We start from the raw sequence: 144,179 nt of genomic DNA, 5'->3' as shown, positions 1-144,179 counted from the left end.
GCAGAGGGAGATGCAGGCTCCGTGCAGGGAGCCGGACATGGGACTCCATCCCAGGACCCCAGGATCACGCCCTGGGTAGAAGGCAGGTGCTAAACCACTGAGCCACCCAGGGATCCCCAATAACAAGCCTCTCAGTATTTCCACTTTTATTTTTAAAATCTGGCATTTCATTATTTCATTTCACATAACTTTTTTTTAAGATTTAATTTATTTATTCATGAATAACACAAGGAGAGAGGCAGAGACAGAGGCAGAGAAAGAAGCAGGCTCCAAGCAGGGACTCTGATGTGGGACTCAATCCTGGGTCTCGAGGATCACACCCTGGGTCAAAGGCAGGCAGTAAACCGCTGAGCCACCCAAGCCATCCCCTGACACAACTTTTTTTATTTTTAAAGACTTTATTTATTTGAAAGAAAAAGAAAGAACAAGCAGGGGGAATGGCAGAGGGAGAGGGAGAAGGAATGGCAGAGGGAAAGGGAGAGGGAGAAGCAGGCTCCCTGTGGAGCAGGGAGCCTGGCGGGGATGGGGGGCCTTAGGGAGTGAGGGCGCTGGGGCTCCATCATGATCTAACCTGAAGGCAGACATTTCACTGACTGAGCCACCCAGGCGCCGCTGACACAACTTTTTTAAAAACTTTTATTTATTTATTTTTTAAAAAAACTTTTAATTCCAGTATAGTGAACACACGGTGTTATATTAGGTCAAATGTACAATGTAGTGATTCAACGATTCCATAGCATTCCATATTCAGCATTCCATATTATTCAGCATTCTCATTTGATACAAGTTGTATGATGTCAACTTGTATCAACTTGATGTCAAGTTGTCTGGGGTGTCAGATCCTGTTGATGATAAATGTGTGCACTGCCTATCAGAAGTGCTTCTTCATTAGAGCAACTGGGCTAGATAACACCACTTAGAAACTAACTGGGGCGCCTGGCCGGCTCAGCTGGTTAAACATCCAACTCTTGATTTTGGCTTAGGTCGTGATCTCAGGGTCATGAAATCAAGCCCCAAGTCAGGCTCCACGCTCACTGTGGGGGGTCTGCTTGAGATTCTCTCTCTCCCTCTGCCCCTCCCCATCTCCACTCATGTGCCGACTCTTTCTCTCTCTCAAATAAATAACTCTTAAAAAAATAAAAGAAATTTGGGGCTGAGGGCTTAGGTGAGTATTTCTTGCTTTGCTGGCACCATGTTGGTCATGCGTAAGACTCTCAAGCATTAGAGAGAGAATGGGCGGATTCCCTGAGTACTCTAACATACACTTCATTATTCCACGTGAAGCCTGTGAATGACATGTAGCTGTAATCATTAACCCATTGTACAGATGTGGAATCTTACCCTCAGAGAAGTTAAAACACTTCCCCAAGGTGACATGGCTTAATTAGTGGTAGAGCCAGATCTTAAACTCACGTCTACTGACTCCTGACCAAATGCTAGATCTTTAAAAGATGCATTGTTAACTCCTGCCTGGAATGCTAAATGCCTCAACACTATGGCCTGTTGAAAAGAAAGTAAATCTAAGCAAAAAAGGACCTAGAGTTAAATAAAACAGGATTAGCTACTCTCTTAGAGGCAATATTCAATCATAAGAAGTTATGGAAAAGTCTTCCCTAGAAGTCTCTAAAAATAAGATATAAAATAAATCCATCTATTTTGTAACGAATATATGTTACAGGCCAGTGGAAATCTAGAAAATAACTCATGATAAGTTCCACATGAAAGTATTAGAAACTTTATAAGCATAGCCTAAAATGGTGAACAGAGTGTCTTCCATTAAATGGTAGAAATCAGATTTTCTTTGAAAGTAAAAATGTGTTATGGGTTGTTAAATAAATATCAAATGAAGGGGATCCCTGGGTGGCTCAGCAGTTGGGCATCTGCCTTCAGCCCAGGGCGTGATCCTGGAGACCTGGGATCGAGTCCCATGTCAGGCTCCCTGCATGGAGCCTGCTTCTCCCTCTCTCTCTCTCTCTCTCTCTCTCTCTCTCTGTGTGTGTCTCTCATGAATAAATAAATAAAATCTTTAAAAAAAATCAAATGAAGAATCCTCTTCTTTTTAAAGGATCCTTTATTTTTATCACATTTTTGATGCGTTAATAAGAACTAAACTTCATGTACGTTTGTTTTGCATTGGGATAAACAGTGGTATAGAATTAACTTCTGACCTCCTGTGCTAATATAAGGGATTAGGGGCACAAGCATTTTTAGAAGAGGAGATCGTCCAAGTAATCTTTGCTTTTTGTCTTAGAAATGTATGGTAAGACTGTGGACTCTGAGGTGTTTTCTTCCCCCCAGGGGCATAGAATCATACAGCGCTTGTGTTTTACTCAACTGTATATTATAATTCATTTGTCACTTTTTAATATACAACAGCCAGGGCTGAAAGGAATTGGCAATAGTGCCAGGCAGCCCCAAGAATCCAGTATGGGATGCTAATTTGTCACAGAAAATCCCGCAAAGTACAATTCTACATGCAGATTATAGCCAAGTGTTATCTGTGAAATTAGGCCAAATTCTGAGGATTTCTAATTACTGAAGGTGAATGTCAGGGCTCAAAGATTTAAGATTTAACAGCAAAAAGAGGAAAGGTAGGATTGTGTTTCAGTTTCTATTTCTTTCTTTTTTTTTAAGATTTTATTTATTTGAGAGAGAGAGGGGAAGTGAGAGAGAGCGAGCATGAGCTGGAGGGAGGGAGGGCTGGGAGGAGGGACAGAGGGCAAGGAAGCAGCAGACTCCCCACAGAGTGGATGGCCTGATGCAGTCTCCATCCCAGGAACCCAGGAGCATGACCTGAGTCAAAGGCAGACATTTAACCAACTGAGCCACCCAGGCGTCCCTCATATTCTATTTCAAAAGTAGAAAAATCTATTCTTTCCTCATTTGTTCTTAATTCTCATTTGAAATCCTGGCCTCGGCACTTCTTTGTATCATACTCTCCTTTCTAGTTTCATTGAACACGATGCTTGAAAAATATGGTAAAACCTTGTGTGTGCACGCCATCAAGTTTGTGAGCAAATGAAGTAATAGGATGCTTTTTTTAATAATAAATTTATTTTTTATTGGTGTTCAATTTGCCAACATACAGAATAACACCCAGTGCTCATCCTGTCAAGTGCCCCACTCAGGGCCCGCCACCCCAGTCACCCCCACCCCCCCACCCCCGCCCTATGCTTTTTGGATTTAAATCTTGCAGTGCTTAAGAGCTCCTTATATCCTCTGTTTCTTTGTTAAATGTGGCGGCTTCTCTTAGGAAGTAGCTTCCTCCATTCAAAACAGGGGTTCAGTAATTAGCTAAAACAGCTGGTAAAACAGTTTTAGTTTTGTTTCCCCATTTTTTGTAAAATAAATGAAAGGGCCTGTTCTGAGCTAACTTCATTATGGAGCTCAATGGATCTTGAAATATATTAGTTTTATATGATAGAATTAACTCATTGATTAGATATTGTTTCCATGGTTCGAGTAAAGAATAGTAACTGGAATGATGTTTGAAGCCATGTACAATTGTTGACCTAATCAATATACAGTTTCCTATACTTGTACTTTATATTTCTTAAATTCATGTCTTTCATGTGACCCCAAAATTACTATGTAAGTATATAATAAAACCTATTTGTGTTTGTTAGTATTTTTAAGATTTTATTTATTTATTCCTGAGAGACACAGAGAGAGAGGCAGAGACAGAAGCAGGCTCCATGCAGGGAGCCTGATGTGGGACTCGATCCTGAGACTCCAGGATCACGCCCTGAGCCAAAGGCAGATAGATGCTCAACCACTGAGCCACCCAGGCATCTCTATTTGTGCTTATTAAAATTACAAGGATGAACAAACACTGATTAATGTGAAGGTGGGCATGGAACATGTTAGAAAAGCAGAGCGGGGTAGTAGAAAGTGCTTCTATTAGGGAGAGATATGCAAAGCCAACCTTCACCACGTATGAGCTACTTAATCTTGATCAAGTTAAGTCAAGTTAACTTCACTTTTCTGTGCCTCATTTTTCTTCTTTGATAAACAGGGAGTAGTAACTACCTTGCAGGTGATTGTGGAGATTTGAGAAAATATTTGCAAAGTCACTAGCTCAGTATCCAACAAGTGATAGGGATTCCCCAAAATGGAAGCTGCTGCCCCTGGTCTTGAGAACTAATACTTACTTAGACTATGATTCTAAACATACTTTCCTCGTTTTTTGTTGTTTTTTGTTTGTTTGTTTGTTTTTTTAAGATTTTATTTATTTATTTATTTATTTATTTATTTATTCATGAAAGATTCAGAGAGAGACGCAGAGACACAGGCAGAGGGAGAAGCAGGCTCATGCAGGGAGCCTGATGAGGACTCAATACCAGGACCCCAGAATCATGCCCTGAACCAAAGACAAATGTTCAACCACTGAGCCACTCAGGTGCCCCCATATTTCCCTTTATAGAAGGTGGACAATTTTATTTTAAACCTTCAGAGTAGGTATGAAAGCAAACAAATGTTAACAATGCATTAGGGGGGAAAGTCTGTTTATAAACATAAAACTAGAGCAGGTATTAACAGAAAATGGCAAGAATTTGAAAGGTGGCAATATTAATCAGGGTCCAGGCAGAAAAACAGAGCCAAGGTATCTTAACAGAGAAAATTTAATGTGGGGAACTAGTCACAAAAGTGATGGGAGAGGTGAGAAGGCAATCAGAGGTCAGTGAGGCAACACATTGGAAGTTTACCGATGACAGGGAACTTGCTATTCCCTCCACCACTAAAGTGACAAAGAGAGAAGGAGGTAGAACCAGGGCTTAGGGAGCCTGGAGAAAGATGGAACCCGCTGGAGATGGAGCCCTGCCTGAGATACTACACAGAACAGACAGAGAAAGGAGAAATGCCCTGGTTTTCCAATTTACCACCCTCCAATCTCCCATCACTGTCTTCTCAGTGGTTCATCTTAATTCAAATCCAGTTGACCAAGAGCCTGAGAAAGGCAGTTTGCCAGGAGACCCAGCAATACAAAGTGGCATGGAGGAAGGGCAGGGGAAAAAATATGAGGACAAATAGACAAATGACCAGCACAGTGACAGTCACAGCTATTTTCTGAGGAATTGCTTGCATGGCCTGGGATGGAATTACAAGGCAGATAGTTCATTGCTTTTGCTTTTTTCCTTACCTCAGTGCCCTCCTTCCCTAGGTTTGGTGTAGGGTAGGCCTAATGTATTAGACTGGAAGGAGTCTCACAGGTGCCATAAATCAGAGTATCAGTGGTCACATCTGGAGCAGAAGGCTATGGCAGGAAAAGACAAAGGCAAGTGGGGCTTATTAGTCTGAGAAGATAATATACATTCTTGTTGGCAATAGACCAGAAATAAATGCTAAAAACAATCTGTAGTAGATTAGAGATTGTGGTGGCTTGCATCACATCTCATCAGGCCATGAGAAGGGGATATATTTTGAGGGCAGAGCCCAGAGGACTTACTGATTGGTAAATGTAAATATGAGGGAAAAGGAAAAAAAAAAAAAAAAGATGAGTGATGACACTCAAGTTCACTCTGAGCAACCAGGAGGATAACATCGCCATTTATCAAAATGGGCAAACTATGAGAAGATTTGGGTAGGATGGCCTGAATTTGTGGGGGTGTTTTGTTTGGTTTTACTTTTTAAGATTTATTTATTTATTTTAGAGACAGAACAAGAGAGCATGGGGGTGGGCAGAGGGCAGAGGAAGAGGGAGAGAGAACCTCCAGCAGACTCCCTGAGCACAGAGACTGATCTCATGTCTCTGAGATCATGACCTGAGCTGCAATCGAGTCGGTTTACTTAACTGACTGAGGCACCCAGGCACCCCTCAGAATTTGGTTTTTCATATGCAGAATTTCAGAACTTTTAGAAAATATTTTATTAATTTATTTATTTGAGATAAAGAGTAGGAGCAGGGTGAGGAGGCAGGAGAGGGGCAGAGGGAGAAGCAGATTCCTTCTGAGAGGCTTCCTTCCCAATGTGGGGCTCGATCTCATGACTCCAGGATCATGACCTGAAACTAAAGGCAGACACTTAACTGACTGCGCCACCCAGGCACCTCAACTTTTGGTTTTAAAAAGGTCCTTTTAAAAACTGCTCTTTCTGTTATTTTTTACATAATGCAGGAGACTCAGGACTGAAACTACGAAAATTATTAAGTGAAAGTATGTGTATCTAATAGTGAAATCACATCTTTCTTTCCTCCTTTGATTCTGAGAAAGCTGGCAGCCAAGATTTCACTCCCTGTCCCTGAATCTTTCCCCTAACTCCAAGAAGTTGGTTTATTCAGTTTTTAGGATAAATGATCAGCTTAAAAAGAAAAAGTCCTTTGCAGATACCAATAATTAGAGATTTCCCACAGGAATTTCTGAGTCCACAATTACTCCAAAGTAATTCCTCATAAATCCCAAGCTCTGATGTCCATCATATTGTTAATCTCACACATTATATATAAATAGACAAAGATCACAGACTTCCCTAGGCACAATGTTAGGTCCTGAGATTGGAAGCCAGGAGACCACATGTGGTCATTAGTGTCAGAATTCAGGCAGGAATTATTCTGGGTTTGTCCCTGACACCTGATAAGCATTCTTTCAAAAACACTTGGAGTACACTCTTGTTCATAGCACCATTATTCACAATAGCTAAAACATGAAAGCAACCCTGTCCATTGATGGATGAATGGATAAGCAAAATGTGGTACATACATACAATGGAATATTATTTGACCTTAAAAAGGGAGGAAATGCTAACATATACTATAATATAGATTAAACTTGAGGACATTATGCTAAAGTAAAATAAGCCAGTCATAAGACAACAGGTACTTGCGGCGCCTGGGTAGCTCAATTGGTTAAGCATCTGCCCTTGGCTTAGGTCATGATCCTGGGGTCCTTGGATCGAGCCTTTGCATCTGGCTCCCTGCTTGGTGGAGAGTCTACTTTCCCCCTGCCCTTCACCCTACTCGGGCTCTCTCTCACTTGCTCTCTCCCAAATAAATAAAATCTTTTTAAAAACTTTGTTTCAAAAAGAAGACAAACACAGTATGGTTCTATTTAAATGAAGTGGTTAAAATAGTTAAACTGTAAAGACAGAAAGTATAGTGGTGGTTGCCAGGAGCTGGGAGAGGGGGGAATGAGGAGTTAGGGTTTAATGGATATAGACTTTCAGTTTTACAAGATGAAAAGAGTTACGGTGAAGGGTAGTAGTAATGGTTGTACAACAAAGTGAATGTACTTAGTACCACTGAATTGTACACTTAGACATGGTTATGATGGTAGAAAAAATAGTTGGGAAAAATCAAATCCTCTGAAGAAGAATAAAGAAGAGATCATATAATGGCAGATAGTCTCCAGATTGCCCTTGGGCAACAATTCATCAAGAAAAAGAACTACCGGTACACCTGGCTGGCTCAGTTAGTAGATTGTGGGATTCTTGATCTCGGGGTTGTGAGTTCCAGCCCCATGTTGGGTATAGAGATTACTTAAAAATAAAATCTTAGAAAAGAGAACTCTCCAGAAGGAAATAATATTGATAATGTTGAGGAAACTCTTGGCTGAATTTATCTAATTTATTTAGCCAATACTGAATGTACATGATCCTGGAGGGAACATTTAAGGGTGGAATAAAATAATCTTGGGTTAAATTGTTTTTAACTCTTCTTTTTTTTTAAGATTTTATTTATTTATTCATGAGACACACACACACACACACACACGCACACACACAGAGGCACAGGCAAAGGGAGAAGCAGGCTCGATGCAGGGAGCCTAATATGGGACTCGATCCCAGATCTCCAGGATCACATCCCGCGCTGAAGGCGGCGACAAACTGTTGAGCCACCTGGGCTGCCCTTAACTCTTCTTTCTAAAAATGAAATTTTGCTGTGGGTGAGGGAAGAGGGAGTATATAGGAACTCTACTTTTTGCTCAATTTTTCTGTAAATCCAAAAACTGCTTTAAAATGTAAATCTAATTAATTTAAGAAATTTTTAAAGAAATCACTCTTTAAAAAAAATACTTTTTAGCTTTGTAAGTCCATGAAATTTTTATGGCAGTTTGAGCTTTTTCGCATTGCATTTCCTAAGAAAAATATAAAATAGCATGGGAGAAGAAAACCATACTGAAGAGATCTTGCAATTTAAACAAAGTGGTTCATACTCTTTAGAGATTGTGTTTTTGCTAAGTCTTCGATATGCAAAACCATTCTAATCTACCCTATTCAATAGAATTCATGATTTGTGAATTAGTAATGCAAATCATATCACAACTTAAATCTATTCATTGATCATTTAAAACAATTATTAAATTGAAATTTAGAATACATTTAAATATTTGTTATTGCAAATTCAAATTCTAAGAGCATAATTTTAAGTATCTTATTAAATTTCTTGAATCTTTAATCCTCATTCCAATATTTCTTATGTATATTAACATTAAATGTCCCCCCCCACCCCGCCCCGCCCCGGGTGACTCAGTGGTTTAGCTCTGCCTTCAGCCCAGGGAGTGATCCTGGGGTCCTGGGATCGAGTCCCACATCAGGCTCCCTGCATGGAGCCTGCCTCTCCCTCTGCCTGTGTCTCTGCCTCTCTCTCTGTCTCTCTCATTAATAAATAAATAAATAATCTTTTTAAAAAATTTATGAGACAGTAGAAGAAAAGAAAATCTTTCCTTAACAGATTTTATGTGGTTTATCCTAAGGGAGATCTATCTGTTATCTATCTATCTATCATCTGTTTATATACAATAAAATAGAAATAGAGAATCAATCATGAAAGAAGGTAAAAAGTGATCATAATGGTAATAGACTTAGTGTGATTGATCACTTGGTTTGCCTTTTAACTTCCTGGCAGCCAGTACCAAACCAAAACAGGATCAAACTAAGTCAGATCTCATAACTTTCAGATAAAAAGGAGCATACCTATTTCTCAAGATACATCATTCTTTCAGATTTTAAATTCTAATAGCAATATCTGACAAGAGACATGAAGAGCAATAAAATGACTTCATTGAACAATGAAATGACATAGTTTTGCTTACTACAAAAACAATATCAAATATTATATGACTATTTGTTATAATAACTTTGATAAAAGCTGGGAATATAAAATTAAAACTCAGTGTAGGGGATGCCTGGGTGGCTCAGTAGTTGAGCGTCTGCCTTCCACTCAGGGTGTGATCCTGGAGTTCTGGGATCGAGTTCAACATCGGGCTCCTTGTGAGGAGCCTGCTCCTCCCTTTGCCTGTGTCTCTCTGGCTTCTCTCTGTGTCTCTCATGAATAAATAAAATATTTTTAAAAATCTGTGCATTCAGATGTGCAGCAGCTTTGGCCAATCAAAGGTAAATTAGTCATTTGCTCATTTAAAGAAAAAAAAGATATTGCAAATCAGAATAAAGATCAAATTATAAACATACTTTTGGGAATCCTCAATACACAGTGATAATTGAAGCCTGCAGTAGATAAATTCATCTATGTATAATGGCAGAGAAGAGAAGAACTTAGAACTGGACTTAGGAGATCAATCATTTTGTGTTCTGATTAAGGAAAAACTCACAAAGGAGATTTACAAGGAGCCTCTGGAAGTTCTGTCATGGAATCCAGTGGAAGAGTAATTCAAAAGTGTCAGCTTTGCCCAATGCTGAGAAACTAAGGAAGATGACAGAAAAACACCTGATTAATTTAGTTTTGTGGGTTAACTGTTGGCCTTATCAAGAATAGTGGAGTAATTAGGGAGAGTCCATTCTGAAGAAGGCTCCTCCTGATCAATCAAGGAGGTGAGGAGGTGAGTCAGCAAGAGCAGACACTCCTAAAGATGTGACACGGGAAAAGAAAACAAAAAAAAGATGTGACACGGGGAAGAGAAAAGGGGGTGGAGGAAAGGTTTTTGTATTTGACTTTGCAGGTGAAGATTAAACACTGACAATGTGATCATTAATAGTGTGCTCCAGTAAACTGAAAAGTCAGCCTTCATTCTGAAGTTACAGTAATTGTTCCAAGCCTGCTCAGATCCATACTGTTTGATAAAATATTACTGTGTTCTTGCAACAAGGGGGCTCTCAATGGCACCATGGTTCAAATAGACAGTGATAGAAAGTGCTAATTCCTTCTAATAGCCATTTTTCCATTAGAATTTCCAGCTGGGGGGATCCCTGGGTGGCGCAGCGGTTTGGCGCCTGCCTTTGGCCCAGGGCGCGATCCTGGAGACCCAGGATCGAGTCCCACGTCAGGCTCCCGGTGCATGGAGCCTGCTTCTCCCTCTGCCTGTGTCTCTGCCTCTCTCTCTCTCTGTGTGTGTGTCTATCATAAATAAATAAAAATTAAAAAAAAAAAAAGAATTTCCAGCTGGGGGACGCGTGGGTGGGTCGCTGTTGGGTGTTTGCCTTAGGCTCAGGTCAAGATCCCAGGGTCCTGAGATGGAGTCCCACATCAGGCTTCCCACAGGGAGCCTGCTTCTCCCTCTGCCTGTGCCTCTGCCTCTCTCTCTCTCTCTCTGTGTGTGTCTCTCAAGGATAAATAAATAAAATCTTAAAAAAGTTTTCCAGCTGAGCACAGGAGCTCCTAAAATGAAGACAATTCCCCATTCTTCCTTGCAGTTGTATGTGGCCAAGAGAGCAAGTTCTAATCAATGGATATAAGTAGGAGTATCTGTAGCTGCTTCAGAGACCCTTCTCTGGAATCAGCTTACATGAACTCTTTGACCCACTATGTCTTTTTCCACTTTCTTGCTGGAGCTGAAGATCCATCTTGGACCATGAGGTGACTTTGAGAATAGAGGCCACGGATGATAGTGTAAAAAACTACAAGAATCCAAAGTCTGCATTGATTTCATAGAAGAGAGTCCCATGGTGGCTCAGACTGCTTGTACCTGGATGTTAACAAAAGAAAAATAAGCATCTAGTTTAAGCCTCTGATATGTTGAAGGCTATGAATATCCTTAGCCAAATCTGAATCTAACTATATACAGAATGACAGCAAGAAAAGCCCAGACTGTAATAGAAATGACAAACCATCATTGAGATGAAAATAGATTAGAAATCACTGAAGAAGATTCTATTTAAGAAAAATAATAGGGTTAATTTAAGACCAGGTATCCTGTCCAGGAGTCCTTGATGTTAAGAAGGAAATGGGCATGGAAATGATCATAATAAGTAGAAAATTCCACATGAGGAAATGTGGTCCTGTATTATCCGGTCTTCTTGTGTATCAAGAAGGTCAATCATAGCAGACAATCTTGCAAAACCTTACTTTAAGAGGAAAAATGAGGCAGATGATGATTCCTTTTTCTTTTCTTTTTTTAAATTTATTTATGATAGTCACAGAGAGAGAGAGAGAGAGAGAGGCAGAGACACAGGCAGAGGGAGAAGCAGGCTCCATGCACCGGGAGCCCGACGTGGGACTCAATCCCGGGTCTCCAGGATCACGCCCTGGGCCAAAGGCAGGCGCTAAACCACTGCGCCACCCAGGGATCCCCGATGATTCCTTTTTCATATTTAATGCATACTTTCAAACTTTGTTTTAGCCTATTTAACCGTGTATATATATTTTAATCTGTTTAACTGTACATATAACCTGCTAAACTATATATATAAAAACACACATTATATGTATATATATGCATATAGAGTTTAATTTGTGTTGTAAAAGTCTATGTCCAAAATTCTATTTCTTGGGGGATGGTGGGGCAGAAGGAGACGGAGATAGAGAATTTTTTTTTTTTTTTTTTATGATAGTCACAGAGAGAGAGAGAGAGAGAGAGGCAGAGACACAGGCAGAGGGAGAAGCAGGCTCCATGCACCGGGAGCCCGATGTGGGATTCGATCCCGGGTCTCCAGGATCGTGCCCTGGGCCAAAGGCAGGCGCCAAACCACTGCGCCACCCAGGGATCCCGGAGATAGAGAATTTTAAATAGACTACACACCCAGTACAGAGCCTGACTTGGGGCTTGATCTAACAACCCTGAGATCATGACCTGAGCCGAAATCAAGAGTTGGATGTTCAACTGACTGGCCACCCAGGCACCCCATAATTCTATTTTTTTAAATAGTAAGGCACATTGCAAAGTGTGCAGAAAACACTCTTCTGGTTATTCTTCTGGTTATCACTATTTCTCTTTCTCAATTTGAAGAAGTCAAAGCAAGCATATATAAAAAATTCACTTTGAACTGACTACCTAATCTGTTATCAAAAGAAAAAAATCCTGAAGAAAACATTATTATCTCTCATAATAAAGGAAAGATTTCCACTCTATTTATATGCTTTTTTATCAAGAGGTCCTTATTAGAAGGGCATCTGGCTGGCTCAGTCAGTATAGCATGCGATTCTTGATCTCCGGGTCACGACTTTGAGACCCACAATGGGCGTAGAGCCTCACTAAAAAAAGAGAGAGAGAGGAAGATCACTATTACAAAATTACATACAATGGGCATGAATTTTATTCCACAATACCAAGATAAAAGAAATATCACATTTCTTTGTTTCCTAAATCAAATATAATCTGTTCTGAAGTTGGAGGAAAAATTCAACCAATCATTTTTTAAACTCCCTTCCCTTTCTTGGGGAGGTCCTGCAATAATCCTGGACTTCTGTATTGTCAAAATTAGGTGATTGTACTATCATTTTCTCTATAGTTTAGCCATCTTTGCCATTGTTCTGTGGCCTGCAAGCTGCTGCTGTAGAGCCCTGGAGCCTGCCTCTCCGGCACTGAACATCAGGCAGGCTCAGAGATGCATCTCACAGGGGATTCCTCATTGACTTCTGACTGTGTTTCTCATTGCCAAGTTCCAAAGAGGGTCACTAACATGCCTGCAGGGTTTGGTGGGTTCTTTGTCTTCTCTCCACCCAAAGAAAGCTAAAATTCTCACAATGCTTGGGAATGTGATCTCTTTTCTCAAATACACATAAGGAGAAAAGATGATAACCCCAGTTCATTTTTTTCTCCTAATTGTGACACAGCGTTAAACTTACATAACTCACAAAACACATTAACATTTGTTTTGAGCCTACTCTTAAAAAAATAGTATTCAAACAACTGACAAGGCGAATAATTAATCTCACTTCTCTGATTTGAATTTAAGTTCTCCTTCTGCCTCCAGTTTACGTGCTAACTGGCAGTGGAATTGGATCATCAACAGTTGTTTCTTCCCACTTTAGATTGCCTGAAATTGTTAATACCATCTGAACACATTTGAACTCTGGTGAGTTTCCTTATGCTTGCTTCTAAATATAAAATTAGTGTAACTGTGTACTATTATGATATGCCTATATCTTTGAATTTTTTCCAGATGAATTCAGATGTGACTATCCTTAGATATATAAAAGCAACTAATGGTTTTGAAAGTCTTTTCTTAAAAAAAAAGTCTTTTCTTATTGATTTGTTTATGATTTGCTAGAAAATAGTAGAAATCTAACATTAGAATAAAAAGTGAATCCTAATCTGATTCAAATTTAATTATGATTCCTTTGACCATCTTAATAATATATATTGTATTATGATTAAGGCAATGAATAGAACATGTTCATTACAGTGTTAAACATTGGGATGAACAATTAATAAATGCTTAAATCTGTTTAAAAAATCTAAAGAACTTGTTTAGTATCATACATGCAAATACACATTTATATATATATATATATATGTTTAACTTACATATATTAACCCTCTCTCCTCTACTGCCATTGGTCTCCTTTAGAGGATACAAGGGAAACGACTCATTTTTCTGGAAACCGTCAGTAAAGTAAAAGGTCAAACGTTTAATTTCCCTTTCCTACATGAACTATATTCGAGGAAAACTAAATAGCTATTGAGGGAAATTTTTTTCCCTAGAAGAATTCCAATCAATGAATAAAATAGACATAATTGAATATCATCATTTTGCAAACCCAGATGAAAGACTGGATCCCAGTAGTGATCATCAATGGTCACTAATGTCAACGAAAGAGCCCTCAGATATCATGTCTCCTGAGGAAAGTATGTAACACCTCTTACGGAGCAGCCTTGCCAAAAAACTCAACCCACATCAAACCAAACCTCCAGATCTAGCTACGAGCTTATAGGAAATACAGAGGCAAGAGGAGTAGGTTAAAAGATACTGTGGCTACCACATAGTTTTATACAAGAAAAATAAAAGTGAACTAAAGTGTAAAAAAAAGGTCCAAATCCTGATAATTCTACAGCTCTAAAGACTGTTTAAAAAAATAAAGTGCAAGAACAAAAAAGAAAGAACATTATTAGACATCAGTCAATCCCAAAATGTTGACTTTATTTGGATTCTGATTTATACAAACTACTTAAAACTTATGACATTTATGAAACAATTAGAAATATTAATACCAGAAGCTAAGTATTTAGCATAATTGAAGAATTATTGTTAAATATTTAGATGTGAAAAATTATGCTTTTATAAAGAGCAATTTTATTTTAGAAATCATATTGATATATGTATGGATGAAATGATATGACATATGGCATTTGCTTCAAAATAATATAAGTGAGTAAGGGTATACATGAAACAAGTTTGTCCATATTGGAATTAGATGGTGATATTGCATATGAAGGAGTTCATTGAATTATCATTTCTACTTTGTAAAATATTTTCTTTTAAATATACACGTAGAAAAACTTAGAGGTGAAAAGATATGATAAATTATACTCGCCTCAAAATAATACAGCTGTGGGGTAAGGGGGTAGAGTGGGTGAACTTATAGATGAAATAAGATGTGACCATGAGTTGTTGATACTAAAGCTGAGAGGTTTATTGTACTATTCTCTCTACTTTTACATGTGACTGACATTTTCCATAATAAAAAATTAAAAGCAAAAAAGATTCACTGTCACTCTGAGAAGTAGTAGAAAGAAGTACTCATTTATAACAAAATGTATTTACCTGGCATATTATAATGAATAGTGAGTAGTTCATCTATGAAGGAAAAGCTTTAGCAAACAGTGCTGCAACAGAGTCTCATTGAGGCACCCAGTGTGTCATTCAGAATGGCCACCCCCAAATCTTAAAGGCATAAAACAAAGTTTATATGCCATGACAGGCTAAGCTATGCTGTAGTAACAAATCACCCCCAAAATCTCAGTGCATATAACAACGAAGTTTATCTATTCTAGAAGTGATTTGTTCATTGGAATCTCTCAAGCACTCAGATCGATGGAGAAGCCACAATATCAAGTCTTGCCCGTTGCTGTGCCAGAGGGGAGGCCGACTTTAGAATATCTCACATTGGTGGCTGAAAAAAATCCAGTCTAGAAAGACACATGTCACCACTCACTTTTCACAGTTCACTTGCCTGAATCAGTCACATGGCCCTATTCAACCACAAGGGAGCCCGGAAGTGCATTGCCATCATATGCCCAGAAGAGAGAACTGGAAATATCTGGCAAAGAATTCTTACTTCCTTGCTAGAGAACCTGTGTCATTTATGTTGAAGCTGTATCTTATATGAGCCATGGGGAGAACTGTACCTGTTGCTACCCCTGAGACAGTATTCAGACATAAGTGCTTATCCATCCTTTTGGGTTATTTCACTCTTTATGATCCATAGTAATGCAATATATTTTACATAAGGAATGTAAACTAATTGGTTGACTCAATTGTAAATTTAGAAATACTTTTTAAAACTAAGTGTTCCATTTTCCCCTTGGGTTATTAAAGTCATATGTTCTCATTGTAAAACACATGGAAAATATAAAAAAACTAGAAAGAGGAGAAATCACTCATAATTTCACCTTCCAAAGATCATCACAGTATGTTAGTATTTTAGTGGATTTCCTTCCAAACTCTCTCCAAGCATTTTAAAACACTAGTTCTGGGCAGCCCGGGTGGCTCAGCAGTTTAGCGCTGCCTTCAGCCCAGGGCGTGATCCTGGGGACCCAGGGTTGAGTCCCACATCAGGCTCCCTGCATGGAGACTGTTTCTCCCTCTGCCTGTGTCTCTGCCTCTCTCTCTCTCCTCTCTGTGTATTCTCATGAATAAATAAATAAAATCTTAAAAAAAATAAAACACTAGTTCTCATGGTCACAGAAAGTGTAACCATTTCTTCGTTAGTGAAATTGCTCCAAATAGGTGATCTAAGTGGCCCTAAGCAGATAATTTAAAAAAAAATAGCTCTTTTCCTTGTAACATGAGTGTTCTAACATGGTTAGATAGCATGAAATAGTAATGGTTAATAGTTCCATGTCGCTTTCTATGTTTGGGAGCAATGCCCCTAGTCCTAACATTGTTTATAGTATAAGACCAGCCATGAAACAAATGAATAATTGTAATTGTTATTTTCATTTGCTTCTGGTATTTTCTCCATCCAGGTTACTAATGAAAAGGGAATAGCTAAGAAAAAAGGCGGGGGGGAACAGCTTTGTAAATTCATATTACTGTGGAATTGAAGCCTCTTAAAATAATCAAGATTCTGGTTACTTTTCAAAATAATAATAATAAAAAGAAATAATAAAACATGCTTATGGTCCAAGCAATGATTTAAGTCGAAAGAATAAATTGGTCAAATATGTTACAATTGGGATGAATTCCTGAAGTCTATACCATTTAGTCATAAATTGAGATCTTTAGAGGTCAAATATGATACATGGAGTTTTCCGGTAATTATTACTCAACCTTTGCAAGGACTCTTTTTCATTAATATTTTTCTTTGACATGTGCATTTCATGTGCAGATTTCTTCTTCATTTCAATCAGCAAAGGAAATCATAGGAAATTTAATTGACACAGAAGCTCCCAAAACATTTTGTAATTTTATTATATTGTAGCAACCTCTCAACTATTTATATTACTAAATAAAAGAATGACACACTGAATTGTGAACTTTTTAGGACAAATTTCATAAATTATCCATTTTTGTAATCCTTACAGCTCCTAGTAAGGAGGAAATACTCATAAACAAATAAATGTTACACTAAGTACAAATGCATTTGTATGTGAAAGGCATTCCAGTTTTGGGGAGTTTGTTCACTTTATTGTTATTTCATCTTTGCATTCTGGAATATGTCCTTATAATTTCCAGAAGGGAAATTATTAATTTAGGTCATGTGACCGTTCCTTCATCTGATTTGGTAAATTACTTTCCAAAATCTTTTCCTAATTTATATCCCAACAGGATAAGGGTTCATTTCACTCTACCCTCACCAATGGAGTTCATGCATGTTTTAAACAAACTGGCTAATTAGATACACTAGAAATAGTATCTTTTGTCATTTCATTGTTAATGAGTTTGAGCATTCGTAAAACATGTAGTAGGCACTGAAATTTCCTATTTTGTGAGTTGACCATTCACGTATATACTTTTCCTATTTATCTCTAAGGTGTCAGTGTTTTCTATTTCTATTCTTTGTCCTAACACTATATATATATATAAATATGCATTATATTATATGAATACTTCTATGTAAATATTTCTACCCCAAATATACATTTGCATACATGAGTCTCTGCTATTAGACAGTGGTTCCATAAAGGCAGTGACCTCATTTATCTGCAAATAAACACCTCACACATAGTAGAGAAAATGCACTTTGTACTGTGCAATTTAAGATCCCCAAGATTGAGCGGAGTGCCTCGGAACCCTCCTTGCACCGCACCCAGGCTGATGAGTTGCCTGCCTGCCTACTCAGCGCAGCCCGCCGTGTGCCTTAGGCCCTGCCCCCAGTCACCAGGGAACCAGTCTCAGCCTGCCATGCCAAGGAGCCCTGCCCACCAATCAGTGTTCTGTCTCTGCCCTGATACTGCCTCAGGATCCCCCATACCCATCCTGGGAGATGGAGGTGTCCCCATGTGCTTTTCCAGTTCCTCTGGAAGCAGGGGGCCCCCAAAGACCGAGACCCCTGCTTCCTCCATAATTTGGTTTCCTCTTAGCTTTGGGGATAACTTCTAAATCTGGGAGCTCCTCTATCTCCAAGCTGGGCTTTGTGGCAGGGATTCCACTCAGAACCTCTCTGGAATTTGTGCCTGATGTGCCTTCCACTGGATTTTGGGGTCCCCAGCACCCCGTGTGGATTTGGGGGGTCCCCTCTGTGTCTTCCCTACCATTCAAGGACTCCCCTCTTCACCAAGAAGTACAGAATTCTGCTGGGAAAAAAGAGATAATGCAAGCAAAGCATTTAATGCGGTGTCTGCCGCATGGTAGGTGCTCCGTAAGTTATTTTCAGCTGTCAGAAGTTTCACGGTTGGGCTAAAACCACACCGTCTTCTTTCAGAGTTAAGTAAAAGCGAGGCTAGAGAGAGAAAATCAGGATTCCGTATCCTTAAAAGATCACAAACTGTAGTTGCGAACTGCAGATTTAGAATCCGAATCGATTCTCAAGCCCTTCACCATAAATCACATCTGGAATAGTCCTGAGATATTAGAACTCCACAAGTTTTTTTTTTTTTTTTTTTTTTTTGAAGCTTGCTTTCGGAGGGAGAGCGCGCGCGCCCGGAGGTCAACCCGCGGGGCCGCCCCGGGGCCCCCGACCCGTACACTTCCTAAAGCCCAGGGTGGACGATGAGCTGGCAAAACGCTTTAGCAACAGATGGATTTGTCTCTCCACATATTCTCTCTTCTTCCCTCGATTCATAGGAAACACGCGGTAAAAATAGTGCAGCCCCACGAGCGCAAGCCTGCATCCCAAGAGGGGCTCGGCTCCCCCGCTGCTTAGCGGTCCTTCTAGGGGCGGGGAGGCGGCTGAGCCTCGGGCCCCCCGGGCGAAGCAGAAGCACAGCCCCGGCCTCGAGGGCGAAGGGCCGGGCGCGGGCCCTGGGCTGCCGCGGGCGGGGAGGGCGGCGGCGGCCGCTGTGCGAAGCGACAAGGCAGGGGGGCGGGGGCGCCGGGGCCGCGCCGGCTGCGGAGCTGCAGGCTGGGGGCGGGGGAAGCCGACGCGAGGTCGACGGAGGGCAACGGAAGGCGGACACGGACGCAGCTGGCCTCGCCGGCCTCGCCGGCCTCGCGGGCCTCGCGGGCCTCGCGGTTCGCGCTCCCGGGGGTCTAACGCGAAACCCATCCCGGCGCAAAGCGGGTCTCTACCTCGTCGGCACTTCCGGTGAGAGCCCCGCCCCCCGCCGGGGCTCGGAGCAGCGCGCAGGCGCGTCGGGGCTCGGCGGAGGCCGCGGGCGCAGGGCAGGCGTGCGCGAGCCTCGGGAGCCTGTTCTGCGCCTGCGCTGCCAGCCCCCCGCCCCCTCCCCTCCTCCCCAACAGGTCGGGGGAAAAACAAACCCGGAGCCGACGGAGCCGCCCCGGGACTCCCGGCGGGGGTCGCCCTTCGCTGCGCTGCGCTGCGCGGCGGCCGTCGAGCCCCACGGAGCTCCTCGGGGTGTGGGCAGGTAAGAGCCCCGGCAGCAGGCCGCCTGGCGTCGGCTCACCTGTGCTGCGCGGAGGGGGCGGGGTGGCCGCTGGGCCCCCGACCCGCGCCCTTCCCCTCCCGGGGCCCAGCGACCTGGCCGGGAAATCTCGGCCGTCCAGGCTCGCGTCGGCCCCGGAGAGCCCGGAGGGCCCGACCGGCGGGGCTGCGGGGCTGCGGGGCTGCGGGGCTGCGGGGCTGCGGGGCTGCGGGGCTGGGGGCTGCGGGCTGCGGACGGGCGGCCTGCGCGGGGGGAGCGGGCCGGCGCGGAGCCCTGCTCTCGGCCTCCGGGCTCCGCAGGGATGCGGTGCTGCGCCTCGACCTCGGCCTGTTCCCTTTGGCACCTCTGGCAAATTCTAAAAGATGACCTAACTTTCAGATGTTGACTTACCCGTACTACCGTGATTGCAGATTATTGCAGACGGAGTGATCTCGCTCCGTGTGACCCGTCTGGAAACCAGTCCGTGCGTTTGATAACTTCATCTTTTTCGTTTAACGAAATGGGCAGTTTGTTTGGTCGAATTAGGTTCCTTAAATGACTATGTTGAGCTTCCTGTCTTCCGCACTGGCAGAAGTGTAATGCTTCGGTCTAGGAAAACTATGGATTTTTTCTCCCGTGGGTATGAAACCTGCATGCTTAGTGTCAAAAACAAAATCTTAGATGTGCTATAAAGATCAAGGTAAAATAATAAGCCATAATTCCACCATTTAAAGATAATCAGCCACAGTTAATATTTTGACTTTTTACCTTCCAGGTCTTTTTTTTCTCGTGGCATTTTTCTTAATTCCGATGATGAGATTTTATATAGAGTTTGGATTGCCTGCTTTTTTTGCTTGAATTTAAGTGTTTTTAAAAATCTTAAGCATGACTTTATGACGTTTCATTGTCCAAGTAATGCAGGAGCAAAGAAAGCTCTGCTCCCATTTAATTATCATCCCAATCATCATGTTACATAATATGATGGTATCATAGTTTTTTAACCCCGTGGGGTCTCAGGATCCTTTTACAAACTTAAAAATTATCGAGGACTAAGAGTTTTTCTCCGGTATATTTATGCAGTATATTTAGTATTTTAGAAAATAAAACTCAGAAAAAATTTTTGAATTATGCATTAAAAACCCGTCGCATGTTGAATTAAATAATACTTTGAAAAATATTTTTTCTTTAAAAAATTTAGTGAGGAGGGCGGCATTGTCTTTATTTTTGCAGATCACTGATGTCTGGCTTTATAGAAGACAGCTGGATTCTCATATTTGCTTCTCCCTTCACTCTTGTGTGCTATTGTGTATGCTAAGGCACGTTAAGAATATCCAGCCTTGCATAGATAGGTGTTTGGAAAAGGAAGGAGCCCTAAAAAGGTTTTGGGTCTTCCAGGGGTCCTCAGACCAGTTTGAGAAAGCTGATTTAAGTATTCTTGCATTGATGCACTTTTAAGTTTTTTGAAATTTTGCACTATTAGGAACATTGCAAAGTTGAAAGTTCTTTATGATGTGTTTCCCCCACCCCGTGCTAATGTTTCTCTAGAAATAGAATTACTTTCGATGCCTATGTAATTTTTTTTGTGCCCTAATGTTGGTGTTTAGATGGTTTCAGTTAATGATTTGGTGAAATATCTTTGCATGTTTACAGTTGCTTTGAATTATTTTCTTGAATTTTTAAGAAAGAGAATTGTTACATCAGATGCAATCTCTGGGGACTGTCGGAGAGGGTGTACCAGTTTACTTCCTAGCAGCAGTGTCTGAGGTGCTCTTCTTGTATACCCTTACGAACATTGAGCACTTTTATTATTTGAAAAAATTATGGGGGTGGCTGACTGGCTCAGTTGGTAAATTAGGTAACTCTTGTTCCTGAGTTTGAGCCTCATGTTGGGTGTAGAGATTGCTAAAAAAAATTGTGTTCTGATTTAGTAGGTAACAAATCGTATGTGTTCTAATTCACGTTATGTTGATAGTACAGAGTTGTGCTTTGAATATTTTTTCATAATCTTATTAGTTGTATTATTTGCCCATTTATTGTCCAGTGTCAATGTGTTTTTCTAACAGACTTTTATCTTTTTTGTATTGTAAGGATACGTGCCATATATATATATATATATATATATATATATATATATGTAAGATAAATTATCTTTTCTCTAGGTTATGAAAGTAGTATATATTTTTTTAAATTAACTAAAATACTATGGAGATACATAATGTCAGTATAAAAGACTTGCAAAATCAGATACCCTTCAGTTTGATGTTTGCCCTCCATGGTTTTCTCCTGTGCCTTTACTAATACTTTTTTTTTTAGTATATGTGCTGCCGAAGCGAGCACCTAATACTTTTTTTTTTTTTTTCAAAACAACTTATATGTAAAACTGGTTTTATACTGTGCATGATGTTTTGCAATTTGATTTTTTGTCATTTAACATTATATATTGGCTGTTTTCCTATAGAAGTACATATAACTCTGGACAAAGTTTTATCCTGAAGGGCTTTAGGAATATTAATTGTGGTCTTTAGTTTTCTGTTGTCAGGCTCCTGTCCTCTTCTATATTTTCTTTGTAGGTGATCTCATCCATTAACAGCTATGTGCTGCCAATTCCCAAATCTTTTCTCTCTCTCAGACTTCTCTCCTGCATTCCAGATCCTTATATTGAACTGCCTATTGGACATCTCCTCCAGGATGTTCTCAAGGTACTTCAAACAACAGTCCAAATGTGAACTCCTGTTTTCCCTCAGTCCTGCTCTTGTTTGTATTGCCCGTCATGGTCAAGTGGTACCACTGTCTACCCAGTCGCCCATGATAGAAACCTGACAGTAATCCTAGCTTTCTCCCTTGCTTTCCCTCTCCAGAATATCCCATTCTTTAGCACTTTTCTGTTGATCTCCCTTCCATCTGCTCTGCACTGTGTCCGTTCAGGCCCTCATCATCTCTCATCTAAACCATTTTAGGTGTCCTTTTACTATTGGTTTTGTTGGTTTTCTAATTGATCTTATATGTTGCTGCCAATTTTTGTTAAATCATGAGATTTTTTTAAAGCCATCTTTTTTTTAAAAAAGATTTTATTTATTCATAGAGACAGAGAGAGAGAGAGAGGCAGAGACACAGGGAGAGGGAGAAGCAGGCTCCATGCAGGGACCCCGACGTGGGACTCGATCCCAGGTCTCCAGGATCATGCCCCAGGCTGCAGGCAGCACTAAACCGCTGCGCCACGGGGGCTGCCCTAAAGCCATCTTCTATAAAGTAAATATTGTAGATCTTTGATAGTAAATCTGAGAGTACGTAAGCAGTCAGGTGAGTAAAAACATTACCTAAAATAGGTTATCATAGGGACGCCTGGGTGGCTCAGTGGTTGAGCGCCTGCCTTCAGCCCAGGGTGTGATACTGGAGACCCAGGATTGAGTCCCATGTCGGGCTCCCTGCATGTACCTGCTTCTCCCTCTGCCTGTGTCTCTGCCTCTCTCTGTGTGTGTCTCTCATGAATAAATAAATAAATAAATTTAAATTTAAATTTTTTTAAAAGTCTTAGAAAAAAAACAATTTTTCTAAAAAATTATGGAATTCTTTGAATATCTATTTACAGACTTATCTCTACCCATGTAGCAAAGTACTACTAAGCACTAAGTCATTTGAGGTATTTAAAAAGGTATAGGGATCCCTGGGTGGCGCAGCGGTTTGGCGCCTGCCTTTGGCCCAGGGCGCGATCCTGGAGATCCGGGATCGAATCCCACGTCAGGCTCCTGGTGCATGGAGCCTGCTTCTCCCTCTGCCTGTGTCTCTGCCTCTCTCTCTCTCACTGTGTGCCTATCATGAATAAATAAAAATAAAAAAAAAATAAAAATAAAAATAAAAAGGTATAGAAAAGGTAAGATAATTAAATAAAAATAGAATCCAACAATTTACATAAGATATAGTACAAATACTGTACATGAAATTTGAAGCTGCACATACTTCCCATTTCATTCAATTAAGCTGTACTTATTGTGCCAATAATCTAGATGTACATCATGAAGACACAAAAATAATATGACATACTCCCTAATCTGAAGAGGTTTATTTACGTTTACGTAAATACGTGGACTCGATTCCAGGACTCCAGGATCAGGCCCTGGGCTGAAGGCAATGCTAAACCGCTGAGCCACCCGGGCTGCCCTATGAGACTATTTCTAAAGCTGCTAATTCCTGTGCTTTATGTTTTTAATATGTTCTATATTCAGAGTTCCTTTACTGCTTTTTTGCTAGTATGTTTTTTAATGTAATGTTAATGGCTGTCAAAGGGGTACTTGTACATAATTTAAAAAGTCAAATAAGACTACAAGACTTAAAATGAAAAGCAATAATCTTTTCCCTCACTTTCCTGAATCCCACTCTAGAAAAGCAGCCTTTCTCAATCAGTGTTCCTCATTAGGATCACAAAACACAGAAAATAAGTTGAGCTACTGTTCCCTCAATAGTTTATTTATTTATTTTTTTTTTTTTAAGATTTTTTTATTTATTTATTCATGATAGTCACAGAGAGAGAGAGAGGCAGAGACACAGGCAGAGGGAGAAGCAGGCTCCATGCAGGGAGCCCGATGCGGGACTCGATCCCGGGTCTCCAGGATCGCGCCCCGGGCCAAAGGCAGGCGCCAAACCGCTGCGCCACCCAGGGATCCCTCCCTCAATAGTTTAAAACTAGTAACACTTAAGAAGGTAGGAAAGAAGGTAATTCATTACATAAAGTGGATGGATACCTTAAGGGATTCAGGCTTCATTCTCTTATAGAAGAACCCTTTCTGGCAAAGGCTCCTGCAGAATGAATGATGATCCAGCTCTTTATTTTTGTTGATCAACTCTTTCTACCTCTAGATTTTTAAATAACCTGCTTACTTATATAGCTGTCTCCCCATCCTACCATAGTTATAGATATTATATACCAATTTCCTATTACAGAAAATGAGAGTTGAGGTTACCCAACCTGTAAACACTGCACTTTTCCTCATCTCTTATTTGCAGATTAGTTTTATGTTAATTTTTAGTTAAATCATTATTTAGTGTTTATATCATTTAACTATGTACATAATGTGTACAGGTGAGCCAGGTATATTGTGCTATTTCTTTTTTTATATAATTTTTGCTTTTCCTAGAGTTTGTAATTACCTCAGTTCTCATATATCTACGTTTTATATATCTTTATGAATGTATGTTTTATATCTTTTTTAAATGTATCTTTTATATGCATATATATTTTTTAAGATTTTATTTAATCTCTATCCCAAGCATGAGGCTCAAACCTATAACCCTGAGATCAAGAGCTGCACACTCCACTGACTGAGTCAACCAGGTGCCCTGTCTTATATATCTTTTATTTAATTTATTGAAAACCCCTCAGACAAGATGTGTAAATCTCCTTTTGGTAGATTCAAAATGTCTGTCGTTTGTTTTGCAACATCATTCCTGTAATTGTCACCCTGCGTCTATCTTCATGCGTTGCTTTCTAGGCCTGTTGTTGCACAGCCATCTTTGAGGTGTGTTTTCTTTTTTGATCATCTTTGAATTACAGTTGTCTCTCCCTGTGTTGAATAGCCAGTTTCTGGACTTCAGCCCTTCCTCTTTCTTCTTGTCTCCCTCATGTTGGTAGAGTACATATTCCAGTTGGCCCCTGAGAAGAGAGACTGAAGAGGAGGCAAAGTTTTTGGGTCTTGCCTGTCTAAATATGTTTTTAAAAATTCTGCCCTCAGGGGCACCTAGGTGGCTCAATTGGTTGAGCATTTGCCTTTGGCTCAGGTCATGATCCTGGGATCGAGCCCCCTGTCGGACCCTCTGCTAACTGGCAAGCCTGCTTCTCCCTCTCCTACTTGCTACTCCCCTTGCTTATGCTCTCTCTCCCTCTCTCTCTTTCTCTGTCAAATAAAATCTTGTAAAAAAAAATCAAGTAAGTTTCTGCCCTCACACTTGACTGATAGCTGAATATAGAATTCCAGGTTGTAAATAATTTACTTTTAGAATTTTGGAGGCATGATTCCATTGTTTTCTAACTTCTAGTGTTGTTACTGAGAAGTCTAATGCCTGATATGATAACCAGTCCTTTGTATGTGACCTGCTTTTGTTCTCTCAAAGCTTGTATTTATTCACTAAGTCTGTAATAAGCATATTTTATGTAGCAAACATTGTTCAAGGTACTTTGAATATATTCGTGAGTAAAAATACAAGGTATCTACCCTCATGAAGCTTAATTTCTTGGATGGAGCAGGTGTTCCAGATGGTAAACAATGTAATAAACTTGTTATACAAAAAGTTAGAAGGGGGATCTCTGGGTGGCGCAGCGGTTTGGTGCCTGCCTTTGGCCCAGGGCGCGATCCTGGAGACCTGGGATCGAATCCCACATCAGGCTCCTGGTGCATGGAGCCTGCTTCTCCCTCTGCCTATGTCTCTGCCTCTCTCTCTCTCTGTGACTATCATAAATAAGTTAAAAAAAAAAAAAAGTTAGAAGGTTGTAAAGTAAATGAGTACTTTAGAGAAAAAGGAGAGCAGGATGGGATGGGGAGGTCAGGAGTGTAAGGGAGAGGTGGGAGATGCAGTTACAGCTTGAAATGGGTTGCTCTCTCTGGTATTCTGAAATTTTAAGGTGATGTGGCTTGATAAGGATTTTTCATCCATTGTGTTGGGCCCTAACTGGGCCCTTTCCACCTGGAGATCATATCCTTCAGTTCTGAGGTATTTTATTTGACAAATTCTTCCTTTTTTCCTTCCTATACTTTTTTCCTGGACTTCTTGTTATTTGAATATCAGACCTCATTAGATTACATTTCTAATCTTTCTGCTTATTTGCTTTCCCTTTCTTTTTATTCTGCTTTCTGGGATATTTTCTCAAGTTTATTTTCCAGTGCCTTCATTTTATTTTTTTTTTAATCTTTTACTTTAGAACAATTTTAGATTTTTAGGATTATTGGAAAGATAGTCCAGAGTTCCAATTTACCCTATACCCAGTTTCCCTATTATTACATGTTACATTAATATGGTACACTTACCATGATTAATGAACCAGTGTTGATACATTAGTATTAATCAAAGTCCATACTTTATTCACACTTCTTTGATTTTTCTCTAATATGTTCTAATCTAGGAGTCCATGGAAGATACCACATTACCCTGATTAGTCCCGTTGCCTTCAGTTCCTCTGGATTGTGACAATTTCTCAGACGTTCTGTTTTTGATGGTCTCAAACATTTTGAGAATCACTACTCTGCTATTTAGTAGAATGTCAGTTGTGGTTTTTCTGATGTTTTTCTCATAATTAGAGGTAGAGTTTGTCAGGTTTCTTCACTGTGAAATTATTTTTTCTCCCTTTCTATACTGTACTCTTGAAGAAAGTATGTGCAGCACACTTAAGGAGCAGTTATGTTCCACTTCCCTGAGAACAAAGTGTCTATGTAAATTATTCAGAATTTTTCTATTTGGAAGATTTGTCCTATTCCCTATTTGTTTATTTATCTTAGTATGAACTCATTTTTTTAATGCTTTGCCTTATAAACCAGTTTTGGTTTATATATTTTATTGTTTAGTTGTTCCCGCTTTGGCCTTTGGGAGCTCTTTCAGTTGACTCCTTTGATATACCTCCTTTATTGTGTGTGTGTATAGACCCATGTGTGCATATGTATATGTGCTTTCTGGGATTACAAGATGCTCCATGCTCATCTTGTATAGTTTCTGCCCCAGTCTTAGAATTAGCCATTTCTCCAAGGAGCCTTGGTTCCTTTTGTTTGAGAAACCATGCTCTGGGTGCTAAGTATGCTTGTTATGCTAAGTACAGGATGTCTTGCTTCTAGGCCCTGTCAGCTAACAGAGCAAGAGATATAGGTGTTTATACTAATATCTATAAATATTTCTGGTAAAAAATTAGCACAGATGTATAACCATTTGTATCCATGTTAAGCTAGCCATAAGTTTATACCGGTGTCTCCAATTCAAATCCGTTCCCACGTGGATCATTTTAGCTTCTTGCCCTTTTGCTTATCTAACCTTCCCTGCCAACAAGGAGAAACCTGGCTCCCATAAGCAGCCATTCCATTTACTTTTTAATTGCAGTTCAATCCAGTATACATATATAATGATTTCAGAATTGTTAACCCATACCCCCATTGGAAACAACTTTATCAACTAGAGCACAATGCCCCTGTTCCTTTTTTCAATTCAGCCTTACAGATTCACTCATTTCCAAAGGTAGCACTTTATTCCTCCACCCCTTTCAGTAAGATTGTTTTATACATTTATAATAAATTTAGTCTCTTTTATCACATTCTGCATTCCATTTTGAGATCACCCAACCTTCTAAATAATTTTTTTAATTTGCATACTTGAGGTTTATTCTTTGTGCTCTAATCTGACAAATGTTTACTGTCTTGTATTCACCACTATCGTATTATACAAAATGGTTTCACCACCCTAAAAAAATCCACTGTGCTTTTCCTGTTCAACGATCCCCTACCCTATACCACAAAGCAATCACTTGTGTGTTTATTTACTCTCTTTGTAGTTTTGCCTTTTCCAGAGTGTCATATAATTAGAATGATACAGTATATAGATTTTTTTTTAAAGAGAGAGAGAGCAAGTGAGAAGCAGAGTAGGGTTAGAGGGGGAGAGAGAGAGAAAATCTTATGCCCAGCACGGCACTGAAGGCAGGGCTCGGTTTCATGACCTGAGATCCATGACCTGTGCCAAAATTAAGAGTTAGATGCTTAACCAACTGAACCACCCAGGTGTCCCACGTACAGTGTGTAGAATTTTAAAGACGGGCTTCTTTCACCTAGCAATACGTATTTAAGACTCACCCATGTCATTTTTGGTGGCTTGTTGGCTTATTTCTTTATATCATTGAATACTGTCCCATTGCATGAGTGTATCACAGTTTATCCATTCACTTACTGAAGGTCATTTTGAATACTTCCAAGTTTTTGCAATATAAATAAAGCTGTTACAAACATTCACATCTAAGTTCTTGTGTGGACAAAAGAACATTTTGCATTCCCATCAAGAATAAACATGAGTTCCTGCTGATCATCATCCTTGCAGTGTTTGGTATTGTCAGTTATTTGGATTTTAGCCATTTTAATTGACGTGAAATGGTATCTCATTGTTTTAATCTGTAGTCCCTAAAGACAAATGATGTTGAGCATTTTATCATATGGTTATTCACTAACTGTCTATCTTCCTTGGTGAGGTGTCTGTTGGGAACTTTTGCCCATATAATTGGATTGTTTGTTTTCTATTTAACATTAGGAGTTTTTTGTAGACTTTGGATACAAGTCCTTTATCAGATAAGTGTTTTGTAAATAATATCTCCTAGATTATGGCTTAACCTTTCATTCTCTTAACAGTGTCTTTTTCAGAGCAGATGTTTTTGATTTTAATAAGGCCCAACTTAATCAGTTGGTTTTTTTTCATGGATCATACCAGTGTTATATTTAAAAACTCACAGAGACTCCTGGGTGGCTCAGCGGTTGAGCATCTGCCTTTGGCTCAGGGCAGGATCCTGGAGATCGGGGATGGAGTCCCACATCAGGCTCCCTGCATGGAACCTGCTTCTCCCTCTGCCTGTGTCTCTGCCTCTCTCTCTCTGTGTCTCTCATGAATGAATAAATAAAGAAAATCTTTTAAAAGTAAGTTAATAAGGGCAGCCCTGGTGGCTTAGCGGTTTAGCGCCGCCTTCAGCCCAGGACGTGATCCTGGAGACCCTGCATGGAGCCTGCTTCTCCCTCTGCCTGCGTGTCTCTCTCTCTCTCTCTCTCTCTCTCTCTCTGTCTCTAATAAATAAAATCTTAAATAAATAAATAAAAACTCAGCACCAAAACCAAGGGGTTTTTTTGTTTTTTGTTTTTTAAGATTCTCTTTATTTATTCATCGGGCAGGGAGCCCAAGGCGGGACTCCATCCTGGAACTCCAGGATCCCACCCTGAGCCAAAGACAGACGTCTGCTCAACCGCTGAGCCACCCAGGTGTCCCACCAAAACCCAAGGTTATGTAGATTTTCTCTTATGTTTTCCTCAAGAAGTGTTAAAATACTGCATTTTACACTTAGGTCTGTTACCCATTTTAAATACATTTAGGTATAAGGTCTGTATCTATGTTCATAGTTTTGTATAGGGATGTCCAGTTTTCTCAGCACCACTTGTTGAAAAGACTAGCCTTTCTCCTCCTAATTTTCTTTGCCCCTTTGTCAAAGATATGTTGACTGTATTTGTGTGGGTCTGTTTCCCAGCTCTCTAGTCTTTTCCATTGATCTGTATGTTCATTCTTTTGCCAGTACTATATTGCCTTGATTATTGTAGCCTTTTAAAGCCTTAAAATCAGAGTTGTCCAAATTTGTTCTTTTTCAGCATTATGTTGGCTGTTCCTGGTCCTCTTCCTTTCCATATTCACTTTAGAATTCTGAGTTTCCGGAGTCCTCCTACAAAATAGCTTGCTGGGATCTTGATTGGGATTGTGTTGAATCCAGAGATCAGGTTGAGAAGAATTGACATCTTAACAATGTTGAGTCTACCTATCCCTAAAAATGGAATATATCTCCCATTTATTTAGATCTTCTTGATTTTTTATCAGTATTTTTGTAGTTTTCCACATATAGATCCTTTATATATTTTATTAAATTTATACCTAAGTATTTAATTTTTTGAGTGTTATCATAAATGTCATTTTTTAAAGTTCCAAATTCTAGTTGTTCCTTGCTCATAAATAGAAATGCATTTGATTTTTTGTTTATTAACCTTGTATTCTTTGTCCATCCTATATTCACTACTTTATTTGGGGGGGGGTTAGTTCTGGGGGGTGTTCTACATTGAAAATCATGTCATTGCAAATAGAGACAGTTTTATTTCTTCCTTTCCAAATAGTGTACCTTTTATTTCTTTTTTGTGTTGCACTAGAGGAGTTTTCAGTACTATGTTAAATAAGACTTGTGAGAGAAGCTATCTTTTCCTTGATCCCCATCTTTAGGGAAAAGGCATCCAATTTCTCATCATAATGTATAATGTTAGTTGTAGATATTTTATAAATATTCTTCATCCAATTGAGGAAGTTCCTCTCTGCTCATAATTTGCTGAGAGTTTTTATCATGATAGGTGTTGAGTTTTGTCAAAAGCCTTTTTTTTGCATCAGTCAATATGATTATGTAATAATTCTTTAGCCTTTTGATATAGTATATTATATTGATTAATTTTCAAAGGTTGAACCAATCTTGCATAGTTGGATAAATCCCACTTAGCTGTTGTGTATAATTCTTTTAATACCTCGTTGGGTTCTACTTGATAATATTTTATTGAGGATTTTTATGTCTTTATTCATGAGCAGTATTGGTTTGTGGTGTGCCTTTCTTGTAATGTCTTTATTTGATTTTGGTATTAGAGTAATGCTGGTCCTTTTTTTTAAATTTATTTATTAATGAGAGAGAGAGAGAGAGAGAGAGAGAGAGAGAGGCAGAGACACAGGAGGAGGGAGAAGCAGGCTCCATGCCGGGAGCCCAACGCGGGACTCGATCCTGGGACTCCAGGATCGCACCCTGGACCAAAGGCAGGCGCTAAACCACTGAGCCACCCAGGGATCCTCTAATGCTGGTCTTATAAAAAGAATAGAAAGGGTTCCCCTCTGCTTCCTTTTTCTGAAAGAGATTATGACGAATTGGTATCATTTCTTCCTTTCTTAAATGTTTGCTAAAATTCACCAGCAAAGCCACCTGGACCTGGTGATTTGTTTTGTGGAAGGTTACTAATTATTGATACTATTTCATTAATAGATACAGGGCTGTTTGGGTTATCTGTTTCTTCTTGTGTGAGTTTTGGTAGTTTGTATCTTCCAAGGAATTGGTGCATTTCATCTAAATTATCAAGTTTGTGGGCATAGAGTTGTTAATAATATTCCTTTATTGTCCTTTAAAGTGTCCATAGCTTCAGTAGTTATATTTTCATTTTCATTTTTCATTTCTGATATTGGTAATTTGTGTTTCTCTCTTTTCTTGACTAGCTTAGTGGGTTTTTTTGTTTTTTTTTTTTTTAAGATTTTATTAATTTATTCATGAGAGACAGAGAGAGAGAGAGAAAGAGGCAGAGGGAAAAGCAGGCTCCATGCAGGGAGCCTGAGGTGGGACTTGATCCCAGGACCCCAGGATCATGCCCTGGGCACTAAACTGCTGAGCCACCCAGGGAACCCCTAGCTTAGTTTTTTAAATTTTACTTTATTGTTTTTCAGAGAACAGCATTTTTGGTTTCAGTGATTTTTTTTTTCCTATTTCTCTATTTTCCTGTTTTTAATATCATTGGTTTCTGTTCTATGTTATCTTTGTTGCTATTTGTTTTGCTCTTCTTGCTCTCCTTTTTCTAGTTTCCCAAGTTTAGATGATTGATTTTTAAATATTTTTTTTAACCTATGTACTTAAATTATAAATGCCCCTCTTAGCACTTTCACTGCATCCAGCAAGCTTCACTTGAATTTTAAGATTTTTGCTGTCACTTTCCATGATCACTTTTTCCCTCTCCATATGTTCCTTATTTATGGCTTCCTGTTCCTGTGTCATAGTTGCATTGTTATTTTTCTGGGAATGTTAATTAGTTTCTTTGAATTTTCTTCTTTTTCCTGCATTGTCTCTTTCTCTAAGTTTCTTTTGTTTGTTTTGGTGTCTTATGTTTTTGCATACTATTGTATATGTATGATATAACCAAAATTTAAAAATGGAAGTAAAAGTAGTAATGTGCTTATTATTAAATTAGGATGACATTTCACTGTTATTGAAAATTGTTCTGAAGTTTACCTGTTGCCAGCATAATTATTGTTCTTTTTAATATGACTTATACCTAAGGGTGTTCAGCCTTTGGAGTACAAAAGTTTCATTAGAGTGATCACTTGTGAATTTCTCCTTATTTAAATTGCTTAGTATAATGAGTTACCTGTATCTGTTGAGTTATGTTTTTCACCAATTCTAGAAAATTTTCTAGAATTATCTTTTCAAGCAGATTTGTTTCATGCTATCTTCCTTATGGGACTCCATTCTCATGATGGATGATTTCTGCCATCCATGCCTCTCAACTTGTTATATTTTCTTTTTCTTGTCTCTCTGGGCTGCATTTTAGGTCATTTCTTCAACTAGGTTTTCCAGTTTATTTAGTTCTCTCTTAAGTTATGTCTAATCTGTTTAACTCCTCTTTAAAAAATCCTTTTTTTTTTGGACCTCAACCATTGTCAGTTCATGACAACCATCAAATGTTTCTTGTAAAACCCTTTCATTTGTTCATTGTCTTTTACCCCTCATTTCCTACTCCTCTTCCTTATCCCAGGCAACTGTTCAAATGTGCTGCATGATGTATATCTTTTTGTTTGTATGTATTATTGCAAAATTTGTATTGTCTTATTGTATTTTACAGAAGTAACAGTACAGAACAGATTGGAAATTTTTTGTGAAAAAAAGGTCATTTACCAAAGACAGTGTGAGGAATATTGCTATAGAGTGTTGCACCTTCTGGGTTTAGCTGATTGCTTTGTTTTGATATTATCTAACTTGTCCCTTTGTGCTTGAATTTCCTGTAAATATGCAGTTAGTTCTAAAAGCTTGGTTAAATTCAAGTTTAGTTTTGGGGGGCAGGAATATATTATATGTGATGTTGTATCTTCCACATGAGGCACATAATGTTTGGTTCTTCCACATTTATTGATGGTGAAATTGATCAGTGGAAGTCAGCATTTGCCTGTTCCCACCATTATAAAGTTACCCTACTACCTTTCATCTAACACTTTTAGCATACATTGATAACTATTGCCTAGTCTGTTAATTGCATTAAGGATTTCTAAAGATAATTTTTAAAATTGTAATATCCATCTGTATTTAGTAACTGGAATTCTTATCTAAAGAACTTTCCCTGGGCAGCTACTTTATTATCCTAAAGTACATTTTGTAAATAAAAGGGAGGATAAATTATTGGCTCTTTTTCCTTAATGTATCAACTTTCAAAGTAAGGGGTTTTGACCTGGTAGCCCTCCAATGAGTCGTGTTATTTGTTTTTGTTTTTAATATCACTATGATCTCTTGTTTTTTTTAGCTATTTGATTTGTGTTCAGTCCTTTGTAGCCTACATTCATTGAATGTTTGGTTGTCCTTTTTTTTTTTTTTTTTTTTTTTTGTCCCATTTAAGATAGTAGGAGCTCCTTCAACTAGGCTGCTATGTTCTTTTAATTTTATCCCTTTAGTCACTGATAGATTCCTTTAAGGTGTCTCAGACTCATGTGGGAGTTCTTGGCACAGCTCAGAGGTTTACCTACTTTATTTATAAAACTAACTTTTTTTGTACCTCTCTCGTATGTTCATTTTCTGTTTCTTTAACTCCTGCTCTTAGCTTATTAGTCTTCAATTTTTCTTCCATTCTGATAGAAGCATCTAAAGCTCTAAGCATTTGAAGTACCACTTTTGCTGAATCCCACAAGTTTTTATATGAAGTATTTTTATTTGCAGTATATTTCATATTATTGTGTTATATATTTATATTATTTGGTATGTGATACTTACAACTGTTTTTAGCTTTCAATTATGAACTCTTCTTTGTCTTATGTAACTTAAGTAACATGGGTACTTAGATAAGTGTTTTAAAATTTACAATACCATATGTATGTATGTTATGTTGTTAGAGTTGGTTTTCATGAATTATTGTAAATTCTTCAAAGCAACTTGTTTGTGTCTGTTCCCTGATTATGTTTCTTTGTATGCAGTTAGGTGGCATAATATTTATATGTTAGAGAATTAAATGAACTATAATAACTTTTTATTTCCTAGGCATATAAGGATTAAATTCTGAATAAGTCTACAAGTAGGATGGACAGTTATTTTAAAGCAGCAGTCAGTGACTTGGACAAACTCCTTGATGATTTTGAACAGAATCCAGGTTTGTTGATTTTTAATTTTTGCTACTAATGGAATTTTTAAGTATCTGTGATTCGGTTATCTCAGATACAGAGTACTCTTAGCAAAATTTGGTTTCAGTTGGGGTCACATGATTATATGGTATAAGAAATTCACATTTTAGGGATCCCTGGGTGGCGCAGCGGTTTGGCGCCTGCCTTTGGCCCAGGGCGTGATCCTGAAGACCCGGGATCGAATCCCACGTCGGGCTCCCGGTGCATGGAGCCTGCTTCTCCCTCTGCCTGTGTCTCTGCCTCTCTCTCTCTGTGTGTGACTATTATAAATAAATAAAAATTAAAAAAAAAAGAAATTCACATTTTATTATATATTAGTCTATTCTTTTTTTTTTTTTTTTTTTTTAATTCATGAGAGACAGAAAAAGAGAGGCAGAGGCACAGGCAGAGGGAGAAGCAGGCTCCAGGCAGGGAGCCTGACATGGGACTCGATCACGGGTCCCCAGGATCACGTCCTGAGCTGAAGGTGGCACTAAACCGCTGAGCCACCTGGGCTGCCCCTATATTAGTCTATTCTTATACTAAATAGAACCAATAGCCAGAAATAGAAGTAAGGAAACTAGAAGTTTTCTCTACAGGTACAAATTTAACTAAGAGAAAGACCTTTAAAATCAACAAATAAGCCAGCTAAAAAAACAACTTGAAAACTTTACATAAATTGGCATTTCATTAATGTGAGAGATGTTGTTCCATTCATCTGATAATGAAGACTAGGAAACTAGAGAGAGAACCAAAATGTTATATTGTTTTTCAGCTCTTCCTTGGTCTGGATTTTATAGTGCAACTGAGTCATTTTGGGTGGAATTTCTATTACATTGTGACATCTGAAAAGTAAAAACTCCCAAGTAGTTTAAACAAAAATACTTTTGGAGATTATTATCATTTTGTAAAAGAGTAGTCTTTATCTTTGTTCCAAACAAAAGTTTAGTTAATTTAGAAGACTTATAAAACATAATTATCTCTGTGATAATTTTGCTTTGACTTTCATGAATAACATTATATCTCTGTTTTAATTAGATGAACAAGACTATGTTCAAGATGAGCAAAATGCATTTGGTTCTAACCACTGTTCAGTTTCTTCAGAGTTGGTTTCCTCACAACTGACTTCACTGCTACAGAAGGATCAACAATGCATTAATTGTTGTGCCTCATCAGAAACATGCTATGAAACAAATCAGATTTCCCTGAACAAAACACTCGAGGGACTAACTTCCATACAAAATGAAAAAAATGTAACAGGACTTGATCTCCTTTCTTCTGTGGATGGTGGCACTTCAGATGAAATCCAGCCTCTCTCTATAGGACGATGTAATAAACCTGTCTGTGATCTGATAAGCGACATGGGTAACTTAGTTCATGTAACTAATAGTGAAGAAGATATTAAACAGTTATTGCCAGATGATTTTAAGTCTAGTGCAGATTCTTTGATTGGATTGGATTTATCTTCAGTGTCAGAAACTCTCTGTGCTTCTCCAACCGACCGTGGTAATAATACTGTCAGAGAGGAACAGAATGATGTCAACTCTGAATTGCAAAATAGAGAAATCAGTGGAGCTGAAGAATTGGGTATAAAAGTAGATACAACAGCTTCAGATTCATGTAATTACAGTGGAAAAGAGAATTTAAAAGATCAAAAGATCTCTAATCAGTTAGAACCAGTTGTTGATTTGAACATGCCATCTGCTTTGACTCAACAAAGTTCCAAAATGTTTCATGCCAAAGACAACCTACAGCACAGGGACCAGCCATGTGTATTACAGAAAGCCAATAACTGTTTGGTAGAAGAGGAAGTAGATGTGGCAGTCATAGCTGCCACAGAATGTTTAAAAGAAAGAGACCACACAAGTGCTTTGCCTTGCAGTTTTCCAAAAAATGAGGATTTATACGTAAAGGATTCAAATGCAAAAGATGAAAATTTCAAATTACCTGACTTTTCCTTTCAGGAAGATAGGACTGCTGTATTTATAAAACAGGCTGCAAAAGAAGGCTCAAGAGATATGGATCTTAAAGATAATCAAGATGTAATCCAAGATTCCTCTCCAACTCTGCATGTTTCAGATGAAGAGATATACTCCTCACTGACTTGTCTTCCAGTACCTGGGTCTTTGTGTGGATCATTAATTGAAAATAAAGCGCATGGTGATTGTTTACTACAGAATGAACATAAAGATAACATACAAGATGTAGTACATGAAGAAATACAGAAGAGTGTTATTCTGGGTGAGGAACCATTAAAGGAAAATGATCTTTTGAAACAGGAAAAATGTAAAAACATAATTGAACAGGTAGGAGATAGAAAGGTAGAGTCCAACCAGATGATAATCAGAGTTGAGTCTTTGGATTACCCTGGTAACACAAATTCTTCTGCAGCTACAGAATCTCAAATGGAGCTTTCTGGGGCTAATGCACCAGAGTTTCCTGATTCTTGTGAAGGTTTCCCTTTTTCAAGCAATGATATCGATGGGCAAGACTTAGATTACTTTAATATTGATGAAGGCATGAAAAGTGGTGCATTAATTAGTGATGCTGAACTTGATGCCTTTCTGACTGAACAATATCTCCAGACTAATAACATAAAATCATTTGAAGAAAGTGCAAATGACTCAAAATCTCAAATGAATCAGATAGACATGAAAGGCCTAGATGATGGAAGCATCAATAATATGTATTTCAATGCTGAAACAGGAGCTAATGGAGAAAGCCCTGGTATTAATATGATATGTGAAACAATTGATAAACAGAATACAACAGAAAATGGTGGCCTTTCTTTAGGGGAAAAAAATACAATTCTGGTTGAACAAGGGTTATCTAACAGTAAATCTGAGATTACAAATGAATTATCAGTCTCTGATATTAACAATCAGTCTATTCATGTTGGAGGGGCCAGACCAAAGCAATTGTTTAACATTCCATCAAGACCAAGAGGTTCAAAGGAACCAAATAAACCAGATGTTCCAAATATGCCTGAAAGTGAGCCCAGCATAACAAATACGATTGTTCCAACTACTTGTACTCCCGATGCTACAACTGATCCTCAGGTTAGCTTCAACTCTAATTACATCGACATAGAAAGTAATTTTGAAGGTGGATCCACTTTTGTAGATGTGAATGAAGAATCTCTACCTGCAAACACTTGCAAAGAAGGCCTCGTTTTGGGCCAGAAACAACCTACTTGGGTTCCTGATTCAGAAGCTCCAAACTGTATGAACTGCCAAGTCAAATTTACTTTCACAAAACGGCGACATCATTGCCGAGCATGTGGGAAAGTAAGTTAAAAAATCTTTGTCTTTAATTCTTTTGAAACATTATAAATGAAATTTAATGTGACAAAAAAACTGATTAATAGATGATTGAAAGTTTTGGTTAGTTTAAAATCATTTTTCACCTAGATGGAAATATATAAAGCACTGTCATTTTATAGATTGCTTGAGGGTGTATAAATGTCACATTGTCATGAGTATGATATACTGGGAAATGAGGAATGCTAATTACTAGTTTTTTGTGAAATCTAAGAATATGTCTTCATCCCTCTAACATTGACACATGAGATATCCCAAATTCAGTCATATCTCCCTGTGTCATTGAATTAATTTCAAGACTCCCCTGCAGTTAGTGTTACAATCTACACCTAGGGAAACACTGTGGGGAAAAGAAGCAAATTGACTGCCACAAGGTTCAGAATGCTGAAGCTGACCTTGATTGCATTCTGTCTTGTCTGTAAACTCTAAGGGTATAGAAATAACATTGCATTTTTTTTTTTATTCAGCATTTTTCAGTATTATGTTGGTCTTACATCAACTCTTCTCTCTTTTAGAAAAATAATAGCATTCTACTTTTAAAAGTTTTGAATAAAGCTGAGTGAAGTAAGTCAGTCGGAGAAGGACAAACATTATATGTTCTCATTCATTTGGGGAATATAAATAATAGTGAAAGGGAATATAAGGGAAGGGAGAAGAAATGTGTGGGAAATATCAGAAAGAGAGACAGAACATAAAGACTGCTAACTCTGGGAAACAAACTAGGGGTGGTAGAAGGGGAGGAGGGCGGGGGGTGGGGGTGAATGGGTGATGGGCACTGGGGGTTATTCTGTATGTTAGTAAATTGAACACCAATAAAAAATAAATTAAAAAAAAAAGTTTTGAATAAAAATAAATAAATAAATAAATAAAATAAAATAAAAGTTTTGAATAAAGGACTACAGAAAGCTTTTAAATTATAAACTTATTCATTAAAGAAAATTTTTGTTCTTTTCCAGTTAACAGGATTGATTTAAAGGAATTCTGGTCAGAGACAAAATTTTAAATTGCAGAAACTGCATTGAAGTAAAACAAATAAAAATAATAATTTTAATAACTGTCTATGATTATGATGTAGAAAAATTATTTGTATAATCAGAAAAATAGATATTGGGCCTCCTCTCCTCCTGCCTCCCATAGGTATAAACAAATTTGATATTTTATTCTTTATAGGTATTTTGTGGTGTCTGTTGTAATAGGAAGTGTAAACTACAATATCTAGAAAAGGAAGCAAGAGTGTGTGTAGTCTGCTTTGAGACTATTAGTAAAGGTGAGTATTAACCTGACACATTTTCTTCCAGTAACTGAATATATCATAAAGACAATCGGATTGTGACAAAGATAAACTTCTTTATTTTCTTAAGGCGAGGACCTAGTGTTGACTTATCTGGTTTAGGTGGGACATCCCATGGCTTGGTTTCTCTTCTTTTTGTTCTACTCTCACAATTAATACTACCAATTTGGAAAGGAAACATTCAGTTTCTGGAGTGGCAGTTCATTAACTTTTAACAGGTACCAAGTCCCTGAATGCTGCATTTCATCTCCCTATTTGTTTTGTCATCATCATTGTCATCTTTATCATCTTAATCTAAACTTTTATAGAATTCTTAATGATAAGTAGTATTCAGTGTTATAAATTAATAGCTTAAGGCAAAATAATAGTTCCCACCCTTTTGAAAATTATAACCTAAAATGGGAATACAAAATAAGGTAGTAATATTTATGGTTTTATAGATAAAATTCATAGGACTGTCATAGTATTAGTACATGTTTATCTCATATATGTTTTTCCCTTCTCCAGTTATAGGTTTAGTTTGTATGTATTTCACTTTATTTCTGGCTCCCTAGCTTAGCTATGATTATCAGTAATAATCATGGTGGTCTTACTTGTGTTCTCACAGTGTATGTGTGTGTGTGTGTCTTTGTGTGTCTGTGTTGTACTGTGTTTTTCTTTCTCAAATACACATTTGCTCTTTTTTTGAGTACTTCTTGGCATTTTCAAAGATTTGTTGACACTTTAATTCCCAGCAACTATTACTTGGGACTTTTTAATATCAGACCTGTATAACTAGCTCAGGTGCTGCTTCCTGTTAGCCAGGAGAATAAATACCTGATAATTTATTTTTCTCTTTTGAATGAAGATAAATTTTTTCAGCAATTCTCCAAAAAGCTCTGATGTGAGTCTATTAGACTGAGGTAAGCTGCTTTTCTCCCTGCTGTTGACCTCTGCTCTGGAAGATAATAGAGTGTAAACTTCTTAAATTTCCATCTAACCAGCATTGTTTATGAAGAGGTTAGTTTAAGACTTTTTAGTTGTTTTTTCCTGTGCTGTTTCAGTAGCCTAGAAGCCAGCTGAGGCTGTTTAGCCAGACAGCCTGCTAGAATGAGAACAACATATGAAAGCAAGTTCCTGTATAATTCTCTTTTCCTACTTGAAAAAAAAGTAAAGTAGCCATGAAGATTTGAAACATTATTTGAGTTGACAGGTCAGATTTTTGGGTGAACATTAGAACAATTTTGACTATAAGATTCCAGAAAAGGACAAAATATAGCCATTAAAGAGACTCAGTAGGATATTGAGATCATGCTTTGGTTTATCAAAGAAAATATCTTGAAATGAATTTGCTTATCTAGTTGTCTGTTTTATTTATTCTGTTATGATATCTTATAGCATGTATTTTCACTTATGGTTCTATTTAACACTGATTTATACACCACAAGAAAACAAATACAAGTTATTTTAATATCAGCCTTAGGGTTGAAGATGTTAGGAGTGATCATTTAAAATAATGTTATTAAATAAGATGCGAAAGATGGCTCAAGGGTTGTAAGACAAACTCCATGAAAGACTTGAAGAAAAGATAGTTTAATTAGAGATTATGGGTAATGAGGAAGTTGTGCTGAGACTATATAAATTTGTGGAAAGCCTGCATGTGAGTGCCAATAGGTAGATTTGGACATTACTCAAAAGCAAGTTGGACATTATTCAAAACCTGGAGTAAGATTATGGATTTTTATTTGGTGAGTTGAAGCCATTTCATGAGAGTTCTATGATTCAGTGGCATTTGAGGAGGATTACTTTAGCTGTGGCAACATTTAGAGCAGATTGGTTTGAAGAAAGGATGAAGGGAGAGCTATCAGTTCTGTTCCATGCCATTTGGATGAAAAATCCTTCAGCAAAATTCAAGCATTGTTTTGTATTTTGGAGCTCCAACTGTGAACAGAATATACTCCTCTTCTAATGGAGCCTATGATCTCATGGAGTTTAGGAATGTGGGGAGAAATGGACAGTAAGCAAAGAGAATATCAGATGGTGATCCTAAGTGAAAGAGAGTGTAAGAGGGATAAATAGTAACAGATTGGTGGTAAGAGGTAGTATTTTTTTTAAGATTTCATTTATTATTCATGAGAGACAGAGAGAGGCAGAGACACAGGCAGAGGGAGAAGCAGGCTCCATGCAGGGAGCCCTATGTGGACTTAATCCCAGGACTCCAGGATCACGCCCTGAGCCCAAGGCAGATGCTCAACCCCTGAGCCACCCAGGTGTCCCAACAGGTAGTATTTTTTTTAATGGTGGGCAGAGTAAGGCTTTATGATAATATGACATGTGAGAAGGGAGAGAATAAAGCTATGTGAGTATTTATGGGAAGAACAGTGTAGGCAGAAAGAATAATAAAAGCAAAGCCTAAACTAGGGGGAGTGCTTGACTTGTTGAAGAACCAGGAGGTCTGGGTGGCTGGATCATAATGAACAAGTGGGATTGTAATGAGAGATGAGGTCAAGGAACTGAGTGGGAAGGTAGAGGAAGTACGGATGTAGAGTACATAGGGTTTTGTGAGCACAACAATTGAAATCTTCACTCCACTTGAGAAGCCATTTAAAGATTTTAAAGAGAAAAATAATGTGATAGGATTTAGTCCTAATGGAATCACTCTGAGCTATGTTAAAAATAGATTGTAGGAGTACAAGGACAAAAACAGAGACAGTCATATTAAATAACAGTTATTTTCTTTAGATAAACATATGCCAAACATAATATTGAAATAACTAATTAGTAGCTTATACTGAAGCAGGGTGCTGCCACCTGGAGTAAGGACATTATCTTTGCCAAGTGCCACTTCTTTTTCTTGCTTAGCCATTGATTTCTTTCTCCTTACAACTTGAAAAATAGATAATTTATCATAATTTACTTTGAAGTTCAAAAGTATTTTAATATTTTTCCCCCTTTCTAGCTCAGGCATTTGAAAGGATGATGAGTCCAACTGGTTCTAATCTTAAATCTAATCATTTTGATGAATGTGCCACCACCCAGCCTCTTCAGGAGACTCAAACATCCAGTATACCTTCACCTACAACTTTACCCATCTCAGCACTTAAACAACCAAATGTTGAAGGTAACTAGAAGAAAATGCTGTTTCTTAGACTAAAGATAATTTTTTAATGGAATTTCTAGTTTGATAGGGTCTAGTGAGGAAAGAGAGCCAGGACTAGATATTACAAGGAATTTGGTACAGGGACTGCAGAGTATGTATGTTTGTTAGAAGATTGGAAGAGCAAAAGGGGCATGTTCAAGCGACTCAGGGATACTAACCACAGTAAAAAACCAGTACTTCTAGGGTTGGAATGATGAAAGGTGAAGGGCAATAATCTAGAACTCAGTGCAGGAATACTAAGAGGTATTTGGCTCTTGGACCTGGGATTCAGGGTGTGACTGGTGTGATTTCTGGGAGAACACCAAGTGGCAAATGTTGGAACCATCATCAAGGTTCACGGGGTTAGTGTTCAATTGAATGAAGGAGTGTTCCAGGCTTGATGTTAGGAATACTGAAAATTATAAGGCATGCACCTATATCTAGTGCTGCTGCTGCTGCAAGGATCCTGGCAGGAACTAGAACAGAATTCCTTCTCCTCCCACCTTCTACTCTCCCACCAATGCTATTGGCAGAACATGACCAGAGCCAACCAGCAAGGGGGTCTGGAAGTTGCACTTTCCAGACTTCACCCTTGCATCAAAGAGCACCTTATAGAAGACTGGGCTTGGGTTTGAGAGACAATAGGTAAATAACTGGTGTATCTCCCTTTCTTTAAAAATCTGTTTCTGGAAAAAAAAAATCTGTTTCTGGGACACGTAGGTGGCTCAGTGGTTGAGCGTCTGCCTTCAGCCCAGGGCATGATCCTGGAGACCTAGGATCCGGTACTGGGATCAGGCTCCCTGTTTGGAGCCTCCTTCTCCTTCTCCCTCTGTCTGTGTCTCTGCCTCTCTCTGAGTGTCTCTCATGAATAAATAAATAAAATCTTTAAAAAAAAAATCTATTTCTACACACACAAAAAAAAACCCTGTTTCTATATATATATTTTACCATAATAAAAAAGCTCTTTACGGGATCCCTGGGTGGCTCAGCGGTTTGGCGCCTGCCTTCGGCCCAGGGCGTGATCCTGGATACCCAGGTTCGAGTCCCACGTCGGGCTCCCTGCATGGAGCCTGCTTCTCCCTCTGCCTTGTCTCTGCCGCTGTCTCTTCGCTCTGAGCCGAAGGCAGACACTCCACCGCTGAGCCACCCAGGTGTCCCAAGAAGTGACCTCTTTTAAATAAAGAATTTTTTATTTCTTTTTTATTTTTTTTTAAGAATTTTTTAAAATGCACAAGTGATCCTGTTTTATTTTTTAGATTTTTTATACTTTTTTCTGTTCTTCCCATGTTTTTCTTTGCTTATCTGCCATGCTCCAGTCTACATTTTTCCACCTTGTGCCTTAGTCTTTAAATTTCATTCATTCTTCACTTGGCGATACAGGCTTTAAATCTGCCCCGACTGTCTTAAAGATATAACCTCTATTATCCACTCTTTCTCAGTATATGATTCCTAGGGTTACTCCTGCCTTTTGTATAAATTAGGAAAAAACTTCCATTCTGGGTAGCTGAATCACAAAAGGATATTTCTGTAGGCCTTTGCAGCCCTGAGAAGGCAGGTCTTCCCAATGGATAGCAAAAAGGTTTTGAAAACATTTCCCAATGATTTAGTATTAAATCATTGCAATATACCAAATTCAAGTACTACTTTACTTTTTAAACTGATTCTAGGATTAAGCTCCAAAGAACAGAAGAGAGTATGGTTCGCAGATGGTATACTGCCCAATGGTGAAGTTGCAGATACAACAAAGTTATCATCTGGAAGTAAAAGATGTTCTGAAGACGTTAGTCCTCTCTTACCTGATACGCCCTTGGTAAGGAAGCTTAAAGAACAACCTGTTAATTTAATAACATTTTCTTTTAAATATATTTTGTAGTGTGATTATTAGAGTACTTATTTTTCAATGCTGTGAGCTTCCTAAAATGAGAAATATATGATGTAGTGAATATATTTTAGATTTTACCTTTTTAAATGTTGGTTTAAGGTAATGATTGTCAAAATAAAAAAATAAAATAAGGTAATAATTGTCAAACTTACTGGTCTCCGGACCCCTTTATGCTCTTAAAAGTTATTGAGAACTTCAAAGAGCTATAGATTATGTGGGTTATTATCTAGTGATCATTACTGTATTAAAATTAAAATTGTGTGGGGTGTCTAGGTGGCTCAGTCAGTTGAGTATCCAGCTCTTGATCTCAGGGTTATGAGTTCAAGCCCTGCATTTGGGCACCATGCTGGGCATGGAGCCTATTTAAAAACTAAATAAATAGACTTATTTGTTTAATTAAAATTGTGAAAAAATTAATTTAAGTTTGTTATATTCATGGAAATATTTATGAAACATTTCAAAACAAAGTTTAGTGAGAGGAATAATACCATTTTACATTTTTGCAAAATTCTTTGGTATCTGGCTTAATAAACAATTCTCACATCTGCTTCTACATTCAATCTGTTTTGATATGTTGTTTTCGGTTAAATTATATGAAGAAAATCCTAAGACCTCACTGACTCCCTTTATTAAAGTCTTGGCGGGATCCCTGGGTGGCGCAGCGGTTTAGCGCCTGCCTTTGGCCCAGGGCGCGATCCTGGAGACCCGGGATCGAATCCCACATCGGGCTCCCGGTGCATGGAGCCTGCTTCTCCCTCTGCCTATGTCTCTGCCTCTCTCTCTCTGTGTGTGACTATCATAAATAAAAAAAATAAAAAATAAAAAAATAAAGTCTTGGCGACTTTAGAAAACACTCACATTTTAAGAACCTTTGGTATAGGGAAATAGAACTGAGATTTAGTAATATAATTTAGGCTAATATTTGTTTAATGATTTTCAGACATTCAGTAAAATATCTGATAGTGGTATTTATGTTTGCATTTACACAAATGTTTTAGGTGTTAAATAAAAGGTATGTAATACAGAATCTAGCCCACTAAGAACTTTCGTGGTAAAGTAGCAAAATATTCATAGAAACAAGTATTCAGACATGAAGTAGGAATGCTGTTATTCAGTAAACATTTATTGAGCATCTACTCTGTGCCAGTTACCTGGTTTATCTTAGGTGTATGCATTAGACAAGATTGGTATGTATCCTGCTCTGTTTCACATACCATATAAATGTATGTTGTTTGTCACTAAGGGTTCATGAGCTAGAATTTCCAAATAGCCCTAATTATCACAAGTATGTTTCTTAGCTAGCACCTATCCTCAATCGATATTTTAACAAAATGAAAGTTCTAAACAGCCTAGTAAATTTTACTTGAGTTCATAAATGCCTCTCGTTTAATACTAACTCAGATTTGGCCAGTTTAAAAGGGGGGGGGGGTGCTTTATTGAAACCAGCTTGAAGTATTGCTTATTGGTGATGACTGTTGAGGAATATACCTATCATTCTTGCTTCCTAACCACTCCCCTCCCTGCCTTCTCCCCTGATCTCTCTCTTGCTACCTTTCCCTACACAAGACTTTTTGGCTGTTGTCAGGAGGAGAGCTGGGTTGAACTTAGTTTGCTTACTGTGTGATATGATACAGGATCCTGAAGTTCTCCTTGCCTCCTTTTTCTAGTCTATAACATTTTTTTTTTTAAGATTTTACTTCTTTGTTCATGAGAGGCACAGAGACAGACAGAGAGAAGCAGAGGGAAAAGTAGGCTTTCTGCAAGGAGCCCGATGTGGGACTCAATCCCAGATCCCAGGATCACACCCTGAGCTGAAGGCAGATGCTCAACCACTGAGCCACCCAGGCATCCCTCTAGTCTATAAAATTAAAGTTATTAATACTACCTGAATATATCATATGATAAAGCTAAACTTAACTCTTCTGAATTTAAAGGAGCAAAATGGTACTATTTCTTGGCAAATGTGGCTTTTGAGGAATTTCTGAGCCTATTTTAGTTTTCTTTACTCTTATTACAAAAGTATCTTTAGGGCACCTAGGTGCTTATTCAGTTAGGTGTCTGTCTTCAGCTCAGGTCATGACCCCAGGGCCCTGGGATTGAGTCCCACATCGGGCTTCCTGCTCGGTGGGGAGTCTGCTTCTCCCTCTACCCCTCCCTCCTGCTTGTGCACGTACGTTCTCTCTCTCTGTCTCTCTTTCTGTCTCATACTCTCTCAAATAAGTAAATAAAATCTTTTTTTAAAAAGTGTCTTTGGCTATAGAGCTCAGCATTTCGCAGTTGAACAGAGAATATGAACTAATAGTTTTTTGTTTTTTTTTTAATTCCATATTTTACAGACAGTAAATACAGTGGATCATGCCCATTCTACTACAGTGGAAAAAGCAAACAATGAGATAGAAGATATTACAAGAAATGAGATAATTCAGAGTCCTATTTCTCAGGTTCCATCTGTGGAGAAACTGCCTACAAACACAGGAACTGAGGGGCTACCTACTTCTTGTTCTTTTACACCAAATGATGATGTTTTTGCAGAAATTGAGGGACCACCTAGTCCTACTGGTGTCTTAGTTCCCAGCAATTTACCTGTTGCTAGTACTTCGGATTATAGGTTACTGTGTGGTATTGACAAGAATGTTTGCAATAAGATTAGTCTTCTACCTAATGATGAGGACAGTTTGCCACCTCTTCTGGTTGCATCTGGAGAAAAGGGATCAGGTAGGATAAGTTATTTAAATTTTAAAAAGAGGGGTTTTTTTTTTTTTCTTTTGAAAAAACATTGGTGAATTTTGTGATATATGAAATGTATTTTTTTAAGCTGAGGCGATTTGGTTGGACTATGTACCATGACATGTATCTTCAGCTTTTACAAAAAGTCTTATGTGAAACCAAATTCTAAAAAGATCTTTACTTTCAAGGTGAATGAATATGACTCATTGATTTCATTTTGAGTCCCTAATTTAGAATGAGGCAAAAGTTTAGTTTGACAGGGAAACTCATATATTTAAAAAAAAATTCTTTTAAGATTTGTATTTATTTATTCATGAGAGACAGAGAGAAGCAGAGACACAGGCAGAGGGAGAAGCAGGCTCCATGCACAGAGCCCGATGTGGGACTCCATCTAGGATCTCAGGTCACACCCTGAGTGAAAGGCAGACGCTCAACCACTGAGCCACCCAGGGGTCCCTACACTTTTAATCCTGAAAATATTTCCATTGTATTAGAGTTTTGACTTCATATCATTTTTTTCCCAGCCTCCTTGCCCTTTTTTTTTTTTTTTTTTTTATAAGGAGCAAAGTGCCTAAAGAAGAGAGTATTGGATTGGACAGCAGAGCTAGGAGTTTTAGTTCCTCCTCTGCTACTTATTAATACATCTGTGACTTGAAGCATGTTAATCTCTTTGGGCTTCAGTTTCCTATGTAAAAGATGAGAGCCTATTTGATCTCTAAGGTCCTTCCAAGTTGGAGATTCTGTGGCTACCTCCCACTTCAGAGTAGTTCTCTAGGATACATCCTTGTCACCCCTGACATTATGCTGCATTCTGCAACCTGAAATGATTATGTTCTGTGCATGATAATATAGGAATTAAGCTTAGGATATTTGTTCTGTCACTGGGAGCTATTTCATGAGCCTAGTTATAGTGGCAGAAATGCCTTCAGTCCTATACTTTGCATGCCATACATATTTTCCTGTTGATTGTTAAGATCTTTCTTTGACACTTGGTCACTGACAAAGGGCATATGGCAGCAAGCAGTATATACAACTTGAGTCTGGATTACCTTAAGAGTTGTGAATTTCAGAATTTATAATTGGAGTACCTTGCAGTCTGGAATCCACTTCACAAAAATGTTTGTTTTAAAGTTGTATAGGGACTAAAATTGTATAAATATGCTATTTAATCAACATATCTTCTATAACTATATATATAATATTTCAGAATTTATATGTATTACAATTTAATCTTTATATAAGTAGGAAAGTAAAAATGAGTATATAATAGTTGTCCAGAGTATTGACTGATTTTTATGAAATAAATTTGCTTTTGTTATTAAATTTGATCAAGCCATTGGTAGATTTATAAATCTTTTTTTATTGTAAGCATATTTAACAGGAAGTCATATCCTAACTAATATGTTACTTTCATGATTTAGTGCCTGTAGTAGAGGAACACCCGTCTCATGAGCAGATCATTTTGCTTCTTGAAGGCAAAAGTTTTCATCCTGTTACATTTGTCCTAAATGCTAATCTACTGGTGAATGTCAAGTTAGTATTTTGTAAGTAATGATTGATTTTTCTTTGCCTAAGTTGTGTGTAGGATTTCTGAATTTAATTAAATTTTGACTGGCAGCCATGAAAAGTAAGCAGCACTGGATGCTGATTTATCAGCTACATATGAATATAGATTTTGCAAATTTATATTCATTGGGACTTGAAAGCTTAAAGATTTTTACTAGTATCCTTCAAGTTCAGTCCTAGGTTATGGTTATGGGCTCCTAGCTGTACCTGATGCTTATGATACAGGGGACTGTATTGCATATAGCTTTTAGATATATTGAAATTTGGTAATTAAACAAGAATCCTGATTCAGTAGCAATAAAGACAGTTTTAAAGTAAGTGACATGTGACCTAATTAAAAGTAAGGAAGTAAATAATCCTCAGTACTCATCAATCTCTCAGCTTTTCATTCTCTGAAACAAACTTGATTCTTACCCACTACGTTTCAGCATATTAATGCATCTTTTAGTTTATTTTTATTTTAGTGTTATTTATTGACTCCATAAGATAGTCTTTCATCCTTTCTCTTTTTTACATTAATCTTATATGAATCAGTTTCAAGCTTTTTTGTGAAGAGAATTTTAGGAAAATAAGGAATTTGAAAAGTTGTGCTTCATACAAAGGACAACTATATTAGTTTCTCTGGTTCTTAGAAGTTGACATTTATAGTTGTATGCTTTTATCGCCTCAGATTCCTCAGACAAATATTGGTACTTCTCAACCAATGGATTGCATGGCTTGGGACAGGCAGAAATTATTATTCTGTTACTATGTTTGCCAAATGAAGATACTATCCCAAAGGACATCTTCAAACTGTTTATCACCATCTATAAGGATGCTCTGAAAGGTGTAGCATTTTATTTTGAACTATGCAGACTGGGGAATGGATAAATTAAAGTCATTTATGCTTTTGGCTATGCTAACTGTATTAAAGATTTATTTTGTGAATAGATTGCTGATTTCTTAAAAGATTTTAGTCGTTATTTTCAGTCTCCTTAAATCTAGCATTTTATGTAATTACTATCTTACAGTTTTTTTAATTTTAAAAATGGAAATATATTTGCTGCCTTGATTTTTTTTTTTATACTTGTCTATATACGTATCTTTATAAGATTGAGGTGGACATGATGAATTTTCACATGGTCATGCAGTAAAGGGAAAAATTTAAAACCACCCATGGTTAGAACAATTTTCAAATTTTTGTTCACCATTTCCAACTTCCAGGAATAACTGAGCTTTGTGCATACAAGTTACTCAATAGATGCTTCTTCAAGAGTGGAAATAAAAAAAATTCCATATCGCTGTTATTTAAGAAAGTTTATACTGAGACATTCAAACTCAGAATGCCTTTTAAAACAACTTAAAATCTTTTTTATTCATGATTTTATTTCCAGGAAAATACATAGAAAATTTGGACAATATTACTTTTACTGAGAGTTTTCTCAGTAGCAAGGATCATGGAGGATTTCTGTTTATTACACCTACTTTTCAGAAACTTGATGATCTGCTATTACCAAGTAATCCTTTTCTTTGTGGAATTCTTATTCAGAAGCTAGAGATTCCCTGGGCAAAGGTTTTTCCTATGCGTTTAATGTTGAGATTGGGTGCAGAATATAAAGGTAAGTTTTAGAATAATAAGTTAATCACATAGGTTTAAATGTACTAAATATAAAATAAGAATTTCAGGGATATCATTAAAATCAAAGTTGATTTAAGGGGACTGTTTTTGTTCTGATATACTTTTAAAATTCTAAGATAGAATTTTACCAAATAAGTTGACTAGATAGCCTTGGTATGTCACGAAGGTTCTAGATGTTCATAATTATATTAACTTACCTTAAAAATTGTTTATTATTTCAGAACAAAATATTGAAACATTGGAAAGTTTTCTTAAAAGCTCACATTATAGGGAGTTCATTTTGTTATGTTTCTTACATTTTAAGAAGGTAAATGATTTCTCCTCTGAATTAGTGTACATTATAAAAGCCAGATATGAAGGATTGTGAATAATGGTCCCAGTTTATGGTTATTTCTAAGTCAAAATCATTTTTAGTGGGTTTTTTTTTTCATTTTTAGTGTTAAAATTTTTGAATTCCCACCCTTTTTCCCTGACTTTTTTCAAGAAATTATTTATTGCATGTAAAGTGTATCTAATGAAGTTTTAGGCATTTGACTCTAATATAATTAAATAGGTATTTTCTTGGAGGAAAATTAAATGTAGGGGATTTACAAAATATTTCAAAATGGACAAATTCAATGAAAGAGATATAAATCTATTTGGCAAATTTATTAAACTCTGATTTTGGAGGAGCAGTCTTTACCATTTAGGATTGATTTATTTAAGATTTATTTAATTTTTTGGAAGATTTTATTTATTTATTTATTTATTTATTCATTCATTCATTCATTCATTCATTCATGAGAGACACAGAGAGAGAGAGAGAGAGAGAGAGAGAGAGGCATAGACACAGGCAGAGGGAGAATCAGGCTCCATGCAGGGAGCCTAGTGTAGGACTCGATCCTGGGACCCCAGGATCACACCCTGGGCCGAAGGCGGCGCTAAACCACTGAGCCACCCAGGCATCCCAAGATTTATTTATTTATTTTAGGGGGGGCATTAAGAGCACATGTGAGCCAGGGGAGGAGCAGAGGGAGACAGAGAATCTTAAGCAGACTTCCCACTGAGGGTAGAGCCTGGCTCAGGACTTGATCTCAACCGTGAGATCATGACCTGAGCTGAAAACAAGAGTTGGACACTTAACCAACTGAGCCACCCAGGCAGCCCACCATTTTAGGATTTAAATATGTAATGCTGTTGTGTAAGAAGTGTCAAAATTTTTCATCTCAGGTGTTTTACAGGGTAAACTACAGAGCTTAAGAAAGTTTATTTTGCGTTGTTTCATCCATTCAGCCTGATATTTTGCCTCTGCTAAAAATTTTTTGAATCCTATTTTTATGGAAAGTTAGGTCAAAAATAATCTTAAGTCATTATGGAACATGTAATTAGGTCAAAAATAATCTTAAGTCATCATGGAACATATAATTTATAAGTTTGACCGGTATTTTGGTCAGTATCACTTCTAGATACTAAATCTGTTTTTCTCACACACGAAGAAGGAGAATCATGAAGCAACTTATGGGACTTCTTAAAAGATCACAGGGGTTGGAGCTGCAAAGCTAGGATAGCTGTTGAGTGACCATGAGGATAATAATCACCAGTTATACAGGTTTTTCCCACCATTCAAAAGTAGAACATTCCTATGAAACCTTTTGTAAGCCAAAATGGCTTTTAATTCAAAGAAACCATTACCATGTCTTTTTTGTTGTTGTTTAAAGATTGATTGATTGATTGATTGATTGATTGATTTGGGGGGGGGAGCAGAGAGCGGGGGGCACAAGCAGACTCTGCACTGAGAGTGGAGCCTGATCCAGGGCTCAATTTCATGCCCTGAGTCAAAATCAAGAGCCGAATGCTCAAACAACTGTGCCACCCAACCACCCCAACCATTACAATTTCCTAAACACAAAAATCTGTTTCATATTTCAGTTAGTGAAAACAGGTCTTTTGTAAAAGCAAAGTGGTTAAAGCAAACTTTTGGTTAGGGGGAAACCTGTACATAGAAGTTAATTAGTCTTAGCTGTTTTTTGAGTTCATTGTGTACTGCTGGATTTGAAATATACTGACATTTTGATGTTATTGGTGCCCATGCCTCTAGATATGAACTTGGAAGTGTGATATATGTATATGTATTTGTTAGAGATAATGGATATATAGAAGATCTAATGACAAAAGTTAAAGACCCAAGATTAAAAACTGAAAATAGTGGTCTGAAATTAGTAATGTTCAAGTGGGGATTATCTACACTTGTTGAGACTATTTGGAATAGCATTCACTATTGGATTAGATGATTTATAAGGGGGACGCCTGGTGGCTCGGTGGTTGCGCGTCTGCCTTCAGCTGAGGTCGTGATCCCAGGGTCCTGGAATCGAGTCCCACATTGGGCTCCCCGTGGGGAGCCTGCTTCTCCCTCTGCCTGTGTCTCTGCCCCTCTCTCTGTGTCTCTCTCATGAATGAAAATTTTTTTAAAAAAGATTTATAAGGTCTCTTTATAATTCTGACAGAGTATCTAAGTTATAACCTTTCGAAAATACTGTTTCAAATAAAGTGACCTCAATCAAGTTGTTAAGGATGCTCCTTCATTCATAAAAGATGGAGTAAAAAGGCATCATTTATCTTAATCATATCTATTATCATTTTAATATTTTTTTACACTAATGTCCTTTTTTTTTTTTTTTACAATCTGCACCCTCTGTCCTCTAAATAATTTAGTTATCCTCTTAAAAACTAAAAAATAGGGGCTCCTGGGTGGCTCAGTCAGTTAAGCATCTGACTTTGGTTCCAGTCGTGATCTCAGGGTCCTGGGATTGAGCCCCATATTGGCCTCCTGGAAGGGAGTCTGCCTCTTTTTCTGCTCCTCCACTCCTCGCCCACTTGTGCTCTCTGACTCTCAATAAATTTTAAAAAATTCTTAGAAAACAAAACAAAACTAAAAAATATGTTGGTATAACAAAGTGTGAGTTACTATGACTTAAATTTTTAAAAATAGATCATGTCATGTAATGTATTTTCTTAGAATTTTAAGGAAGTATATTGATATAAAAGGTATGAGAGAGGTTTGTTTGCTTAATGACCTAGGCTGAGAACTGAAGTGTAGAAAGCCTTCTGCTTTTTATCATTATAGAAATGTCTTACCTTCCTCTTTCCACCTTTTCTTCCAGAAGCCCTTGTACATTTTCAACCAAATACTTTTTCCTTTTTAGTGAATAATATTTATAGAAAAAGAAAGAAATATTTAAAGAAAGAGAAGAGTAGTCAGGTGATAGACTCCATGTTCGTTCTATTTCTCTACATTGCCTTCTCTGACTCTGTGTGCCCCTTTTATCATGCTGACCCAAGAACTATAAAAGTTTACTTACGTCTATAAATTAATACAATTGAGCATTCCTTAAAAATCTTGAATTCTTCATATTTCTCTTTAAATTATCAGAACTTTATAGAGTTCTATCCAGTTACTGTAATTTTCCAGCCATTATCATTTTCTGGGAACACTGTGTATAATGAAAAGATTAAGTGCTTTGGAATCAAGCAAGCCTAATTTCAAATCTATTTCACTGGTTATTAACTTAGTCACCATAAGCAAGTTTAATAATCTCTATGTCTTTACTCTCCCATCAGTAAAGTAGGAATAGACTTATTTGCCTCACTGGGTTGTTTTAGGGCTTAAATAAGATCATGTATGTAAAGTTCCCAGTTCAGTGTAGTATCCAGTAAATACATACTGTAGGTTAATGTATCTTTCATTTTCCCCAAATGATTATTAGGTAGTATTTATCCATAATGTTTGAGAAATGAGAATTAAAAGTAATAAATTCAAGACTTTTGGGGTTTTTATTGAAAGTAACCAGTTTTCCTTTCTTGTGTATAGCATATCCTGCTCCTCTAACGAGTATCAGAGGTCGGAAACCTCTTTTTGGAGAAATAGGACACACTATTATGAACTTGCTTGTTGTGAGTAATCAAACTATTAAGTGTTTTTACATTGTTACTTTAAAATTTTATTTAGGTTACTTTACATATAATTTATTTATATGTAAATAAATTATATTTATAACAATAAATTTATATTTATTTAGCATATTTTCCTATTTTAATTTGGTATAATGTAAGTTCATTTATAATATAAATTTATTTAGCATAAGTGGGCTCTGTTTTAAGTAAATTGCTTTTTAGGACACATCTTCTAATTTATGTGTACCTGATTGTAATTATCTTTTGATTCATTCTGCTGTGGTGTTTTCACATTTAGGTAATATGAGATCTGCACAGTTGTAGTGTCAGTAAAAGTGTGTTAGTATACTAAGTTAGTTTGGTGATTTTGAGCAAATTGTAGCCCAGGTTTCCTCATTTGTAATGGGAAGAATTGAATTAAATAATCTCAGGTTCCCTCCTACCTACCTCTTTTTTCTGTAATTGTTTTATCTGTAACCGTAGAAAAGTATTTGAGTGGACTTTCGTTTATACAGGTTTACTGAGAAGACTTATTTTGGAAGATCTGTAATTAGAAAGAGATTACCCCCAGATAGTACAGAATTCTTCCTGAGAATGATATTCTTTATTTCTATTGTGGAGTAGTTGGAAGGATTAGTTGTTTTTTTCAGTTGATACTGCTTTCTGGGTGGCATTTTGATAGTTATGTATCTACCACAAGTCTTAAAATGATGGACACTCTTAAAAAAGGATTTAATGAGTAGATAAAATGCTAATGGATAATTTAAGGCTTATGGAAATATCATTATTTTATATGTAGGACCTTCGGAATTACCAGTATACCTTGCATAATATAGATCAGCTATTGATTCATATGGAAATGGGGAAGAGCTGCATAAAAATACCTCGGAAAAAATACAATGATGTAAGTTTAACTTCTTCATGCAGATTTTAAAGATAACTATTGAACATTAGATTTCTTTAAGATGTGTTAAATTGGCAGCCCGGGTGGCTCAGCCGTTTAGCACTGCCTTCAGCCCAGGGCGTGATCCTGGAGACCCAGGATCAAGTCCCACGTCAGGCTCCCTTTTATTAATGGACAAAATGAAAAATAAAAAAATAAGATGTGTTAAATTTATTTTGAATCAGACTGTCTAATACATAATGGCAAAAAATATTTTTGAAATTTTAGATTTGTTTTCTAATGGACTTGTTTTTTGTTTTTTATTTTTTAAAAATGTTATTTATTCATGAGAGACACAGAGAGAGAGAGAGAGGCAGAGAAATAGGCAGAGGGAGAAGCAGGCCCCAGCAGAGATGCCGACGTGGGACTCGATCCCAGGACCCCGGGATCATGCCCCGAGCCAAAAGCAGGAGCTCAATCCCTGAGCCACCCAGGAGTCCCAAGGGACTTGTTTTAATCCTGTTATTTACAACTTTTTCTTTACTATTTTATCTATTAATTGGGTGATTTTTATCTTAAAACATATGTTTCCATCACATTCTTAGAGTTGTCCAGACCAGAGCTTGATAATTATGAAGCAGGTCAGAAATGTGGCCCTTTGAATGATTGTAACTAATAAAGAAATAACATGTTAGTAGTGTTTCTAAATAAGTATTGTTTTTTTTTCCAGGTAATGAAGGTTATAAATTCTTCTAATGAGCATGTCATTAGCATTGGAGCCAGTTTTAGTACTGAAGCAGATTCTCACCTAGTCTGTGTACAAAATGATGGCATTTATCAAACACAGGCCAACAGTGCTACTGGCCATCCTAGAAAAGGTAAGTGTTGATTCCTAGTATTAATCTGTAAAACTACCTCAATATATGGAATTCCTTTTAAAGGGGAAATATATTATATTTTTTACTTATTTGCTAAATTGATGGTAATAATATAGTATGCTTTAACATTTTAGCTAAACAGATTAAAAATAGCTTCTAATTTGTTTTTTTTTTTTCCCCCTTGGGCTACATTAGGTTTAAAGACTTGAACACTGTGTTTATCTTGGTATCTTCAGGTTTAATTTATCCCATATGATGGGACTCTTATTTTCAGTAATTTCTCTCTGGAATGAGATGTTTGTCACTTTTGTTTGCTCTCTGTTCTAACTCCTTTTAGGAGAGTATAGTCTGGATAAGGATGAAGAATGATTTATAAAACTATAAGTGGTTGGGGATCTAGAAATGGTAAAGATGGTGGAGTAGCATATGTGAGTAACATTACTCTCAATTCTGGCTGAATGGCTTCAGTGACTACTGTGATTGCCAAATCCTTGCAATAGAGGGCCTAACAAATTGAAAGTTAAGTGGAGATGAGTATTCATAAAATTAATACATTTTAAAATAACACTTAAAATAGTCTGACATCCTGGCTGCTAATAAAATAGCAGCTTTTGATTATAAGGGTAATATATACTTACATGCTAAGTTTGGAAAATATGTTTTAAAAAGTAACAAAAGAAAAATATGGCCTTTATGGACATTTAAATATATTTTCTGCTTATATTAGTATATATCTATTAAATAGATGGTTTTATATTGGATATTTACACTTTTGTATTTTTCTAACTTATGTCATTAATACTTTTGTTATTAAAATGTAACAACTATTTAATATTTGTTTGTTGAATAAGTATATGTATTATGAAATTTGAAAGTTATAAGTGGAAAATCTCCTTTCCTCCCTGGATGCTGAGGCTACCCTTTTCTCTTCCGTACAGGCAACCCAAACCAATGTTATCAGTTTTTTGTATATCATTTCAGAAATGTCTTTGCTTGCAGGAATATGTAAGCAAACACATATTTTTCTACTTTTTAATTTTTATTTTTATATATTTTTTAATTTTTAGGAAATTTCTTCCACTTTTTTAAACAAGTCCTAACATGCATTACATTCTTGCTTTTTCTTTTAATACACCTTGGAGATGATTCTGTTAGTATAAAAAAAACCTTCTGCATTCTACATAACTTTTCACTTTATATGTGTACATCATTTAATTGTCTCTTACTTAACGGACATAGTTGTTACCAGTTCTTGTTTATTTATAAAATTGAACTGTGAAACCTTGTATATATATGTGCCATTAATTCCTGGTTGTAGAATTGATGTGTCAAAGGATATATGTATTTATAATTTTAATAAGTAATTATCAAGTTGTCTTCCATAGAAGTTTCTCTGATTTGTGCTTTTACCAATGATGGATATTTGATTTCCCATACTCTCACTGGCACAAATACAAACATTTTAAGTAGTACAATAGCCATTAATTATTATATACAAACATTATATAGCCTTTATGCAATATTTTATCTTAATTTGGTTTAGTTTGGGTTTTTTTTTATTAGCTTTCTAATATAAGTGGTATGGGCATGGCATTTATCAAGTAGTTAAGTGTACCATGCTCCACATTATACATTTAACAAATATATAGCATTTTAAAAAGGCAAGTTAAAACATAAATGTATTTTTCTGATCAGTGACAGGTGCAAGTTTTGTGGTATTCAATGGAGCTCTAAAACCATCTTCAGGATTTCTTGCTAAGTCCAGCATAGTTGAAGGTATGAGTTTCATCTTTAGGATTGTTTTAATGTAAAGATGTTTTCCATTTATTTTAAAATGTATTTGATACTTTAAAAGAACATATGTAAGTTACAAAGCACAGTACCACAAACTTAAGTGAAATCCTTACCCAGGGGCAGCCCAGGTGGCTCAGCAGTTTAGCGCTGACTTCAGCCCAGGGCCTGATCCTGGGGACCCGGGATTGAGTCCCACGTCAGGCTCCCTGCATGGAGCCTGCTTCTCCCTCTGCCTGTGTCTCCACCTCTTTCTCTCTCACTCTCTCTGTGTCTGTCATGAATAAATAAAATCTTAAAAAAAAAAAATCTTACCCAGCTCAAAAACTAAAACATGACCTATATTTGGGTCTGTGTTAAGGATGGCAACTCTGCCATAACCTGCTCTTCCTGCCTCTACAGAGCCTACAAGTCAGTCTGAGGTGAGAGCTTACGGTATTTCTTTAGCATGCACACACCCTGAGCATGTACACAGTATTGTACATGTGTGTGGCTTCCTAAATTCCCAAAAGTATGTTAAAGCTTTTCAAAGCCCGTATGGACATCTCATTCCTCAGCTTTTCCTTTTAAGTATTTGGTTGGCCTATTTACGTCTACTATAATCTGCTGTCACAGGTAGCTTGAGATGTTAATCATTGGGTTTTGATTGTTTTTGACAGATGCACCCTGAGAAAAGACTTTTGCACTAGCCAAAATACTCAACAAGGCAAAAAATGATAATTCTCTGATAATGAGACTTTGAAAGGGCTCCAACCTCCTTTTAGCCTTTCTGGTGGCTACCAGGCTATTGATTTTCACCATGATTGCAGGCTGTTGGTTCTTGAGGCTCCCACTAAGCTAGAGAGGAAGGAATGGGAATAAATTAACACAAAGCACAAAGTTTGCTGTTCTTATGAAGATCCAGCCATTTTTCTTGAATAAATACTCCACAGATTGCTGCAAGCCTTTGGTTAATTTCCAGAGTTCTGAAAAAGTTTTTTCTGTTAATTAGTTTCGTTGTTCTTATTTTGGAGGAGAGTATTTTTGGAGGTTCTTTAGTCTGCTCTTTCACTAATGTCGTTCTCCATACTATTTCAAACAGCTTTATAGGAAGTCCTCCCATCTCTGAGCCACACACATATTTTATTTCTGTATTTTTGTTTTATAATCAGCTATACTGCTGAACTCTTAATTTAAAATAATTTACCTATAGATTCTTTTAGAGTTTCTGTGTAGCTCAGTATATCATCATTTAATAATGGTAATTTTGTTTCTTTCTTTGTAGTCCTTATGGCTTTTATGTTTCTAGTTTATTGGTTAGGTTTTCCAGTTGAAGCAGTGATTGCAAATGCTCTTGTCTAGATCCATTTTTGTCAAATAATACTTTCTAAAAATAAGTGAGTTTTTATGATTCAATTTGCTATGCCATATCTGCCCTTTTGATGATGATGTGAGGTATCCAATTACATTTTTTCTTACTTCTTATCACATATCTTAAAGCTTTTTTATGTTTTCTGTTTTGTTTTTCATCATAAGTGTAACTCTTCAATCCCCATCACCTATTTCACCCATTCCTCCCTCCCTCCTCTCCTCAAATAACCATCAGTTTCTTCTCTATAGTTAAGATCTGTTTCTCAGTTTATCTTTTCTTTTCCTTTGCCAATTTGTTTTGTTTCTTAAATTCAACATGTGAGTGAAATCATATGGTATTTGTCTCTCTCTGACTTATTTTGCTTAGCGTTATACTCTGTAGCTCCATCTACATTGTTGCAAATGGCAAAATTTCATTCCTTTTTATGATTAATACTCCATTGTGTGTGTATGCATACACATATACGTAGCACATATTCTTTATTCATCTTTTGATGGACACTTGGGCTGCTTCGGTAGTTTGGCTGTTGTAAATAATACTGCTATAAACAAAGGGGGGGTGCACATATCCCTTTGAATTAGTGTTTTTGGATTTTGGGGGTAAAATACACAATAGTGCAATTACTGGATTATAGGGTAGGTCTGTTTTTAATATTTTTAGGAACCTCCATACTGTTTTCCACAGTGGCTGCACCAGTTTGCATTCTCACCAACAGTGCATGAGGGTTCCTTTTTCTCTACATCTTTGCCAAACCTTGTTTCTTGCATTGTTGATTTTAACCATTCTGACAGGTGTGAGGTAATATCTCATTATGGTTTTGATTTGAATTTTCCTGATAATTACTGCTGTTGAGCACCTTCTCATGTGTCTGTTGGCCATCTGGATGTCTTCTTGGAGATGTGTCGGTTCATGTCTTCTGCCCATTTTTAATTGGCTTATCTGTTTGCTGGGTGTTGAGCTACATAAGTTCTTTAGTCTCTTCAATAAATGGTGTTGGGGAAGCTGGACCACTTTATTATACCATACATAAAAATAAACTCAAAATTGCTTAAAGACCTAAATGTGAGGGATGCCTGAGTAACTCAGTGGTTGAATGCCTGCCTTTGGCTCAGGGTGTGTTCCCGGGTTTGAGTCCCACATCAGGCTCCTTGCAGGGAGCCTGCTTCTCCCTCTGCCTGTGTCTCTGCCTCTCTCTGTGTGTGTCTCTCATGAATAAGTAAATGGAATCTTTAAAAAAAAAAAAAAAAGACCTAAATAGGAGACCTGAAACTCTAAAAATCCTTGAAGAGAGTATAGGCAGTAATTTCTCTGACATCAGCCATAGCAACATTTTTCTAGCTATGTCTCCTGAGGCAAGAGAAATAAAAGTAAAAATAAACTATTGGGTTTGCATCAAAATAAAATGTTTCTGTCCAGTGAAGGAAACAAAACTAAAAGCCAACATCCTGAATGGGAGAATCTATTTGCAAATGATGTATCACATCATCTGCAAATACTTCTTCCTTACCAGTTTGGCTGCTTTTTATTTTATGTTATCTGATTGATGTGGCTAGGATTTCTAGTACATTGTTGAATAAAAGTGAGAGTGAAAAAAATAAATAAAATAAAATAAAGTGAGAGTGGACATCTTTGTCTTGTTCCTGACCTTAGGGGAAAAGCTCTCAGTTTTTTTTTTTTTTTTTAAAGATTTATTTATTTATTCATGATAGACATAGAGAGAGAGAAAGAGGCAGAGACACAGGAGGAGGGAGAAGCAGGCTCCATGCACCGGGAGCCTGACGTGGGATTCGATCCCGGGTCTCCAGGATCGCGCCCTGGGCCAAAGGCAGGCGCCAAACCGCTGCGCCACCCAGGGATCCCCAGCTCTCAGTTTTTTACCACAGAATATGATGTTGGCTGTGAGGGCTTTATTATGTTGAGGTATGTTCTCTCTAGACCTACTTTACAGAGTGCTTTTATCATGAATGGAAGTTGTACTTTGTCAAATGCTTTTTCTGCATCTATTGAAATGATCATAGGATTTTTTAAATGTTTTACTGTTTTTTTTGTTTTTGTTTTTGTTTTTGTTTTTGTTTTTTGTGGTAGGTTTTGATTTTGCTCCATTTTTCAGGGCAATAGAGCCCTGTGGCCTCAATTCTCTGATCTAAAAATTGTTTGTTTTCAGTTTGTCATTTGTCTTGTTTTGAGGATGGAAGTGACAACTTCCAGGCTCTTTATATGTTGGAGCAGACACCAAAAGTCATATTTTTTGTAATACAAGTTTGCTGGCTTTCATTGATCTGAAACTGTCCTTATTTCTTTTTCTTTCTTTTTTTTTTTTTTAAGACTGATTTATTTATTTGAAAGAGAGTATGCAGGATCCCTGGGTGGCGCAGCGGTTTGGCGCCTGCCTTTGGCCCAGGGCACGATCCTGGAGACCCGGGATCGAATCCCACGTTGGGCTTCTGGTGCATGGAGTCTGCTTCTCCCTCTGCCTGTGTCTCCGCCTCTCTCTCTCTCTCTCTCTCTCCGAGTGACTATCATAAATAAAAAATAAAAAAAAATTTTAAAAAATGAAAGAGAGTATGCACACAGGTACACAATTAGGCAGAGTGACAGGCAGAGGGAGAAGCAGGCTCCCTGCTGAGCAGGGTGCCTGATTTTTTTTTTGGGGGGGGGGCCTCAGCCTCAATACCCTGGGATTATGACCTGAACCAAAGGCAGATGCCTAACCCACTAAACTATCCAGGCGCTGCTGCAAAGCTGTCCTTATTTCATTCTTATTTTTTGAAGGATTTTTTTTTTGCTAGATAATTCTTTGAAAGTTTTTATTTTCCTTAAAGATGTCCCCTCATCTTTTGGCCTCCATCATTTCTAATAAAGTTAGTATAATTTTTTATGTTTGTTTTCCTTTAGTTAATATGCCCTTTTCTCCAGTCTGTTTTCAAGATATCCTCTTTTTCTTTGGTTTTCACCAGCTCTACGGTGATGTGCCTTAATGTGGTCTTCTTTGTATTTCTCCTGCTTGGCATTTATGGAGCTTCTTAGACATGTGTATCAATATTTTTCATCAGATTTGGGGAATTTCTTACCATTTTTAATTTTTTTAATATTCCAATCTTTTTCTCCTGGGAGATATCTATATATTTATGTCTGTATATATGTATGTATTTATATTTATAGATATATCTGTTTTATACCAATTCTTGGATCCTTGGTTTTCTGTTTATTTTTCTTTAATCATTTTTCTCCAGGTTTTTTAGTTTGGAAAATTGTTATTGACCTTTCTTCATGTTCCCTGAGTCTTTCTCTTGCCATCTTCAATGTACTATTAAGCCTTTCCATTGAGTTTTCAATTACACTTTTCAGTTCTAGAATTTCCCTTTGGGTTTTTTCAGTTTCTTTTTTCTTTTTTCTTTCTTTCTTTCTTTCTTTCTTTTTTTTTTTTTTTGTTAAGATTTTTAAAATCTGTTTATTCGTTTAGCCCATATTTGCTTTTCACTTTTTGAATGTTTTGCTTTAGGTCTTTGAAAAATTTTAGAATAGATGTTTTAAAGTGTCTGTGTATTTAACCCACTGTCTTGGCTGTCTGTCTCATGGTTGCTTTCAGTTGTATAGAGGCTCACATGATTTTGTGGTTCTCTCTGATAATTTTTGATTATGTACTTGTCATTGTTAATATGTTTTAGAGACTTTAGATCCTATTAGCTTTTTTTGAAGAAGGCTTATTTATGTTTAAGCAGGCATTTTTATGTATTCTGTACTTTTCACTTTGTTAACAGATGAATCTGTGGAACTCCTAAGGTGTTTACAATCTGGCAGGACTCATTCTCTAAATCCATTTTGCCTACAGATTTTGTAAGGGCTTTGTTTTTGCTTTGCCACAGTGCAAGTTAATGAGGTATCTCTACTGTGGTTGCATCAGACTGTCAGTATCCTCCATCATTGCTTGATTTCTAGTATCTCTGTTCTGGTCCCAACCCAAATAGCTGTTCCCTATTAGGCCTCATCTAGTCTCACTTTATTAACATGTCCTCAGTTCTAGTTCAAGGACTCAAAGGGACCCTTATTCACAGTCTCCTGGTGCCTTCCTTTTCAATGTTTTGACCCCAGATTCCAGGCTTCTCCAAGCTTTTTTTTTTTTTTTTTTAAGATTTTATTTATTTATTCATGATAGTCACACAGAGAGAGACAGAGAGGCAGAGACACAGGCAGAGGGAGAAGCAGGCTCCATGCACCGGGAGCCTGACGTGGGACTTGATCCCGGGTCTCCAGGATCACGCCCCGGGCCAAAGGCTGGCGCCAAACCGCTGCGCCACCCAGGGATCCCGCTTCTCCAAGCTTATCTCTGATTTCCCAGCCCAGTGTGGCCATTGTAGGTTTAATGGGTCACCATGTGGAAATTGTCTCAAAGCAAATAGCCTGGGCAGTTATTTGTAGGCTTACTTGTTGAATTTTTCTCTAGGAACCAAAGTATATTTCCTGTTGTTCAGTACCTAAAAACAGTTGCCTTACACATTTTGTCTGGTTTTATGGCTAGGCAGTTATAAAAGGGCAGTTTTTCATCAGTAGTTTCATTATGGTCAGTAATGAAAAATATCACCATTATTTGTGTAACTATTTAAAAAAAAGGATAGTCCTTAACTTTGAAATATTTTTCATATTTCCTAGTAGAAAACAATCATTAAGATTATTTAACAGATGATATAGAACTTTTATCTTACACAGAAAATACTTTGATAGCAAATTTTATGAATTAGACCTATAAATTGATATTTAATAAAAGGAATGTGAAACATAAATCATTTTTAGATGGCTTAATGGTACAAATAACGCCAGAGACCATGGATGGCTTGCGGCTTGCTCTACGAGAACAGAAAGACTTTAAAATTACATGTGGGAAAGTTGATGCTGTAGACCTAAGAGAATATGTGGATATCTGCTGGGTAGATTCTGAAGAAGAAGGAAACAAAGGGTATGAATTTTTTTTTTTTTTACTAAAATATAATTGAGGGGCACCTGGGTGGTTCAGTTGGTTAAGTGTTCGTCGTGATCCCAGGGTCTTGGGATCTATCTTAAAAAATAATAAAAAATAAAATGTAATGGATTTGATGGAGGGGGAAGGATAAAAATATCTTGCTAGCAAATTAAGCATTTTCTGAGTAAATATAGAATTATACCATTAATTTAAATGCTTGTATGCTACTGAACGTAGTCTATTTTTTCAAACATGTACCTAACCAGTCTCATGCGTATTTTCTTGGCCAGGATACTGTAAACTATTAAAGGGTGGTTGGTTTGGGAGGGGACAGTGATAAAATGTGCTTATGTAGTAGTGTGACTTTGATGCCAAGGTTTTGGAAGGCAAGATACTTTTTCTGTTTTTTCATATCTATTTTTGTGAAGTAAGTAAAAGATTCCTTTGGATGTTTGTTTATTCTGTATTATATTGGTTCACTTAAATATAACAACTGAGGGACACCTGGGTGGCTCAGTGGTTAAGCATCTGCCTTTGGCTCAGGGCATGATCCTGGCGTCCTAGGATTGAGTCCCACGTCGGGCTCTCTAAATGGAGCCTGCTTCTCCCTCTGCCTGTGTCTCTGCCTCTCTCCCTCTGTGTCTCTCATGAATAAATAAAATCTTTAAAAATATATATAACAACTGAATTTAATAATACATATATTGGAGGTCTTATAGAATATTCCTGCCACTCCTTTTTTTCAATTACCATTTTTTTTCTTTTTTGGAGATTGGCTCAAAGGTCTGGATTAAAGAAGGAAAAAAAATAGCTTAATGCTGAGGGATTCCAAAATAAAGTTTTTTAAATTCATGCAACAGCTTTTCTGTTAGGAAACTAAAGCATTTTAAACCTGAGATCTAAACTGGGCGTAAGAAGGAGTAGATATTATTTGCTGTACAATGAAGAAATCTTGGTAAATGAATGGACTATAGTTTTAATTATTTTGTATGTAATTGAGTTACCTTAGTGCTATAAATTTATATTTTTAGTATTTTTCTCCTTATTTGTTCAAATCTAATAATTCATTTCATAGAAGGCATTTTGGTACTAATAATACTACTGTATTATGTTTTATTCTATAGTGTTATTAGTTCAGTGGATGGGATATCATTACAAGGATTTCCAAGTGAAAAGATAAAACTGGAAGCAGATTTTGAAACCGATGAGAAGACTGTAAAGTGTACTGAGGTGACTGAGAAAGATTCCTTCTCTTTATGTGTTGTGTTTGGATGTGGGGTTTTTTTGGGTTTTGTTTTTTTTTTTAACTTGGGAGATTTCTCATTGCAGTTTATTAATACTTTTTACATTATATCTGGAAACACACACATATTTTCACCCCACACTGCCTTCTTTATACCAGATTTGGATTTCCATAAGATTATTTCAGGCTATTGTATGGTGGTACTCCCTGCCAGTTCACAGTTAAGTTTTGGAAGCATTGCCATCTTTATACAGCATATTTATTTGACCATGTTATTTTCATTTTTCTCTTATTTTACAAAATTATTTTTAATTTACATTTATTTATTTACTTATTTATTTTAAGTAGGCTCCACGCACAGTCTATTTAATGCCGGGCTTGAACTCATGATCCCAAGATCAAAACCTGAGCTAAGATCAAGAGTCAGATGCTTAACTGAGCCACCCAGCACCCCCCAAAATAAACTATTGTATAGATACCAGTTTATAATCAGCATTCACAAATGAAAATTATTTTTGCATGTCCCAACTTTTTTTAAACGAAAAGGATATGAAATTATTGACTCTCAACTCCTTAGTCTACCTCCGTACTCCTTCTCACTCTGCCTCCAGGGTCAGGCAATCAGTGTTACTAATTTCTTTTATATTCCCTGTGATTCTATCTATGTACAATATGGATAGAAACTATACAGGATGTAGAAATTATAGAACATTATTTTTTTTTGTTTGATCTTAATTTCATTAAGATGTCCTTACAGGAAGGTGAGCTTATAGGGTAGACTCAGTATACTTTTCTAAACTGAATTAACAGAGCTTTTGTTGCTACAGGTTAATTTTAGGTAAAAATAGCTAAGTCATACCATATTCCATAATCTTTGGTTTTAAGCTTTTACTACCTACGGATCAAGATATATTTATAGGGGGGATCCCTGGGTGACTCAGCTGTTTAGTGCCAGCCTTCAGCCCAGGGCGTGATCCTGGAATTCCGGGATCGAATCCCACGTCAGGCTCCCTGCATGGAGCCTGCTTCTCCCTCTGCCTTTCTCTCTCTCTCTCTCTCTCTCTCTCTCTCATGAATAAATAAATAAAATCTTTAAAAAAAAAAAAAAGATATATTTACAGGGATGCCTGGGTGGCTCTGCGGTTGAGCGTCTGCCTTTGGCTCAGGGCATGATCCCGGAGTCTTGGGATCAAGTCCCACATCGGGCTCTCTGCGGGGAGCCTGTTTCTCCCCGTGCCTATATCTCTGTCTCTCTGTATTTCTCATGAATAAATAAATAAATCTTTTTTAAAAAAGATATATCTATTTACACATAGTGTTTTGTTTTTTCTTTTCACATAGTTTTTTTAACTAATGAATTTCTTGGCGCTAACTTTGGAATTTTATTAATTTTATTAATAAAGTTGAATTGAAAGTAGCAATTTTTAAAGCTGCTTTTAATCTTAATCATGACTTGTTTCCTAATTAAATACATTTCAGGTATTCTACTTTCTAAAGGACCAGGATTTATCTGTTTCAGCAACTCGTTATCAGTTTGCAAAAGAAATAGCCATGGCTTGTAGTGCTGCACTATGCCCTCATCTGAAAACTCTAAAGAGTAATGGGATGAATAAAATTGGCCTCAGAGTTTCCATTGACACTGATATGGTGAGACGTGTTTTTGTGATGTATTTTTGAAATGAATGTATCATATATTAAAATAATCAAAAGTTTCTTATTTAATCCTTTATTTGGGATGAATGAAGAAAACTAAAATTTGTTGAACATAAGCACGTGCTACACACTTCCTGTACATTATCTCCTTTACTCTTCACACCAGGGGTCAGCAAACTTTCTTGTAAAAGGCCAGATAGTAAATATTTTAGGCATTGTGGGCTATATGACGTTTTTTACAACTATTCAGTCCTGCCATTATAGTACACAGGTGGCCATAGACAGTATATAAACTAATGAGCTCACTATGTTCCAATGAACCTTTGTTTACTAAAACAACTAACTGGTGGGTCACATTGGCCCATAGGCCATAGTCTGTTGACCTCTGCACTGTAGTAATCCTGCTTGACAAGTAGGTTTTTAATTTTTTCATTCTGACTTTATTCTATATTCACATGATTTAAAATTACAAAAGTCTAAAAGTGTTAAAAAAGGAAAAAGTTAGTCTTTTCCATCCTATGTAAGGAAAAACCAGTTCTTCCCTATGTCTTTCTTTCCTGTGAGTCCTTTACTACTCATAGAAAATACTTCATTTCTGACACTTGTAGTCACCAGATATGTAGAGGGTTTTCTCCCTGTCAACAGGTTGGTAGTTCTCAGACACCAGCAGGATATCTAGGAATTCAACTCAGTTTTGACACCATCTACTCAGATAGCATCAGATCCTACACGTTAAGGGTTCAGTCCTACAAGACTGTACTCTCACACCCCTTCAGATGCTGATTAAAAGCCCAAGTTATTGACTGTGCTTCTGACCAATCAGCTATAAATCAGAAGTTCTAACAACTCCCTCCTTGGATTTAATTAATTTGCTAGAGCAGCTCGCAGAACTCAGGGAAACACACATGTTAACCAGTTTATTAAAGGATATACAGGAAAAGATATACTCATAGGGTGAGGTTTGGGAGGTTCTCCAGCATAGGTACTTCTGTCCCAGTGGAGTTGGGGTGTATCACCCTTCTGGTGTGGGTGTATTAGCTGGCCTAAAGCTCTCCAAACCCCCCACTATAGGGATTTTATGGAGGCTTCCTCATGTAGGCATGATTTAACTCAATTTTTTAACCCCTCTCTTCTCTCTCTGGAAGGTAAGGGGTAAGGGTTAAAAAATCTAGTTTCTAATCATAGCTTGGTCTTTCTGGTGACCAGTCCCCATCCAGGAGCCCACTCAGTCACCTCATTAGAACAACAGATACTGCTAGTGCTCTTATCACTTACGAATGTATAAGGGTTTTAGGAGCCCTGTGACATGGATGGTGTGAAATACAAATATTAGAACAAGAAATACTTAATCCCAGGGTTCTGGGATCGAGTTCCGCATCAGGCTCCCTGCATGGAGCCTGCTTCTTCCTCAGCCTATGTCTCTACCTCTCTCTCTGTGTGTCTCTCATGAATAAATAAAATCTTTTTAAAAAAGAGAACAGGGATCCTTGGGTGGCTCAGCGGTTTAGTGCCTGCCTTCGGCCCAGGGTGTGATTCTAGAGACCCAGGATCGGGTCCCGCATCAGGCTCCCTGCATGGAGCCTGCTTCTCCGTCTGCCTGTGCCTCTGCCTCTCTCTGTGTGTCTCTCATGAATAAATAAATAATAAATAAAATCTTTAAAAAAATAACAATAAAACCTTGGTTTTCTAGATTGTTTATGTATGCATTGAGAAGAAACCTAAAGTATGAAATAGTGGCATTTAAACAATTTTATGATATCTGTTGGAGATATAATTAAAATTTATATAGAAGATAAAAGAAGTATAGGGGAACGTAAAACATTTTTTGAGTGAATATGAAGTATTTCCTTAACATCCTTAAACTAAGTGACATTTTTAAATAGTTCATATTCATGTGCTGAGCTAAACAAGATTTCTTACTTTCTAGGGTTGACTTACCAAGATTTTTTTTTTTTCCAGGTTGAATTTCAGGCAGGATCTGAAGGCCAGCTTCTTCCTCAGCATTATTTAAATGATCTTGATAGTGCTCTAATCCCTGTGATCCATGGTGGGACCTCCGACTCTACTAGTTTACCATTAGAAATAGAATTAGTATTTTTCATTATAGAAAATCTTTTTTAGTGAAAGATGAGTCATTATATATTGCAAACTAATTTGTTAAAACTACATTCACTAAAGCTGAAATGCCACAAACACTAAAAGTAAATGTTTGCTGTTTGAAACACGTAAGTTTTGCTTTTTAGGCAGGAAATTATCTTTTTAAATCATTAGCACAATATTTAATTCTCTAAAAACTTAAGAGATCCCCAGTTTTTGAAGCTTTGACTTACTGCAAGTACTAAAAAGGCAAAGATTTCTTTTGTCTTAAATAAATTTGTAGCATTTACTGTGTCATTTAAATGAAAAGCCAAAGTATCTGCACTTATGTATACCTCGTTATACCAAGAATGATTTTAATGAAGGCTTTTTTCAGATATAACCTTATGAGGGAAATAGCTGTTATATATGCCAGTTACATTGCTGGTTACTAAAGTCTGTTAAAAATGAATTTCAGTGACACGATTTTCAGATCTTAGTCTTATATGATAATTCTTTGAGTAAGACAGATAATTTATTTGTAATAATTGGAGTGGAGATCTACCTCCATGATTAGATAAACTCTGATTATTTGGATTAAAATCAGAATTTTGCCTTCTTTTCTTCTCAAATTATATATATATATGGTTTTTTTTCTTGATTAAATGGGTATTCTTAAAATAATTGTGGGTGCTTCAGAATTTTGTGCTTCTATATTTAAGTACATTGTTTTTATAGCAAAACATGATTCAGTATGTGTTTTATAAGTCTTTAATAATTTATAAATAGGTAATATTTTTGTATTGCAGTGCATTATTTTTCCTCTTTCCTTCGAAAATATACCCTACTTTATTTATCACTTTTAAGAGTGATTGACAACAGGCCATATGACCCTTGATGAAGACTTATGTAGCAATAAATTAAGCCTGAAACAGGTTGTTTTTTTTTTTTTAAACTTCTTTACTTAAGAACTTTCTTGGCAAGTCTGCATATTTTCATTGACACTAATGTATTAAATATACATTTTAATGAACTAATTATTTTTGCATATTTTAAATTCTTTATATGATAGTTATTTTTTATAACAGGATATTAACATAAGTTAAATTCTATGTATTTGAAACTGTTACAGAACTTTCCTCTTCAAACAGCAAAGTTTTAAGTACATTGTGTTAAAAAAAAAAAAGTAAAGGGGATATTTTAGTTAGTCCTGTCATTTACATTATATAAAATATAATCATTATTTTGATGTTTTTTTATTCTTATATGGCAATATGTTTTTGTATCAAAAACACTCATTATATATCTCAAGAAAAAGAAACTACACTACATAGCCCTGACATAAGAAAAATACTTATGAAGCATCTCAATTTGATGACCAAGTCAGGGTTATAACTCAGGATATGAGGTCTCAGGCTAGGAGAGACTGAGAATTTTGCTCCACTGGTCATATGGTTCGTACTGAATCACTGTAGTACTAACCAAAGATACCCTATGAAGGAGATTATCAGTCTTCTGGAAGTAGTTACTTCATAAACAATGTAAAATGTTGCAGCTATTAAATAAAATGGCAACACAAAGTAACCTGTGAAATTTATTGCTATGGTGTAAGATAAAAACAATTGCATATCAAACTCAGTTTATGTTTTCTTTATATAGTGTGTTTATTTTGCAGTATAAGTAGTTGCACAGTCTATATATACTGAAATTATTTTATTTATTTATTTTTTATTTTTAGTAATCTCTACACCACCCGCCACCCTAAGATCAAGAGTCACATGCTCTTCTACTGAGCCAGCCAGGTGCTCCTGAAATTACTTAAAAATAACAAAATGGTGGAGAGCTCTTCCCATGATAGGATAGCTTTAGATTTGTTTTCATAAAGCCTCTACATTTAATGAAAATTGGAAAATGTGCCTTTGGAGGCACATTTTAAAGTATTATTTGTAGATATATAGTACGTTTCTGAATGTAGTTAACTTATTTGGTCATATTCTTCACATTGGTACTTACTTTGAAACTTTAATTTTTATAAAGGTGAAGAAATAGAATGGCTCTTTGTATTCAGTCCACAATGATCTGTTTTTGGTCTTAGGCTTTTTAATACTGGTCTCTTTCTCTGAATTTTGAAATATGAAGTGAAATCTAGCCCACTTGTTCTATGCAGCCACACAACAAACTTTGTCTATATACTAGTTATGTGCAGAGCACTTTGTTAGGCTTCTCTGGTTGAAAGATGATTAAGATAGTTCTTTCCCTTAGGAGCTGAATATATGATGCAGATAATTAACAAAGTAAAAGTAACTGCTGTAATGGAGATACGAATCTTGACTACATGGTTGGAAAGCAACCCAGAAGGATAGCCTCCTGGAGACAATAAGGAGAACTTGTTAGATAGTGGTCATTAAACTTGGCTAGGTAAGAGATAAAAACCCGAAAAGTAGGTAATATATAAAAAGATCGAACTTTCCCTTTTAAGACAATTTAAAGAGTTTTCTGTGTTATATGAATATCTTAACCTATGATTTAATCATAAAAGCAATAACCTGACTATGGTGTCTCAACTGTCTAATTTTATAACAGCTTAGATTCAGATACTGTTTTATAAGTAAAGAATAGACTTTTCTTTTTTTAGTCACAAGCATAACTTTGATAACTTGACTCACATTTTAATAGATAATATCCTGAAATAAACCAGAAACCTACAAATCCATCTTAGGTTTTAATTTCTTTGTGATTAAAAAATGTTTTATATAGGAGATATATATATATATATATACACACACATATATATGTATGATTCAGAAATCAGAAAAATATAAAAAATATTTTAAAAATCAATATACATTTTAACTTCCACCTTATATGTGTCTGCCTTGTTCTTCCTACCCTCCAATCTCAACCAGCTAATCATTTTTATTAGTTTCTTATGTCTTCCCACAGTTTAGGTGTAGTAGCAGCAAATACAAATAGATTTTTTTCCTCTTCTCATTTTTTATACAAAATGTAGCATGGAAAAAAAAAATGTAGCATGGTGTTTACATTGAAGAGCACATTCACTTCCTCAATTACTTTGAGTTATGAGGTTCATACCTAGAATCTTAAAGGTTTCATTCCTTCTCAGACCACTTTTACTCATGATTGATAAAAGCATATTAATTGCACAGAGGCAAGAAAAATTCTGTTACAGGAATTAGACCGTATGTTTCAAATAGGAAGACTATTTTTCTCATAAATTTTTTATTACTAAAATGTGTGCAAGTTTATTTTTTATTTATCTATGTTTAAAACCTTTATTTTTTTTCCTACCAGACACTAAGCCTTGCCATCTAAATTTATCTTTTACCACTTAACTGAGATTTTTTTTCCACATCAGATTTTTAGTAATTTGAGATCTTTATATTCTTTCTTTCTTTTGGATATATCTTGGAACAATTTAATATTTAACACCTTTTGGGAAATATTTTGCACATCTGCATCGATAAAATTACAACCATATTTTTAGGCTTTATACAACTGAAGAACTGGGTTTAACTCAATGCTTTGTTATGAACCTCTGAGTATAATAAAGGTTTTCTTTTTCTTTTCTTTCTTTTTTTTTTTCTTTTGGTAAAATACAGTGCTTACCAGCCTCCAAGATAACCCCCTCGTGATCTCTGCCTCCTGGTATTCATACCCTTGTGTAGTCCCTTCCCACAAGACATTATTGGTCTTTGTGATCAATAAAATATGGCAGAAGGGTTGGGATGTCATTTCTAAGATTATGTTGTAAAAAACTATCACTTCCATCTTTGGTACATTTCTCCCCACTTTCTTTTTGTCCCTTCTTATCCTTTCCTCTTCCCTCTGACCCTTACTCCCTATTAGATCAACTCATTCTTAGGGAAGCTAGCTGCCAGGTATGCTCAGCCCCATGAAGAAGCCAACTTGGCAAGGAACTGAAGCCAACAGCCATATGAATGGAAGTGGATTCTCCAACGTCAGTCAAGCCTTCAAATTGCAGCGCTGTCAAAAGTTTGCAACCTCATAAGAACCACCAAACTAAACCATTCTCAGATTCCCAAATCTCAAAATCTGTGTAAGATAATAAATGTTTTAAGATGCTAAATTTTCTGGTGATTTATTACATGCAGCAAATAATATGAGATAACTAAGGTACTTCTATTTTTGAGCAGTTATACATAAAAATTGCTAAAACTGAGTAATTGCTAACAGAATTAAACATTTTCTATCAACATGTGTGTATTACATGCCACAAGTAGCATGTGCTAAGTGCAGAGAATACCAATAAAAAGAGTAGGGTTTGCTCAAATAGGAACAAACATGCAGCTCTGGGAAACTTCTTGTTTCTGGTAATTGCACACCAGGATACTTAGATCCATGCTCCTGCTGAAAACTGAAGGTGATTAAAATATAAAAATCATCTTAAAGCATATCAAGACTGTAAGGAATGTTCAGTCCAAAAGGAAAGAAAAAGGGAAGGGGACGTGGGGTCCTACTGAGACAACCTTATGGGGTGAGGGAAACAGACCAAAGTTCACAGCACACATAACGTTGTAAATCTAATCAGAATCATGAACGTAATGGGAACTCCCCCACAATAGGCTGAGATACACATATCCTCACTCTGCCAAAGGTTTTTAGCCTCTGGATGAGGATGAACCAGAAATATAAAACTGTAGCCAAATTGAGAATTGCCTATATCACCTAAAGAATCTTAAGCATTTAACTTGCTTTAAGGTGGTTCCACATTGGTGATTCCTCTAGGTGCTAGGAGGAAAAAAAAAAATCCTCTCTAGAAAGAGTTCATTGCAGGCCACAAACAAATCACTTTTCAAATATAACATTTACCAACACAGAGTTAAAATATAAATAAGTAGTCACATAAGGAAGTTGCTCCAGGGACGCCTGGGTGGCTCAGTGGTTAAGCGTCTGCCTTCAGTTCAGGGAGTGATCCTGGAGTCCCGGGATCAAGTCCCACATTGGGCTCTCTGCATGGAGCCTGTTTCTCCCTCTGCTCTGCCTCTCTCTGTGTGTCTCTCATGAATAAATAAAATCTAAAAAAAAAGAAAAGAAAGAAATTGCTCCAGAGACAAGATTTAGTAGAAATAAGGAAAAGCTCCTTTAGACAGGTATTAGATTTTTGCTTTGTTTCAAGAAATAGTCAAGTGTGCGGTACCTGTAGGGAATGAGAAACCATAAAAAGTAATGGAGCTAATTTGGGAAAGTAGTGAATACACCTGTAACAAGAATATATAAACACTGAACTTTACTGAACTGTAAAGCTCTAAATAGATTACTGGCAGAATACAGCCATTGAGGATAATTTATAAGCAGGGATTAAATCAGGAGAAATTATCCAGAGTGCAGCCTGGAAAAACAAAAAGAAGGAAAGATGGAAAAAAACTGACCTATAGAGCAGAGAGTGAGAAGTCCTAACATACACTTAATTAGCTGCAGAAGGAGAGGAGACTAGGGCACAACAAATATTTGTAAATATAAACATTTCAAAGCCAATGAAAGACATTACTCCATAGACTTAAGAAGCTAGACAGATGCCAATAAGAAAATTAAAAGGAATGACTATAGACACATAACAGGAAAACAGGAACAGCCCGTTGGCAGAGTCCTAGTCAAACAGGAAGGGGGGGTGGGGGCCCTGAGATCAACCTTTTGAATTTATCTGCCTTGCTCCAGGAGAGCTGCAGAAAAGCAGCACCCCTTCCTTACTATGTGCAAACCCTGTGAGGTGGAACCTTGCCATACACCAAACTAGAGACAACAAAACAGCATCACTCTTCCACTTACTGATGCAGTAGGAGCAGAGAATCAGACACTGCAGGGTGGAACACTGGGAATGGTTGAAGGGAGGCTTAAAGCCCTAACTTTCTATCAGAAGACCAAGGAGGAAGATCATAGGAAGAAACTAAAGAAAGTGAAACTCCAAATTTGTGTATAAATTGTGTATAAATTTGGAGGTATAAATGCACACCCCAAGGTGTGCTTGTGTGAAACTGACCAGAAGCAGCTGAGCAAATGTTTTGAACACTGAACTACACTGTAGGTCACTACAGGCATAACTCAGAGATACTGTGTATTCCATTACGGACCACTGCAATAAAGTGAGTATTCCAATAAGGCAAGTCAAATTCTGAATTTTTTGGCTTCCCAGTGCATATAAAAGTTAGATTTATACAGTATTATATAGTCCATTAAGTGTGCAATAGCATTATGTCAAAAAATAGTACATACCTTAATTTTAAAATATTGGTGAAAAATGCTAATGATCACCTGAACTTTCAATACATCATATATAGTCTTTTTGCTGGTAGAGGGTCTTGTCTGAATTTTTTTTTCTTGCCTTGTCTGAATGTTGATGGCTACTGACTGATTGGAATGGTGGTTGCTAACGGTTGGGGTGGCTGTGGCAATTTCTTAAGACCACAAAGAAGTTTGCTGCACTGATTGACTCTTTCCTTTCACAATCAATTTCCCTATAGTGTGTGATACTGTTTGATAGCATTTTACCCACAAAACTTTTTTTATATAGATTTTATTTATTTATTCATGAGAGATGCAGAGAGAGAAAGCTAGAGACACAGGCAGAGGGAGAAGCAGGATCCTCGCAGAGAGCCCGATGCGGGACTTGATCCCAGGACTCCAGGATCACGCCCTGAGCCAAAGGCAGATGCTCAACCACTGAGCCACCCAGGCGTCCTTACCCACAAAACTTTCAAAATGGGAGTTTATATGCTCAAATCCACTACTTTGTCATCCAAGTTAATGTGACATTCTAAATCTTTGGTGTCATTTCAATAATCTTCACAGCATCTCCACCAGGAGTAGATTCTATTTCAAGAAACCACTTTCTTGGGATGCCTAGGTGGCTCAGCGGTTAGGCATCTGCCTTTGGCTCAGGGAGTGATCCTGGAGTCCTGGGATTGAGTCCCACATCGGGCTCCCTGCATGGAGCCTGCTTCTCCCTCTGCCTGTGTCTCTCTGCCTCTCATGAATAAATAAATAAATAAAATCTTAAAAAAAAAAAAAAACCTCTTTCTTTGTTCATCCATAAGAAACAACTTCTCGGGATCCCTGGGTGGCGCAGCGGTTTGGCGCCTGCCTTTGGCCCAGGGCATGATCCTGGAGACACGGGATCGAATCCCACGTCGGCCTCCCGGTGCATGGAGCCTGCTTCTCCCTCTGTCTATGTCTCTGCCTCTCTCTCTCTCTGTGTGTGACTATCATAAATAATTAAAAAAAAGAAGAAACAACTTCTCATTCATTCAAGTTTTATCATGAGATGGTAATAATTCAGTCACATCTTCAGGCTCAACTTCTAGTTCTCTTGCTGTTTCCACCATATCTGCAGTTACTTCCTTCACTGAAGTCTTGAACCCCTCCAAGTCATCCATGAAGGTTGGAATTAACTTATTCCAAACTTGTTGATATTGATATTTTAACCTGCTCCCATGAGTCACAAATGTTCATAATGGCATCTACACTGGAGAATCCTTTGCAGAAGCTTTTCAGTTGACTGCCCAAATCCATCACAGGAATCACTATCTATGCAGCTATAAGCTTACAAAATGTATTTCTTAAATAAGATTTGAAAATTGAAATGACTCCTTGACCAAATGGATAGTGTTAGCAGGCACAAAAACAACATTAATTTCACTGTACATTTCCATCAGAGCTCTTGAGTGACCAGGTGCATTATCAGTGAGCTGCCCTATTTTGAAAGGAATCTTTTTTTTCTGAGCAGTTCTCAACAGTGAGCTTAAAATATTCAGTAAAGCATTGTGAGCAAACTAAGTGAGCAAATGTTGTTTGAAAGATGGCCCTGATAGACTTGTTTGACCTGGGGTTGCCACAAACCTTCAATTTGTGAAAAGCACAGTTTCTGTGAAAATGCAATAAAATGATGTATGCCTGTATGCAGGTTTCAGACTGGCCACTGGGCGGTGCACAATCAGGGCAGATTAGAACTGCACTGTAATGATGCTGAAAACTAAATTGTCCTTGGAACCACGAGCTACATAAAGCTGTCCAAGGTATGTGGTCTGAACTAACTGGATGGACTGCAAGCTAAAACCAAAAAAACCAAAAGCATTTCTCTAAAGACTTAAACAGGACTGACAGTTTCATAATATTTAAAATATCTAGGAAATAATCCAAAATTACTCAACATGTAAAACAAAAAGGAAATCTACACAACCCTCAAGGGAAAAGACAATGAACAAAAGTCAGTTCTGGAGTTACTTGAATTTCAGAATTGTGAGAAAAAGACTTAACATATTACTTTAATTATGCTCCATAAAGCAAGGGTAAATACTATTGAAATGAAAGGAAGAAGTCTTTACCAAAAAAATAGAAGCTATAAAAAGAACCAAATCGAAATTTTATAAGTGAAAAATACAAATCAAAAAATTTACTAGAGGGCCTTTTTTTAAAAGATTTTATTTATTCATGACAGACAGAGAGAGAAGCAAAGACACAGGCAGAAGCAGGCTTCATGCAAAGAGCCCCATGTGGGGCTTGATCCCAAGACTGTGAGCTCAGGCCCTGAGCCAAAGGCAGACACTCAACTGCTGAGCCACCCAGGCGTCCCTACTGGAGGGTATAAATAGGATGGTGACAACCAAGGGGAGAGTCAGCAAATTTAAAGATACACCAGTAGAAATTATCCAGCCTGAATAATATAGAGAAAAAAAGAAAAAGAAAAGCTTTGAAGATGTATGGGAAAACATCAAAAGATCTAATATTCATATTACAGAAGTTGCAAAAGAAGAGAAAGATTGGAAGAAAAAACATTTGAAGAAATAATAGCTGTGGGCCCCCTGGCTGGCTCAGCGTTAAACGTCTGCCTTTGACTCAGGGCGTGATCCCGGGGATCGAGTCCCACATCTGGCTTCCTGCAGGGAGCCTGCTTCTCCCTCTACCTGTGTCTCTGCCTCTTTCTGTGTGTGTCTCTCATGACTAAATAAATAAAATCTTAAAAAAATAATAATAGCTGAAAACTTCCAAAATTTGGTGAAAGTCATAAATTTACATATATTTACATAAAATTTACAGTACTTCTACTGGCACATCAAGTTGCTAAAAAGTTAAAAACGAAAACATACCCAGGCACATTATAACCACAGATAAAACTAAACATAAAGAAAAGATCTTGGGAAGCCTGGGTGGCTCAGTGGTTGAGCATCTGTCTTTGGTTCAAGGTGTGATCCCGGGATCCTGGGATCGAGTCCTATATCAGGCTCCTTACTGGGATCCTGCATCTCTGCATCTCCCTCTTCCTGTGTCTGAAATTTGGTTGAAGATACTCCAACAAAGAACAAAGGGTAGGTGAAGCAAAGGTAGAAAATCTTGAAAATTGTTGAATCTGAGGTTGTAGGATGGGTACATGGAGCTTTATCATACTATTTTCTCTACTTTTGAGTGGGGGAAAAATATATTTATTATTATTATTTTTAAAGATTTTATTTATTTATTCATGAGAGACACAGAGAGAGAGGCAGAGACAAAGGCAGAGGGAGAAGCAGGCTCCATGCGGGGAGCCGGATGTGGGACTCGATCCTGGGACTCTGGGATCACGCCCTGGGCGGAAGGCAGGTGCCCAACAGCTGAGCCATCCAGGCATCCTGAGAAAATATATTTTTATACCAAATATGTATCTAATTACTTTTTTTTTGGCACAAAGGAAAGGTTTCATATGTGAAGGGTATATGGTGCACTGAGGAAAGACTAGCAGATATACAGAGCCTTATGGGATTAAAATGTGAAAATTGGGCATTGAGCTGAGAGTTTGGAGATACTTCTGATGATATATATAAATAGGAATAAAGAGTGTATTGTTTGTTCTAACACAATATGGGTTAAAGTGGTGACTTTATACTTACTAGAGGAGTAGAATAAAGTAAGGCCATTTGTAGAAGCATGACCTTTGATTCAGTATATATAATTCACTCTTGAGAAGAGTGCAGCTGGCCTTAAAATTTAGTTCTTTTCCAGTCAGCACTGATGTGTGTATGTTTGTGTTTGTGTGTGTGTGTGTGTGTGTGTGTGTGTGTGTAAAAAAAGTTACACATATGGTTGACCCTGAACAATGTGGAGACATGGACGGTAAGGGGCAGTGACCCCCCCACCTCCCACACAGTTGAAAATCTGTGTATAACTTTTGATGCCCCCAAACCTAAACAGGCTCCTCATAGCCTGTTGACCCAAAGCTTCACCAATAATATAAGTCAATTAACAGTCAGCATGGAATGGTCTCTCTCTCCTTCTCCCTCTGGCTCCTCCTCCAGCTTGCATAAATAAATAAATAAATAAATAAACAAACAAACAAATAAAATCTTGAAAAAATGAGCAAATGATTTGAATAAACATTTCTCCAAAGAGGGATGCCTGGGTGGCTCAGTGGTTGACCCTCTGCCTTTGGCTCAGGGCATGACCAAGGTCCCCCTATTGAGTCCCGCATCGGGCTTCCTGTGGGGAGCCTGCTTCTCCCTCTGCCTATGTTTCTGCCTCTCTCTCTCTCTCTCTCTGTCTCATGAATAAATAAATAAAATCTTAAAGACTTTTTTTTCTCCAAAGAAAATATATACTCAATAAGCACTTGAAGATATGCTCAACATTATTAATCACTAGAGAAATGCCCATCAAGACTAGAATGAGATTCTACTTCATTCACGTGGATGGCTATGATCAAAAAAGAAAATCAACAGATAATAACAAGTATTTGTGAGGACATAGAGAAATTGGAACTCTCATACCTTGCTGGAAAGAGTGTAAAATGGGAGTAGCTGCTTTTAAAACCTGTTGGTAGTTTCTCAAAAAGTTAAACATAAAGTTCATTATGAACCAGCAATTCTATCAGAGAAATACCTTCTATATACCTCCATTCAGAATCTGTAGGTGGGGTGGGAGGTGCCTGGGTGGCTCCAGCCGTTGAGTGTCTGCTTTGGGCTCAGGATGATCCCACAGTCCAGGGGCCCAGCCTAGTGTTGGGCTCCGTGCTCAGCAGGGAGCCTGCTCTCCCTCTCCCTCTGCTGCTACCACTGCTTGTGCTCTCTCACTGGTTCTCTCTGTCAAATAAATAAAAAGAATCTTAAAAAAAAAATCTATACATGAATGCTGATAATCAGTATTAGTTATTAGTAGCCAGAAAGCAGAAGCAATGCAAATGTCTATTTACTGATGAACCGACAAGTAAAATGCAGTATATACAAACAATGGGATTTTACTTGATCATAAAGAAGAAGTACTGATGCTGTACTGAGGGAGCTTGCAAACATATGCTAGGGAAGGACGTCAGTCACAAAAGACTATAACATCGTACGATTCCATTTATGTGACGTGTCCAGCATAGGCAAATCCACAGATACAGAAAGTAGACTTGTGCTTGCATAGGGTTGGGCAAGAACTGGAAAGTAACTGCTCTGGGGTGATTAAAATGTTCTTCGGTTGACTGTGGTGTGGTTTCACAATTCTATGAATACACTGATTTGGACACTTTATTTTTTAATTTTTTAAAAGATTTATTTAGGGGTAGCCCCAGTGGTGCAGCGGTTTAGCGCCGCCTGCAGCCCAGGGCATGATCCTGGAGACCCGGGATGGAGTCCCACGTCCAGCTCCCTGCATGGAGCCTGCTTCTCCCTCTGCCTGTGTCTCTGCCTCTCTCTCTCTCTCTCTCTCTCTCTCTGTGTGTCTCTATGAATTAATTTTTAAAAAATCTTAAAAAAATAGTTATGAGAGACCCAGAAAGAGAGAGGCAGAGACACAGGCAGAGGGAGAAGCAGGCTCCATGCAGGGAGCCCAAGGCAAGATTTGATCCTGGGACCCCGGGGTCACGCCCTGGGCCAAAGGCAGATGCCCAACCGCTGAGCCACCCGGGGAATCCCTGATTTGGACAGTTTAAATGTGTAACATTTTTTGTCCATTAGGTACCTGCAAATCAAATATGAACCAACTAACTGTATCTCAAAGATTTAAACACACATACACACACACACCACTTAAATCATTAGAATTTAGTGTTTTCTGAAACTCTAGAAATCTTTTTGGTTCAGCTAGAGACACCCAGAGGATACTGGAAGCCCAACTAAAGACAAATTGAAATAATTACAGCCCAAGTGTGGGAAGACTAAAACCCATTACATCTGAAGGGCTGCCGTCTGCGTGGTCAGAGGACGTGGTACCTTCATTTATCCCCGACGGAGCTGTATTAGGCACAGTGATGCTGTTTGGGGTTACATGGAAGAGGTTTGGTGGGGGGGAGGTCCGGAGCCCACGGCCAAGAAAGAATGCTTGAGACGTCTTTGGGGCAAAGGGTGGTTTTATTAGAGCCCGGGGGGCAGCCCGGGGGGCTCAGCGGTTTAGTGCTGCCTTTGGCCCAGGGCGTGACCCCGGGGTCCCAGGATCGAGTCCCGCGTCTGGCTCCCTGCGTGGAGCCTGCTGCTCCTTCTCCCTCTGCCTGGGTCTCTGCTTCCCTGTGTCTATCATGAATAAATAAAAAAATCTTTAAAATAAATAAAATCTAAAAAAAAAAAAAAGAAAAAGCCGGGAGCCGTGGGGCAGGGAGAGGGCTGCCGGGCCTGGGAGGGGAGGCTGATTGTACCCCTGGGAGAGGGAGGGTTGGGGAGCGCGTCCTCCCTAAGGAGCTTTGGAAGCTGGGTTTCCAGGACCTCGAGGGGCAGCTGTTGTGGGAAAAGGCCACTTACCACCGTCTAATGAGACCTGAGTCATGAGACCCTACAGATCTGTACCGGTGGGCCACGTGCTTGGGGATGATTGCCCACACGTGTCCTGGGGGCAGAGATAAAGGAATTTCTAAAGGAATTTTTATTTTAATTTTTTTTTTTTTATTTTATCCACTTATTCATGAGAGACACAGGCAGAGGGAGAAGCAGGCTCCACGCAGGAGCCCGAAGGCAGCGCCAAACCGCTGGGCCACGCGGGCGCCCCGAGATTCCATGTATTTTTTCACGGGAGACACAGAATGGCAAGGGCGCAGGCAGAGGGAGAAGCGGGGCCCCCGCGGGGAGCCCGACGCGGGACTCGAACCCGGACCGGGACCCCTAGGCCCCGCGTGGCTGCGGAAAGCGGGTCAGGAGCTGTGGCCAACCGGGCACTGGGGAGAGAATCCAGCAGCAGCGCGCGCCTCCTGCGCGAACAATGGCAGGAAGACGGAGGCAGCAAACTTTCTTTTCTTTTTTTTTTTAAGTCTAAGAAAAAAATAAATTAAAAAAAATAAAGTGTAAGAATTTTTTCTTTTTTAGATTTCTTTCTTATTTATTTATAGAAAGAGAGAGAGAGAGGCAGGACCCAGGCAGAGGGAGAAGCAGGCTCCACGCATGCAGGGAGCCCGAGGCGGGACTCGATCCCGGGACCCCGAGGTCACGCCCTGGGCGGAAGGCGACGCTAAACCGCTGAGCCACCCACGCACCCCCAAAACAGCCAGGTTTATGGAGAAACGATTCCTTGCCATTTCAGGATGTCCCTAAAATAAAAAAGGGAAATCAATTATTAACCAAAGTGAAGAAATACTTAGATAATAATACACTTATACTTGGTGACTTCAATCTAGCTCTTTCTATAATCGATAGGTCTTCTAAGCAAAACATCTCCAAAGAAACGAGAGCTTTAAATGATACACTGGACCAGATGGATTTCACAGATATCTACAGAACTTTACATCCAAACTCAACTGAATACACATTCTTCTCAAGCGCACATGGAACTTTCTCCAGAATAGACCACATATTGGGTCACAAATCGGGTCTGAACCGATACCAAAAGATTGGGATCGTCCCCTGCATATTCTCGGACCATAATGCCTTGAAATTAGAACTAAATCACAACAAGAAGTTTGGAAGGACCTCAAACACATGGAGGTTAAGGACCATCCTGCTAAAAGATAAAAGGGTCAACCAGGAAATTAAGGAAGAATTAAAAAGATTCATGGAAACTAATGAGAATGAAGATACAACCGTTCAAAATCTTTGGGATGCAGCAAAAGCAGTCCTAAGGGGGAAATACATCGCAATACAAGCATCCATTCAAAAACTGGAAAGAACTCAAATACAAAAGCTAACCTTACACATAAAGGAGCTAGAGAAAAAACAGCAAATAGATCCTACACCCAAGAGAAGAAGGGAGTTAATAAAGATTCGAGCAGAACTCAACGAAATCGAGACCAGAAGAACTGTGGAACAGATCAACAGAACCAGGAGTTGGTTCTTTGAAAGAATTAATAAGATAGATAAACCATTAGCCAGCCTTATTAAAAGAAGAGAGAGAAGACTCAAATTAATAAAATCCTGAATGAGAAAGGAGAGATCACTACCAACACCAAGGAAATACAAACGATTTTAAAAACATATTATGAACAGCTATATGCCAATAAATTAGGCAATCTAGGAGAAATGGACGCATTCTTGGAAAGCCACAAACTACCAAAACTGGAACAGGAAGAAATAGAAAACCTGAACAGGCCAATAACCAGGGAGGAAATTGAAGCAGTCATCAAAAACCTCCCAAGACACAAGAGTCCAGGGCCAGATGGCTTCCCAGGGGAATTTTATCAAACGTTTATTTATTTTTTTTTTTAAATCTTTTTCTTTTTTTTTTAATTTTTTTTTTTATTTATTTATGATAGGCACACAGTGAGAGAGAGAGAGGCAGAGACACAGGCAGAGGGAGAAGCAGGCTCCATGCACCGGGAGCCCGATGTGGGACTCGATCCCGGGTCTCCAGGATCGCGCCCTGGGCCAAAGGCAGGCGCTAAACCGCTGCGCCACCCAGGGATCCCTTATCAAACGTTTAAAGAAGAAACCATACCTATTCTCCTAAAGCTGTTTGGAAAGATAGAAAGAGATGGAGTACTTCCAAATTCGTTCTATGAAGCCAGCATCACCTTAATTCCAAAGCCAGACAAAGACCCCGCCAAAAAGGAGAATTACAGACCAATATCCCTGATGAACATGGATGCAAAAATTCTCAACAAGATACTGGCCAATAGGATCCAACAGTACATTAAGAAAATTATTCACCATGACCAAGTAGGATTTATCCCTGGGACACAAGGCTGGTTCAACACCCGTAAAACAATCAATGTGATTCATCATATCAGCAAGAGAAAAACCAAGAACCATATGATCCTCTCATTGGATGCAGAGAAAGCATTTGACAAAATACAGCATCCATTCCTGATCAAAACTCTTCAGAGTGTAGGGATAGAGGGAACATTCCTCGACATCTTAAAAGCCATCTATGAAAAGCCCACAGCAAATATCATTCTCAATGGGGAAGCACTGGGAGCCTTTCCCCTAAGATCAGGAACAAGACAGGGATGTCCACTCTCACCACTGCTGTTCAACATAGTACTGGAAGTCCTAGCCTCAGCAATCAGGCAACAAAAAGACATTAAAGGCATTCAAATTGGCAAAGAAGAAGTCAAACTCTCCCTCTTCGCCGATGACATGATACTCTACATAGAAAACCCAAAAGTCTCCACCCCAAGATTGCTAGAACTCATACAGCAATTCGGTAGCGTGGCAGGATACAAAATCAATGCCCAGAAGTCAGTGGCATTTCTATACACTAACAATGAGACTGAAGAAAGAGAAATTAAGGAGTCAATCCCATTTACAATTGCACCCAAAAGCATAACATACCTAGGAATAAACCTCACCAAAGATGTAAATGATCTATACCCTCAAAACTATAGAACACTTCTGAAAGAAATTGAGGAAGACACAAAGAGATGGAAAAATATTCCATGCTCATGGATTGGCAGAATTAATATTGTGAAAATATCAATGTTACCCAGGGCAATATACACGTTTAATGCAATCCCTATCAAAATACCATGGACTTTCTTCAGAGAGTTAGAACAAATTATTTTAAGATTTGTGTGGAATCAGAAAAGACCTCGAATAGCCAGGGGAATTTTAAAAAAGAAAACCATATCTGGGGGCATCACAATGCCAGATTTCAGGTTGTACTACAAAGCTGTGGTCATCAAGACAGTGTGGTACTGGCACAAAAACAGACACATAGATCAGTGGAACAGAATAGAGAATCCAGAAGTGGACCCTGAACTTTATGGGCAACTAATATTCGATAAAGGAGGAAAGACTATCCATTGGAAGAAAGACAGTCTCTTCAATAAATGGTGCTGGGAAAATCGGACATCCACATGCAGAAGAATGAAACTAGACCACTCTCTTTCACCACACACAAAGATAAACTCAAAATGGATGAAAGATCTAAATGTGAGACAAGATTCCATCAAAATCCTAGAGAAGAACACAGGCAACACCCTTTTTGAACTCGGCCATAGTAACTTCTTGCAAGATACATCCACAAAGGCAAAAGAAACAAAAGCAAAAATGAACTATTGGGACTTCATCAAGATAAGAAGCTTTTGCACAGCAAAGGATACAGTCAACAAAACTCAAAGACAACCTACAGAATGGGAGAAGATATTTGCAAATGACATATCAGATAAAGGGCTAGTTTCCAAGATCTATAAAGAACTTATGAAACTCAACACCAAAGAAACAAACAATCCAATCATGAAATGGGCAAAAGACATGAACAGAGGGATCCCTGGGTGGCGCAGCGGTTTGGCGCCTGCCTTTGGCCCAGGGCGCGATTCTGGAGACCCGGGATCGAATCCCACATCGGGCTCCCGGTGCATGGAGCCTGCTTCTCCCTCTGCCTATGCCTATGTCCCTCTGCCTCTCTCTCTCTCTCTCTCTCTCTCTCTCTCTCTCTCTCTCTCTGTGACTATCATAAATAAATAAAAATTAAAAAAAAAATAAAAAAAAAAGACATGAACAGAAATCTCACAGAGGAAGACATAGACATGGCCAACATGCACATGAGAAAATGCTCTGCATCACTTGCCATCAGGGAAATACATCAAACCACAATGAGATACCACCTCACACTAGTGAGAATGGGGAAAATTAACAAGGCAGGAAACAACAAATGCTGGAGAGGATGCGGAGAAAAGGGAACCCTCATACACTGTTGGTGGGAATGTGAACTGGTGCAGCCACTCTGGAAAACTGTGTGGAGGTTCCTCAAAGAGTTAAAAATATACCTGCTCTACGACCCAGCAATTGCACTGTTGGGGATTTACCCCAAAGATACAGATGCAATGAAACGCCGGGACACCTGCACCCCGATGTTTCTAGCAGCAATGGCCACTATAGCCAAACTGTGGAAGGAGCCTCGGTGTCCAACGAAAGATGAATGGATAAAGAAGATGTGGTTTATGTATACAATGGAATATTACTCAGCTATTAGAAATGACAAATACCCATTTGCTTCAACGTGGATGGACCTGGAGGGTATTATGCTGAGTGAAGTAAGTCAGTCGGAGAAGGACAAACATTATATGTTCTCATTCATTTGGGGAATATAAATAATAGTGAAAGGGAATATAAGGGAAGGGAGAAGAAATGTGTGGGAAATATCAGAAAGGGAGACAGAACGTAAAGACTCCTAACTCTGGGAAACGAACTAGGGGTGTTGGAAGGGGAGGAGGGCGGGGGGTGGGAGTGAATGGGTGACGGGCACTGGGGGTTATTCTGTATGTTAGTAAATTGAACACCAATAAAAAAATAAATTAAAAAAATAAAATAAAATAAAATAAAATAAAAAAGGGACGACACCCCCGAGCCCGGGAAGCACATCGCACCGCCCCCCGCGCCCGCTCTCGCCCGAGCAATTCCCGCGACACTTGGGCGGCGGAAGCGGCCCCCGACGGCGCGCTCCGGACTCGGGCTCCGCCCCGCGCGTGCGCACCGCCGTCCGGAAGCCGCCGCCCTGCAAGTGGCGGGGGCCGCGGGCGGGGGCCGCGGGCGGAGGCGGAGTCGGGTCTGCAGGCTTTCCAGCCGCCCGGAGGGCAGCCGCGGCGGCCCACGGCCCGGCGCCATGACAGCGGCCGCGGGGGTTCCGGGTAAGCGCGGACCCCGCCGTCGGGGCCCGGTGGGCGGCAGGCCTTGGCCCGCAGGCTCGGGTGGGGGCGCTGGGGCGGCTGCGCGGGCGGCCGCGAAGGGCAAGGGCATCGGGCCCTTTTCGAAAGGGAATGCTTTCTTTCTTTTTCTTAGGGTAGTTTTGGGTTCATAGGAAGCCTGAGCGGGAGGACCCAGAGACTCCCCCCGTAGCCTAGGTGGACGCTTCCCCAGCGTTTCCCACTGGCCGCGAATCGCAGCGCTTGGTCTCCCTTAGGGCGCCCGGCTGATAGTGTACGGCCCTCGGGTGTAGACAGGTGCGGGTCGCGCGGCGTCCCCACCTCTTCGGCCTCCTCCGGGATGTCCTCCGGCTGCAGGCGGCAGTAGCCTCTTCAGATGCGCTTCTGCCCCCTAACCCCGTGCCTTCGAGGTTCTTCACGACCTGAGAGCTCCCCTCCTTTCAGCACCGGGTAATATTCCTGCTCGGTTGTCTGGATGCGCCAAGGTCGATTTACCTCTTCACCCATTCAGAGACCTCGTGGTTGCTGCTAATTTCTGGCACTTAGGGGTAAAGCGCCTGCAAACGTCCATGCGCAGGCTTTTCTGTGGATTTAACTTTTCAGCTCCTTTGGGTGAATATCAAGGAGCACCATTGTTGGATTGTATGGTAAGGGTATGTTTAGTTCTAGAAGGAACTGCCTGTCTTTTATTTTAAAGATTTTATTTCTTTATTAGAGACACAGAGAGAGAGGCAGAGGCAGAGGCCGGGGGAAGAGCAGGCTCCAATGCGGGGAGCCCGACGCGGGACTGGATCCCGTGACCCCGGGGTCACGCCCTGGGCCGCAGGCGGCCCTAAACCTCTGAGACACCCGGGATGCCCCCGAAACTGCCTGTCTTTTCAAGTGGCCGCAGCATTTTGCGTTCCCACCAACAGTAAATGAGAATTCCTGTTGCTCTGCTCCCACCAGCGTTTGGTGTTGTCAGTGTCTCAGATTTTGGCCATTCTAATAGGTGGGTTGTTGTGCCTCATCGTTCTGTGTTTCTCTGATGACATATCATGTGCAGCACTTTTTCAAATACTTGCCATCTCTTTATATTTGCTGATAAAGTCATTGGCCCATTTTTAAGATCCAAGTTGTTTATTTTCTCGTTGTTGGCTTATAAGTGTTCTTTGTATATTGTATCCAATATCAGCTGTGTCTGTTGCAAATATTTTCTGCTAGTCTGTGGCTGGCCTCTTCATTTTCTTGATATTGTCTTTTGTAGAGTAGAAGTTTTTTCATTTTAATGAAGTCCAGCTTACCCAGTCTTTCTTTCCTGGATGGTGCCTTGCTGCTCTATCAAAAAAAGTCATCACCACATCTGAGGTCATCTAGGTTTTCTCCTATATTCTAGGAGTTTTAGATTTTGCATTTAATTTTTGTGAAGGATGTAAGGTCTGTTTCAGATTCATTGTTTTCCGTGTGGATGTCCACTTGTTCCAACATTATTGTTAACAAAGATTGTCTTTATTCTATTGCCTTTGTTCCTTTGTCAAAGATTTTTTTTTTTTTTTTTTTTTAAGAATTTACTTATTTGTTTATGAGAGACACACACACACAGAAAGGCAGAGACACAGGCATAGGAAGAAGCAAGCTCCCTGCAGGGAGCCCAATGTGGGATGGGACTCGATCCCAGGATCCTAGGATCCTAGGATCATGCCCTGGGCCAAAGGCAGGTGCTCAGCTGCTGAGCCACCCAGGTATCCCTATCAAAGATCAATTGACCCTATTTACAGGGCATTTACTTGAGGGCTCCCTGTTGTATTCCACTGATCTCTTTGTCTGTTTTTTCACCAGTACTGCCCTGCCTTGGTTACTGTAGCTTTGTAAGTCTTAACGTTGAGTAGTGTCACCTCTTTGTTATTCTCCCTCAGGATTGTGTTGGCTAGTCTGGGTTTTGTGCCCTCCATATAAACTTTAGAATCAGTTTCTCAATATCTATAAAATAACTTAGTGGGATTTTGATTGTGTTTGCTTGAATCTGTAAATGAAATCAGAAGAACTGGCATCTTGACAATATAAAGTCTTTATCTACCAAAAAAAAAAAAGTCTTTCTATCCATGAACATGGAATGTCTCTAGTTCTTTGATTTCATTTATCAGAGTTCTGTGGTTGTCCTTTTATAGATCTTGTACATATTTTGTTAGATTTATACCTAGGTATTTTTGGCTTTTTGGGTGCTAATGTAAATGATATTGTGTGTTTCATCTCAAATTCCAGTTGTTTTCTTGCTGGTAAGTAGAAAGACAATTGACTTATATATTAACCTTGTATCCTTCAAGCTTGCAACAATCACTTATTAATCCTGGGAGGTTTTGTGTTGATTCTTTCAGATTCTTTGCATAAACAGTCATGTCATCTGTAAACAAAGACTTCTATCTTCTTTTCCCAACCTGTATACTTTTTATTTACTTTTGTTGTCTTAGTGCATAGCTAGTAATTCCAGTATGATTTTGGAAAGGAGTGGTAAGGAGGAAGGAATATTGTGTCTTGGGGTCATGGTTGAAAGTGACATTTACTTGATCTATAATTTCAGTAGATCAAATAGAGAATAGTTTTGGCAGTTCGGTTTCTCTTGAAGTTGGGTGAGAGTGAGAAATAAAGACAAAGGGATGTGGCGAACCATTATTCCAGCTTTTTGTTATATAGCTTTTGGAAGTTGGTATCTACTGTGTCCCTTTCACTTGTCCCCAGAGTTGGGAGGTATTTTAAACTAGGCGGTTCTACTCCAGAAGGAGACAGTCTCTCTCTCTCTCTCTCTCTTTTAGGATTTATTTATTTATTTGAGAGTGATGGGGTGGGGGAGGAAGAGAATCGGACATCCTGCTGAGCGAGGAGCCAGGGCTGGATCTGAGGACCCTGAGATCATGACTTGAGCTGAAATCAAGAATCGAATGTTTAAGTGACTGAGCCACCCAGGGGCCCCCAGAAGGTTAGAGTACCTTTTATTTTTTTTTTAATTTTTTTTCTTTTTTATTTATTTATTTATTTTTTAAAATTATTTATGATAGTCACACACAGAGAGAGAGAGCTGCAGAGACACAGGCAGAGGGAGAAGCAGGCTCCATGCACCAGGAGCCCGATGTGGGATTCGATCCCGGGTCTCCAGGATCGCGCCCTGGGCCAAAGGCAGGCGCCAAACCGCTGCGCCACCCAGGGATCCCAGAGTACCTTTTATAAAAACCTAAGTAGTCACATTAGACAGGTTTGGTGACATATTCTTTTTTCAGCTTAAGTGTTTTCCTGATTGTAAACATAATACATGCTCATTTTAGAACATTTGTAAAATGTATATCGAAGTAGGAAAAGAAAGTACACAGAATGCCAATAGTAACTTTTTGATATATTTTCTAATGTGAGTGGTAAAATAAAATGGGTTAACTTATCTTAAGAGGTTTTAAAATGGAGCCAGAAGGCTATTAAGGAGGAAGGCCTTATGCACATTCTCACCAGGTAGAACCATGAATTTTTGAACTGGGCCAAAGTGCAAACATTCCAAGGACTCTGCACAAACACCTGCAACTTACTGCAGTAACAGACTTTTTCTTAGTGGTAGCCTTAGCAACCAATCATGCTTGGCTAAGATCAGTTTTCTGCTACCAACATCAGATAAAATTTTTGGTACACAACATATAGAAACATTGTTTGTCTTTAAAAGCCCCTGACTGGGCACCCCGGGTGGCTCAGCGGTTTAGCACCTGCCTTCAGCCCAGGGCGTGATCCTGGAGTCTCGGGATCGAGTCCCACATGGAGCTCCCTGCATGGAGCCTGCTTCTCCTTCTGCCTGTGTCTTGCCTCTCTCTCTCTGTGTCTCTCATAAATAAATAAATTCTTTTAAAAAAGAAAAAAATAAAAGCCCCTGACTTTGAGTTGTTTTTTTTTTTTTTTTTTTGCTTTGTGTTTTTTTTTTTTTTAAAAACCTCCCTGAATTGCAATTCTCAGACCCCAACTAAATGCTTTTATTTCAGTTCTGGCTCTTCTCTTGGTTGACACTAACAGCCCTAACTTTTAAGAACATAGTACACATGCCACCATATGCTATATATCTTCCTTGGTTCCCCCCCCCTTTTTTTTTAATATACAAACTACTTTTTTCAGAGCATTAGCTTTTAGTTGCTAGAACAACACAAATTTATTACCTTATAGATCCGTAGGTCAGAAGTCTGAAATAGTCTCACTGACCTAAAATCAAAGTGGCAGCATGATTGCATTCCTTCTGGGGGCTCTAGGAGAGAATCCATATTTTTGTCTTTTCCATCCTCTCGGATGCCTGAGTTCTTTGGCTTATGGTCTCTTCCTCCATGTTCAGAACCACCAGTGGCTGGTCCAGTCCTTCTCACATTGCATCACTCTGACACTGACTCTCCTGCCTCTCTTTTTCACTTATAAGGATCTTGTGATTCACCGGGCCCACCTGTGTAATCCAAGCTACTCTTCCCCACCCCAAAGTCAACTGAGTAGCAACCTTTATTCTGTTTGTCTCCTAAATTCCCCTTGCTATGAAATATAACATATTCACAGTTTACAGGAATTAGGACATGGACATCTTTGGGGGGTCATTATTCTTCCTGCCATAGTACCCATTCATATTGTTCCCACTGTGCTTTTTCTCCACTTAACATATCTTTGAGATTATATCAGTACATATGGATTTGCCTCATTCTTTTTAATGGCTGCATAATATTCCATTGCATGAATGTATCATAATTTATTTAATGAATCCATAGTTGATGGATATTTAGTTTCTTTTCACTCATGCTGTTACAATGTCAGTAAATCTCCTTGTATCAGATGTGTCATTTCCCATATATGAGCATATCTGTCTATGGGATAAGTTTATGAAAGTGGAATTTCTGAGTCAAAGGGTAAATTTTTTTTACCATTATCTTTTAAAAAACTATTAAGATATAATTTCCATACCATACAATTCACTTATTTGAAGCATATAATAGGGGTGCCTGGATGGCTCAGTGATTGAGCATCAGCCTTCAGCTCAGGGCATGATCCTGGGATCCTGGGATGGAGTCCCACATTGGGGTTGCCAAAGGGAGCCTGCTTCTCCCTCTGCCTATGTCTTTGCTTCTCTGTCTCTCATGAATAAACAAAGTCTTTAAAAATAAAAAATAAAGCATATAATATCGTGGTTTTTAGCATATCAGAGTTGTGTAAGCATCACTACAATCCATTTTAAAATATTTTCATTACCTCAAAAAGATATAAAAAATAGGGGAGGGCATATCTTTGTAAGTCTAAAACTGCTTCCTGAAAAAGTACACTAATTTTTAAAAAATTGAAACAATTTTGCCTTTCTCTTGGCCCTATTTTCAGTTATAGCCTAGCTAAAATAGTAATAATATGCTAGGTCACAGGTAATTGCAGACTTCTTAAATTCATATACAGTTGTGACTAAGTCTAAGGTAACAATTACATCCATTATTAGGGCAAAGAGAACTTTTTACTTCAAATGTTTTTAATTGCTGGAATTAGGGTTTTTTATTGTTAATTTGTAAGTTGCCCTTCTAAAATTTTGAAAGGTGCAACAGACATCCAATATGCACAATTAACTTTTAGTGTTTTTGTAATTACATGCGTGATAGCCATTTTTGTGAGGCTTTTGATATATCTTAAAAACTTTTTTAACAGCCATAGCAGTCATATATTTTATCATGAAGATATACTATGTTTTAATTATTTTCCCACTGTTGGACATTTCTGTTTTAGCCTATAATTAATGCGCCTTCTAAAAATGCCTAACTCAGGACACCTGGGTGGCTCAGCAGTTGAGCATTTGCCTTTGACTCAGGGCATGATCCTGGGATCCAGGATCAAGTCCTGCATTGGCTCCCCAGAGGGAGCCTGCTTCTCCCTCTGCCTATGTCTCTGCCTCTCTCTCTGTCTCTCATGAATAAATAAATAAATAAATAACCTATTTATTTATTTATTTAGTTAGTTAGTTAGTTATTTTTAAAGATTTTATTTATTTATTCATAGACACACAGAGAGAGGCAGAGACACAGGCAGAGGGAGAAGCAGGCTCCATGCAGGGAGCCTGACGTGGGACCCGATCCTGGGTCTCCAGGATCACACCCCAGGCTGCAGGCGGCACCAAACCGCTGTGCCACCGGGGCTGCCCGATAAATACATCTTTTAAAAAAATAATTTAAAAAATTTAAATGCCTAACTCAAATATATAAAAAATATATTTTCATTTGAGTCTGAATGGTCTGTGACTGTTGCATATGCTAATAGAGCCATGTTTTCTGGGCTATAGTGGATGCTACAGCTAACTCTCACTTCTATTCTGTAGCCCAATATTTCAGAGTGGTTGCTAAATTCCATGCATGTTGGTTAGAAGTTCTCTTTGTATATCCCTCCATTCTTTAATCAAAATTTACTTTTTCTCAATGTCTTATCAGCAGTTTCTGCTGGCCATTTTTAGATTTATCAGTCATTAGGTAGAGTTAATAATTAACAGAAGACATAATCTCATGCATAAGGAATTTGCAACCAATTGATAGACACTAAAATGTTTTATTTTTTATTTTTTTTTTTGACACTAAAATGTTTTAAATGAATAAACAAGAATTATGTAATTTTTTTCATTGTTATATTGGGATATGACATAGTATGGAGTAGACTTCTGTTCAAGTATTTTAGTCTTGATTAACTCACGTATTTTAATGCTTAATTAAGAAAAATCTGGTAAGCCAAAAAGTAGTTGATTGGTAAGGGAATTATGTATATTTGTACATACTAGGTAAATCTATAATTACTAATTCAGAAGTTTATTTACTCATATAAACGTTGTTGAGATTCATAATCCAAAGGTGAATATACTTACATGTGTCATTTAAGATTCTAAATTGTTAATAATATAGAATGGGGCCTCAGATGGAGAAAACAAGTTGCACAAACTTTAAAAAGCTTTAATGTAGTTTTTAATAGGACTTCACATACATTTTACTAACTTATGGTCCAGGATTGGGGAGGATATCATGTGAAAAATCTTGCTTTAAATACCTGCTTCGTACCTTATCTTTTTCTTTCTCCTTACTTCCTCATGGCTTCTGAGTTTCAGACAGACTCTCCTATATGCTTACTAATTATTGGTTATATATAGCATGTTTGTGTGTGTGTGTGTGTGTGTGTATACACACACACACACACACCTCCCACGTCATAATGCTTGTTCTCAATTATTCCCAGTTTAATTACTTTATTATTCTCCCCCATAATATGCTCTGGCCATTGTTTTTTTTTTTTTTTTTTAAGATTTTATTTATTTATTCATGACACACACACACACACACACAGACAGAGACACAGGCAGAGGGAAAAGCAGGCTCCATGCAGGGAGCCCGATGTGGGACTAGATCCTGGGTCTCCAGGATCACGCCCTGGGCTGAAGGCGGCTCTAAACCGCTGAGCCACCTGCGCTGCCCGCTCTGCCCATTGTTACTTTAAAATGTTTGCCCCATAAAAACAATCCATTCTTTTTAATATAAATGTTGTTTTAGGATCTTGGAGTGAAAATATACTAGAATATTTTCTGAGAAATAACCAGATCACAACAGAAGATGGTGCTGAAATCATCTGGTATCATGCAGCTAATCACAAGGCACAAGTGAATGAAGCACTGAAAAGTAAGTCAATATAATTTCTTGTATATACACTGGATAATACATTAATTCAACTCTTCTTTGATATCTGGGCATATTTGCAGGTATCAAAGGCTTAGATGATCAAAGTGTAAATTCTAGGCTGATATAAACATTTTTATTAAAAGATCTCATTTTCTTTATAAAATGAACAGATTTCCATAATGGAAGAATTTTCTTATTTTCCAGAAGTGATTTGCCTTTTCTGTGTCTATTTGAAAGTCTCAATATATTATTATACTTGCTTATATACTACGGTGATTTGAGTAAAAAATTGTTTTTTAAAGATTTTATTTATTCATGAGAGACAGAGAGAAGCAGAGACCTAGAGAGAGGGAGAAGCAGACTCCTTGCAGGGAGCCCAATGAGGGACTCATTCCTGGAGGAACTCAGGGATCATGCTCTGAGCCAAAGGCAGATGCTCAACTGCTGAACCACACAGGTGTCCCAATTTGAGTAAAATTTTTAAGATCAATGTATGTCTTAAATATTTTTGTGTCTTTCGTAGTGTATTAAAGAGAAGCTCAATAAATATTTGCTGAATGGATGGATGAAGCCATTGTATACCAATTTATAATTAATTGCCTTGGGTAGTATTTAAGCTTAGGCTAGAAGAGAGAGAAAGAGAGATTTTATATATATATATATATATATATATATATGTATAAAAAATACACTCACACAGACATAATATACATATATTGAGTGTGGCTCTGTGTGTGTGTGTGTGTGTGTGTGTATTTCTTCATCATAGATGAACATTGTAGTATTTTTTTCAGCCTTTTCCTTTGAAGTACCCCTGTTGGATGCAGCAGCACAGGAAACTAAAATGGTGTCATCAGAGAGATCTAGGGCATAGCTCAAAGTGACTTGATACAACAAGGAAAATTCCTCAGTCCTAAGTTTTATTGTAAAAATATGTGCATCTTTTGTATCCTACTCAATTATGCATCTGGATAATGTATATCAAAATACATTTTTATTGTAAAGATATATATTTTTTTTGTTATTTTTTGCTCCTCAAAAAGAGGAAGCTTTGGTTTAATATTGAATCTTTGATAACCTAAAGCAGTGCCTAGCACATAATAACCACACAGTGATTATATAATAAGTGAATTTTAGCAAAAGCAAAGCTTCAGGAAAAAGTTGGTTAGTGGATGACAGGAGCTGGCTGGAGTAGAGAATAGGGAGTAAATGCTAATGGGTACAAGATTTCTTTCTGGAATAATGAAATTTTTCTGGAATTAGGTATTGGTGGCGGTTGTACAGCCTTCTGAATTTTTTTTAAATTTTTTTATTTATTTATGATAGTCACACAGAGAGAGAGAGAGATAGAGAGGCAGAGACACAGGCAGAGGGAGAAGCAGGCTCCATGCACCGGGAGCCCGATGTGGGATTCGATCCTGGGTCTCCAGGATTGCACCCTGGGCCAAAGGCAGGCGCTAAACCGCTGCGCCACCCAGGGATCCCTTTTTTTTTTTTTTTTAAGATTTTCTTTATTTATTCATGAGAGACACAGAGAGAGGCAGAGACAGGAGACAGAAGAAGCAGGCTCCATGCAAGGAACCCAATATGGGACTCGATCCCAGGACCCCAAGATCATGCCCTAAGCTGAAGGCAGAAGAAGCTCAACCACTGAGCCACCCAGGCGCCCCTGAATATTTTTTAAGAACCACTGAATGGTATACTTTAAAAGTCTGAATTTTATGGTCTGTAAATTGTATGTTAATTTTTTTAATGGAAAAAAGGAAGAAATAAAAACACTACTTTCAGACAATATAGTTGTGTATATAGAAAATCAAAAGATTGTTACAGATAAATGACTGCAATTCATGGGTATGTTTAGAAAATCTCAGGATACAAAGTTGAAAGAGAAAATAAATTTTATTTTATGTAACAATTATATACATTTGGAAAAAAATTGTTAAAAATTTACAATTTATAATGATGCTAAAATCTTATATTAGAAATAATCTAATTAAATATGGATACCTCACTTTTAACTTTATTTTTAAAATTGTTAATGGAAAGTCCTTTCCAATTGCTGACGGTCTGATGTTGATCTGGAAGTTTTCAGAGGTTTCTTAGTCTTCAGATAATGTCCTTTTTACATTCTATTAGGCAAAACCAGAGCTCCAAATTTTATATTTGGGAATTCTCTTCACAAATCCCTTTTTTCAGCCATGGTTAGTTTTGCAATTTCTTTTTAGTCCAAAGGAAAGGAGAGAAGATCCTGGAGACATAAAGGCTATATTTCATTGGTTTATCTCATTTGTCCTAGAATATTTAAATTTAGTATAACTATTATTGAAGTGGGAAAGCTAGGTGTTTGTCTCACAGGGTCAACGAATGAATCTCGCAGACAAAGGAGAGTGAGTAAAGCAACAGAAGTTTGTTTGTTTATTTAAAAGATTTTATTTATTCATGAGAGACGGTGGCGGGTGCACCACCCAGGGATCCCGCACCAGATGTTTATTAAGCAAGAATACAGAGAAAGCTCTCAGGAGTCACACAGGTCCCAACAGGGTTGCCAATGTGGGCCTCCACTGACAGTAATCTATTTAGAACTGACCAGGGACGGAACCCTGGGTGGCGCAGCGGTTTGGCGCCTGCCTTTGGCCCAGGGCGCGATCCTGGAGACCTGGGATCGAATTCCACGTTGGGCTCCCGGTGCATGGAGCCTGCTTCTCTCTCTGCCTCTCTCTCTCTCTCTGATGTGACTATCATAAATAAATAAAAATTAAAAAAAAAAAAAAAAAAAAAAAAAGAACTGACCAGGGAGGGATCCCTGGGTGGCGCAGCGGTTTAGCACCTGCCTTTGGCCCAGGGCGCAATCCTGGAGACCCGGGATCGAATCCCATGTCAGGCTCCAGGTACATGGAGCCTGATTCTCCCTCTGCCTGTGTCTCTGCCTCTCTATCTCTCTCTCTCTCTGTGTGTCTATCATAAATAAATAAAAATTTAAAAAAGAAAAAGAAAAAAAAAAAGAACTGACCAGGGAGTTTGTGGCCTTATCATTCTTGTGATGTCTTGGTTAGAGTAAGGACTGTTGATACCATCCTTAATGGCTTCCTTTTGGGTCTGGTTATTCTTTGATAGTCACAGGTGATTTAAAAAAAAAAAAAAATTACGTTTTTCACCCATACCTGGGGCAGGGTGGTCTGGTTTGTTCCCTTATCTCTGGTTTCTCTTATCTCACCATTTTGGGGATTTTGTTTTGTGAGCCTGATTCCATGGCCCCCTACCTATCTCTCCCTACTTAGCCCTGCCTGTCCTTACTCATTATAAATAAAGATGTTTAAATTTGATTAACATGTAAAACTACATTTTTAACAATGTCTATGATTGAAAGAAAACAAAATAGAGGAGGAACAATGTAAAAATAACAGCATCACACTGTCAGCACATCCAGATCTCAGAATAGTCAAAGTTGTTTACAGAAGTTGTTATATATTATGTAATTTTATGTTACAACATTTTTGCATTTGGATTTTAAACACATTCATATTAAAGAAAATATATCAGTAAAAAAGATTAAGAAATTTTTTTTGAAGATTAAGACTTTTTGAGAATAAAAAAATATATTTAAAAAAGCTTTTGTAAAAAAAAAAGCTTTTGCAACAACTTTGGGAAAAGTGTGACTATATGCAATAAATATCTATAGTTTCTAATTTGAGGAGTGCGAAGCAAAAAGTACTATTTTTATTCTCAGAAACTTCAACAGACACTTATTAATCTTTCCTTTTATACTCACTTTGCTATGTACTGGGAAGAAATTAAATACTATACAACAGCTTAAGATGTCCTATGGAAAGGCATTTAACTCTTCACTTACTTGATCATGTATGAAACAAACCTGTAAAGGCCTACTACAGTACCTGGTACTTAATAGTCACTCAGTAAATGTCAGTTTTTATCTTCCTCAAAAGGCTCCTGGACATGACATCTTCTGTAGTCCTTGTTTTATTAGCATTAACTTAAGTTCTTTTATTTGGACAGGTACTGCTCACATGATAGAGGCCGATGTTCTTCTTCCAAGTGATGGATCAGAATATAGCCAACCAATCATGGCCCATCCTCCTGAAACAAATAGTGATAATACTTTACAGGAATGGCTGACTGAAGTTATAAAAAGCAATAAAGGCATTAAGCTGGATTTCAAGAGGTATTTGTTTAAGATTTTATTCATCTATTCATGAGGGAGGCAGAGACACAGGCAGAGGGAGAAGCAGGTTCCATGCAGGGAACCCCATGCAGAGCTCAATCCTAGGATCCTAGGATCACGCCCGAGCCAAAGGCAGACGCCCAAAGACGCCCAACCGCTGAGCCACCCAGGCATCCCTTCAAGAGGTATTTGTATAAACATTTTCAGTCTTTTTGTTGTTACAGAGTAACAATGAAATAAAATATCAATAGCTTCATTATCTATGCTTGACTGACATACTTTTTTTTTAAACTAACATACTTTAAATTGAAAATGGAATTGCAAACTAATATGTTTCAAGAAGGGACCTAAGACCCATTGAGTTGTTTGCTTAAATTGTTTCTTAGGAACTCTTTGAAGCTAAAATTAAGCTTATTTTTATAAAGGAATTTATCATAAGTGATCATTGTGGTAATAGAATGGTAAATTTAAAATGCTACTCTTTTTTTTTTTTTAAGATGAATTTATTTATTCATGAAAGACACAGCCTGAGAGAGAGAGAGAGAGAGAGAGAGAGAGGCAGACACACAGAGGGAGAAGCAGGCTCTCCGCAGGGAGCCCGATGCAGGATTCGATCCTGGATCCCGGGATCACGACCCGAGCCGAAGGCAGATGCCCAACCACTAAGCCACCCAGACGTCCCTAAAATGCTACTTTCATTAAAAGTGGTTTGAGGAGAACCTGGGTGGCTCAGTCGATTAAGCATCAGACTCTTAATTTTGGCTCAGGTCATGATCTCAGGATTGTGAAATCAAGCCCCACATTGGGCTAAGAACTGGGCGTAGCACCTGCTTAAGATTCTCTGCCTCTCCCTCTGCTTAACACCTCCACTTCCCCTCTTAAAAAAAAAAAAAAAAAAAAAGTAGGGAGAGGAGAGTGTGTCAGGCACTGTTCTAAGAGCACTGAATGTGTTCATTTAATCCTCATAACAACCCGAGGAGGTAGCTTATTGCTATCATCTTCATTTTCCAGATGAGGGAACAGAGGTAGAGAGGAAAAAGTAGACTGCTTGTTGTCACATAGTTTCTAGGAAATCTGCCAGCCTGGCTGGAGAGTTCATACTGTGAACCAGAACCCTGCACTACCTCTGTTAAAAGTAGCTGGTTGACCTGTTAGTCAAATTTTACTAGTTCTTATTTTATGCCTCTAAATTATTTTGTTTGGTATACAAATAATAACTAAGTACTAAAATTTTATCTGGAGTTTCCCTTAGAATGTCATTTTAAACAGTTTATTCTAATTTAATTATGATTTTTATTTTATCATCCCCAATTTCTAAACAAAGTTAATAGGAAAATACATATGATACTCAGAAGTTTGACTTACAAGTAACTTCTCAGGGAAAAAAAAAAATCTATTCTATAAAAACAAAGCTTATGTTCTTTCCTAGGAAAGAATTGGTTTTTTAAAAGATTTTTAATCTTATCTAAATTTAATTTGCCAACATATAGTGTAACACCCAGTGCTCATCTCATCGTGTGCCCTCCTTAGTGCTCATCTCCCAGTCACCGCATCCCCACACCCACTTCCCCTCCTACAACCCTTTGTTTCCCAGAGTTAGGAGTCTCTCATGGTTTGTCTTCCTGTCTCTTAATTTTTCCCCACTCAGTTTCCACCCCTTCCCTTATGATCGCTTTCACTATTTCTTATATTGCACATATGAGTGAAACCATATGATAATTGTTCTTCTCCAATTGACTTATTTCACTCGGCATAATACCCTCCCAATCCATCCACGTCAGTGTAAATGGTAGATTTTCATCCTTTCTGATGGCTGAGTAATATTCCATTGTGTATATAGACCACATCTTCATTATCCATTCATCTATCGAAGGACATCGTGACTCCTTCCACAGTTTGGCTATTGTGGACATGGCTGCTATGAACATTGGGGTGCAGGTGTCCCATCGTTTCACTACATCCGTATCTTTAGGATAAAAAAACCACTAGTGTAATTGCTGGGTCATAGTGTAGCTCTATTTTTAAACTTCTTAAGGAACCTCCACTCTGTTTCCAGAGTGGCTGCACCAGCCTGCATTCTCACCAAGAGTGCAAGAAGGTTGTCTTTGGGCAGCCCGGGTGGCTCGGTGGCTTAGCGCTGCCTTAGCCCAGGGCCTGATCCTGGAGACCTGAGATCAAATCCCATGTCTGGCTCCCAGCATGGAGCCTGCTTCCCTCTCTGCCTGTGTCTCTGCCTCTGTGTGTGTGTGTTTCTCATGAATAAATAAATAAAATCTTAAAAAAAAAAAGGGGGGGGGGGTTCTCTTTTATCCACATCCTTGCCAACATTTGTTGTTTCCTATCCTGTTAATTTTAGCCATTCTCACTGGTGTAAAATGGTATCTCATTGTGTTTTGATTTGTATTTCCCTGATGGCAAGTGATGTAAAGCATTTTTTCTTTTTTCTCTCTCAAACATAGCTTGTTGGCCATGTGTATGTCTTCTTGTGGAGACATTGAAAAAATGTCTGTTCATGTCTTCTGCCCATTTTATGACTGGATTGTTTGTTTTTTGGGTGTGGAGTTTGATAAGTTCTTTATAGATCTTGGATGTTAGCCCTTTATCTGATGTGTCACTTGTAAATATCTTCTCCCGTCCTATACGCTACCTTTTAGTTTTATTGATTGCTTCCTTTGCTGTGCAGAAGCTTCTTATCCTGATTAAATCCCAATAGTTCAGCTACTATTTTTAGTTAGAATTACATGGTATTAATAGATTAATTGGGAAGGATGTGTCATTTTGTAATATTTATAATTTTTTTTACATGTTCCAGGCTAGGAACATGGTATGTTGTTCTTTGAAATAAATACATTGTGGACGGCCCCGGTGGCGCAGCGGTTTGGCGCCGCCTGCAGCCCAGGGCGTGATCCTGGAGACCATGGATGGAGTCCCACATGGGGCTCTCTCCATGGAGTCAGCTTCTCCCTCTGCCTGTATCTCTGCCTGTGTGTGTGTGTGTGTGTGTGTGTGTGTGTGTGTGTCTTTCATGAATAAATAAATAAAATCTTAAAAAAAAGTCAGAATTCTTTTGAGAAAGAGACATTGGTGGCAGACATGCATTGATCAGTTTAGGTTTTCTTCCTGTTCCACCTGTGAAGAGCAGAACCCCACAGGACCTTGGCTGCTGCTCTAGGACGTGCAGACAGGCAAACTTTGGAGTCACAGCTACAAGTTACTTGCTACCAAAAATGGGGGTCCTAGATCTCAGAATTGTGGTTTTAACATGGCACTGATATTGATCAAGGCATTTGAGAGAGAGAAATGACAGCATCTGTTTTATCTAAATTAAAATTTGCAAAAAAAAAAATTAAAATTTGCAAGGTCTAGCATTAGCGTTTATTAATCCACTAACATCTAAGGCCTCCATATCAGAGGGAAAAGAATGAACAAAAAGCTCAATACGTGGAAGCGGAGTGAAAGAGAGGCTGGAGGCTGGTTTCTTCTAGTTTTAATGAATAGTATCCTTGCACACAGATAAATATGAACCAGTAAATAATGAGATTATCAATTTCTCTCCTTATAGTAGGAGGCTGAAAGAAGTGAGTTGAGTGGTAGAAGCATAGGCAGGAGGACTGGAATCCATTAAGAAAAATGGAAATGTTTGGGACACTTGAGTGGTTCAGTGATTGCTTTTGGCTACGGGCATGTTCCTGGAGTCCTGGGATCAAATCCCATATTGGGCTCCCTGCTTCTCCCTCTGCCTATGTCTCTGCCTCTCTCTCTGTGTATCTCATGAATAAATAAAAAATCTTTTAAGAGAAAGATGGAAATGTGAAGAGAGGGTACTGAATGTTCTCCCCTCCAACAGCCATCTCCCAGAATCTTAGCCTCCTACTGTAGTATTCACTAAAAGCTAATTTTCTTAGAATCAAATTTAGGCCTTAAAGGTTCAGAAGAAATTCAGAATTATAAGTAGTATGGGGTGCCTGGGTGGCTTAGTCGGTTAAACATCTGCCTTTGGCTCAGGTCATTATCCCAGGGTCCTGTGATGGAGCCCTGTTTTAGGCTTTTTGCTCAGTGAGGATCCTGTTTTTGTCTCTGTCTGCATTCCCCTATTTGTGCTCTCTCTCTTTTTCTCTCTCCCAAATAAATAAGTAATCTTTAGAATTATAAGTAGTATAGTAGTCCAGTAAAGTATGAATTTTTAAAAAGTAAAATTTAGGAGCACCCAGGTGGCTCAGTTGGTTAAACATCTGCCTTCAGCTCAGGTCATGATCTGAGGGTCCTGGAATCAAGCCCTGCATTGGGCTCTCTTCTCGGTGGGGAGCCTGCTTCTCTCTCCCTCTGCCCTTCCCCTTGCTTGTGTTCTCTCTCATTCTGCTCTCTCTGTCTCAAATAAATAAATAAATAAAATTTTTAAGGTTTTATTTATTCATGAGAGACACACAGAGAGAGAGGCAGAGACACAGGCAGAGGGAGAAGCAGGCTCCCTGCAGGAAGCCCAATGTGGGACTCGATCCCAGGACTCTGGGATCACTCCCTGAGCCAAAGGCAGATGCTCAACCACTGAGCAACTCAGGTGTCCCTAAATAAAATCTAAAAATAAAAGAAGTAAAATTTATGGGAGCACCTGGGTAGCTCCATCATTAAACATCCAACTCTTGATTTCAGCTCAGATCATGATCTCAGGGTCCTGGGATGGAGTCTGCTTGAGGATTATCTCTCTCCTTCTCCTTCTGCCCTTCCCCTGCTCTCTCTCTCTCTCTCTCTCAAATAAATGAATCTTTAAAAAAAAAATAAAATTTATGTAGACTGCTTAAAACCTTACTGTTTCAAAATCTATAGATTTCAGAATAAATGTAAAGGAAAGATTGAAACTACTTTTTATTTAAATAGTAACTAAAATATAGTTGTCTCTCATTTCCAGAAAAAATGTTTATGAAATGAAAATGGAATTTATAAAAGTTTTAAGAGGATGTTTTAATTTTGATTTTTGCAATCAGTTTTAGAAACATGTTTATGGGGGCGCCTTGGTGGCTCAGTGGTTTGGTGCCTGCCTTTGGCCCAGAGCATGATCCTAGAGTCCCGGGATCAAGTCCCACGTCGGGCTCCCTGCATGGAGCCTGCTTCTCCCTCTGCCTGTGCCTCTGTCTCTCTCTGTGTGTGTGTGTGTCATGAATAAATAAATAAAATCTTAAAAAAAAAAAAAGAAACATGTTTATGCATCTAAACTTAAAAGAAAAAAAAAAAGAGAAAAAAAAGAAAAAAAAGAAAAAAAAATAAACTTAAAAGAATACGTGAAGGAAAAGAGGCTCTTTTCTTTGAGGTCATGAACCAATATTAGAGACACAGAGCTTGGGTATACTTTAGGTATTTTCATAAATATGAATTTTTAGGTAATTAGTATATCTAATTTTTAAATCTTGTTTGTACATTCTGATGAGTGAATCTTTGTCTTTTCTTAAATTATTATTTTTTAAGATTTTATTTATTTATTCAGAAAGAGAGAGAGAGGCAGAGACACAGGTAGAGGGAGAAGCAGGCTCCATGCAGGGAGCCCAATGTGGGACTCGATCTTAGGACCCCGAGATCACGCCCTGAGCCAAAGGCAGGCGCTAAACCGCTGAGCCACCCAGGCATCCCTCTTAAATAGTTTTATACTAAATGTTCCTAATACTGAGTTTTGAAACCTCAGTCTACAAATAATGGCATTATTTATGTATTTATAGAACCTTTAAGGTACTTAATGAATAAGTATAAATCAACATTTTGAAATATTGGCATATGTTAACTTTCTGCTCTGGTGCTCTGTGATCTTTGATTTTCTTTAATTCAGGCATTATCATGTTATACTTTTATTAGGAAGTTGAGAACACTGAAATCACTAGTCTAAAAGAAGTTTTTACTTTTACTTTAGGAATAAGTCTCATTGACATCAACTGTGTTTTTAGTCTGGCAGCTGTAGAACCATCCATGATGCTCCTGGAAAATGTGAAGAGGCATCTGAAACGTCCTGTGTGGATTAATGCTGACATTCTTCCTGGCCCAAATGGAAACAGCATGGTAGTGGATGCAAAACCTTTTATAGACACGGTGACATCCTTCTTTCCAGATGTGACATTTTCCCTGGGTTGGACAACAGGATGGCATCCTGAGAAAGTCAATGAAGGTAATAATTCTTAAGATGTATTTCTTATTGGTAAAACTAAAATCTACTCAAAATATAAAAATAACATGTTTAAATACAAAACGAAAAACTTCTTTCATAGCATAAAAGCCTAATGGAGATAAAGGTCTGACCCTTAAAGGCATCTCTATGACTCTTTTCTTTTCTTTCTTTTTTTTTTTTAAAGATTTTATTTATTCATGAGATACACAGAGAAAGAGGCAGAGACACAGGCAGAGGGACAAGCAGGCTCCTCACAAGGAGCCCAATGTGGGACTCGATCCGGGGACCCCGGCATCACACCCTGAGCCAAAGGCACACACTCAGTGTTTGAGCCACCCAGGCGTCCCTCTTTCTTTTATTTCAGATAGATACTTCATTTGTTGGTGACGTTGTGTCAACAGGCTTCGATGGGAAATTTGCAGTCTAAATAACCAAAGCTGCCTGTACAAACTAAACAAATCCCAGTTGGTCTCTTTGAACTTGCAAAACATTCTGTACTCTTTTATTTTTTTCTTTCCTTGGAGCAAACTTCCTATGTCAGATAAAAGATAAAGAGGTAGTAATAAAAAATTCTCTAGTGAAGTGAGGCCATAAGTAGGGGGAGTGTGGTTGAAGAGCACAAGTTGTACTCCATAGAAGTTGAAGGGGCTCCATAAATAGTTTCCTCTCTGGGTGAACAGAGGAATGGGAGGCCATGAGACTCTCCTGTAAGCTGGATCCCTTCTTTCCTCTCACCTGCTTCAGGAGGACCTGACATTAAGCTTCTTTTTCCTGGTTGAAATTGATTATGTTATTTGGATTCATCTTTCTATTTCTTCATACATCCCTGGGCAGTGATTTCTAGGTAAACAGCTCATAAGCAATCAAATGCTCTGAGGCACCTGTCCAGATGGTAAAAATAAACTAAGAAGGCATTTAGAACCTATAGAGATGTTAGTCTTTATTCTGCGTTCAGGGAATTCATTTTTCACTAATTTGCAATTATTGTTTTTATTTTTTATTTTTTTTTAAGATTTTATTTATTTATTCATGAGAGACACACAGAGAGACAGAGACATAGGCAGAGGAAGAAGCAGGTTCCATACAGAAAGCCCAATGTGGGACTCGATCCTGGGACTCCAGGATCATGCCCTGAGCCAAAGGTACGCACTCAACCACTGAGCCACCCAGGTGTCCCTGCAATTATTGTTTATAGATGTTAACTTTTTTTTATATGTATATTTATTTATTTAGTTATTCATTCATTCATTCCTTCATGAGAGACACAGAGAGAGAGTCAGAGACATAGGAAGAGGGAGAAGCAGGCTCCATGCAGGGAGCCCACAGTGTGTGACTCGATCCCAGGACCCCAAGATCATGCCATGAGCCGAAGGCAGACACTCAACCACTGAGCCACCCAGGAGTCCCTAGGTGTTAACTTTTAGTTCAACATAAGATAAGAGTAACTGCTGTCTGGAGAGTCTAGAACATTTAGGTTCTAACCCCATGGGCCAATAATTGATGTGATTGAGAGAAAAAAATAGTGTGCTTTAACTTAATTCTAATTTTTTAATCATTTTAATTTTTAATAGTTTCATTAAAGAATATTGCTTATAATTCAAAGTGTTTAAAGAAGGTAATCTAGAAACAGTTTAGTAACTTCTTTACTGATTCTAAACTCCTTTTGTCACAATTCTGGATCAACCTCAGGCTTTAACTGAATTAGACCATATCTGGATTTTGAAGTCATTTTGATATAACATCAAGTATTTCCATGCTACTTTTCTTCCATTGGCCACTTATCATTACTGTGCTTTATGCCTCCTTACTTCTTATTTCATAGATTTTTTTTTTAAATATTTATTTATTTATTTTAGAGAGAGAGAGTGAAAGAGTGCATGTGAGTATGAGGAGGGGCAAAGGTACAAGGAGGGAGAGAATCCCAAGCAGATTCCTCACTGAGCACAGAGCCAGATCTCATAACCCTGAGATTACAACCCAAGTGGAAATCAAGAGTCAGATGCCCAAACAACTGAACCATCCAGGCACCCCTTATTTCACAGATTTAGAAGAGTTTAGGGACACCTGTGTGCCTCAGCGGTTAAGTGTGTTGCCTTTGGCTCAGGGAATGATCCTGGAGACCCAGGATCGAGTCCCACATTGGGTTCCCTGCGTGGAGCCTGCTTCTCCCTCTGCCTATGCCTCTGCCTCTCTCTCTCTCTCTGTGTCTCATTAATAAATAAATAAAATCTTTGAAAAAAATGGAAAAGACTTTATAATTTTATAGTCATGTAAATATAGTTTATATATATATATATATATACTGTTAGCAATCCTATTTTCTAATTAAAAAGATGCAGTTTTTCAGATTTTCAAGGAAAGCAGAACATTGCCCTTTTTTTATTATTAGGAGTTTAGGTGCTAAACTAGCTTATTTACATAGGCTTTCTTTAAAATATTCCTGTATTGACCAGTACTTTTTGCAGCCTGCTTTTGATAGAGATTGCTGTTTGTTTGTTTATTTATTTATGAGAGTGGTGGGGAGAGGCAGAGGGAGAGAGAGAATCCTAAGCAGCCTCCACGCCCAGCACAGAGCCGGACAAGGGGCTCAATCTCATAATCCTGAGATCATAACCTGAGTTGAAGTCAGATACTTAACCAACTGAGCCAACCAGACACCCCGGAAAATCTAAGTTTATAGAAAATATTAATGAGGCAAATACACCTAAGGGAAGATCCTTAGAATCTTTAAGATAAATACAATGTCAAAATTTGCTTTTTTTTGTGCTCGAGAGATCAGTAAAACCTTTTTAATATTTTAGTGTTTTGTTAAATTTGCTCTAGATCACTTGTGGCATGATTTTCGACTTGATTTTTTTGTCTGTATTTTCTATTCAAAATATTTTCATGTGGGGATCCCTGGGTGGCTCAGCGGTTTAGTGCCTGCCTTTGGCCCAGGGCGCGATCCTTGAGTCCCGGGATCAAGTCCCGTGTGGGGTTCCCGGCATGAAGCCCGCTTATTCCTCTGCCTGTGTCACTGCCTCTCTCTTTCTCTCTCTCTCTCTCTCTCATAAATAAATAAATCCTTAAAAAAAATATTTTCATGTATTAACTGGTATTGTAATTCACTCTGAATCCAAATGGAAATTTTTATAAAATACCTATTAATTACCTACTTATAGGTAATTTAACTTAGTTTTTTATTTAATTGATTTTTAGGATTCCAGTTAGAAAATTTGAATTTATTTCTCTCATTTCAGGTTATAGTTGGACAATGGTGAAAGAAATGGAATATATTTGTAAGGAGTTAAATCAGCCTGTAACATTTCCTGTCAGAGCAGCATTAGTCAGGCAGTCTTGTTCTCAATTACTTTGGCTGTTAAAGAAATCAAACAGGTATGTGTAAGTTTAACAAAATAGCATATGCATGTGAGTATGTGTGAGAGAAAGAAGATGAAAATTGATTATGTGAAGACAATGTGTGTGGGAAAAAGATGGCAACAGAATGAGCACTGATTGTGTAAGCGAACAGGCTCCCTCACTGGAATAAAACTCCTGATAAACCAACCTCAGCTTACATAACATCACATCTGGGACACCAGGGTGGCTCAGCGGTGTAGAGCCTGCCTTTGGCCCAGGGTGTGATCCTGGAGTCCCCGGATCAAGTCCCACATCGGGCTTCCTGCATGGAGCCTGCTTCTTCCTCTGCTTGTGTCTGCTTCTCTCTCTCTCTCTCTCTCTCTCTCTCTCCCTCTCTCTCTCTCTCTCTGTGTCTCTCATGAATAAATAAAATCTTTAAAAAAAAGAGAGGAAAAGAGAAAAAAACATAACATCACATCTTCTATTCCTCACAAAAGTCTTTGAACACAGTAGGTGCACAGTAAATACCCTTTTTCTATTATGTTATACATTCTCAAAAAGTTTTAAGTGGATAAAATAGTTTCTTTTTGAATTCTATCCTAATTTCAGAAGTTTTTTTTCCATATAGAAATTTTATTATTTTTAAAGATTTTATTTATTTATTTGAAAGAAAGAGCATAAAAGAGCACAATCAGGGGGAGCGTCAGGGAGGGAAGGAGAAGCAGGCTCCCCTCTGAGCAGGGGATTTGATGTGGGGCTCAATTTCAGGGCCCTGCGATCATGACCTGAGCCAAAGGCAGATGCTTAATGGACTGAGCAACCCAGGCTCCACCGAAGTTTTATTTTAGTATGTAATAAAAATTAGTTGGACCACTTATTAGATATTAAAATATATTTCAAAGGTGTGGATATTGAAACAATTTTGATACTATCTTTTTAGTATACTAGTCAGTAGAACAACAGAGAAAATCTGGAAATAAACCCAAATCTATCATGGATGTTAGTTTAGGAAAAGCTAACATTTCACATAATTGGTGCAAAAGTTTAGTGTGGTGTGAGAGAACAGGCCAAGTGTGTGGAAAAAACAAAACTGTTTCCCTTAATCTTTCTTCCAAAATAAATTCCAGATGAATGAAGGCTTGAAAATCCAACATTAAATACACAAAGAAAAAACGTGATACTATATAGTTTCAGAATGGAGAAGACCTTTCTTTCTTTTTTTTTTTTTTAATGTCCTTCCATCAAGGAAGTGTTTTTTTGTGTTTTTTTAAGATCGTATTTATTTATTCACGAGAGACACAGAGGAAGAGAGGGAGGGAGAGAGAGAGGCAGAGGCACAGGCAGAGGGAGAAGCAGGCTCCACACAGGGAACCTGACGTGGGACTCTCGATTCCCGGTCTCCAGGATCACGCCTTGGGCTGAAGTCGGCGCTAAACCGTTAAACCGCTGAGCCACCCAGGCTGCCTGGGAGAAGACCTTTCTTAGGCACAAAATCTGGAAGCTATCGTCGAAGCAAAGTTACCAGAAAAATAACTCTAATATTAAAAAAAAAAAAATTTGTTTTACTTGATCTCAAGACAGCTGCCTGGGAAACACACAGTCTTCACAGGGAAGAAAGTGTTCCAGAGAATTAATGGGTTTATAGGTTTGTATACTTTTTTTTACATCTTGTAAAAGCTCAAAAGATTATAGATTAGCATATAGGCAGGAATCATGACTTTTAAAATCAGGGAATGCAGGGAGCAGGAGCATTGATCCAATATCTCAAGGAAAAGGTGGTTTTCCTTTAGGCTCTTCCAGATGTACAATGCATGTGTGGCAGGCCGTAAATCAGGCTTTTGATTTGAACAAAGTTTATGTACAGCCAAGCTGACTTAGAAGGAATCCTAAAATGGCTTCCTTTGTATATCAGGCCTTTAGAGAGTTTTTCTCTCACCACTTTTATAAAAGGGAAGTTTGAGGTGTGACTGGGCAGCTCAGTCTTTTTTTTTTTTTTTTTTCTTCAGCTCAGTCTTTTAAGCATCCTACTCTTGATTTCTGCTCAAGTCATGAACTCAGGATTGAGAGATTGAGTCTAGCCTCAGACTCTGTGATGCTGAGTGTGGAGCCTGCTTAAGATTTTCTCTCTCTCTCTCCCTCCCCATTCTGTAGCCCCCCTCATATTTGGGCACACATACATGCTCTTTCCTTAAAAAGAAGAAAGTTTGATACATTTGAACACATGAAAATGTAAAGATTTTGGTAAAACTACTCTTGATACATACATCAGACAGATGTAAAGAATTCTAATAAAGAATTTTCTCAGATCATCCAGAAAAAAACTCAGTTTTGTAATTCACTATATTGAAGAGAGTAAGGGAAGCAGATACACATTAAAGAAGTATTCACATTCCTATGGATATTGAATTTTTACTAAATACCTTTTCAGTGTTTGTGAAAATAATGTTTTTTCCAATATCTATCAATAAAATAGTTAATATTTCATAATATTGTATTATCTTCACATTTCCAGGATTAACCCCACTTGACCATGATATATCATTCTTTTAATATATTGCCAAATTGTATTGCTAAGTTTTAATTAGGATTTTTGCATTTGGAAGTGAGATCTGTAGGTTTCTTTTCTTTCTCAGTTTTAGGTATAAATATCATGTACATGTCTTTAAAAGAGCTAGGGACCATTCCTCCTTTTTATCTGTTCTGGGATTTTTTTTTTTTTTTTTAAGATTTTATTTATTCATGAGAGACACAGAGAGAGAGGCAGAGACACAGGCAGAGGGAGAAGCAGGCTCCCTGCAGGGAGCCCGATGTGGGACTTGATCCCAGGACCCCAGGATCACACCCCAGGCCGAAGGTAGACTCTCAACTGGTGAGCCACCCAGGCATCCCAATATATAGATATTTGTAGGAGTTCATGTATTGTATTAGGATATAGTTTGGCTGTTATAATAGAAACATAAATTAACAATAGCTTAAACAAGTCTAGTTCGCTCTCACCTACCTGGCAAAGCATAAATAATTCAAGGCTGATTTGGTGCCTCTACATGTCAAGGACCCAGACCATCCTATTTTCATGCTCTGCTTTCCTTAGGATACTGCCTTCATCCATCTGGTCAGATTGGCTACACCTGAGTTTCAGTTGGTAGTGATGGGGGAGCAGAAGGCTAGTTGAGGACAAAGCACAGGCTGACAAGCACCGTCACCTCCCCGCCCCCCCACTCCCTGGTGGGATATTTGTGACCTTCCTTAGGTACTCCTGGCTGCCCTAAGGGAAGGAAAAACAAATGGTTAATTTATAGAGATTGTAGTCCTCTAAGACAATGAGTCTCCCTTAGTTTACAAATATCTTAATTTACAAGAAAAAAACATTCTTATCAATAACCTAACTTTCAGAAGGAAATGTAGATAAAATTAAATGTCCTTATATCAGCAGCCCATTGACAAATACTTGAGACAGGCAGAGTATAAAGTTCTTCCTTGGAAGCTCCCAACTGTCTTAATGTTAATGCCTTGCTAGGAGAAGCAACCTGAAGTTGACAGTGACGAGGCCTCTGGCATTTTGTTAAGTCCTCTTTAGCATTTGAAAGTTCTTTTGGAGGGCCTCTCAATTGGGATTGAGCTCACTGGAGTCTGCTTCTCCCTCCGTTCATTCCCCACCCTCACTCTTGCTTACATGCTCTCTCTCAAATAAATCAGTAAAATCTTAAAAACAAGCTCCTCTGCTTTCTACTGAGTGTTGGTGTAGGAAAGCATGAAGCCAGCCTGATTTTTGTTTTTCCCCTTATAAGTGTCTTGATTTGGCAGGGGGCTATTGAGGGGGATAACTTAATGTAGAAAGGGTTGTCATCAGGTATATAGATTCAAATGTTCTTTTCCAGAATGTTTCTGTGAATTATATTTTAAAATACTTGTTCTATTTTATTTGTAAACTATCTTTTAACTTTCTGGGATTACAGCTATGAATATTTAGATCTCCATTGCCTATCTTTGGTATATATTTTTTCTCTTTAGTCTTTCTATTTATTTGCATGTAATTTTTTTTTTGATTTTATAATCTGCATTCTATGTCTCTTAAAAAAATTTTTTTAAGATTGTATCTATTCATGAGAAATACAGAGACCTAGATAGGCAAAGGGAGAAGCAGTCATCCCCCTCTCCCGCAACTCAGTGAGGAACCTAAGGATCACTCTACTCAAAGATCATGCCCTGAGCCCAAAGCAGATGCCCAATCACCGAGCCACCCAGGCATCCCATCCCTTACAGTATTTACAACAGTGTCTGTTTTTCCTTGTAATTCTTCAGATTTCACTTTATTTCTTTATTCTTTTTCTTTTTTATTTATTTCCTAAAATCTGCCAGTTAGTGTTTCATCATCTCTTTTATATTGTCTTGTATCCTCTTCCCTTGAGCTCATACCTCTGCTTTGTGCTCTTTCTTCAAAGAAGCAATTGCATCATATAAAAAATGTTGGTCATGGCTTTCATCTGCCTTGTGGCTTTTTTTTTTTTTTTTTTAAGATTTATTTATTTATTCATGAGAGATAGAGAGAGGCAGAGACACAGGCAGAGGGAGAAGCAGGCTCCATGCAGGGATCCTGATGTGGGACTCAATCCCAGGATCATGCCCTGGGCTGAAGGCGGCTCTAAACCGCTCACCCGGGCTTCCCGCCTTGTGGCATTCTTTAAGTTTTACATATATTTCCACTATCTGATAGATTTTTAAAGATGGAGTTTTTATTTCTCCATCTGCCATTTATTTATCCTTTCGTTTTTTTGTACTCTGTTGTATAAAACCTCTGCCAGTTTTTATTATTGCACTTGAAAGAAAGTCTTTTTTTCTGGACAAGCTACTTGCTAAAAGTGCATGTTGGAGAGGGACCAAGACTATGCTCCTTATGACCTAGAGTCTTATATGTGAGTTTATGTAGCCTTTAACTTTTCCCAGTCAATGAATATAGGCACTGCAGTATCTCTAAGTAAAATCCTTTATCTATTGCTTAAATTTAAAATTTTAAGTTTCCATAGGAATAGCCTGATACCCACAACTGTGGTTTTTCTGTGCTAAGTCTTTCCTTATCTTCATGGCTTCCTGGGGCCAAACCTAATTCAAGAAAGCTTCCACTTGTAGCTCAGGGATGACATTCCCACTGTTGCAAAGTATTGAGGTGGAATGTGCCCCTCATGTAGAAGTGTCTTTGGTAGGCTCTCTTGTCATCTTCATGTATGGGCAAATTTTCTTCACTTTTTTACCCAGGTGGCCTTAACCTCTGTTGCTGTTGGAAACCTTTCACTTGTTTTATAATTTGTAGTTTCAGTTCTTTTTTTTTTTTTTTTTAATTTTATTTATTTATTTATGATAGTCACATACAGAGAGAGAGAGAGAGGCAGAGACACAGGCAGAGGGAGAAGCAGGCTCCATGCACCAGGAGCCCGATGTGGGATTCGATCCCGGGTCTCCAGGATCGCGCCCTGGGCCAAAGGCAGGCGCCAAACCGCTGCGCCACCCAGGGATCCCTGTAGTTTCAGTTCTTAATTTCATTCAAGATGGAGTCTCTCTCTTCAGTCTTTTGCCCTTTTTGCTGCCTTTGGGTAATTCCTAGGAGGAAAAGGAGGCACGGCTGACTTCTGGCTGCCATGTTCAAATAGGAAGTTTCTACCTCCCATTTCTTTTATTATTACGGCCTCAATTTTCTCTGTCTACTCCCTATGAAGTCATTTACTCTTTTAAACCTTCTCACTTGAAAATTACACTTTGTGGGTAGCTGAGGTGGCCCAGGGGTTTAGCACCACCTTTGGCCCGGGGCCTGATCCTGGAGACCGGGGGAGTCCCATGTTAGGCTCCCTGCAGGGAGCCTGCTTCTCCCTCTACCTGTCTGTGCCTCTCTCTCTGTCTCTCTCTCTCTCTGTCTCTCTCTCTCTCTCTCTCATGAATGAATAAATAAATACAATCTTTAAAAAAAAAAAGAAAATTACACTTTCTTCAAATTTTTTATTTTTTAATATGACAAGTCTACATCCAACACCATACTTCATGAAGATGGGATGAAAACTTTTCCTCTAAGATCAAAACTAGGGTGCTAACTCTCACCACTCTTATTTAACATAGTACTGAAAGTCCTAGCTGCAGAAGTCAGGCAAGAAAAAGTATAAGAATTAGAAAGAAAGAAATCAAAATGCCTGTATTTGAAGATAACATTTTGTACATAGATTTTGTATAAAGATTCAACCAGGAGGAGCGTGGTTGGCTCAGTTATTTAAGCCTCCAACTCTTGATTTTGGCTCATGTCAAGATCCCAGGGTTGTGAGATCGAGCCCTGTGTTGGACTTTGTGCTGGGCATAGAGACTTTTTTCTTCATTGAGTAATCTTGGCTCCCTTGTCAAATATTAGTTGACCATATATGCTTGGGTTTATTTTTTGGCTATTGATTCTTTTCTCTTGGACTATTTGTCTGTTTTTATGCCACTACCACACTGTATTGTCATACAGTATTATTCGAAGTCAGAAGTATGATGCCTCCTGCTTTGTTCTTCTTTACCAAGATTTCTTTGTATATTCAGGGTCTTCTGTGGTTCCATATAAGTTCTAGGAAAGTCTTTTTTTGTATTTCTGTAAAAAAATGCAATTGGAATCTTAATAGGGATTTCATTGAATATTTTGGTAATACTGACATTTTAATAATAATAATTCTTCCAATACGTGAAGACAGGATACTTTTTCATTTATTTATGTCTTCTTTGATATATTGAGATGTATTTCTTCTGAGCCTGATTTATTGAGTTTTTATCATGAATGGATGTTGAATTTTGTCAAATGCTTTTTCTGCACCTACTGAAATGATCATATTCTTTTCTTTCATTCTATTAAATGTGATGTATAACAGTGATTTGTGTGTGTTGAACTATCCTTGCAACACAGGAATAAATTCCATTTGATCATGGTGAATGATTATTTTATTGTGCTGCAGAATTGGTTTGGTGGTATTTTTTTTTTTTTTAAAGATTTTATTTATTCATGAGAGGCAAAGACATAGGCAGAGGGAAAAGCAGGCTTCCTGTGGGGAGCCTGATGCAGGACTCAATCCCAGGACTCCAGGATTACACCCTGAGCTAAAGGCAGATAGATGTTCAACCACTGAGCCACCCAGGTGCCCTGTTTGGTAGTATTTTACTGAGAATATTTGCATCTGTATTCATCAGGAATATTGACTTACAGTTTTCTTTACTAGTAGTGTCCTTTTCTGGTTTTGGTATCAGGATAATGCTGGTTTATAAAATAAATTTGGGATTGTTTCCTGCTCTTCAGTTATTTGGAAGAGTTGGAGAAGAATTGGTGTTAATTCTTTAAATATTTGGAAAATTCACCAGTGAAACCATCTGTTTCTGTGCTTTTCTTCATTGGGAGATTTTTAATTACTGATTCAGTTTCTTTGCTAGTAATTGATCTATCCAGATTTTTAAATTCTTTCTGATTAGGTCTTGGTAAGCTGTAAAAATATGGATCTTAAAGTAATTCTCATTTGTGTGTATGTGTCCTCGCCTGTAGCTTAAAATTTCTTTTTGATTTGCCACACAATGCTGCTGTAGAATAAAATTCAAAGTACTTTTCTCTGTTACATTTCCAGAATAATGTCACCATCCATAAGGACAAGAATGTGTCTAACATAGTGAGAACACCTTGGTTAAGATAGACTATTTCTTAGTAGTAGTAGAAGTGTTTTGGAGATTTTTTCAAGTTTCCTGGATTCTGACATGTTTATGGGGAAAATAAGTATGAAACTACTTAGCAGCATTGCATTTTCTTAGACTCTGATGCAATAGGAATATTGTAATAGAAGTAATGTCTACTAGAAGAAACAAAAATATACAATTTAAATAACATTAAAATTCTGAGTATATTCTTAACATCCATAATAAATATGCATATATTATTAATGTATTTTTAACGCCCAGAGATGGATCTAAATTTATTATTTGGCATCCTTAGTGACATCTCTTGGTGTTCTTATATCTTCTACAAGCTCCCCCAAAAGGGAGAGTGGGGCCACTTACAAGTGAATATGAATGTTGGTAATGTCGGTGACATTTATGTCTCTTTATAGTCCCTTGCAGTCATGCTTCTGACTATATCCAGCCTACTGGAAAAAAACCAAGTTAGAGTGGTAGGTTTTGTGTAGGGAACAGATTCCTTGATCAGCAATACAATCTTTTCAGTTTTTTTGTCCAAAATTTGGCTCATTTTCACTGTTAACCAGTGTAGGTTTCCAAAGCCATTTCACATTCCTATAACTCAGATATAGCAGTTACCTAATTTAGATAAAGGCAATGTGAATTGTTTTTCTCTCTAGTCCTTTTGATGTTCATGAAGGAATGAAACAGGAACTGTATGTTCCAGCACTGCTAATTAATTGTTTGTGTAAATTTGGATTAAAGATAAATGAAAGTAACTATTTTTAGGCTTGTTGGAAATCCTCATCGTTGTTTCTTATCTTTTACTTTTCACTATAAAATTCTGTTTTGGGCAGGACTGGTGGCTCAAGCTGTTTAGCGCCGCCTTCAGCCCAGGGCCTGATCCTAGAGACCCGGGATCGAGTTCCACATCAGGCTCCCTGCATGGAGCCTGCTTCTCCCTCTGCCTGTGTCTCTGCCTCTCTTTCTCTCTCTCTCTCTGTGTCTCTCATGAATAAATAAATAAAATATTTTTTAAAAAATTAAATTTAATTTAAAAATAAATAAATAAAATTCTTTTTTTATTTTAATGCAGGTATAGCCTGACTATTTGGACTGGAAAAAATGATAACTATTCCACCGAAGATTTACTTTGCATTAGAGACTTTTTTGACAAGAAACAAGTTTTCTATGACATCTTGGAACCACAAAACCATGAATTTAAACAAGCCATTGGAGTCAAAGTTAATCTCTAAGAAGATTCTTCTAAATCATTTCATGTTTTGGTTTCATAATCTTCTGCTTTGGTCTGAATTAATTACCATGTAAATTGTGATGATTGATTTATGCTATAATTCATCTACTCTAAAGACATGCTTACTTTATTAGGCCTATGTCCTTATGATACTGTATATACTTAAAAGATTTGGAAAGTGAAGATTTCAGTGCGCCTGGTCTAATAATAATTTAGGAAAATTATGCTTTAAACCCCTTTATAAAATGTAATTTTGATATACTGAAGATAATTGAAGAGTTTATATGTCAATAACATATAATCACATTACGGAGATTCCACAAAACTATGGCACCCTCTTTCTTTTGTCCTGGAGAACTGGTTATTTCAGAGACTAAGGAAGAGTAAGAGGACTTTAAAAATGTTTTAACTTTCACAGAGGTGACCAGATTTCTCATAACAGAATAAAATCCATTTATTGAAAATAATATAGATTAAATTTGATGGATCTAGAATTTCCGTATTGTTGGGAACATGCTGACAACTATTTAAGTTTTTTATATTCCTTGTTTCAATCACTATATTTTATCTATAGTAAGTACAATATTACTGGAGATCAGAATTTTAATCCTAGTTATGTATCATTTGGTTTTCAAAATTCTCACACCACCATAGTTCAGGCCCTTATTTTACTGCTAGAATTTTAAAAAGTTCTTCATGACTTCATTGTTCACATTCTACTCAGAGATGCCATGAGTATTTCTGCTGAAGAAAACTTTTGTAAGCACCTCTTGCCAAATCAGAAAGCTGCAGGGGTCTCTTAAATGCCACTTCATTAAATTTTACTCTTTCAAGATCCTTCATAATGTAGCCCACTCTAAAAGTCACCTGTGTGAACTTCAGCTCTGTCAGCATTTCAAAAATGCCTATAACATCTATGGTCTCCAGATCTTACTTTAACAGTTAATTTTAACTATTTAATATTGTCCACTGATTATGTCATACATGTTAGTTTATCTGCTCAGCTAGGTTATATAAAGTCCTTTATAGTAAGGGAACATTCTTAACTCCTTTACACTGGGTGGCATAGTCTTGAGCAAGGTATTCAGAAAAACATGTACTTCTTTCATTTATTGAAAAGAAACTTACCAGTGAATGTCCTAAAATATGTAATTTGCTTGGTCTGTCAACTGTTTTCTCCTGGAAAATAATAGTATATAGAGAAAAGAACTTGGATTTTGAATTCAGACAGACTTCCCTTACAGCCCCATTTCAGTCCCTTCCTAGCTGTAGATTTTAGGGAATATTTAACCTCATTGCGTCTTGGTTTCCTCATCTGTAAAATGGAGGGAAAATGAGGATTCTCTTGTACAGTTATTATGAAGATTGAGATTTATGGAATAAAGGCATCTAGCTCATACTCAACACATAGCAAGTACTCAACAGACAATTCCCTTCTAGACTTATGGGATCATAACCATTATAGATAATAGTAAGGGGTATAACATCAGACATTGTAGATGTATAAATATTTAAGGAAGTCCACTGTATTTCCACTTTAAATTTTAACTACAACTAGATGCAGTGCTATTTGTCAAATGAACTTCACTTTCTATGGTGGTTTACCAGAAGCAAAAGATGCAATGTTATAATCATAAAATTTTAATAATAGCAACAAAGAATAACTCTTTAATATTTCAGTAAAATTAGTGTTTATAAATTTTCTAAAATGACTACGTTTTACTTTTATAGAGAGAGTTGAATTTGTTTTTGGATTTTTCTTTTAATTTGAAAGGGCATGAACAGGAGGAGGGGCAGAGGGAGAAGCAGATTCCCACCTGAGCAGGGAGCTTGTTCATGGTTCGATCCCAGGACCCCAGGATCAAGACATGAGCCCAAGCAAGGCAGCTGCTTAACCAACTGAGCCATCGAGACAACTCAAGAGTTGAATTTAAAAATGAACTGCATTTTAATAAATATAAATGCATTTAATTGCATTTAATAAAAGTCATTTGTCCAGAAGATTATTCTTGCTACTTGATTATCTGACCGTTGGTAATATATATTTTTTATTTTGATGTTTATTTTATTTATTTATTTATTTATTTATTTATTTATTATTTATTTCTATTTTAGAAAGGGAGAGAGAATCTTAAGCAGGCTACATATTGAGTCTGGGGCTTGATCTAATGGCTGTGAAATCATGACTTGAGCCTAAGTCAAGAGTCAGATGCTTTACCACATGAGCCACTCACATACCCTATGACCCTTGATAATATTTTAAATATATTAGTCTTAAGTCTTAAAAATGCCTTTGTATTGAGGAATTTATTAGCTGATTATGACTTAGGTTAAGATTTTTTTTTTTAAGGGATACCTGGGTAGCTCAGCGGTTGGGTGCCTGCCTTTGGCTCAGGTCGTAATCCCGGGATCAGGGAATGGAGTTCCAGGATCAGGGAATGGAGTTCCGCATCAGGGTCCCTGCAAGGAGCCTGCTTCTCCCTCCACCTATGTCTCTGCCTCTCTCTCTCAGTCTGTGTCTCTCATGAGTAAATAAATAAATCTTAAAAAAAAAAAAGATTTTTTAAAAGATTTTATTTATTTACCTGAGAGACAGAAATAGTAAGAGAGAACATGGGTAGGGAGGAGAGAGGGAAGCAGGCTCCCCATGGAGCAGGGAGCTGCAGGGCAGGGCTAGATCCCAGGACCCTGGGATCATGACCTGAGCTGAAGGCAGATGCTTAACCCACTGAACCACCCAGGTTCCCCTAGGTTAAGATTTAAAGGTGTATTTTTAAGTCATCTTTGGGAACAAAAAATAGATAAGGAAATTATGAAATGTATTCTATTGAAATGTAAATTTTGGGGGATCCCTGGGTGGCTCAGCGGTTGAGCGTCTGTCTGGACCAGGGCGTGATCCTGGAGTCCTGGAATCGAGTCCCGAATCAGGCTCCCTGCATGGAGCCTGCTTCTCCCTCTGCCTGTGTCTCTGCCTCTCTTCTGTGTCTTTCATGAATAAACAAAATCTTTAAAAAAAAAAAACAGGTGGAAAAGAATGGAAATGAATTTTAAAAACTAAAAAATTTTTAATGGACAGCCACATGGAAAAGAATAAGTGATCCCTACTTCATACCATATGCAAATAATAATTTGAGTTATATCTTAGGCCCAAATGTGAAAGCTAAAACTAAAGCATTTATTTATTTATTTTTAATTTTTATTTATTTATGATAGTCACACAGAGCGAGAGAGAGAGGCAGAGACATAGGCAGAGGGAGAAGCAGGCTCCATGCAGGGAGCCTGACGCAGGACTCCATCCTGGGACTCTGGAATCATGCCCTGAGCCTAAGGCAGATGTTCAACCGCTAAGCCACCCAGGGATCCCCAGAAAGGGAGACTCTTAAGCAGGTAAGCAGGTTCCACATCCAGAGTGGAGCCTAACCCAGGGCTCAATCCCACAACCTTGGGATCATGACCTGAACCAAAATCAGGAGTCCAACACTTCACCAACTGAGCTGCCCAGGTGCCCTGACAATGATTTATTAACACCATACTAATTATTTAAAAAATTGATTAAAAAAATAATAAATAAAAATAAAAAAATTTGATTAATGGGCTTTATCAAAATTTAAGACTTCTCATCAAAAGACCATTAACATATATTTGACAAAGGGCTCATACTTAGAATCTATGGAGAACTCATAAACTGATTTTTAAAAAGCTAAACAACCTAATCAAAAATAGGCAAAAGGACAGACACTTCATAACTTGGTTAGTAAATAATGATATAAAGGCCTTAATGTGTAAGAATGCAATACAATACTATAGAAACACTGAGAATCTACATTACTGATACGGAAAGATGTTATATTGCAGGTGGCAAAACAGGTGTCTGGTATATATATATATTTTTAAGATTTTATTTATTTATTCATGAGAGACACAGAGAGAGGCAGAGACACAGGCAGAGAAGCAGGTTCCATGCAGGGAGACCGATGCAGGACTCAATCCCAGGACTCTAGGATCACTTCCTGAGCTGAAAAGCAGACGCTCAACCGCTGAGCCACCCAGGTGCCCCATGGTATTATATTGTTTGAAATTGAATGTCTTTACGTGCATTTGTATACATAGGAAAATATTTGGGAAGAAGTTCCCAGACACAAAATAAGTGTGACCTATTTTTCTCCTCCAGGTTCTCAAGTCTAATGTATTGGTGTTGAGAACTCATAGCATCCGAGGGCTATTTCCCAAGCCTGGCAGAGCCACCCTGGTCTTACAACAGACTTCGGTATGAGATCCAAGTGTTCAAAAAATCAGCTTTAAAAAGTGCAGTAGTTTATGGCCCTGTAAAATTGTTGTAATTGCTACTTAGTCAGATATGTACTCATTTATCAAGTGGGAAATTGTTAAAAGTTATTCAGAACAGTTTGGTTATTTGCTTATTTTTTGGAGCTAGGGTCTTAGATTTTTTTTTCCTTGTAATAAGAATTAAATACGTAGTGAATAATTTTTTTTTATTTTTTTATTTTTTATTTATTTATGATAGTCACAGAGAGAGAGAGAGAGGCAGAGACACAGGCAGAGGGAGAAGCAGGCTCCATGCACCAGGAGCCTGATGTGGGATTCGATCCCGGGTCTCCAGGATCGCGCCCTGGGCCAAAGGCAGGCGCCAAACCGCTGCGCCACCCAGGGATCCCATACGTAGTGAATATATAGAAAAATGCCCTATCTCTCACCTTGAAATTTAAGATTTAAGAGCCTACAATCCGCTTATAAATTCATGAATCAATGCAAGGACAATAGCTGAAAGAAAGATGAAGATAGTAGTACTAAAGAACTTTTTTTATCTAGAAAATGGGAGTATGATGAATGAAGATCTGATAACCAGGTCTTGGAAGAAATGGGGCAGGATCTAGTTCTTGGGACCTCAGTAGCAGGAGCTCAGAGCCTTTGTTCTAGTGTCTAGTGTTCCACATCCATGTCATTCTTTTATCCATGACTGTGATTGCTTCTCTCTTCCTTGTACCTACCATCCAGGGACCGGAATTTGTCTACTCATTTGTGTCTGCAGGGCTCACTGGGGAGTGCTGTGGGGAGGGAAAGGATTCAGGCATTAAATTGATGTCTGATGTGCTGAAGATGCTCAAATAATTAAGAAATAATTTCTACCTCAAGGATCTTCCAATCTAGGTGGAGGAGAGAGACCTGTGAATGATGAGTTGGATGTTTGCCATAATTCCTGTGATGTAACTGAACACCAGGTTGAGGCACAGGCAGCATTTCATTCAAATTGAGAGAAAACACTTAACATTGAGTCTTGAATGATGAGTAAGATTCACCAGGTAGACTAAAAGAGGGGCAAGGGCCTCTTTTCAGACAGAGGCACGTGCACAAAGGAACTCTAAGTAGGAAACGGACTGGCCTGACCTGTTCAAAAAGTATGTGGAGACGCCATACTATGAGGCCGGGCACTTCTGCAGGGGCCAGACTCATTTTCTGAACCAAGGAGTTTGCTGCTTTTCTAGTAGGTCATAGGAATCATTGCACCATTTTAAGTAGGGGAGCCTTATTCTCAGTTTTGATTGTTAGAAATTGTTTGCAATGACATGAGAAAGGAGATCTGGAATTCTTGTGAAAAGTGAAAAAATTGAAAAGAGATGAAGCCCTGAAGTACGGTGGTAGCAAAAGGGCATGGAAATGCTTAAGAGCCAGAGGAAAGAGGCTATGAAGGAAAAACTCATAAGAGTCTTTAAACTGGTGGAATGAGGCATATGTGAGAGGGAAGAATCTCACATATGTATTTTCCATTTGGGTACCAGAGGGTCAGGTGCTGCTATTAACCCAAACATGATAGGAGAGGCCAAGTGTGGCTCTGTTTCTCAGTGATTTGTTGATGTTCCTCTATACCAGCTTGGAAAGAAAACTGAAAACCCCATCTGCTAGCCCCTTAACTCACGTACCTCCTACTCTAACTTTAGGAAGGATGCTCTTTTTTATTTAACCAATTTCATTAAGATCCCACACCAAGTAATTGCTACTTTACTACATATTTTATTTATTTTTTTAAGATTTTATTTATTCATGAGAGACACAGAATGGGAGGCAGAGACACAGGCAGAAGGAGAAGCAGGCCCCCCATAGGGAGCACGACCTGGACTCAATCCCAGGACCCCGGGATCACGCCCTGGGCCAAAGGCCACCCAGACGTCCCATTACATATTTTAATTATTCCATAATTGTAAATGATATCCATAGTCCCACTATTAGTGAAGACAGAAAACAGGCAGGGTTTGAAAGGGGCTCACTCAGCCTCCTACCCTTTAGGGAGGTTCTTGTTTCTATGTTTCTGCCCAAGAAAGGGACCAGTCTAACAAATCTGGTGCCTGAGCTCTTCTGGGTTTGCTTGCTGCTACAGAATGTTCATTAAAGCTGGTCATTGCCTCTTTCTTCTTTATCCTTTCCTTGGGATGAAAGAATATAGTAAAAGTTCAAAAAATGTAACTGAACTACTATAGAGTCTGTTGCTACTTTGTGAATTCAAGAGCTAATCAAAAATTCTGCATTAAAGTAGAAAGATGTGACCTTTTCACAGAGCCTGTTGAGCTCAAGCCCTTAAAGAGTCTTTTGTGACTTCCCCAAGTGTGGGCTGTCTCCAGAGGCACCTCTTCTGCTACAGTATAGTTATTTTACAGGTTTGTGTTTTGTTCTCAGCTGTGTTGTTTTATTTACTTATTTTTTTAAAAAAGATTTCATTTATTTTTTCATGAGAGACAGAGAGAGAGGCAGAGACATAGACATAGGGAGAAGCAGGCTCCATGCAGGGAGCCTGATGTGGGACTCGATCCCTAGACCCAGGATCATGCCCTGAAATGAAGGCAGATGCTCAACTGCTGAGCACCCAGGCGTTCCATCTGTGTTGTTTTAGAGGAAGAAACTATTCGTTTTTATGGGATGTCTGGTCAGCATAGGCCCTTAACAAATGTTGGGATGGATGGATGGATGGATGGATGGATGGATGGATGGATGGATGGATGACACAAAACCTCAATAATTTTTTAGACCAGTTGTTCTTACAGTGGTCACAAGCCCCTCATTTCCCTTGAGATGCTTTTAGGAGATACATGAGGTCAGAACCATTTGTGAAATTGTTATTATTCACAAATAACAGCATTTACCTGTCTCATGGTGATATTTACACTGATGTTGGAAAAACAATGGTAAGTTAAATTGTTGATGTCTTAGTATAAATCAAGTTCATGGCATCAACTAGCAATCATATTCTTCACTGCCATACAATCACATTAAAAAGAAAAAAAAGACTCAGAAGTATCATCACTGAGTTCGCAAAAATTGTTAATTTTTGGTGCTGAGTCAAGATTAACATTGTTGAGTTAATATTAAGATCTTGGGGCACCTGGCCGGCTCAGTTAGAGCATGTCTTGGGGGTTGTAAGTTCAAGCCCCATGTTGGATGTAGAGATTACTTAAAAATAAAATCTTTTACAAAAGCTAACTACATCTCGACTCTTTAATATTCTGTGTGATGAAATGGGAGGTAAACACACAATAGTTCTACATACTGTAATTTAGTAGTTGTCCTAAAGAAAAGCACTTGTTGCAAACAAAACTAGTCATTTTTTTCATGGAGAAAATATTTACTTGAAAGAACAACTGACAGATTAGTTATTCAGTCTTGAGTATTTGGCAAATATTTTCTCAAAAATGAACAATCCAAGTTTCTCACTTCAAGGAAAACAACTGACAATAACTGTTGCCAGTGACAGAATCTGAGCTTTTATAATGAAAAATTAGAATTTGACATGAACTTGAATCAATCATTGTGAGCCTGAGACAATTCCCAATGCTTAAGGACTTTTTTCTGATTATCAATGGTAATATTAGTAAATGTTATTTTTAATATAATAAAATGTGCCAACATTAAGAAGATCTGCACAACTTACAGAGTCATCATTTTCCAAATAACTAGTGCTGATGTTATAAAACCATGCATGAGTAAGGAACCTATTCAAATTGCAGGACAGACAGTGAAATTTAGTGTAACAGAATATGAAAATTCATTGATGTGGTTTCAGATTCCACATTACAGCTAACCTTTAAAGCAACTACCACTTACTGTTTCTTGGCCTTTTGGCTAATTACCCAAATTTGAGTATAGTATCAAAGAAGACTGTCCACAATTATGTGAAAACTCTATTAAGCTATTTCTTCCTTTTCTAATTACATGTCTATGTGAAGCCATATTTTCTTCATATGCTTCAACTTAACATATTAACTACAGATTGAATACAAAAACAGGAGAATCCAGCTGTTTTCTATTAAGCCAAACATGAAGAGATTTGCAAAAACAAAAACCAATACCACTTTTTTCACTAAATATATTTTGGATAATATGCTTTTCATAAAATATTTATGCCAAACATGTAATGGGTTTCTTATTTATTTATTTTGGTTTGTTGTTGTTGTTGTTTTTTAAGATTTATTTATTTATTCATTCAGAGAGAGCGAGAGAGGCAGAGACACAGGCAGAGGGAGAAGCAGGCTCCATGCAGGAAGCCCGATGTGGGACTTGATCCCGGGTCTCCAGGATCACACCCCGGGCTGCAGGCGGCGCTAAACCGCTGTGCCACCAGGGCTGCCGGTTTGTTGTTTTTTTAAAAGAATTAATATTTTGGGATGCCGAGTGGCTCAGCGGTTGAACATCTGCCTTTGGCTCAGGGCGTGATCCTAGGGTCCTGGGATCCAGTCCCACATCGGGCTCCCTGTGGGGAGCCTGCTTCTCCCTCTGCCTATGTCTCTGCCTCTCTCTCTGTGTCTCTCATGAATAAATAAAATCTTTAAAAAAATTTTTTTAAAAAGAATATTTTTAAAGTTTTCCAGGTTTAATTTTTTTTTTTTAAGATGTGAGGTTTTTTTAAAAGACTTTATTTAGGGACTCCTAGGTGGCTCAGTTGTTGAGTGTCTGTCTTCAGCTCAGGGTGTGATCCTGGGGTCCTGGGATCGACTCCCATATTGGGCTCCCTGCAGGGAGCCTGCTTCTCCCGTCTCTGCCTCTCTGCATCTCTCATGAATAAATAATAAAATGTTTTTTATATATATTTTTATTTATTCATGAGAGAGAGAGAGGCAGAGACACAGGCAGAGGGAGAAGCAGGCTCCATGCAGGGAGCCCGATGTGGGACTCAGTCCCTGGTCTCCAGGATCACGCCCTGGGCTGAAGGCAGACGCTTAACCGCTAAGCCACCCAGGCATCCCAAAATCTTTTTTTTTTTTTTAAGATTGTATTAATTTATTCATGAGAGACACAGAGAGAGGCAGAGACATAGGCAGGGAGAGAAACAGGCTTCCTCTGGGGAGCCTGATGCTGACTCGATCCTGGGACCCTGGGACCATGACCTAAGCCAAAGGCAGATGCTCAATGGCTGAGCCACCCAGGCATCCTTAAAGATGTATTTATATTTGTGAAAGAGAGCACAAGTCAGGGGAGCAGAGGGTGGAGAGGAGAGAATCTCAAGGAGACTCTCCACACAGCACAGAGTCCTGATACAGGACTTGATTTCACAACCCTGAGATCATGACCTGAGCTGAAACAAATAATTGGATGCCTTTTTTTTTTTTTTTTTAAGATTGTATTTATTTACTCATGAGAGACAGAGAGAGTCAGAGGCATAGGCAGAGAGAGAAGCAGGCTCCCTACTGGGAGCCTGATGTAGGACTTGATCCCAGGACCCCAGGATCACCACCTGAGCCAAAGGCAAATGCTCAACCGCTGAGCCACCCAGGCACCCCTTTCTAGGTTTAATTTTTTTTAAGATTTTATTTATTTATTCATGAGAGACAGAGAGAGAAAGAGGCAGAGACACAGAGAGAGAAGCAGGCTCCCTGCAGGGACCCCGACGTGGGACTTGATCCTGGGTCTCCAGGATCAGGCCCTGGGCTGAAGGTGGCGTTAAACCGCTGAGCCACCCGGGCTGCCCTCTAGGTTTAATTTTTAATGTACCAAACATAACCTAGATTTTTTTTTTAAGCCTTTAGGATCCTCAAGTTTTGAGAGTATACATGTCCTGAGATCAAAAGGTTTAAAAACCTGTGTCTCCAGATGTTTTAAGTGTTTGGCATATATGACATTGGGTATAGAAATTACTTAAATAAATAAATAATTTAAAGGAAAAGAATTATAGACATTCAAGGAAGGTACACAAGAAGGTAGGATGTTACCTTGGAAGAGCCAATGGGCAGCTCCAGTAAATCCATGGATTTACCATGATCTGGCTCTCCTGTCTTGGTGACTTAGAAATGACTTAAAAGTGTGATTTAGATCTAAGGAATATTGGCATTAAACAAGGCTATATAAACTTAAATATTATTTTACTAAGAATTATGACTTCCAAGAAGACTGTGCCTTCTTGTTTAAAAAAAATATAGGTTTTATTATTATCCACATATGCTGAGGCCATTTAAAACACATTTTCTACTCAGGGTTGCAAGAGGAGGCAGGCGTCCCTCTTCACAGGGGGCCAGTGTGGGGAAGCACCAGGGGTCCCGCTGAAGGACGAGGAAGTGAGGGGAAAACTTGGGCAAGATCCTTTATTATGGTTTCTGCAGGAAGGAATGGGTGAGGAAGGGTAAGCTAGTTTAGAATTGGCTAGTTTGGGATCCCTGGGTGGCGCAGCGGTTTGGCGCCTGCCTTTGGCCCAGGGCGCGATCCTGGAGACCCGGGATCGAATCCCACGTCGGGCTCCCGGTGCATGGAGCCTGCTTCTCCCTCTGCCTGTGTCTCTGCCTCTCTCTCTCTCTCTCTCTCTCTGACTATCATAAATAAATAAAAATTAAAAAAAAAAAAAAAGAATTGGCTAGTTTTTTTTTTTTTTTTAAAGATTTTATTTATTTATTCATGAGAGACACAGAGAGAGAGGCAGAGACATAGGCAGAGGGAGAAGCAGGCTCCATGCAGGAAGCCCGATGTGGGACTTGATCCTGGAATCCAGGGATCATGCCAGCCAAAGGCAGATGCTCAACTGATGAGCCACCCAGGCGTCCCTAGAATTGGCTAGTTTGAATAATTTCAGTGGTTTCTGGGGTGTGGCAGCTGTCACTGGTTGTTTGGTACCTGACCCCTAGGGTGATGAGGACAGGTGGTCAGTGGCCTGGAGCTAGAGAGCCCTGTGAGAGCCCGATGAAGGAGATGGTTGGACTACGGACTCTGGGTTGGTTGGTTTGTATATGAAAGATGTACTCTGGGGCAAGTTGTTTTCTACCCCTACGAATTAGCTAATCCTGGGAGGGACAGTCCCTCAAGGATCAGCAAGACCCCAGGATATTAAAGCATTAGAAAATAAAGAAACATGATTAATACAGTTGTCATCACCCTGACAAGTTCATTCCTTCCTTTAGGCAAGCTATATGGGAATCAAGGTAGTAGGAGGCTACATAGTATTTAATCAGGATTTTAAAAGGTCCAGTTACTGAATAACTGATGGATGCATCTCTACCAAAGACTATGCCAGGCCAGTGTTCATCACTTTCCCTGGGCACTGTCAGCACTTGTCTCTTCCTCCCCAGAATTATTCTTGCTATGAATCAGTATTAGCTGTACTCTTTGGAAATCCTAGCCAAAAGTAACTAAGAAAGGTACCTGTAAAACTAATGAATGAAGTGTCATCATACTTTTAAGTTAAAGTTTAATCATACTTTTACATTAGGTTAAAACATAACACATATCTGATTCCTATTGCAAACATCTGTGACTTATCACTGGGATTCCAGTGATATATTCCACTTAATGGAGTGACAAGTCCCATGGGATGGCTTTAGAGCCTAACTCAAGCAACCTTAGCCCCTAAAATGTTTTTAGGATTAATAGAAGACTAAAAGCTCTTCCAAATATGGCCAACAAAGTGTTAATCCTATTAAATATTTTTTACACATTGGGATGAGAATAGCAACAGAAGTTATTCTCTCAGTTTTCTGTTTACTCAAAGTGATATGTAGCATAATTTCTCTTGAAATTATATTGAAATATTTATCATTAGTATTTGAAATAAATGAAAATCAATGAAAATCAAAATAACATTTAAAACTTTTATTGATAACATTTTGTTTATGAACTAATCTATTTACATAGCCTTCCAAACTGTATCCTTACAACTTAGAGCCAAGCATTTTTCTCCCTACTAAAACTTGTGCAAAAGGTTTAGCTACATCAGGTACAATTCTAATTTCTGAATCAAGAAAATATTTCTAATGTAATTTACATTAATGTTCTTCAACATTAAATGGAAAACCTCCAATTATTTTTTTCAAATAAAGGTCACAAAAAATTAAATAATTACCATGTACATTATAACTTGTTTATATCAAATTACCAAGAAAAGCATCATGCCAATTGTTAGGATCTCTTCTACTAATAAGGCAAAGAAATAAAGCTGTATATGACAGTCATCAAATAAATACACTCAGGTTTTGTATGATTTGACTTTATTCTTTGTTGTAAAACTGCTTAATTGAAATAAGGATTCTTTATATAAACACCACGTTTTGAAATCATATGGATAATATAGTCATTTTGTAATATTTCATGATGGTAGTGTGGTCTTCATTTATTTTGTTAGAAGTTATTCACAGGTCCTAAATACTAGATGATTGGAATATCACCCTAAGAAAATTATCCTTATTATGTAAATGTCTAATAATTATATGTTAGAAGTTAAAAGATACTCTTTAATCTTGACCGAATATTTAGTGTATTTTGTAATTTTCTATTGGCTTTCTTAATTTTAGCTAACCTAAGAGAATCTAATAATCAATTTTTCTTTTCTAAAACGTAGCAAGCACATAGTTTCTATTTGTGATAAATCGCCACGGTTTTTGTTTTGTTTTGGTTGTCTGTAGAAGGCAAGCATACTCTGATATAAGTAAAGAGGAATGCTTTTAAGTTTCTGCTTTATCTTGTTTTTGGGAACCTATGGATAGGCTTCAAAAAATAACAGAAATTAAAAGGTATGGAGAAAGAATTCTATGAGATAACATTAAAATTAAAATAAAACCAAGCAAAAACCAGCACACCAACACTTAGCATAGATTATTACTAGCTTGTAAAACTCTGATCTGTTATTTGATGTTGATTAAGCTGACAACATGAATATTAGCTGCCTGGTGTACTATAATGGTTGGCGTTTTCAAATTTTAATTAGACTTCACCTACCTGCAGTCAACATTTTTAAGAATTAGTTCATCCTTTGCTTATACCTTAGTCTTAATAATCATTAAACTGTTTTGTGGGTTTTTTTTTTTTAATGCTTTTGGCATCATGGAAAATTATAATCTTATTTATTGTTATGTTAAAAACATTTATTGACTTGAATGCAGTGTTTCCTAATAAAATATCTGGAAAACCTGAAAAAAAGTTTAAAGTCATTTCCAACATATGTGACCTTCTGGGTTTTTTCGCTGATTTTTGTTTAAATTAAAAACTTGGACCACGTGAAGGTTGTTAAATTTTAGAGGTTTTGAGAAATATAGCTTTACTTTTGAGAGAATTTCCTTAGTAGAAACTATACATTATTTGTGTGTGCATAGTGCCTAGTATGATACACAATATATTTTGATACCTCTAACAACTATAGGTTAACCAATTACAAGATTTAAAGGGACGAACATTTGAGATTTCCTCTCTGGTCCTGTATTTCTCTGATTTAGACATTTGAACAAAATGTGCTTTCTAGCCAGCTTTACTAATTTTACTAAAAATTTACTAATTGCTTAATTTGTTCTGTTTGCAATGATTGTCTCCTTAACAACATTTTTTTACTTTTGAATTCTTTAGGGAACATAGGAACTGTTGGCATAAGCACTTTCTGACCACAAGAAAGGAGGCTGGAAATCTTGTTATTGACACTGGTATCAGAGATGGGGGGGTGAGGGTTCACATGTAAGGGTGGTAGAAATCCTGGCCTGGGTGGCGTAGAATTGTGATCTAAAGGGAAAGCTCCTGACCCACGCCTTTCTAACAGTGCGTGATTTCTCCTGCTCAAGGGACCTGGTGAGATACTCTCCAGCAATTCTTTGGGCCCTGACAACAAGGAAGGAGATGGCGAGAGGATCTTCTTCTTTCCTAGAAGCGCTTTGCCATCTTCTAAAGTCGTAGGGGTAAGGCCAGCCGTGAGCTGGGAATCAGAGCTGTAGTGATTTGCTCCTGAGTTTCTTTTCTGAACTATACTTCTTAAGGTGGAAACAAACATTGTCTGGTTCGAGTCTGGATCTGGGTCAGCAGGGATTTCAAGGCATTGCTGATTTCCTTCTGAAAAAAGTAACTGATGATTTATTTCATCGTATGACATCTTTCTTGAGCTGGCCTGATCAAAGGCTCTCAGCAAATATGCAGTGTCTTTAATATCAATACTTTGGTGCCTAGTGATGAATCGCTTGGAGAGCGCCAGCCCATTGGTTTTGTAGGATAATTCTTCCTCTGGAGTAATATCCTGGAGCTCCTCTTGCAAAGAGGCCACTCTGTTTTGGTGCATTAGTAAGGGGGGACTCTTGATCCAGGTTGGAGCTTGGGGTAGTTTGGCCCCATTAGAGGCCATAGCAGGCTTCCTCATAGGGGAGCCTGGGTCCTGTGTATCATCACTTTTTCCTGAGGGCTCCAAACCTTTAAGGCCAAAAAGTGTCTTTTCAGTTTCAGAAGAATGTGAAAATGGCAATGAAGCTGTTTTTATGTCTATTTCTGAAGGAGTGGCACAGGAGGCTGAGGAGTGACACCCATCTGTATCTACAGGAGGCATATTTAAGTACTGTTTGGTAGTGTGGCGACCACATGGTGATTTCGCTGTCGTTATGATAATGACTTCTTTTCCTTTTGCCTTGCAAGCACTAAGCAGAACTTTCAGGGTTTCTCTATCCTCTGAATTTATAGCATAAACAAGGGCCGAAGAACTAGAATGGTCTTGCAAGCTGAGATCAGCCCCACTCTTTAAGAGCAAGGAAACAACTTCAGGACCAGCTTTTTCTAGGCAAGCGTGCATCAAAGCAGTTTTCCCAGATTTGTCCTGTATGTTGGGGTCAGCATTGTTTTCTAACAGGTATTTAACCATTTTGGCTTTACTGACACTCTGGTGATCAACATGTTTGGTCTTACAAGCGATCATTAAAGGTGTTTCCCCACGGTCATTGCTCTCGTTAATGTAGGCACCACCTTCTAGCAAGAGTCTTGTGAGGCGAAGCCGGCTCTGATGGACTGCTTTGATCAGGGAATTTCCCTCACTTGAAATTTCTAGACCTTCATCCATCTTCAAAAGTCAGAATCAACACCTAGTTATCAAAGAATATGAAGAACAAAAGATTAGCGAGAATCCCAATTTGTATTCATGTTATCATTCATAATTTCTGAAATATGTATGGATAGAGTCACAGAACATAAATGAGATTATATCATTAATAAATTTAGAACAAAATAGTGAATTGCAAAGTAAAAGAAATTCTAGAATAGCAAGAGCCTTTAGGGAATCACAGACTAAAATTTACTTTCAAAGTCTAAATTGAATATTTATGATACAATACCAGCCTAGCGCTTCCCTATCCACATTAATTAAACAACAATCCACTTTCTACTTGTGAAAAATACTTTTAAAATGACACTAAAATGTAGATTTAAGCAAAAATTCTAAAAATCTGTGTAATTGCAACTGAATCAATTAAAAGTATAGCATATTTATGGCAGATTAATCTAAAAAACTTCTGTTAAATTACTTAAATGAGCTCTTGAGTTAAATAATACAACTATTATCTAGATTTTCAATTTGAAGAACATTTCTATGTTTCTTTTATAGGATAAAAAATCACTTGAACTACAAGGCATTAAAATACCTGACACAGTGTGTGGAACTCATACTGAGAGGGGAATGGTGAGCCTGTAATTATGCATTTTCCTTGATTTCAGTATTTAAATCACACACTAGATTATGGATAGGGATAGCCACATACTGTTGGGTTAAATTTTAACAGCAGTACATTTGCTCTGAAAAAGGAGTTTTTGAGCCTAAAAATGTAAATAAGGACATGTACCCTTTGTAGACATTTTATTTTTTATTATTAAAACTAAAAATTATTTATATTTAATTTATTTAAATAATTTAGATTCAAATTCCTTCAAAAGATAATTCCATTAGTTGATAAGAATTATGTCTCTAGGTGTGCTTGGCTGCCTCAGTCAGTAGAGTACACGACTTTTGATCCTGGGCACATGAGTTTGAGATCTCATGTCCCTCTATCCCCACTTTGGGTGTACAGCTTATAAAAAAAAAAAAAAAGAAAGAAAAGAATTATGTCTTTATCTAGAGCTGAGGAAATGTTTGTCTTTGAATAGTCCTTAGAGCTGGGGAGAAAAATCAAATGGAGTTTATATAATATTTAAACCTATTCTATTTAATGAGGTAGGTTTTAGAAATCAAGAAGTATTATTTATTCTTCTTATTTACTTTCTTTTAAAGATTTATTTATTCATGAGAGACACAGAGAGGGAGAGAGAGAGAAAAAGAGAGAGAGAGACAGGCAGAGGGAGAAGCAGGCTCCATGCAGGGAGTACGACGTGAGACTCGATCCCGGGTCTCCAGGATCACACCCTGGGCTGCAGGCAGCGCTAAACTGCTGAGCCCCCCGGGCTGCACTACTTTTAAATTAACAATATGGGACATGAATTTTTTAGTAGATAATAAATATAGGGTAGCTCCTGTGGCCCAGCAATTTGGCACCACCTTCGACCTGAGGTGTGATCCTGGAGACCTGGGATAGAATCCCATGTCGGGCTCCCTGCATGGAGACTGCTTCTCCCTCTGCCTGTGTCTCTGCCTCTCTCTCTCTCTTTTGTCATGAATAAATAAATAAAACCTTAAAAAAAAAGATAATAAATATAACAACCTTTTCATGGTCAGGAGATAAAAGGAACAGAAAATGAAGGGGGGAGAAAGAAAGACATGCACACAAAACATAGAATCTGAGTATTAAACAGCTATAAGCTCTTACTACGTCCCAGGCACTGGGCTACCAAGGCACGTGCCCCAGCCCTGAAGAGCTTGCTCAGTTGTTGGAAAGAGATGCCACTCGAGCAGTGGTTATGAGCATACAGGCGGTGGTGGTGCCAGGGCTGAGGGCCTCCCGGGGCCAGCCCTGTGAGTGGGTCTTCAAGACCACCCAAGACTTTGGTAGGCGTTCCCGGTGCAAAACCTACCTAAATACCTGAAATAGCAGTTATTTATCATGAATCGGGCTCTCTTTATGCCGATGTAACCAAACTTTAGAAAAGGATGTAGCAGATGGTTTGGTTAGGGTAAATATGACAGAAGACACACCTGCAATGTTGCCTCTTCCTGAACAATCCCTTGAAACTAAAGGTTTTCTTTTCTTTTTTTTTTTTTTAAGATTTTATTTTTAAGTAATCTCTACACCCAACATGGGGGGCTCCAACTCACAACCCCGAGATCAAGAATCACAGTGTCCACTGATGAGCCAGCCAGGCGGCACCCCCAGAATTTCGTAAGAGATACACATTCATGGGACGCCCGGGTGGCTCAGCAGTTGAGCATCTGCCTTCAGCTCAGGGTGTGATCCCACGGTCCTGGGATCGAGTCCCATGTCGGGCTCCCTGCGTGGAGCCTGCTTCTCCATCTGCCTGTGTCTCTGCTTCTCTCTCTCTCTGTCTCTCATGAATAAATAAATAAAATATATTTTTTAAAAATCTGAAGGAGAAATGACTCCCAGCTTAGAATTCTACATCTAACCAAACCATCAGTCAAGAACCTGAAATACTCTCTCTTTTTTTTTTTAAGATTTTATTTATTTGTTCATGAGAGAGAGAGAGAGGCAGAGATACAGGCAGAGGGAGAAGCAGGCTCCATGCAGGGAGCCCGATGCAGGATTTGTTCCCGGGACTCCAGGATCACTCCCTGGGCCAAAGGCAGGCGCTAAACCGCTGAGCCACCCAGGGATCCCTGAAATACTCTTAAGAATTTACTAAAGGATATAATCTACCAAGATGAAATGGTAGAACAAGAAAGAGGAATTCTTTTTTTTTTTAATTTTTATTTTTTTAAAGATTTTATGTATTACAGGCTCGATCCCGGGACCCCAGGATCACACCCTGGGCCAAAGGTAGGTGCTGAACCACTGAGCTACCCGGGATCCCAGAAAGAGGAAATAAGATAACAGAGGCTTTTGATCATCTTAGAGGAGAAATACAAAATACGCCCAGGAAGATGGTAAAGGGCCAGGAAAATGGATGTGAACAGAACATCATCTCAGAGGTCAAACTGTCATTTTACCGTCTTGTCAACTGAGAGCCAGGTGAGCCTGCCCCCGGGTCTTCTCTCTCCTTGCCTGGTCCTGACCACGTCTCTGCTCCCTTCTCTACGCTCTGCTTTCTGGGGCAGCCAGTGCCACTTATTGTATCTGGGCTCCATCGTTCTGTTTTGACCTGCTGCGAGGCCTGGGGATTAGTCTCTGTGAGCTTTGGAGGAGAAAGACTGGACCTTCATTCCCCCTGCATAGCCAGAACCTGGGCTATGCTGTGACACTGCCAGAAGCTGGTCATGCTGAGCCCCATGTTTCCCAGGACTTCCTCACTCAGAAGGGTCTCTTAAAAATGCTGGGCCAAATTCAGGTCCAGAGATTGTTAAACTCACCTTCTCCTGAGAGCTTTAGTCATATATTGGCAATGCAGACCTTTACTTATTCAATTAATTTTGTACTTGCTACCCAGTTTTCCAAAAATAAACAATTAGTTTACTTTAGGATCATATACAAGTGGGAAACTTAAAAAAAAAAAAAAAAGGAATAATTAACACAGAAGTCAAGAGAAAGTTATTTTTTGGTGGGGGTAGTTCAGCAACACACAGTGGCTTTTATTTTAAGGTTCAGGTAATATTCTTTTTTCTTTTTTTTTTTAAGATTTTATTTATTTATTCATGAGAGACACAGGCAGAGGGAGAAGCAGGCTCCATGCAGTGAGCCCGATGTGGGACCCAATCCCAGGACCCCAGGATCACGCCCTGAGCCGAAGGCAGATGCTCAACCGCTGAGCCAGACAGGCATCCCGGTAATATTCTTTATCTAATCTGGATGGTGTGTATACACTTGTCCATTTTATTATTATTATTATTTAAAAGAACATATTTCACATACTCTTCTGTAGGATAGCACTCATCTAATTTTTTGGTAAAATAGAATATGGAAAAGAGCATAGCATTTAGGTTAAGATATGTACCATAATTAAAATTTATTTATTTATTTTTTTTATTTTTTATTTTTTTTCCATAATTAAAATTTAAAAGAGCCACGTTAGTTTGTAACTTTTTACATCATTCAGTTTTGTGGTATTATCAATAGTATTGATGCGTAGACTTCCAAGGAGTTCCAACTAGCAAGCTCCTGAAACGCAGTATTCAGAAGAATATACTTACTCATTCTCTTTTAGCATCACTCATGATGTCAAGCAAAGATCAGTAGATACAGTAGATACATACATAAATACAATGAGAGTGAATGCTGCATTTTTTGTTCCCTGGTGCAACTTTCTATAAAAGCTATTCCAAAGCCAGGCATACCTGCAATTTGAGGCCTTAGGAATTTAGGATTGGTTGACAGCTTGGGTCCCAACAGAAGTCTATTCTGAATGCAAAGCATCTGAAAAGAGCTTGCAGAAGAAATCTTCTAGCATTTTTCATATACTAATGTGCTTAATAAAGCAAAGAGATGTAGAGAAATTAGCTGGAACATAATCAAATAGAGAAACCATTTAGTAACCACAGTTGGAGAAGAGATGCAGTATCAATCATGTAAAACCACCTTTGGCCAAAAGTGGCATTTGAGAAACATATTCAAATGAGGACAAGTTGCCCGATAGCAGATCTCAGGGAGCAGGATCCAAAGCCCCGGGGATCATGACCTGAGCCGAAGGCAGACGTCTGCTTAACTGACTGAGCCACCCAGGCACACCGCCCCCGCCCCACCCCTGCCATCTTCTTGTTGTATTTTTTAAGTCTTATAAGAATCTTTTGGAAAGAAATTCAAATCTTTTCACCTACCCTCATGTAAAGACTTTCTCCACAACACTAAACCTGGACACTTTCTGTCATAACTTTCTCTCACCAAGGTTAGCATCAAAAGGTTCTAGGAAAAGAAGGGGAGCTGGCAATGTACTGCCAGTGTGACTGCTTGAGAGGGGCAGTGGCCCCACTGTGGTCCTACAGAAAGGGAGGGTGCTGTGGCCTCCAGGGCTCTCTGCAGATGCTGGGCAATGGCACCACCAGCCGTCGGCAACTAGTGACTCTCTGTCTCGTGGATGTAGGCATATCTCCTCTAGAGCTCTCTAGAAGACACCAGCCACAACAAAGCCTTACTCTTTGTTCATTTCACAGACTTCTAAAGCCCCTTGCATTGCTCAGTTTTTAAACTGTTCACATTTAATAGAACAGTTCTAAAACTGTTTAAAATTAAAGTTCACAGAGAAAAAAGCTGTCAGATACTTTATCATCCACATGTATACCGATTTGGTTTCCTCGTGTCTCACATTCAGAACCTTATTGGAACAATCTCCTTGTCTTTATGTCTTTAACTCTCAGTTCTTTTATCATAGTCCTCCATTTTCACATCAACAATGGTGAAAATCAAGTTCAATTTCTCTACCTGCGATGAAGATCATTTCTCTAGCCTGCAATTGTCCTAGTTCAGAAATGTTCTTGGTTCTTGTCTCTTCCTGTGAAATATCCTCACCAAGCACCCACTGCCCATAATGTATGAACATTCAGTCAGGCCCTTTGTTACAATATAGCATGTAAGTAATCCCCACATGTGGTTTTCATCTTTCAAATAGGTAAGTTAGTTCAACTGGAGAAAGTTCTAGTCAGACAGACCCACATTTCCATCCTGATTCCCCTACTTACTAGCTGTATACCATAGTGAAAGCACTTAGCTCTCAGTCTTGAGTTCTTCCTCTGTAGCATGACAAGGATCTGACCTTCATTCAAGGTGGGAGGGGGTAGGGCGAGGCAATGAAATCAGACATCTAGAAAAAGACTTTCCTATTGTTCCTTACTACTTGTTGTAATTTTTTAAAAGATTTTATTTATGTATTCATGAGAGAGAGAGAGGCAGAGACACAAGCAGAGGGAGAAGCAGGCTCCATGCAGGGAGCCCGACGTGGGACTCGATCCCAGGACTCCAGGATCACGCCCTGGGCTGAAGGCAGGTGCCAAACTGCTGAGCCACCCCGGCTGCCCTCATTGTATTCTCTTTAAAAATTTTATCTCAGAATTTAGTCTTATTTTGATCATGTTTCTAATTCAGTCTATTTAAATAACAGATAAAATATTTAAAATGTAGTTTTTTTAAAAGATCTATAAACCATGCTTTATAAATATAAATGGAATCTATTAAGTGAATATAGAAAAAATAGCCTTAAATGTGTTTTTCTTATAATTTCCAAATACAATAATCTCAGCATATTATAAGATGAATTATTAAGGAGCTGGACAAACTGCTTTTTATTTTGAAATCAGAATGTCTTTAACATTACTATGATTCATCACGGCATATTTACTATGCTCTTTTAGTGCCTCTCTCTACTCCCATCTAAGATCTCACTGAAATTAATTTAGTTATTTAAAAATCTTTAAAAAACATATATTCTGAAGAACAAAAACTTGGAGGAGAGATGTATTATCAGAGGAGCAACTTCAGACAAGCTCTGGAAACAGTAGAGATGGTGGCGTGGTAAACTGCCTTCCCGCAGCAAAGGCTGCACCACAAAGTCCCCAGCAGGTGGCCCCTTGACAAGGGAACCAGTTCACCCCCAGGAAGGTTGGTACTAGGAGGCCCTGATGACACAGAGAGTGGTAATGAGGCACAGGGCTGAAAATGAGGATGGCTCAAAGCCTGTGGACAAGGCACCTGGACCCCCAGGCACTTTTCCCCACCCCAAGTAGATGACCACTATCCTAGGCCAGAAAGCAAGATTTATTCTTTAAACAGATTGATCAGAAAGGCTGAAAATAGGGGATAAAGTGAGAGTTTACAGGCTGAATGTGGAATTCCAGATCTCTGCCCTGGTAGTGGGAGGCCAGAAGCCAGGCAAAAGCAGCAAAACAGCACTGGCTCTCAGAATTATGAGCCCTATTAAAAATCTCTGTTGATAAATGAAGCAATTCAAGTAACTACATTCGCCCCTCTAGCTAGACACCTACTCTAAATGGAAATAGAAAGTTACCTGAAAATGTTACTCAAAATTTCATGCTTAACGGATTTTCACTCCCTGGATGAGGTTTTTTGTTTTTGTTTTTTTTTTGTTTTGTTTTTCTTTTTTTGTTTTTGTCAGCCAGCTGTCAGCTCCTACTGAAGGAAATCAAAGCTGTTCAGTTACATAAATACCAATACTTTGTTCCATCCCATTGGGAGTCTAGGTTTTTTGTTTTGTTTTTTTTAAATTCCTTGTTAAGCTATCCCTATAGGGCCGCCTGGGTGGCTCAGCAGTTCAGCGCTGCCTCCAGCCCAGGGCATGATCCTGGAGTCTGGGATCGAGTCCCGCATCGAGCTCCCTGCATGGAGCCTGCTTCTCCCTCTGCCTGTGTCTCTGCCCCTCTTTTTCTCTCTCATGAATAAATAAAATCTAAAAAACAAAACAAAAAAAAATCTCTATAGTGTTTGGTTAATTACATTTCAGTGATTATGAGTAAAAGTGTCTGGAGTGGATCCCACGCACCGCAGTCCCGTGTGTACAGGCCAAGGCTTGCCCTGCAAGGATGCTGGGGTTGAAAGGGCTGCAGCATCACCCAGTCCAGCCCTCCCCTACCCCACCCGGTCCATGCAGGACAGATGTGGTGGCTGAGGAAGAAAGGGTGGAGCACTCCCAGTCACTCCTCTTACTTGCCTGCTCACCAGGACTTAATTAGATCTTCCTGTGTCCTTTCTCTTAATTTTTCCATGCTTCTTGGATACCAGCTTCCCACAGAGTAGGATTGTGATTTGAGTACCTGATTTGAGTGGCATCAGCCACGGTAGTGCTACATGGGCTGAGGTATTTTAAAAGCCATCTTGGAGATGACAGGCTTGGCCTTCCTTGTGGCTCTTTCTCTTCAAGCACCTTGTTTTCCTTGCATTCAGAGAGAAACGTTATTTTCCTTTGAGATTCTTACTTCAGCTGCAAATCAGATTGGCCCTGTGTGTCAGAGACAGGGGCTCCGTCTCTTCCCAAATTACCAGCCCTGGGGAAGCTGATCCTCTGGGATTCAGTTTCCTCATCCTAAAGTGGGGGTAACAGCCACAGATGACTGAGAATTTGAGAAGATCCTAACATACTTGCTATTTGGGAAGTAAAGACATGTCAGTTTCTCAACATGCATCACTAAATACGGATTCTGGGCTGATGGGGTCTGACAATGGGAGGCCAACGTGCCCACATCAATGGGTTTTCCACTGTCTGTAGGAATAATCACACGGAGAACTTATTAAAAATAAGATTTCAGGGGCATCTGGGTGGCTCAGAGGTTCCACCTCTGAGAAGCATCTGCCTTTGGTTCAGGGCGTGACCCCAGGGGGTCCGGGGATTGAGTCCTGCATCGGGCTCCCTGCATGGAGCCTGCTTCTCCCTCTGCCTGGGTCTCTCATGAATAAATAAATAAAATCTTTTTAAAAATAAATAAGAGTTCAGCCTCCGCTCCCACATATTCAATAGGGGATGCTTCCTATGCAGACTTGGAGAAAATATGTGCCCAACTGTGCCTTCCTCATTCTCACCCACTTCCTGTGCGGTCACCCCACCTGTCTCCGGCTCCTGCCGGGCTGTCTGCAGCGTCACTCCCAGGTGTGTGATGCTCCCCGGCCTCGGCCTCGGGGCAAGGGCAGCGGCGACGCCGTGGCCTCCGTGGCCCGGAGAGGGGTTAGGGGCGCTGGCCGGGGCCTGGGCAGGCCGCAGCAGTCCGGGGCGAGGGCGGCCAGGACGGGGCCAGCGAGGCGCGCCCGCCTGTCAGGGGCCGAGCAGGGGCGTCCTGCCGCCGAGGGGCAAAGCGCGGACGCACCGGGCATGCGGGACTGTCCCGGGAAACTGAGGACTTGCCGGGAAAGCGGAAAGCGCGCTCCTCGGCCGCGGCTCGTTCGGTGTCTCGCAGCCGCGCGAGGGCAGGAAGGAGGCGCTGGCCAGGTCGCCGTGGCCCCCGAGGCGGGGCCGAGCCCTCCCGCCCGGTCCCCGCGCCCCCGCGCAGCCCCCGCCCCGTACCTGCGGGTGTCGGACCTCCGCGCCGCTGCGATCCCGGCCGCGTCCCCGGGCGCCGCCTCCAGGCGCGGCTGCGTTCCTCGGCGCCCCCGGACCGAGCCCTGGGCGCTGCCGGGCAAGGGCGCGGGAAGGTGAGCCGGGCGCCGGCGGGCCGGGGCGGGCCGGGGCGGGGGCGCGCTCCCCGGGCTTGGCCGACGCGCGGCGCTCACCGGCCCGGGGGGCTGCGCCCCGAGGGCAGCGCCGGGCGCCGGGTGCAGGGGCAGGCGCGCCTCGGACCCCGAGCCTCCGCGAGGGGCCGCGGCTCCCGGCGCCAGGGCTGTGCGCGCCCCGGGGCGCGGGAACCCGGCTGCCTGCTCGGGGGAGGGGGGGCACCCGCGGAGCCCGGATCACGCCCCCCCCCGCAGCCCAATCGCGCCTCCCCACTCGCGCAGCCCGGATCGCGCCCCCCCGCAGCCCGGATCGCGCCCCCCCCACCCGCGCAGCCCGGATCGCGCCCCGCCACTCGCGGAGCCCGGATCGCGCCCCCACCGCAGCCCGGATGGTCTCCCCCCGTCCCCCGCGCCCCAGGCACCTGCCGAGCCGCTCGCTCCCGCGGCCTCGCGCGCGCCGCTGCCGCCTGCCCGATGCCCCCGGCGGGCGCAGGCCGGAGCCGCCGCAGAAGGCGAGCGGAGAGCGGGCGGGGACGCGGCGGGCGCGAGCGGAGGCTCCGGGGCGAGGCCCCCCCCGGCCGCGCCGCGACCCCGAGTTCCCGCAGGTGCAGCTGCGGGGGCGCCGCCCGCCCTGAGCCCGGCCGCGCTGCAGTGGGCGCGGGGCCCGTCCGAGGCTCGTGGCGCGAGCGCGGCGGGTCCGGCAGCTGCGGCCCCGCCCGGAGCCCCCGGCGCCCCCGGCGCCCCCCGAGCCCGCAGGGTCCCCCGCGGGCGGCGTGTCCGTGTGTCCGTCCCCCACGCGCCCCCTCCCGCTGCCCGCGCTCCGCCCGCTGCAGGTGCGGGCGCTGGTTCCGCAGCCGTTCCCGGTTTTGTTTTTAGGAGTTTATGACTTTACCACGCTGCTATTACAATATTGACATAACACTTGCGCAAGACTTAACACAACGTGCGCTTGGTGTGCTCAGCGGCGCTGCAGCGGTTCCCACGCTGCCTTTAGCCGGACCGGCTGGTGCAGGAAGGACCAGGGCCACGTCTGTTGTTGATCAGTTAACGTCAATCAAAATTACTTTGGAGTCCTCAGCGGGAGGGAGTAAACTTAGCTCTGAGCAGGCAGCCTTCTTTTTATTTTTTCTAATTTTATCTATTTACTTATGAGAGACACAGAGAGAGGCAGAGACACAGGCAGAGGGAGAAGCAGGCTCCAGGCCGGGAGCCCGACGCGGGACTCGATTCCCGGTCTCCAGGGTCACGCCCTGGGCCGAGGGCGGCGCTGAGGCAGGCGCTGAGCCACCCCGGCATCCCCAGGCAGGCTTCTTTTATTTAGGAAAATAAGCCGCTGAAATGGGCCCTTTAGTAGAAATAATGTAAAGCAAGTTCACGGGACCTCTTAACCGAGAGTTGGGCTCTAGTTGGAAGCTTGGATCTGGGTCACCCTCTACCCCCACCCACTTGTGAAGGGAGATTGGACAGTCCCAAGGAGGCAAATTTGGATGAAGGCACAGGTCTCCTTTCCTACGTTGAAAAAAAATTAAAAAAAAATTTTTATTAATGTATAGTACATATTAAAAGGTGCACATCTCACAAGTACAATGATATTTTGCAAAATGAAGCATCTTTAAGATCAAGAGATGGACCATTCCCAGCTCCCCAGAAGAGGCCCTTGTATTCTCCCTTTGGAGGCAGGCAAGGTACTGGCTTCACCCAGCAAAGATTTTTGCTTTTTTTTTTTTTTTTTTACAAAGATTTTTGCTTATATTTGCACTTAATAGCAATCAAATCATACAGAATTTACTCTGTTGTCTGATTCCTTTCACTTGACATTATGTTGAAGGGATGCAAACTACGGTCATAGTTTGTTTCTTTTTTTTTAGCTGTATAATATTCTGCTGTGTGAGTTTACCTAAATTTATTCAATTTACTACTGAGAGACATTTGGGTAATTCTCAGGTTGGAAACATTATAAATAATGCTGCTAGGAACATCATAGTGAGTGGCTTTGGTGAACATATACCCACATTTTTGTTGGGTACATACCTAGGAAGCATACGTACATGCATTTATATTCAGCTTCTGCAGATATTGCAAAATAGTTTTTCAAAGTAGATGATCTAATTTTCATTCTATTTGTTTCCTTTTGCTGCTTGTAACAAATTACCACAAACTTGGTGACTTCAAGCCACAAAGATTTCTTCTTTTAGAGTTTTGAAGGTCAGATGTCCTAATTCGGGTTGCCTTTACCAGTTTATAGAGGCTGACTACATTTTTTGGCTTGTGGCCCCTTCCTCTGACTTCCAATCTCAATTTCTCTCTCTCAACTCGGCTGCTGTTGTCACATGTCTTTTTCTCCCTCTGCTTCCTTCTCTCCCTTTGGCCCTCCTGCCTCACTCCTATGGACCTCTGTGATTATACTGGGCCCACTCAGATAATGCAGAATGATATCCCAGCTGAAGATCCTTAATTTAATCCCATCTGCAAAGTTCCTTTTTCGAAGTGAGGTGACCTGTTCATAGATTCCAGAGACAAGGCTGTGAACCTCTTTGGTGGGGCCATTATCCAATCTACTACACCCATTCGCAGGGGATTGAAACCTATGTTAGATGGACAGAGAGAAAGGCAGGATTGAACAGCAACAACAAGAAAAAAAATGGAAAGAGAAAAAGAAAAGAGAAAAGGATGAGAAATTGAATTCACCTAGAGGATTGGCTCTGTTGCCCTAGGGGCTGTGCCAGGATTGGTAGGCAGGAGAGGGAGCCTGTTGCTGAAAAATGACCTCTGGCCACCACTATCATGGAACCACCAACAGGTCTGGGACCAAGGGCTTTCATTTTTTTTAAGATTTTTATTTTCTTTGAGAGAGAGAGGGAGAGCGGGTGACGGGGGTAGGGAGGAGTAGAGGGTGAGGGAGAAGCTGACCTCTGGCTGAGCAGGAAGCCCGATGCAGGGCTTGATCCCAGGACTCCAAGATCGTTTCCTGAGCTGAAGGCAGACTCTTAACCGACTGAGCCACCCAAGCGCCCCACGGGTTTTCATAAAGAGAATGAGAGTCGGGTCAGTC

General features: G+C 38.8%; 3 protein-coding genes across 18 annotated transcripts; 2 read left to right on the top strand and 1 right to left on the bottom strand.

Annotated features, from left to right (window-relative positions):
• The first annotated feature begins 13,151 nt into the window (after positions 1-13,151).
• ZFYVE16 (zinc finger FYVE-type containing 16) lies at positions 13,152-72,597 on the top strand. Of its 9 annotated transcripts, none has more exons than XR_007409764.1 (20): positions 19,065-19,295; positions 34,087-34,195; positions 35,244-37,492; positions 38,696-38,792; positions 41,755-41,916; positions 43,602-43,744; positions 46,153-46,531; positions 47,965-48,087; positions 48,780-48,935; positions 49,483-49,707; positions 53,575-53,657; positions 54,457-54,561; positions 55,271-55,418; positions 57,114-57,194; positions 63,352-63,514; positions 64,642-64,747; positions 66,240-66,407; positions 68,373-68,638; positions 70,752-70,907; positions 72,357-72,597. XR_007409764.1 is itself a non-coding variant. In XM_049108333.1 (18 exons), exons 2-18 carry the CDS (start codon positions 34,126-34,128, stop codon positions 68,532-68,534), a joined length of 4,620 nt encoding a protein of 1,539 aa, XP_048964290.1. In that variant the 5' UTR covers positions 13,152-13,182; positions 34,087-34,125; the 3' UTR covers positions 68,535-70,123. The 9 variants fall into 9 exon arrangements, 5 of the variants coding, with proteins under 5 accessions (XP_048964290.1, XP_025292981.3, XP_048964291.1 ...); XR_007409763.1 differs by having other exon boundaries at positions 72,110-72,597; XR_007409762.1 differs by adding an exon at positions 70,228-70,291 and having other exon boundaries at positions 70,752-72,597.
• A 13,706-nt stretch (positions 72,598-86,303) lies between these two features.
• Positions 86,304-118,727, top strand: FAM151B (family with sequence similarity 151 member B). 7 transcript variants are annotated; one of them, XM_035714311.2, is made up of 8 exons: positions 86,328-86,460; positions 87,191-87,466; positions 94,014-94,139; positions 98,154-98,319; positions 104,250-104,467; positions 107,707-107,842; positions 116,568-116,715; positions 118,501-118,727. In XM_035714311.2, the coding sequence occupies exons 4-8, from the start codon at positions 98,165-98,167 to the stop codon at positions 118,627-118,629; spliced, it is 786 nt and encodes a 261-aa protein (XP_035570204.1). In that variant the 5' UTR covers positions 86,328-86,460; positions 87,191-87,466; positions 94,014-94,139; positions 98,154-98,164; the 3' UTR covers positions 118,630-118,727. The 7 variants fall into 7 exon arrangements, with proteins under 7 accessions (XP_048964283.1, XP_048964286.1, XP_048964287.1 ...); XM_049108328.1 differs by lacking the exon at positions 87,191-87,466 and adding an exon at positions 89,265-89,428 and having other exon boundaries at positions 86,338-86,460; XM_049108326.1 differs by lacking the exon at positions 87,191-87,466 and having other exon boundaries at positions 86,304-86,460.
• Positions 118,728-128,789: 10,062 nt separating this feature from the next.
• Positions 128,790-141,089, bottom strand: ANKRD34B (ankyrin repeat domain 34B). 2 transcript variants are annotated; one of them, XM_025437602.3, is made up of 2 exons: positions 140,982-141,089; positions 128,790-132,031 (listed from the first exon to the last, which is right to left on the bottom strand). In XM_025437602.3, the coding sequence occupies exon 2, from the start codon at positions 132,007-132,009 to the stop codon at positions 130,465-130,467; it is 1,545 nt and encodes a 514-aa protein (XP_025293387.1). In that variant the 5' UTR covers positions 132,010-132,031; positions 140,982-141,089; the 3' UTR covers positions 128,790-130,464. The 2 variants fall into 2 exon arrangements, with proteins under 2 accessions (XP_025293387.1, XP_035570203.1); XM_035714310.2 differs by lacking the exon at positions 140,982-141,089 and adding an exon at positions 136,318-139,234.
• Positions 141,090-144,179: the final 3,090 nt, after the last annotated feature.

The sequence above is a fragment of the Canis lupus genome, chromosome 3 (genome assembly GCF_003254725.2).
Source record: "Canis lupus dingo isolate Sandy chromosome 3, ASM325472v2, whole genome shotgun sequence".
Taxonomy (NCBI): Eukaryota; Metazoa; Chordata; class Mammalia; order Carnivora; family Canidae; genus Canis; species Canis lupus.
Note: the sequence above shows the minus strand (reverse complement) of the source record. Positions and strands in the feature narration are given on the sequence as shown.

Bases quoted from the DNA above. Each gene is read 5' to 3' on its own strand.
- ZFYVE16 (XM_049108333.1), top strand. From the start codon at position 34,126: ATGGACAGTTATTTTAAAGCAGCAGTCAGTGACTTGGACAAACTCCTT. The intron at 48,936-49,482 runs GTGTAGCATTTT...TTTTATTTCCAG, and splicing joins CTATAAGGATGCTCTGAAAG to GAAAATACATAGAAAATTTG. The intron at 49,708-53,574 runs GTAAGTTTTAGA...TCTTGTGTATAG, and splicing joins ATTGGGTGCAGAATATAAAG to CATATCCTGCTCCTCTAACG.
- FAM151B (XM_049108326.1), top strand. From the start codon at position 86,436: ATGACAGCGGCCGCGGGGGTTCCGG. The intron at 86,461-94,013 runs GTAAGCGCGGAC...ATGTTGTTTTAG, and splicing joins AGCGGCCGCGGGGGTTCCGG to GATCTTGGAGTGAAAATATA. The intron at 94,140-98,153 runs GTAAGTCAATAT...TTATTTGGACAG, and splicing joins AGTGAATGAAGCACTGAAAA to GTACTGCTCACATGATAGAG.
- ANKRD34B (XM_025437602.3), bottom strand. From the start codon at position 132,009: ATGGATGAAGGTCTAGAAATTTCAAGTGAGGGAAATTCCCTGATCAAA.